Consider the following 144,179-nt stretch of genomic DNA (forward strand, 5'->3'; position numbering starts at 1 on the left):
CCCCTTCCCATTTTCCTATTTTTAAATTGAATTCTCGATGACTTAAATACCATTTTTAAATTTCGATAACCAGCATTTAATTATTGTAAATAAAAATATGAATTTAGGCATACTGATATTATAGACTTCAGTCTTTAATGTTTTTTTTTAATGCAAATATTTTCATTTTTTTATTTTTTTTGATTCTCAAAACGCATTTGTCGTGGGCGCCCATGTCCCCCTTCCCATTTTTATTTTTAAAATTGAATTATATTTCATTTTTTTAAATATTTTTCTTTTTTGATACTCAAATGGCATTTTTCTGCGGGCGCTAATGGCCCCCTTCCCATTTTTATTTTCAAAGATAAATCATATCTGGTTTTTTCATTTTTTTTCTATAATTTAACCTTAGTTCAATTTTTTATTCACATTCTTTAAATATTGATAACCAGCTGGTTCCTTAAAATATTTTCTCATGATATAATTATTGTACATAATGCTAGGAGTTTAGGAATACTTATATTGTGGACTGCTGTCTTTAATATTTTTTTTTAATGCACATATTTTCATAATTTTTTTTTTCGTTTCTTAAAACTGATTTGCCCGCGGGCGCCCCTGCACCCCTTCCCATTTTCATTTTTAAATTTATACTTTATAATATTTTTAAATATATTTTTTTATTTTGATTCTTAAAACTCATTTGCCTGCTGGCACCCATGCTCCCCTTCCCATTTTCCTATTTTTAAATTGAATTCTCGATGACTTAAATACCATTTTTAAATTTCGATAACCAGCATTTAATTATTGTAAATAAAAATATGAATTTAGGCATACTGATATTATAGACTTCAGTCTTTAATGTTTGTTTTTAATGCAAATTTTTTCATATATTTAATTTTTTTGATTCTTAAAACTGATTTGTCCGTGAGCGCCCATGCCTCCCTTCCCATTTTTATTTTTAAAGTTTAATGATATTTCATTTTTTTAAATATTTTTCTTTTTTGATTCTCAAAATGCATTTGCCTGCGGGCGCCCATGTCCCCCTTCCCATTTTTATTTTAAATTGAATGCTCAATGACTTAAGTACCATTTTTAAATTTGGATAACCAGCATTTAATTATTGTAAATAACACCATGAGTTTTTTACTAACGATATTGTAGACTGCAGTCTTTAATGTTTTTTTTTAATGCAAATATTTTCATATTTTTATTTTTTTCGATTCTCAAAACGCATTTGGCCGCGGGCGCCCATGTCCCCCTTCCCATTTTCATTTTTAAAATTAAATAATATCTGATTTTTTCAATTTTTTTCTATAATTTCCCCTTAGTTCAATTTTTTATTCACATTCTTTAAATATTGATAACCAGCTGGTTCCTTAAATTATTTTCTCATGATATAATTATTGTACATAATGCTAGGAGATTAGGAATACTTATGTTGTGGACTGCAGTCTTTAATATTTTTTTTTAATGCACATATTTTCATAATTTTTTTTTTTCGTTTCTTAAAACTGATTTTCCCTCGGGCGCTCATGCCCCCTTCCCATTTTTATTTTTAAAATTGAATTATATCTTGTTACGGTCAATGACGAAAATGAGGATATTTACGTTATAGCCCGGCCAATGTCGAAAATTACCTTGTATAATACAAATTTACATAAATGACCGGTAATTTACGTAAGTGGCGACACATAATGGTTATTGTTGTAAACACGGGTGTTATTTTATTATTCACGTAAATTCCAAACTCCTGCTGGACGTTGTTGTAAATTATTCATTATTTATACATTTATAACATACAGGTCACTTTTAGTTAGCTATCTACACTCGTTAAATGATAATCAGCGATAGTTACTCGAGCAGTCGAGCAAACCATAATAATATTAATACACTGCAGCTGGTGGTTATCTAACAAATTATCAAAGGTAGGTAATTTGTTTTATTGGATTTTTNTAACTGAACTACACAATATGTGGGAAGACGTCAAAATTGTTCATGGTAAACCAAGGCACAGTCAGAGCCAAGGTTCTGTGGAACGAGCAAATAGAGATGTAGAGGATATGTTGGCTACGTGGATGGCAGAAAACAATAGTACGGATTGGCCCTCTGGTTTGAAATTTATTCAGTTTCAGAAAAACCGAGCTCTTCATTCAGGTAAAAAAAAAGTATTTAGTATAATTTATTAAAATAATTAATTTTTCATTCAACCCGACATAATTATCTTAATATACCTAATATGTATGTTTTATTCTAATCGATATCAATAACAGTACAGTTATTTATTATAATTAGTATGATAGTGTATTAATGTGTTAAAAAGTATTAGGGTTCTATAATTGTTCTAGGCTCAACTATGGTTATTTTATGGTAATTATAATAATAGGTTTTTTTTTAAAACTTGTTTTTAGGTATTGGAAGATCTCCTTATGAAGCCATGTTTGGCTGTACTGCCAGAACAGGACTATTATCGATCGGTCTACCAAATGATGAAATAAATTCATTAAAAACAGAAGAAGATATAGAAAAATTGTTTAATCGAATGCAAGAAATTGGATTACATGATTCAAAACAAAATATTGAAGAAGTTATTTCACCAATTTCAGAACAGCAAGAAAATAAGATAGATACAGGTAAATTAATATTATATTTTAAATTTTAAATTTTATGAAAATAACATATTATTTAAACATATTAGATACGAACCTAAGAAAATGTGAAACATGTTTTATTTTCCTGGAAGCTGACAATGAAAGTACAAAATGCATGCATTGCCAACGTCATGAGAAAATACAGAATGAACGACATAAATCAAGTGAATGCTTAAAGAAACAAGCCAAAAAAATGATGACTATTTCAAATAAGAAATTTAGTCCACTAGAAGTTGGTACCACAGTTAAAGTTGGAATACCTGATGTTGATCGAGCACGTGGATCACCACGAAACCTATTAGCAGTTATTACCCAGGTTGAAGATGATTTATATAAATTAGGTACTTATAAAATTATAATTACCTATATTATTTAAATATATTTATTTGAATTTATAAAATATGCTTATCTTTAATTAGGTACAGAGAACGGCATAATTAAACATTTGTATACTCGATCGCAGATCGATCCCTGCAAAGAATGTTTTGTTGATTTGGTATCTGTAAATACCGAAAAAGAAATTACGCTTAGAGAAGCTGCAGGTTTTAGTAGTGTCACTGGACCACAAGGTTACAGAAGGTGTAATTGCAAACTAAAGTGCAGAACAAACAAATGCATTTGTCGATTAGCGGGAATATTGTGCAATTCAAAATGTCACAACAGCATGCCTTGCGAAAATAAATAATAAATATAATATATAATTAATAATAAAAAAAATTATAAGATAAATATTAATAACTGTAGTCTGTAATTAATTAAATTAATGTGTATTTTCAGTAATTTACGTAATTTACCAACAGTCAATGGTTAATAACGTTAATATTCGGTCATTGAGGTAAAATTGTTTTATTTTGTTTTGTAATTTACAACAATAGTCTATTATCTTGGAAACTGACGTTATTGCCCGGTAGTTTACGAAAATAACCTAGCAACTTGGCTTCTAACGTTAATGACCGGTTAATAACGTAAATGTTCAGTTTTCATCATTGACCGTAACATATATACTATATACCAACTGCCTCACTCAAATATTTTATATCAACTTTCAGTTTTTACTGTAACAACAACTATAAGAATTTACAAGAGTACCTACCTACTCAACAACTTAAATAAGATTATTTAATAAAAATCCATTCCCCTTCCTCCAACTTAAACTCATCGAATTAATTATGTTTGATTTTATTATAATAAAATTGCACTACACATTTAATAACAATCAAAAAGTGTAAATATAAAACTAGAACAAGTCCCCAATTAAGGCTGTTGTATGATTGATGACAAAAAACAAGTATAGTATTGCTTTGTTCAATGATGATTTGTAGTCATTCAAAATTTACTATTTAGTTTATACTCCTTAATGTATTTTAACAATATTATTAACATTTTGAAAACTTGATTTTTAATACTTAAAAATGAAATTAAAATTTCTATTAAATTACATCTTACAATAATTACATTAACTAACTTCTACTTTGCTAGCATTGTAAAAATTGAATTACTAATTTAATGAAAATGGTCGTCTAAAAAATATATCATATAATCAGTAGTGTAATGGTTCAAAATATTGCCATTGTGAAAACAAATATTATGTCGCAATGTCCCCCGATAATAATTATATTATTTTTTGCTCAATAAAAATAAAGAACAACCAATATACAATATTAATTTATTAAATTCTCAATTCTCTAATAGTCATTAATATTTCATATTTCAAAGCACAGAGATTAATTGTATGCATAATGCATACAATGTTAAGTTGTATACATTTTATTACCATTGAACAACACATACAAAATAATTCCTATGTGGGCTGTTCAATGTTCTATTTCCAACGTTGTTCAATAATATATACTAATTTGCATTGAAAAGGATGTCAAGTGCAATAATTTTTAATGTGGTTTGATGTAAGCAATTTAACAAAATTGTAACATTAAAATGTTTGTAAATAGTTATCACTATTTTTAAGTAATTTAGAAAAGATTCCATATTTGCACACTAATTGATAAAAACAGTCACTGAAAATGGTCAAACATTATTCTAGAATGATTTTAGGGCAACAATTTCTTTTATAAAAATACTGTAGACAACAATATTAATATTATTTAGGACTTGACTTCTCAATTTTTCAAGTAGGAATATTCCTTTTCAGGATAGAAGAAATTTAATTGTTTGTTAAATAGCCACCACTGTTGTTTTTCCACATACACTTTGGAGAAACACATATTTCTTTAGGTAAGTATCTTTGATCCTAATTCTTAAGTGTCTTTTAGATATTTTTGCTGAGTAACCACCAATATGTTTAGCCTAAGGGATTAGGTTCTTGTTTTAAAATAAAACTAAGTTTATGCAAAATTAAACTCATTTGATGTGAGTCACATTGCATTGTGATTCTGATACTAGGTTTTAATGTACTACAATATTTGTGCACTGACATCCTCTTAATAACTGATTATACACATCGTAATGATTTAATACAAATTTAAAAGTTAACTTATTAAAATATATTATAATATATTTCTAAAAGTAATTACATAATTTACAAACATATTGTTAATATTTTAATTGGTAAGACTAAGGATTTAGAAATTAATCTAAATCGAAAAAGGGTTGGGTGATGAAACAGCTGTCATTTGATTTCATTTTGAATTTGTTGCCACTTCTGTACAAGTGATGATACATATTTTTGTTTTAATCCCAGGCCCACATCCAATTTTCCCACCTGTAAACAAAATTCATCATGTCAGCATCATATTATGTATATAAGTTAAATTAACTGATAAGCTTAATTTAATATTATTAATTTAATTCTATTCACATTGGTCAATATAATAATATTGAATATTCCATAAACAATTAATTTATAATGTTGGAAAATATATGAGCTGATTAAAAGTTTAGTCGATTTAACAAGAGTAACACATCTCTTTCTAACAGGATAGATAGATAATACACATGGACAATGACTGTATGGAAAAAATGTAACCATTTCGATAGTTAAAATATTATAAAATATAAATACCTTTTTCTTCTTCTTTGGTTTGACAATTTCTTTTTCTTCTTCTAAAGTGTTTTTTGTAGTATCAACAGTGGTTTTTAATTTTGGAGCATTTTCGACTATTTCGGGTGATGGAACTGCAATCATTGTTTCAATTTGACCAGCTGGTTTCGATTCAAACTGAGCAAGATCAGCATAAAATGAATTTAATTCATACGACAGTTCATCTCCAGGAATTGGTGGCTAAAAGAAAAAACAAACTCAATTCAAGTGAAAATAGAACACCAAATGCAATTGTTTTCCATACGACAATAATTTCCGTGTCTTCTTTATGGTTATCTTCATCGATATCCATGTCCACTGGTTCAGGGTGGCAATAATTTTGATCGGAAATGTTTGGAGGAGGAGGAGTACTCGCATTAGAAATCACAGGTGGCGAAGGGGTACGTTCAGATTCATCAGTTGGATATTGCCACTGTGTGCGGCCATCAACATCATTCTGATAGTAATACCGCGTGTTAATTCTAAAATAATATCCATAACAAAACATTATAAAACAAACAGTATTACCAGTTTTGAAAAGACACATTTTAAAATTTAAAAAAAAAATTATGCTTAAAACATTACTAACATTTTTTTTTTTTTGTAAATTAATATTAATGATTTAGAATATAAAAACTTTATTTAATAATGATACTTATGTTTGACTCAAATAACCATTTTAATAATGAAAAAATGTTGTAGTAGAGCCTGTTGGAGACAAACCTGTCTTGTAGATATTAATTCCGCCATATTATTCCACCTGCGCTTAACACGGCTCATATGCAAACCATACAACTGAATACTATTAAATATAAAGTAGTAAAAATATAATATTATTACAGTAATAATTAATTAATTTGCACATTCAAGTCAATTTTGTTGATTTTTCCTTGTTTCAATCTGCATTGAAGTTGATCAAGTCATGTCTAGATGCATCCACATACATACCTACTTGTTTTCAGACGAATAGGATAAAATACTGCTTTAGCCTTTGTTACAAAATATTTACACTATTGAAAATCAATAGTACTTCTAATATTTTGTTTAAAAATGTCCAATAAAAATAAACCCCCTCCTAAATGAATATTATTAAATAAAATACATGTTTTGATTCTTTTGTAATGAAATATTTTGTTAGTCCATAATTTTAACAAATTACATGACACATACTTGTCCCATTGGCATGTCCATCCAACTGGTGCAACTGACTCTTCTAAAGTACATAACTCGATAGCCATTTCATCCAACCACTTTGAGAAATATTCGTCATTCAAACAACTATCTTTCCAGGCTTCCATTAAAGTCTAAAAAACAACAAATTATTAAAAACTTAACAAAAAGACATAAGATTTTGGTTTTTTATTTAAGTACTTAACAGATAATACTATTTTGTACAACTGATGTATTACAAACATTTATAAGTAGCTAATATTTAATAATTATACAGTTGTATAATTTAATATTTCACAGACATTCTTTTTTTTTTAAATAAATTAAACTTACATCAATTTTAATAGTCATAACTTGAACTGAAGACAATTTATCATTTTTTTCACAATCTGACAGAAAATGTAATTTTGATGAGATCAGCAGTGACAAATCTTCAATATGGTTTTTAGCTTAAAATAAAAGAAAAAATATTATAATAATAATTAAAACAGCTTATATTAGTTAAAATTTTCAAAAACAAATTACATTTTTTCATATCACAATTTTTATTAAAATCTTTTTCATGTTTTGTGAAAACACTATTTTTATTGGTATTATGATTATCATGTACATTTATTGTTTCGCCTTTAACAAAATTGATAGAACCTCCGTTATTGTGTTTGGATGAGACAGAATAACCAAATCCAATTTTAATATTAGCACACGGGTCTTGGACATATGAAAGTGTTTTCTCATTTAATTCACTTTTTTGATCATCTGTAATATTATATAAAAATAATTTGTATTAATATTTTGCATTATAATAGTTAACTAATATATATTTAATTCGCCATTATCAAAATAGGTATTAAACACTTAGAACTAGACAATTTTTACCTAAATCTTCATGATCTTCTTCACCATAATTCGCAATTAGATTAATAGATTTCAAAGAATTTTCTTTCAAAGAATCTAAAGTCAAATTATTGATTTTTTCGTCAGAATTTGAATTGGTATTTGAATCATTTTCAACAGTTTTTGAATGCAGTTTATTACCCATTGCATCAGTATCCAACGGAACAATTAATTTATTTTCTTCTCCAGTATTATTGTTTAATGTGATATCGACATAATCAGGGGGTACTTCACTTTTTAAAATATCAAAAATATCACCAGTAGTTTTTTTTTCTGAAGATTTAGATGTAGTAGATTTTTCTACTAAATAATCTGGCGGTACTTCATTGTCAATAATGTCTAAAATATCAGGCTGAACATTTGTTTCACAAGAACCAGGTGATTTATCCTTAGATAATTTAGCCAATTCCTTTTGTTTGAACATTTCAGCCTTTTGTTGCAATCTTTGAAGTATAGTGGATTTTTGATCCTTATCATCTTCATTCTCATCTTCACTAGAATCACTTCCATAAGCCACTAGCGCACTTAAAACTTTAGATTCTAGTTTTGATTTTTTAGATCCATTACACGAATTTGGATCAAGAGTAGGCAACGAATCACTTGAAAGCCGTTTTCTGGAGTTTTTCGTCTTGTTTACATCTAGAACACAATTTTAGCAATTTATTACAACATTTCTACTTAAGTTTATTTTGTCGTTTCTTAAGATTCATAATAATATATAATTATTATACAGTATTTTTACATTTTAACAATAATGTCCAACATACCTTGATTTTCAATACTGTGTGCTGCTTCATAATGTTCAGGTTTTTCCCATGTGACTTTATTTGTTTGGGTATTCCAATAGTAAATAAATCCTGAAACGTCATCATAACACTCCTGCCATACTACATAAAAAAAAGTAAGAACACAAACTATACATTACTTATGTAAATCAAACATAATATTATCAACTTAATATTTATGATTTAATCAAAATTTCAGGAAGGAAAGATCATTTAAACATTTTACCTTAGATATAGGTACTACCATGGTAAATAATACAGTGGAAATTCCATATAACAAAATTTTCTATTTAACGAATTATTTTTGAGAACCATGACCTTCATTGTTAAATACACGTACATTTATCTCCAAATAATGAATCTGATGTTTCTATACAACGAAATGATTATACAATAAAAACTGGTTTTTGTAGATGTTGTCACTATCAAATTTTAAACATAGTTCTAAAATTGTACATGAACAATGAATCCAATAAAGATAAGACATCAAAGGTAGGCAAACTGATTAATTTTATTGCAGTATTTTAAAACTTAATGATATAGAAACTTTTTATGAAAAAAGTACAATTTATAAAAATAATAAGGAAACAAAACTCACTAATTATTTCTTTTGAATTATAAAATTAAAAACTAAATTAAACTGTAATATTATATTTGATGTTGTTTTTTACATAACATATACAACATAGAAGTATATACATACATACAATAAATTTTTTAAAAAAAGTTGAAAAAAATATGTAATTCTATTTAACAAATTCCTCCATATTACGAATTTTTTTCGTTGCTTATTCGGCTTCGTTATATGGAAGTTTCACTGTACTATTATTATGATGTTTGCTTCATATAGAACTGAACAATTAACTTAACATTTAATTAAATGAAATAATAAATAAGATAGCAAAATAATATAACTAATAGTTATTATTAATACAAACCATAATCAGAATTATTAAGTTCAGTTGCATTCATAATTTGTTCTTTGACGTTATTAACGTAATTTTCAACTTCTTTAGATTCTGTAAACATAATTTAATTAGATAAAGGTTAAAAATACTTTTTAACTACTTAAAACATATGATCAGATTGTAATAATTAAAGTATTAATTATATACATTGCAATTATGAAAAATTAGAAGTTGTAGGTACCAGTATTCGTTTTTTAAGATTTCCAATATATTATTTAGTATTTTCCATTTATTCAGCTTATTTACTCAATAATTATCTAAGACATACCATAGATTGTATTCAATAAAGCAATTAAGTGTAAAAGTAGAAAAAAATTTATAACTAAATAGTGATAAAAAACACACAAAGTGTGTTGATCATAAATTCGCTCTATGATGAAAACATTGAAAACTACTACAGCCTAAGTTCTGAGAAATAAAGTATTGATTGTGTTCCATAACAATCAGAAAAAAAACTGTTCTAATAGTATTAAATTAACTATTAAAAATTTTTAACTATAGTTTTGTAGATAATTAGTACAGTAACAACCAATCAGCCCGTGCAGCGAGAGATTTGGTCGACTTACCACTATCTGAAGCAGAGTGTGTCATGTCCAATTTCAGTTTTCTCCTGTTCATCGCAGCAACAGTAACAATACCCTGCGAAATTAAAGATTTGTCTGTTGGATAGGCGCGAGCTGCTCGTAAAACCATATGCTCGACAGCGGAGGTTTGGCCGGAATATCCGAACGTATTTTTAATGCGGAAGCGCAAGAGTCGGAAAAACTGTTATTATTAGTGTGACTGTTGGAGGTGGTGTCAAAGACGACTGGTACATGACATCGTCTAGTACTCAGAATATGCATATGCAATTGTACGATGATGATACGATTTTCTATCGCTCCGATGTCCGGCAATTATAACATTAATATTAAATTGTAAATTAACGAAACACCACAATATTATGACGTCTTTTTACTATTTTTGGTTTGTATTGAACATTTGAACCTACTTAGAAGTACCGTAGAATGGTGGTGTAAGGACCGTGGACGGGAAATTAATAATAATTATCGCACCGTGATAAGGACCAGCGGATTGTTCGGCGTGTGACATCATACCATACACGAGACCACTCGCCTTACAATGTGACCAACCAACGACACTTGATGCTATATATAGTATAATATATTATACTTCAACTTCTCGATTGATAACACGAACAACGATAACCCACGAAAATACCGTGCTTCGCTTCAGATAGTAGTTCAGGCATTCAGAGATTGTACGAAAACATCCTTATCAGCTATAGCTAAAAGCCAAAAGTGTACTAATTAGTAATTAGTAATTTTGTGATTTTGTGACTTAATAGCCAAGAACCCTATCTAGGGCTATTTCTAAATTTATAATTTTAGTTTTCGATTCTGGCAATCCGGTGTGTAGTTTGCCTCGTCCGTGGACGCGACGTGCCGAAGTGATACGCTAGTTTCCTCTGTTTTTGGCACGGATTATCGCCAGCCAGATCTCATTTCTCTCGTCCGATCGATACAATATATACCCCACGTGTCGACACTCCAATCAATCAATCGATTCTCTCCCACTTGCATATCGTCTTAGTTCTTGCGCATTGGATACTAATACATGCGAATACGCGATGCGGTATACCTCAACTGAAAAAACTGCAAAACTGAAAACGGTAATTCAATTTTTTTTCTGTTGGAATTGTAACCATTGGTGTACACATAATATTTCCGGTGGTCGCTGCTTTTGTCACGATTAACGATTTATTCCAATCCCTATTCCCTGCTTGCGGCGGTTGTCGGTCGCGCGGTTCGACGCATAATCAATCCTATAGATCAATTATGCATGCAACACATTATCGTAATGTCGTCTGTGAGTGTTTTTAGTTATTACTTATTACTATTATTATTACTACACTCGAAACACTTGACGTCGTGCATATCGAGCGAGTGGATTAGTGGAGCAATGCCGTATTGTCATAATGTCATTTCACGACCAGTTTTCGTTTACGCAATAAAGTGCCTAAAAAGTAATAAGTAATAACGTACCGCCGTCGTCGACCTCGTACAGTCGTTCAGGTTTCTCGTTTCGAGTTCATCCACGACTCTTCATAGTTCTCGGAAACCGTATCGGATAACACTTATTATTAATTATTGTTTCAACGAAATCGTTCGACGTGCCAAACCTGCGGTGTCGGGGATTCACTTAAAAGTCAATTAACTTGAATAACTGTAGCTACCTGGCTACCTATCGTTTTTGTTATTTCGTCGCCGGCGGCCGTGACAATTCAATAATTCAAAATAATATAATGTAATATTCAATGATCAAACTTTCGAACCCAACATCGCACGATAATAGATTAATTTATATTGTAAGTACACGTTTTTTTAAGTATCTCAGTTCTCAATCCAAGAGGAGGTCTATTGTTATCGTTATGTTATAAAATAATACAATATCTAATAGGTACCTATTATACCACCATGGTTTGATGAGTAATAAAATAACAAATCTGTTTAAATTTGATTTTAAACATCTATAACTTCCGCATTATTATCCCTTATCATTTTATCTATTGTTTTTCTTCTATAATATGATGCTTTCATATTTAAAAAATAAAATTTTTCTTTCTGTGCATTACAAAACTAATTTGTGCTACCCAGATATTGCGCAGCACCTTTTATATTACATCAATATATAACAGCAATGAATGCTAAATATCGAGATAGGTACCTAATTAACACATTTTTTTGAAAAATTATAATGATGAATATAAATTACTGACAATATCCGTCTATTTTAATTTGAATATATTTGGTTAATGGTACCATGACAAACAAAACGACAAAAGTAACGTGTAAATAATTTAAATAATTCCGTTTGTTTTTAACAACATATTCTTTATCTATATTGTTTCCACGTTTAATTAATGTGTTTTATTTATCATCCTAAACAATTTATATTTTGCCACAGTATGCATAATTAATGTGTGTCTTACAGTTGTAGAACACTTAGTGTCAAAAACTGTATAACAAATAACCTAAAAATTTGGCATACTCACATACATGTCATCAGAATTACATAACATTGATTAAAATAATAATAATCTATTCTGTTGATTAAACCATTAACGTCATACCTATTATTGCTCGGGATAAAAATATATGATTATAATTAGGTATACCGTATACCTATATAATGTTTTACATAGTTGACCTCGATTGCAGATATCAATCATAATTATTGTTTATGAAACATTACAAATAAGGGATCACAAACAAATTTTTAAAAAAAAGGATAAGAAAATAATTTATAATTTTTATATCTAGCATAATATATCCAATTATACATGGTACCTACTCAGAATTGTTCAACAAAAAATAAATTATTGTGTTCCAGAGCTCCTGATTATGTTACGACCTTAGACCTCATAACAATGCTACTGATAAACGACTATAAGTTTGAAATAACCAGCACTGTCGCGATCATGTTTATTATTATCATGTACACTTCTAGTCATGCTTTTCGTTACTACGCCAAATTTACCATATTTACAGTATTGTCATATATGTCTGCGACTGTATTCTTACCATTAATGTTATGGAGACCAAGGGACTACAGGAATGGATTGTAAATAGATACATGTGAATGTTTGCTACAAGTATCAAGTTTAATCATTTATTTATTATTTCATCAGATTACCTGCATGGGGTGGACGCCAAGTATCAAAAATATTAGGGATAACATGGGAAATGAAGGGTAAAGAAAATATTGTACAAAATTCAGGTTGTGTTGTTTTGATTAATCATCAAAGCTGTTTGGATTTATTAGGTAAATGGACTACTGTGTTAGTTGTTGTTGTATATAATAAATTTACACGGTACATTTTCTGACTGTTTTTTCAGTATTGTCTGAAATATATCCGGTAATGAAAAAATGCACCGTGATCTCCAAGAAAGAAATATTTTACTTTTGGCCTTTTGGTCTAGCCTCGTGGTTGTGGGGAACAATATTCATTGACCGTCTAAATGCAGAAAGTGCTCAGAGGACCCTTAATAAGACTGGAGAAGCTATTCGTCATAAACAAGTAATTACAGCTATCAGGATAACTTTTTTCTAGAGCTCAAAATTGCTTTCTAGGTTTTCTCAATTTAATTTGATTTATCAAAGAATTTTTTGATGTTTCTTTTATAACACTACATATAAGTGAGAGTATATCATCAAAATGAAAAAGGTACTGCATTTAAATAATTGTTAGTATCTTATTGAAATATTAAATTTATGTTTAAATCAGTGTTGTCCAATTATTAAAGTTAGTGTTTTTTGCTTATTTTTAACAGGCAAAGCTTTGCATGTTTCCTGAAGGCACAAGACACGGTGGACCAGAGCTTTTGAATTTTAAAAAAGGTGCATTCCATGTTGCTATTTCAGCTCAATGTCCAATACAGCCAGTAGTTGTGACACAATATTTCTTTTTGGACCACGGAAAACGTACATTTGATCCCGGTAAGCATTAAGTGTTTAGACTATTCCTGTTTGTTTAATAAAATCAGTTACTCTTAACGTGCTGTAACGTTTGAAACAAATTTCCCAATCTGTTTGTATCATATTTGCGCTGGATCAAAACAATGCATTCAGAAATAAACTAACGCAATAAAATTCCTATTGTTATATACCACTATATTTCAACTTAAAAGAATGTTTGAAAATGTTATAAATTATAAATGTATATTAATAATGAATTTTCTTAAGTAAATGCCAGAATACCTTTTTTTTATGGATAAATAATAGTTTTCGAATTCAAATCATTAAATTATATTGCTTTGTGGTAGTGTGTATGGAGCCTATTTTAGTGAAAAAAGTGCTATTTTGGTAAAAGGTATTTACTTTTCAATGTTTTAAGTCAATGTAAATTATATTGTTATTATTATATCTAATATACATTGTTATTTAAGGCCACGCAGTCATAACAATATTGCCTCCAATACCCACCGAGGGAATGACCAAAGAAGACTTACCTGGTCTTATTGAGAAGTCTAGAACTGCAATGCAAGAAGCGTATACAAAATCTTCAGCAGAAATAAAAACACAATATTATAATGTCAGCTAAAATTATATTATTGTTTTTGCTTCTTGTAAATATTTGACTTTCGATATTTTAGTGTGTTTTAACGTGGTCAAGTACCATTTTAACTATAAATTAGCATCAAGCTTATAGTTATTTGGTACTAATTACGTGTGCTTTACAGTATTTTTTATATTTTGACAAAATATTTTTGTTTGTTAAGACATACAATTTCGTAACCCATGAATTTTGAATAATTACGGTCTTTTCATTTTTAAATGGCATTTGTCACGCTTTGATGTAAAATTATTCAAATTTGTTACTCTATTTTGATTAAAATTATAAAGATATATTATTTTTTTACTAAGAAAAATTATTTACTGAATTAAACGAGCACATAAATTGCTTGCAATATTAATGAAACCAATTATATATTTACACCAAAAATTACTATTTATATTTTATAAGTTGTTTTAACTGTTTTCAACCAATTTTCTCAACTAAACACAGATTTGTAAATGTATGTCTACGATGTACAGTTTGTATTTTTATTTTTTAAATAAATTTTAGTTCATTTTAATCATGTTTGTGTTTATTTTTATTTTTATATTTTGAAATTACATTATTACCTTAGTTTACAGTGTTGGAAATGTTGGTTCTTTAAATTATTCATTTGTTTTATTATTCACAACATTTAGGTTTACTGATAGGGGAAAGTAAAAAACACAAAAGTATGATTTACATCAGAGATGGGCAACTCAAAGTTACTAGAGGGCAAATTTTTACAACAATAATTACATTCAAACTATTAAGTGCATCAGCCAAGTACATGTGCTATGATTGGGAAGTGAAATGTAAACCAATATTGGTAATAACCTGTTACAAAGGTAATAGCTACTTAATTTAAATACAAACTGAGTACCTATCTAATTTATATTCTTACATAAAACATATTATACTCCGCGCCACGAGAGAAGGAACCCGTTTCCCGACCAAATTGCAACCGACTCCGCGCATCCCCACTTATTTGACATATCGTCGTCTAGTCACCTAGCCTAGTAACGCTAGCTGCCGTCAGTCTACATGCGCGAAACGGGTTCCTTCTCTCGTGGCGCGGAGTATAGTGTTATTAGTTTTATATTAATAATTAAACTCCTATGGTGTAAGAGGGCTGGTAAGGATACCAATTGTAAAATGTCATTATTTCTAATAAAATTTAAAATCATTTTAACAAAAATTAATAAAATGAAACTTATTTTCATTAAGTTGATGTCCTCATTGAATAACTTCTGATATAAATCTGGGAACAATACAGTGATCCAACTAAAGTTAACATTATTTTTCAATCAATTTTGGTGTAAATTATGTAAATATAATAATTGTTATATAGTTTGAAGCAACAATAACAATGTCAATAATGTAGATTGTCATTTAAACATTAAATAAATCATTACATTTAAATAAATGCTATAAACTATTTAAAAACTCAAAAATTGATTAGATTAGCAAATAAGTGTTGTAATTTAAATGGATTGCTATTTATTTCTGAAAATTATATAGAATTTTGTGTAATAATTAATAAATAATTTTAAAGAATGGGTAATTTTTTTAAAACTTAAAATTAACTTAGTAAAGCTACTAAATTAGTAATTAACTATACTCAATCCAGAATAAGAACGCACTGGGAGGCGGACTAAGACTGGTTCTAGTTTGCACATTCACCCCACTACACAGACCATTTTCATTGACACCTTACACTTTGCCAACATAGCTCACCATACCGTATGAGCAAGCGAAGTATGTTCTTATTCCTGATATTGTGTCGTTCGACCAACTTTCCCAGGCTTTAAAACAATATTATTCATATCAGGCGCGGATCCAAGGGGCCTAACGTTCTAGATCCGCGCCTGATTCATATTTTTGAAGAGATCATAAAAATATTTGTCAGCTGCTGTTTAAAACATTTGCTGTGTATGCCAATTAAAATCCTTACTATTTTCATCACAGTGACAAACTTAAAAGGGTTTGGCGCACTTCACAAGTTAATATAATATAGATAGTAAATGCACGTTGATGGTTTTTAAACAGTCTTCTAAAATACATTTTACAGGGGGACAGCAAAAGAATTCTAACTTCTCGACAGTGATATTGAGCACACGTCAAAGACTTCAGCCACTACAAAAAATATTGTTTTAATAAATACAGCATTTAATTTCAAAAATATATAATAAAAATCAAAAAACACGTGTAACAAGAAATATAAATACATTTCTTTAAGATAAATTACATAAATATTTATCAAATACAATAAAAATATAATTTAACTAGGCATATAGTGGTAGTTTACTTGTTACAATATATATTTATATATAAAAAAAATCATATATTATTATTGGTCTCGGCTAACACCACGTATATAATATGTTGTTTGGGCAAAAACACTGGACGATATAAGTCTGTTTGTATTACAAAACATTAATTTAATTTACATCGTATGATCTACATTAGAATAGCGTATAATTTATCAATGATAGAACAAAATAGACGTTTTCTTCTCGTTTTAAGTATATAATAATAAAATATATAATAATAAATAATAAATATCACATGGTTGCTGCGAAATCGATATAAAAATTAAATGCTGCAAAAATAATGACAACAAAAAAGCAACACTTTTTCATCACACAGTTTAGGTAGTATAATATTATTATATATGATATAAAAAAACATTATCTAAAATATTATGTATTGAATAACTTCGATCGCCATTCAATGATCATAACACGTGAACCTAATTATTTCATTTTAACTCCTAGAAGCGACGGAGCGTAGGTACTCGAATGTTTGATGGACTTGGCATGGGGGGGGGGTTCTGTGCTACGTATTTCGTTCAATTGACTATATAAATATACAAATAAATTAACGTACACGATACATACATATTATTTAATATGTATACAAAAATCGCATTGCATATGTAATATATAATATTAGATGTACAGTCGAGTACAATTTTTATTGTGTGTTGGTGTTGTGTCTACTATATATTATTATAATGTACATAGGATTCCTATTTTTATTTTTGTCTATTGCTAAACGTCCCTTTTTGAAGGAGGAATTAAGTGTTCGGGTATTTCGATGGGCAAATCGTGCCCGCCCAGCTTCACTTGTATCAGATGCATTGCCAACGCGAACTCATCCATGTCCAGAAAACCGTCGTGATCGATGTCTGACAACTTCCATATTTTGCCCAGGACTGAGTTGGGCAGTTTCGATTTGACCATTTCGGCTTTGGCCACTGCAAAAATAATGACAAAAACTTGGTTAGATCATCAAACGCTCTCTTACATAAAAAATAATCGTCTTTACTGTGACGAGGAGGTTAAAGATTAGATGAGACTTGATAATCGAACTATACAACTTTTAACATTCATAACTGTACATTTTTTAGTTGTTAATATTTTTAATTAGTTGTATAGGTAGGTGGATACTTGGTTCATTTTTTTAAGTACCCACCTATTTTATGAAAAACAACTGTAAATTCCAAATATATTTTTTAAATGAATTTTTATAAGATTAAATTCACAGCCATATAGCATATAATATGATATACAATTTCATACCCGCTCCGGATAGTTTTCCGTCAGACTTCTCCAGCGTGTTGAACACCGCATCGTACTTTTGCCGCTCTTTGGCCACTACCCAACCAGTTTCGCCCTTGCCAGCGTCGATACCCTCTCCCCTCTTGTACCCGAACGGGCTTGCGGTGTCCTGGACGCTCACAAATGCGCCACCTACAAAGTAATCACGAATGTCATCGTTAATCATTAACATAAGTAAGACAATATTATTGTCGGGTCACATCGTGCATTAGTATAGTTGAAACATACCACTGACCACTATGATTATAGATTAGTATTTACTATGTTGTAGCTTTTTACTGCCAACTCGAAATATGAGGTATGGGCGGGGGTTAAATGTAAATTATTAAAAAATAAAGTACTAACCTTTCAAATATTTAAAAAAAAGTCAACCTACGGTTTTATTAAACACCTGCCACATTTTGAAAGGGAAAAAATTAAAATTAAAATATAACCAAAAATAGCTAAAAAAAATAACATTTTGTGTAGGTATATATTGTAAGCAGTATAAATTGTTAATCTAATGAAATTTAGCTAACGAATTACTTATAAGTAGTTCATGCGACGTGAATAAATTATATAGTAATTATTGGTAAAATAGAACGTTTAACAAAAATATGTACGCATAATAATATATATTATACAAATCAAAATCAAAGTCAACGTGACTATTTATTAAAAAAAAATGGTTTTGAGCTAAACAGTTGAACATTTATTATACAATTAAAAATATCAATATTTTGTATTGTTAATCAAAAGAACCTTGTAGGCTATATAATATAGTCGAAATTGAATCAATAAAACCGCTGAAATGTTATATTATTATCAATTTTTTTAATAATTAATACGTTTTTCAAGACTTTATAGCATTGATATTTTTAAACTATATCTATCTAATAAATACTAAATCATTTTATGAAATTGAGTGTACTAAATTAGAGTGTTTATTGGATGTTTCCTCGCGCATTATATTACTAGACATGAAAACGTGAAAAAATCAAAAAAGAAATACCTTTGACTACCGCCTGCTGTTGCTGCTGTTGTTCGGCGTCTCCGTTATTCATCTTACGGTTATGCATGTCCTGCAAAGGGATCATAGCCATCAATTTAGCGATATCGTTGGCAAGCATCTTATCGACCTCTTCTAACAGATGTGGTTTAAGACTTTGGAATTTACTAAAATCTAAGTTCACCAGTACGTCCTGAAAAACACCATTGCAAGTCGATTAGTCAATAAAATATGCGACAGGAATCGTTAAAAATAATATAGGTACCTATAAGATATTATAATACGTAAACGAAACAATATACCCAATACAGAAATAAATAATATTCTTACAAACCTGCATTTTTTTGAGATCGGGAAAATCTCCTGGTGAAATCTGTTGTTCTTTCTGGATATTTTGGTAAATAGTGCCAAGGTTTTTGATCAATTCTTTTTTCTTGCCGTCTCTCCTGAAAAGAGCCGGCATTTCTTTATGTAACGCGCTGATTATGTAAGCGTGAACCTGTAAACAACACGGAACAATACAATTAATGCTAGTGACATGCGCCACATTTCGGATTTCAATAGTGCACGACGACGTTCGTGGTCCATCAATAGCAATAATTACTTTAGCCAATCTCGCACGTTTTATCAAGTCGTTTAGTTTCCTTAACGCCGCGTTTCCCGGTAAAGACTGCAGGTCCTTGAACAAGTCTTGTTCTTCGTCTTCAAATAATCTAAAATATACAAAACAGCTTACTATCATATACTTATATCCGGTGTGGCATTTGCACATTTAAGATTAAAAACCTATTTTCTAAAAAAAGTCGCACCGAATGCCTATCAACAAAAGTAGTAAAGAGTGGCGAGTATAATTTTATCGATTTCACCCGGTCCTTTTTGTTTAGTGAAAAATAAAAGTACATAGCCTCTAGGCTATTATATTATATTAATTCTGTAAGTACATAAAATCCATACATATTATTAATCGACCGACTATGATATTAATTTTACATAAACAAGTATATTATATAGATACGATGAGTAGCCAAGTTCAAAGCATTATTTATAAGTACTGTAATACCTAATAAATAAGCGTTTGATTTAAAATTTCAAATAATAGCAAAAAACTTTGAAGTATTGTGCAATGAGCTCTCAGTGTTATGCTCCCAGTACGGTGTAGTTAAATTGTTAGATACAGGCCATAAACGGTATTTGGGACATTCTTGTCCCCCAATTATATAGGACATTTCCACCCGTCCTACCATATGTCCTACTTTCATTATTATATTGTTTTTCACAATTCGATACGTTTACGATTTTAACTATCCAAAGAACACGTCAGTAAAATTCACTAAACAATGATTGTTTTTGAAATAAGCCAAACAAGCCATATAGTAGCTACACTAATTAATTTTTATATTAAAAAAAAAAAAAAATGTTTTTAGGTAGGTATATTTATAATTAATATTTTATTAGTCTCAAGCTTCGGCAATAGTTTGTTATGATATTTTAAGTAAATATAAAATAATGTAAGAGGGAAATCAAATGATAAATATGTGGGTTTTGAATAAATTGTGCTTTAAAACTGAAGAATAGTGTAGAACTAATTGTAGGTATTAATTATAATATGTCTAATTCGGTTCTCCTAAGAAATCTGATAACATTTTCTGGTTGGTAATCGGGACCAATTATTTCATATTTTATTTCCCTGGTATGTTATGCTCGGATCCAAGAAAAAATGTCAAGTAAAAAACGATACAGTGAAATACAAGGTAAAATTCGATACCAATTGCATCAATATTATCTTCAAAAATATTTTACCTACAGCAAACATTTAACAGTGGGTGAATAATAATGTTCAATAGATATGCTATGATATGCTATGAGGAAAAGTTTTTAATCATAGATTTTTCGTGTCACAGAAATGTACCCAGTGGAGTGCAGTTTACCTCAAATCTAAAAAGAGTACAATAATGCATCAATAATTGTTACTAACGGGTGGACTATAAAAACAACACGAGAAAAAAAATATTACCAAGTTCAAATAAAGCGACTATTACTATAGTCTATAAGTAAATAAAATTTAAATTGCGAATATTGTAAATTATGCGTGTATTTAATACGGCTGTAATGAAAATGACTTACATAAAAAATACGTATGAATTGCGTTACAATTATTTATAATTTCGATGAATTTTTATAGATGCGATAAAAAATACAAACATTTCTTTGAATATACATTATAATAGAAGTATTACGTGGTACTCTATTATTATTGGCTAAACATGTTAAATGGTTACAATAGTCTGCCTCTGCAGTCTTTCAGATTTATCATAAACACAACCCAAAATCATTATATTAAACATACAATTATAATAATATTAATAGGTATTGGAATACACACTGCAGCAATAAAGCATGAACAAATAGTAAATACTTTCGGAAAATTAATAAAATGATTTCCGGACAAAAAATTCGCTGTCAACTGATTCTGGATGCTGTATCTAACAGATAATCCTCCTCATTTACACACATCATCTGTTAGGCTATAATATAATCTAAACTAGCTGAATTACCCGGCTTCGCACATGTGTAGTTGATTTTTTTTCATATTTACAATTTATCCCTATAATTTCTCGGAACAATTTATTCTTATCTACACGACGGACAAAAAGGATAGGTTGCAGGTAGCTGGAAACCCGCACGCCATGAGTCTGTATCGTACAGCACAATACGTATTGGCGGTGAATTATTATAATCGTTAATTACTCCACTAAAACGCAACTTTTTTGAAATCCTTTCTTATTGCATGGTGAAAATTTGAGAAGAACCCCAATTCCAAATTTCAAGTTCTTACGTTGCGTCGTTTTTGAGTTACAGCGATCAGTGACTAAGTGGTATTTGGATTTTATAGGTACATATTACATATAATGTTAACAAATTAAAAATATTATGTTTGTTGTTATTATGAATTTTTGTAATGTTACGTTCATAAAAGGTTAAAAACAAGTGAGCTACAATCACAAATTTGTTTTCCTCATGTACAACCCTATGTATAACATAATTCAAAAAAATACCACCCTAGGCGAGGCTTATAGAAATAATAATATACTTGGGTACCTGCGCTCAGCGACCGACCACCACTCCCGTAACTATAATACAAGTTTTCAATAATTACACCGTAAATGACGGGCGCCGTTTAATTTACATCGTATCCCACAAATATATACAAAGGTATGCATAGATATAATAATATATTATATTAAAATATACAATTCAAATCTAAGATCAAAGATCCAAGAACGAGCTGTATTTATAGTGGTGCAACTTTGTCTATTATCGAAGTTTATATTTTTAAATTAGCATTTCAGAGATTTACTTTTATAAAATCAGAATATATTAGGTATCTATATTCAATGATCTTAATTGTGCATATAGGTATTGTAGATTGTAAACAACAAATTTCTTATGAAACCAATCATTATCTTCTTGCTAACTACTATATTGTTTTCTAAACGAAGTTAAAAAAATTTATGAAACCAACTTGCTTTCCTAGTTAAGAAGACTTGGTACCTGATGTGCCTATCTCCGTTGTACAAACGTACAGCATAGCAAATTGTACGGAAACAATAATCCATTACACTCGGTTATTTTTCAAATTAGAGTGAATTGACTCATTGTAAAATGTAAAAGGTCATAACTTGCTTCTTAATAAAAATGTCAATTGAGATGAAAATGCCTCCCGAGATGCCCTAAGTAAATAATCTTATCTTTACATTTTATAACAGGTCTATTCACGCTTAATTTTATAATTTACAGAGTAAACAAAACAAATTATTAAACAAAATAATTGTAAAATTAAACTTTAAAATAATTGTACTATCTATTTATCTATGAAAATATTATCTTGAATTTTATACATTTTGGATTGGTGTCATATTATAACCGAATGAATATCAAGCTTGTTGTGATGGTTTGGTTAATCGTTTTCCGCCTTCAAACTTTCAAATATTATTATAGACTATAGTGAATATTATGGCCACTTATGAGCTACATATTATGTCGCATTGTCGCAGTTGTATGCAGCTCTATAAATTGGTTATAATAATTGCGTTTAATTACACTTATTTACACATAGGTATACGCGTATGTAATAGATTATCAGGTTCAATCCGGCGAGCAAAAAAAAATATACCATTAGTCACTTTTCTATAGTTCTACGAGTGAGTATATCCATCAATGTCAATTATATGAATATTATTATTGTAACAGTCTAAGTTGTATCACAAAGTTGAATCAATATAAATTGCATTGGCTGAAGTCTGATATTAGCAGTTCACCGTGCTTTTTTCCCGAATGAATATTATAACTTATAAGTGACTTTACGAATTATGTTATTAGCACGTTATTTGAACCTGCACATTACTAAAATAATAGTACCAATACCAGGAAGTTCAAACGTTTGCATACATTGATCGACCCAATTACAATTTGCATGCCAATTTGATACGTTGTAGTTTAACGGACAACAAAGTGTTTAATTGTTATTTTACCAATGTTTGTGTATACAATTGTATTATTAAATCGACATAATTTTAAAGTTTACAGGCATACGGCATACCATACGGTGTTGTATACGCCTTCATTTTACAATTTTAATGTAATATATTATAATAAAATAATTTATATAAATTGTAAATATCAAATTTTGTACGTGTAGATAATTAGTTATAACTTATAAAGCTAGAACAAAAGTATTTAAACTTTAAAGTCACAGGCTCGAGTTGAGGAGTGAAGTGGCACAGAATTATCCCGGTACCCCACAAAATATTGGTACACGTTCAAATATTTTATTCACCTAAACTGTAAATACTTAAAACTTTAGGTTATAAACTTATAACTAATTAACTAGTCCACAATTCTAAGAAAATAGTTGAAGTTTCAGAAAATGAAATGTATGCTGTCATTAGTAAAAGTAAACTTAAAAACATTGTAAAAAAAACATAAATTTATTTCATAAATGTTATTTTGTTTTGATTTCAAATTATGTAAGAAAAATTAGAAAAACGATTTGATTTTGTTAGGTATATATATAGGTAATATATATAATAATTACTGTTAAGAATCACTAAATGGCAAATATGCAGATAGATAAGAAACGTATAAGTTAACCAAAAAATGTAGCATTTGACAAAATTAACAGTCAAAATAAATATTTTTATTAGATAAGAATAAAAAAAATAGGGTTTGACAACGTTTACACAGATAAGCGTTATTATAGGTTAAATGTAAAAAATATAACCCTAATAACTAGCACCAAGGATTAAAATAATTATATCTTATAAAAAAATAATATCAGTTTAATGAAGAATTTTCTGAATTACATAATTAATCCGAATTGATCTATATAATATACCACTCAGTTTATTTTATTTCATAATTTATGCGCATAACTATTATGATTAGGAATGATCAATCGATAAAAATGATAGAATAATAGGTACCGACACATTCATTTTAATAAATACAAATTTTTTAAGTTGTGTTATTACAAGACAGAAAAGTATGTAAAAACTGTTGGCACAACATTTTCTGAGTCCCAAAAGATTTAAACAAGTTAAATTCTCAATTTTACTTAAAGAGGACGCTACCCATTCATTACAAATGGTCGTTCACTAGTTTCAATTATGTGATGTTATTTATGAGTTTATGACATAAGAGTGAATTTACCTATCATCAAATTTTTAAGTAAGAGCATCGCCTGTGCGTCGGCTTTTATACGATATTTTAATTATCAAACGAGATATGAGCTTTTTTAATTTGTGATATTTCACATGCACAAATCTATCTTGAAAATTAAAATATCATAATACCAAACTAACATAACACCTCGCATTACACTATTGAAACTAGTGAACGAAAATTTGCTTTGCCGTATGTGTGTAAGACGGAAATTAAAAATATATTGGTAGCGTCCTCTTAACGATAGTTTAATTTTGTAATTAATGATTAATGTATTTAATAATTTATACTTAGTATTTCAAACTTTGAATGCACGATCAAAACTATGTTATATTGCTCCGATACATAAAAAGAATAGAAACACAAGAACTACGTTAAGTTAATTGTTTCTTGGGAATTTTGAGTTTATAGTAAATATAAATGCTTCGACGTGACAATAGAGTACGAATGAGGTCTGTTGTATGTATATATTTTATGAATTGGAGATCTTGTCATTGGCCTTACTTGTTAAGTTGTAACTACCAACTAGTAGTGCTATAACTATCTACGTTATAAGGAAAAGAAATTACGACTGTTAAAAAACTCGCGTAGTAAATACTACACGGGCTACTACACTACTACAAGCTCCATTCAGAATCGCTTTCTTTTTAACGTTTTAAAATATAGGTAGTATAATATAATATAGATTATAGGTAGGTACCTATAGTTAAATATTTATTAACTATTAAACTATACTAATGTCGTATCCCCAATCATATTATTTACAAGCAGATTGCAGATGTGCATATTAGATAAAATATGATATCGTTGGCGTAAAATAATTTTAATGGTCTGTTTCGTCGGTATTAAATAACGTGAGTGTTTAAACTCAAGCTCCTGCTTGTGATGTAGTTACATAAACACACGCCTTGCTCTTCTGTTCAAACATTATATTATCATAGGTACATATATTTAATATAATAAATACTATATCATTATTATTTCATTTGAAAGTGTTTCAATGGATGTTTCTAACCCTGAAATTAAAAGTATTCAAATGCAACAAATAATTACGAAAATTACAAACTGACGTGCATTGTGCTTAAATTATGCTTTTAAAATAACTTGCATGGGCGTGACAGCAATTTATCTATTTATCCTCTCGTTGTACACTTGAAAACGTTAACTGTGTTAAAGTATTAATTTTTAGTAAATATAATATAAAAATATAAATTGAAATAAGAAAGAATGTGAATATTTTTGTCTTATTGATTATTAACCAGTTGGTACTGATAATATCTACGTAGGTACTTCATATGTTCGTATGTTTATCTACTTCATATTAATTTGTTCCTATAAAATTTAACTTAATTTATAAAAGACAAAAGTTTAAAGTCTTATGGAATTCAATAAATTATTTTAGATAGATCTATCTGCCTAATAAAAACTAGCAAACAATAATTTTAATTTTAAGCCATCTACACTAGCATCTAACTTTTGAATCCCATTTTATTAAATGAAAGGTTTTACAAATTTTGGATATCTTATAATTATAAATTTTACAAGTAGATATGTAATGACATAAATATGTTATTATTTTTTTAAATAAATACCTAGGTGTGTAATAACGTAGGTACCCATTATACTCACTGAAAACCTTTAGTCTATTTAGATATTTGTACACCAATGTTAATAAATTAAATGAATAAATTATGATAATTTTTAATTTGAATTATTGATCAATAAAATATAAAATAACTAAAAAAAAGTCACATTTTTCTTGAAATTAGTCGCATTTCTAAAATTCACTACAGAACTTCAATTGGATTGCTACAACTACATTTCAATTAAATAAATTATTATATTCATAATATTGTTTGTACAATTGTATATTGTCAAAACATTTGTTACAGCGAATAGTATGGTCTTGAAAGTATTGACCCACTAACCTTGTTTATCTACTTAGGCATAAAGAAAATAACAATATCTAGGTGTATATATATATATAAATATAAAATGGATCTCTAATCATTAGAAACTGGAACAACTCATAGCCAATTGTTATAATGTAAATATAATTGGTTAGTCAATTGTCTTAAACTTAATGGTTAATACCCGATCTAGTTTTATTGGTCTAATTAGCATCAGTTGCACTAAACCCACAAGAGCACTCCAATTGCTGTGGCTGAAGAATTTAATTTATAAAGTTTATTTATTTTGTAAACAATATGATTAACTTCAAAAAAATCTAATTGTGCTAATCAATCATTTAGGTGCATTGTTAAAATATAAACAAAGGCAACTTAAATAAATCTACGTTGAACTTTACACACATTTAATTCAATTAAAAAAATTAAATAAGTAATTAATTGTATGATTTCATAACATAATAATATGTACCAAGCACGAGACCAAGCATAATATTATTCACAGATAGGTACCTATATTGTATTAATTTTCTATTGTTTAGTTAGGTATACTAAATAGATATTGGCATATTATTATTTAGGTAGTCATACAAATAATTAAAATTAGGCAACAAAAAGGGAGGGAGGTTGGGGACAACAAAGTGCATACCTAGTTTGATTTCAATAGATATCACAACTCATACGTTTTATCCATGTAATTATAGTTTATACCAAATTGTTCAAAATATTATTTATGAATGATTAATTAAATTGTGTAACACTATGCTTATTTATTACCTTCTGTTACCATCATATCGTAATGGTTTGTCCCAAAAAGATCCAATGTAAACCCTGGCTACTTCGGGAGTTTGAAGAACTTTTCCCAAGGACCACATCAGTGCTCCGTAAACACGCATCAATTGTTGGTGATCAATCATATCAGCTTTATTTAAAATAATTCTAATTTTATCATCGTGACCTCGTAGTGCTTCTATTGATCTACGGAATTCGTCCGATATGTCCAACTTGTGAGCATCAAAAAGCAAAATAATTCTATCCACATGCTCAGCAAACCACTCTAATACACCGGTGAAGTCATAACCTCTGTCAACTCTCTGTTTTTCTCCTGATAGAATACCAGGGGTATCAACTATTGAGATACCCTTTAGGACAGGCGAGTTCACTAAAGAACACTGAAACCGATTGAGGAATGCGTTGCCGAATTTTGACAGAGGTCTGAATTGTCGTTTTGGGTCTACTACCAACGCGTTGCCTGGAATAATCGATTCATTGTCATCATACATTACTGCTATGAAACGGTCAGTAGTGGGTTCGGGCCCAATGCGAATGCCTGGAAAATCAGATTCTAGGAGGTGTTTGATGAACGTAGTTTTTCCCGTGGAATACTGGCCGACCAGTAGTATCATCGGCTTGGCGTCAAAGTCAGGGTCGTCCAGCTGCGGAGAGTGGAAATCATGAAACTGGTAGGCCAATTCCAGGGGCAACAGTTTGGACTTGTACTTCTCCCGTAGCCCGTCCAGGACAGACTCGTACGTCTCGATCTTCTTACCGTCATCTTTCCTCAGCCAGCCCAACATGATCGACCGATTCACATAAACGAAAATAGGTATTCAAGGCACACACACGCACGTACGTAAACACCGACAACGACTCGCAATACACCGTCGTGTCACGCGCGCACCGCAGACATGTTAACAAACGGAACGGACGATCGACGAATACTAAAACTAAATGTCAAATGGACCTGCCAGTATTGACTATAGGAACGGTAGCAGATAATACTGCTGTGGCGATAAAAAAGAAATCGTAACAACTATATAATATGTAACGACTAACAATAATTTTAATAAGCACAACACCAACACTGACTAAACACTGCCACTGCAGTAGTGCAATAGTGCAATAGTGCATAACAACACTGCCGCGGCTGAGTTGGACGTTCGCTTATCAGCAAGCTGCGATTGTGACGCACCTTATCAAACAAGTGTACCAAACCCCCGAACAGGTTTTTCGTGGTGGCACTATAATAGAGTAATATAATAATATATATTAATATACGCTATGGCACTTACCCAGCCACAGCCAAATAATAATATATAACTACGAATTTTTTCTACGTTAGTCACACAATTTTTTACAAAAAAATGGTATGTACTTATATTGGACGTTTTAAATAGCCATCTTCTTGTTGTAGCCGCTACAGAAATACGCAGAGAACAATTATGATAATCAATAGATAATAAATTATTATGTATTATTATGATTTATATTATTATATTATTATTATTTATACTAATTATTAGGTAGTTATTATTAATGATTAATATTTGACATTTGTATTTAAGTTTCTCTGGGTATAATAGAGATCCACGACGCATTGTTCTGATTTTATAAATTTGTTTTTACGTTTTTGAAGTGTTAGTTCCCAGAGAGTATTTATAACAATACAATTAACAAATAAATATTATGCTATATTGAGTATAATGCTATATATAATATTATTTATTATCATAATATAATGTGTATAGGTACATATACAATCAATAATCATTATAATTTATAGCGCATCATTATGAATTATGAATTATTCAATTATGTATTGTATTATAATATTGCCAATTGGCATTTACGAAAAATAATAATAAACATGATTCTGCAGCAACGTCGTTAAAATATATAGAATAAATCGTACATTTTTATCTTTAAAATGTAATTGAAAAACGTGTTTGTTGGAGAAGATTCATTGACTCGGAATATCTATACCTACGTAATTACATATTGCTGACGTCAAGCAGCACTTTATTGATTAAGCCAAAAAACTGTCCAGATTTCATTATTTTTAAATTTTTTTTAATGACTATAGGTATCTACTTCAAATTTGATGCCTCTGATGAAGTGATTACGCTATACTCTATAGAACTATACGTCTATACCCACATTAATAAATCATTTTTCTCCGTCTTCCAAGTAATAAAAGTGGTAAATTTAAGTTCAGAATTTCACGTTTAGTGTCATTAATTAATATATATTAGAATAAATCGATCTATATCTTATCATATTATAGTAATTAGTAATATAAATATTGTCTGTGGTTTGTAAATTGTAGTAGTTTTTTCGATGTTTTAATTTTGATGCTAGTATATAGGTTTTTAGTATTTATATGAACATTTTTAAATTGTAATTTTACACGTCTACTTATTACTCGTTTTTAAGTTGAATCATCGAGAAAAACCCAATAGAACGCTGACAATACCGTTATTTTAAAATTTAATGAATGTATAGGTCAATTTATCCGAATATTAAAATTAACAAATCTAAACTAAACGTGGATTACTGAACATAGATGTATATGCTAAGACAACTTGTGAGACAACTAAAACAACAACTTTGGCGTCCTCTTAAAATTACTTAAACTAGGCTCTTTTCTGATTGTTTTTAGTATAATATTATAATATCTATACACCTATTAAGACGTCATCAAGGCAACACCCACACTTTATTTCTATTGTAATCTGGTTACCTATTTCCGTCTCACTTCTACTGAAATCCAGAACTCATACTATTTGTAAAAATCTAGTACTGTACCTACCTTGGGCCAAGTGCCCAAGCCCGTATTTAATTAATAAATAAATAAATTATTGTATATTACTGAACTCTAAATTAAATTACATTGTTATAATAATATATATTTAATATTAGATAGGTACACACCTAATATGGTAAATGATATTAAAAATATTATTTTAATACATATTAATTTTGTTAATACTGTTATAATTAGTAGTAAGCACCTATAGGTATAGTTGTATATGCACTTCATTTAATTGTAATATCCGTATACCACAGAGTTTTCCTTGACGAGGCTTTATATATTTCTCTGCGTGGGGAGAATTAAATAAAACAAACAAATAAGTATAAATCTATTATCAGTATTATCTATTGATTGATGAAACCGTTAGGGAATAGTTTTATAGGTTTATAAGTGTATTATACATTATACTATATAGGCATATTGATTATTGATTGATTGTTTACTTTATAATATTTAGCCTTAACGTTAACATATTATTATTCAATAATAAATTATGAATATTAGTATAATTTTATATCTAATCGGGATATACTAATATAATATAATAAAATAAAATATGAATGTCGAGTACCCATTAACAATAATATTCGAAAAGATCAAGGTATAATACAGAACCTCGGAAGTGCCTATATAATGTATGATTCATAATATTCATTTAGTCATACAATATTTATAGGTACTTGGGTAACTTCTAAATGAGCGCTATATTACATTTCCACATTACAGAATAACGCTTCCTTGATTCTAATATTCTATAATTCATAGGTCATTAAATCACTTCTACTTACCAATATGTGTCTATGGCTTACTCTTTACAGGAGACGTTGCCTACGATTTATATTATTTTTTATTTCAACAAAATAACTTAACCTAACCGATATTTTTTGTCATTCATTTTTATCCACGACATCAAAATTTAAAAAAAACTATATTTATCTCTAGGTGAATAATGTATATATTAATATTATGTAATGTGACTGTATTCTCAATATTTTTAGTTAGTATATGTGAAACTTATGAAGAATATTATAGTAAACTTAAAGAAAGATTTCCTTAGTGAACTCCGTGGATAACTGGTACTTTTAACTGCCAGATCTTCAGCATCTGTATTTAAAAAAATATATAGAATATAATATTTTATGTAGAAAAATAGTGGTTGTATTGTCACATCATTACTTGAAAATATTCCCCATATATACTATAAAAAAAATAATAATTACGTAATAAATTCAAATAGGTGATGCAATAAACAATAATACACGTGTTATAATAAAGTTTAAATTATTTAATAAAATTAAGGTGCTTCGAAAAACATAAACGTATTTATTTTATAACTTATAAACCTTTAGGTTTGACTATAGGGCATAAACCTAGACACCTAGTAGGTATAGGACTTTTCAAAAGTTATAGTGATGGCATAAGTGATATTCTAATAATATTTCAGTGTCTAATTTTCATTTAAAAAATGTTAAAATCTTTTATAGACATTTTATGTAATAAATAATAATTAATCTAATTAATTAAACTCTATAATATACAATTTTAAAGAAACATTTTTTAAAAAATGCCTTATTATATTTGCCTAAAAAGATTTTCATATACATTTTATCAAACAATTTATAATTTAAAGAACTTTGCATAGGTTTTATATCTTAGAGTTGATCTTATGTTCTCTCTAAGTGATTTGTAGGATTATTATTCACTTACAAGTTAGAAGTTAACACATTAAAGAATTATATTACGTTCGAATACACATATAAATATTTATTAATAATTCACAATAATACAATTATTATTACTCATTAGTTATATTACTTACTTCCAACTTATTAATTAATAATAAGTATGCATTTTATAATTTATAAATTATAATATATCTACGATAAATGAGTAATATGATATTTGATATTTCGATGACCTATATTTAGTGTTTTCTGTAGTTAACAAATAACGGCAATGCAGGTGTAAATAATACATTACATGTGTACATAATATATATTACATTATATTGTACAATCTGCTTGTCGAAACAATAATACCTATATATCTCATAAAAAATAAATGTTCATTATGAATTGGACAATATTTATGTAAGAATCATTAGTAATAATAGTAATATTTAATGCACAAAGTATTATATTTTTAATTTTAAAGTAATGTAATTTCTAATCGATTTACTTACAATTATGGCATGGTGTTAGAAAATATTGGTGTGTTAAAAATTACAAAAAAAATATATATCGGTGTATTAATATATACAGGAAATTACCTATGAACCGCATAAAAAACCTCATGATCTTGTACTTTATATTCATAACTAATCTATAGGAAACTATTATATTATAGTAGAACAATATTGTATTATTTATTATTTCATTAATATTAGGAAATCGTTGGAAACATTTAACACATAGGTATAGATGGTACAACCTAGAATAAAGATAATTTAATATTCTTTTATTTTAATAATATATATTTATATGTACACAATAATATAATATATCAATATGGTATCTATTCCATAGAGTAATATTATTCAATGAACTATTCGCAGTCATCAAATAATGCGTAGAAACTATTTTCGAATTGTTATTATTTGAATTATTTGAAAAGCAAAAATGTTTTTCTACGATTGATAATTATAGTTGCCTATCAGGTTATTTCATGTTTCACCAAACTATTATAGTATACAACTACCATATTGAGTTTATATAATATTAAGTTAAACTAACTGGTATTGGTACAGTTGAATGTATGTACCTATAATTATTGTTCAATGAAATACTAATTGTTTCACCATTTTTTTTTACCCCCCAGGCATAAGAGATATTAATGTCAAAAGTTGTTGAATGTAGGTAGTTAGAATTTTGATTATTATTATTTATTATATGAGTTACGGCTGTTATAAAATATTGGGATAGTCAGACACGTGTATTATAAGCCAATAAGTAGTTAAAATAATCTATTGAAGAGTAAGTACAATTATTATTTTGAACTTTCTAATATTTTTAGAATTTGAATACACCACTTATTAATTTTATACTTTTTAATCAACAAAAATAAAAAAATACTTTTATTGATTTAAAGTAAATATTAGTAGTAGTACCCTGACACGAATATTACAGTCTGATTAAGTATTTAATATTTATTATAGTATGACAGTATGTAATTACTTAATATTTAAACAATTATACATAATTGATAAGAGCAAGTTGGTAAAGGTATTGCCGGTATAGGTCGTATACTATCGTAGCTAGACTCGTAGCCCATGGGTAATGGGTTATGGGTAGGCGTAATATAATAAATTGTAGTACTGCATCTATAGGCCATACAAGGCGTAATGCTGTAATATATACTTATTTAAATGTTTATTAAAACTTAGTCGATGTGTTATAAAGTTTCATCGAAAAAATGATTGTCATCATAATTCTGTTAAAACCACTCTTTAAAATAAATAATTCATCCATTTCTTGAATACTTTCCTGTTCTCTAAACCTATTAGATAATAGTTCTATAATATTTCAAGATTTCCTGCAGTGGGCACAATGCACCAATGTCCAATTTTACTATATAGACTAGGTACCAAGGAAACGTTATTGTGGAGCACTCTTTTTGATCAAAGAATACAAATCACAGAAAAAAAGATAAAATAAAAAAAAAGGTTACATAATTTTACTTTGATTATTGACTATGACTAGGTATCAATATTTTAATTGATGAGTGCGGTTTAGAATCATTATTGTTAATTAATTAAATGTAATTCAGTGAGTAATGTATGTATAATATTATTTATGATGAATGTATTGAACAGAGTACAATACTCTATTGAAGATTAGAGGAGTTCCTTATGAAATTGTCTATAGGTCTGTTATCTATTATTTGATGAACATTTCAAATCTTTATGGTTAGGTATTCATTTTTAAATTGCAACAACAAAAACTAATTTTATCAAAAACATGTTTTAACTTAATATTTCAGTTTGGATTTCTTTTTAAATTTTTAAATCTTCTTACTGAGCAGTGAGCATTAAATCTATCTGATAGTGAAGTTGAAAATCGAAGCATATTTCGACTAGATAGGTACATGTGGTGTAACGACAAAAAAAAACACAGGATGGTAAAACCAAATACTAATTATCACTCTGATAGTCCAATAAGAAATCAGAATCAAACAATTAGCGCCGAAATTGGAAAGAAGTATTTTCGTATTGATACAATGTAGATAAAATAAGGTGACACCGCGCTGGTACACATTCCGGTCGCAAATTTTCTCGACAGTTTGGTAGTAGGTACAAATGTCTCGTACCGGTAGCGGTTTTTTATATTGTGAATACTTTGTTTTTAATGTAAAATATCAAAATGTTTACACATATTTGTAGTTTTTCATACTTAAAAATTAAAAATTAAAAATTGTAGCCAAGCAAGAATTATTTTTAAGTTATTATTCAAATAGGTACAGTTAAAAATAGTTTCAATTAAGGAAGTTAATTTTATATTTTAATAACTATGTTACCTACCTATGTTACACGGTTTTATCAGTTTAGACTGCTTAGCTAAATTTTTTTTTCTCTCTAGTGGCGTTCTCAGCATCTTGTAAAAAATACATTCTAGGTTTTATATAAAATGTAATAATATTTTTAGCTAATGTATTTGCAATTATGATTTTTTTATTCAGGTGTTCTTGGGTCAGTAGGTAGGTAGCGAGGTAGCCGTTTATTTGAGCATTTGTTAACAGTTAAAACTAGTACCTTCATACAGTTCAACAGTTGTACCTATTGTTTGTAGATATTACTAATTCATTTTTTGTACGTATATGTATCAGTTAATAAATGAACATATAATATCATGCAATAAATATACATTATATAATGTAGTCCCTATTCATAAGCCTGGAAAGTCAGCCAACTCTCCCTTAAGCTACAGACCTATCAGCCTCTTACCAACACTATCCAAGGTATACGAAAGGATCCTGCTGAAAAGGATAAAACCCTACCTACACATAATCCCCAAACATCAGTTTGGCTTCAAAACACAACATTCTACATGCCACCAGTTACAACGCATATCAGAAATAATAGTACACGGGTTTGAAAACAAACAATTCACAACTGCAGTCTTCTTAGATCTAACCCAGGCCTTCGACAAGGTTTGGCATAAAGGACTAGAAAAAAAGCGAAAAGCACTAGATCTCCCAGCGTACCTATTTAAAACCATCACACCATTCATATCAGACAGAACTTTCCAAGTTAGAATAGACATAGACCTAAAATAAAATCTGGTGTCCCACAAGGATCAGTCTTGGGGCCAACCCTCTTCAATATCTACTGCTACGATATTCACAATCCTTCCAACTCTCAACTAGCAATGTTCGCTGATGATACGACAATCCTTACACAAGACAGCTCTATAGACTCATCGATACAAAAACTTCAATCCTCATTGAATGAAATCACTTCCTGGTTCCATAAATGGAAGCTGAACCTCAACGGCTCAACCCGACTAAAATATTCACCCTAAAAAGGTACAATGATCCTAAAAGCATCTACATTAACAACCATGCCTTACAGTGGAACAGAAAAGACGACTCGATAAAATATCTTGGTGTTTTCCTCGATAAAAAACTCTCATGGAACATCCACATAAATAAAAAACTCACACAGGGCTATGCTAGAATGAGAATGCTCTACCCCTTAATAAATTTTAAATCTACACTCCAGATAAAATCGTCACTCCTTCTGTACACATCAATAATAAAGCCTTTGATAACCTACGCCCGTCCTGTTTGGGCAGCCGCGTCACCCACAAAAATAAAAAAGTTACAAATCTTACAAAACAAATTTTTGAGGATTTGCCTCAAAGCTCCGTGGTTCATGAGAAACACTCAAATCCACAACGATACGGGTATACCCTTCATTAACAAATGGATAATGACTCAATTCCAAAACTTTCACGCCAATCTAAAAAATTCGGACGGAGCCCGTCACTACAACCTAGGAAAAAAAACACAAAACAGACGTCTGCGACCTCGACTCCCCCAGGACATCCTCCTCGCGGATAGCGAAGATTCATCAGAAGACCCATAAAAAAACACACTTACACTATATATGTATATCTATAATTTTACTCAACTGTATCAATGTAAAAAATCATGTACTTTGTATAATCCAACCCATTGTTAAAAAAAAAAAAAAAATAATACTTGTAATAGCACCCAGTGCGCTGAAACATTTTAAAGTTAAATAATGAAAAAAATATACATTTTATTTAAATAAATCAATTTGTACGATAAGCAGGCTATATGCAATGTAATATTGATACAATTTTTACGTAATAATTGGTAGATAATTATGATTCCAAAACACTGAATTATTTTAATAATCTGTACAATACAACATAAAATATACAATATTGGTAAGCAGATTATTGAAATTTGAACAACAATTAATACACTTAAATAACATTTAAATGTAAATCTCCATTACGACCTACCCGCTAACGGTGTACTCAGGTGAATGCCGAATGGTGATAAATTGTGAACTACCGTCCACCAAACTGCCGTGATTTTTTACGACAATAAACATTAAAAGATACAGAAGCGGTCTCTCTACATCGTGGTATCACAGGATAAATGCAATTTCATTTACTGCCCGATGCCAATCAGAGTACGATTGGTTGCACTGTGTTGTCGTAGCGGTTATCACTTATCAAGTTTATGATAAAACCAAATAGGACAATAAATTAGACCAATGACTATAGATGCATTTTCCTTATTAAATTTTTGAATTGTTCACTATTAAATTGCGGTATTTTTCCAATTGTTTTCTTTCATAATATTTTCGTTTTTTGAAAATTATATAACCTCATTATTTCATCAAAATGTATACTACTAATTATTGTTTATTTATTCTAATTTAAATTTCAGTTTGAGTAAAAGATTTCCACCAACGAATTGTAATTATTTAAAATGTCACAAAGGACAGCAAAAAGTAAAACCCGCAAAACACCAAATCCGTTGTTTGAAAAATGGATTTCGGAATGGTTAAAAGAAGCTACTGAAAAAGGTCTGGAAGTCCGTCATGGTTATCAACGTGTAAGTTGTATAGTTTTTCAAATTTAGACAATGGGAATTCATACCTATTTTTATAATATATTATATTTATTTTTTAATGATAAATGCATATTGTATTATATAAACAGGGTGTTTTACCAATCATGCTTATCCTCATTTCTTCCTTTAATAATTAACTTAATCAAATTCTAATTTTTGGAATTTTTAAATATACCTTCACATAGAATCATATTTTCAAATTCTTGAATTTTTTTGTACTACCTACTTAGGTAAGGAGTGTCCTATGGTGATCCAAAATTCTGTTTTTAAAATGAGAACCCCTCTTGTACTGTTAATTAATTAGTGGATAATTTTTTTGAAAATGTTGATGTACCACATTTAAAGTTTGAATGAGTATTTTCCTAGTTATTAAAATGTTTGTATTAAGGATAATAGTCCCTAAAACTGGTTTTACAAAAATATTAAATAGACTTGGAATTGGATCTTGTATTTGCTGTACTTGGGCCATTTTTACTAATTATTAATACTGATAGATTAATATAAATGACTACAATTTCCAAATCACCATAGGTCCCCATATCTTATAAACTCGTTACTATGCACTTTTTATCCTTAGAACACAAAGACAAATAACTCAAAATCTACTGGTAAACATTTTGATTTTGATATGTCAACAATTTCAAAAAAGTTATCCACTGTATAATTTATAGTTGAATAGGGGTGTTTTCTTTTGAAAAATAGAAGTTTGTATCTCCTCAAAACACTCTTTAAGTACCTAGTGTAAAAAATCTCAAGAATTTGAAAATATTTGGTCTTAAGGCTTGAAGTTTATTTAAAAATTAAAAAATCAGATCTTGAACAACTGCATTATTGAAGAAAAAAGGGGGGAAGTATGCTTGGTGAATCACCCTGTATATATTATACATATATATAATATATATATACCTAAATCCCTAATACATGAGTTGAGAACAAACTATAGGTAATGTTAAGCTGTACAAATAAACTACTATTTTTTTTAGTAATACAATTTATAAATATTGTTGTACCTATTTGTTTAAAATCAAAAGAAATTATATAGATGTGTGTACCATACTATTACCTATTAATACCATATTATTATACCTATGTACAATAATTACTTTGACAATTTAAAATGACTTACATATTATTTTAGGCATTAAGTTCATTACGGAAATGTCCATTGCCATTTAAGAGCGGAAAAGAATGTTTAATTCTAAAATTTTTTGGTCCTAAATTATGTGCCAGATTAGATAAGCAGCTTGAACAACATAATAAAATGTCTCCAGGTTCAGATATCTAAATAAATATATTTTATTGTTAAATTATTTTGTTAACATAACATGTTCACACCAACATCATAGATTTAAATGATATATTGCAGATGAAGGTATCACGGCTGACATTTCTAAAAATGCAAGACTTGTCAATGTCAACCCTCAACAAGTATTACAACCTTCAACTAGTAATCATTACCAGAATTCAATAATTTCTCTGACTCATGATGATTTGCCTGTAAGTAAAAAATAAAAAAGTGTTAGATAGAGTCAACAGAATTCCACTATTAAAGTGAACACAACTTTTTAGAGCACCTTTGAATTGTAAATATTTAAAAAGTTCAATAAATTACTGTTTTTAATTTTTGTTTTAGAAATTTAAGTTTTCTATTACATTCCTTGTGCTTTAATTGATTTTTTTTAAAATAGAAAAACAATCCTGCCAATGTAGAAAAAGAAAAGATTGTTTTGTGGCCAAATGAATTTACTGTCGTGTTGCTTATTGATACAGGTGAATCAAGTAGTTTACGGTATGTGTATTGTGTATATTTTAGAAACAATGTTTCATTTGTTGGTATTTTTTATATTATAGAAAAACCAACGTGGACAAAGTAATTTCAGAATTGTCATCTTTAAATGTGACATTCGAAATGAGAAGGTTGAGTGTCGGAGATTTTGCTTGGATTTGTCGTGACAGAAGTGGAAAAGAACTTATGTTACCATATATACTAGAAAGAAAACGATTAGATGATCTATCAGGTAGCATTCAAGACGGCCGTTTTCACGAGCAGAAAGTAAATGCATTTTTATGAAACAATTATGATTTAGAATAAGTTTGTAAGTATTAATTTTTAATTTTTTACAGTTTAGATTAAAACAATGTGGACTTGAAAACAAAATCTATCTAGTTGAGAATGAAAAAAAATATCACGGATTACCAATATCTCATTTACAACAAGCATTGGCAAACACGGAGGTCATAGATGGATTTACAATTGTGAGAACAGAAAATCATTTGGAATCTATGAAATATATTGCCAACTTTTCTAATATACTTACAAATATGTTCAAGGTATAACTGTCTTACTCTTCTATATAAATCAAATAAATGTAAATTGAAGTTAATAGACATTTTTTAAAATATTTACAGGACAAAACGCTTACTACTCATATTGATGAAATAGATTCTGGCTATAAAAACTCTTCAAATATAGTAAACCTTATATCTTTTAAAACATTTTCATCAGGTTCTGCAAAAAACAAAGTATGTTAATGTTGTACTGAATAGTTTTTTTAATTTTTAATTTTTTGTAATATGTAATTAATTCATTTTATAGAATATGACTGTACGAGACATGCTGATTCGCCAATTACTTCAGATCCGAGGATTGTCTGTTCATAAAGCATTTGCAATTGTTGAGCAATACCCTAGTCCAAAATTGCTTATAAATGCATTTAAAAGATCAGGTAATCCACTCTTATTGGCTAATATATCTTATGGTATACCAATCAAAACTGTTGGGCCGGCCATCAGCAAGACATTGTTTCAAATATTCTCTGCGAATGATAACCGTGTATAGATTATAATATAAAATATGTAAAGCTAAATAGTAAATAATGGTGTTATGAATATTTTTAGGTAAACGTTATTGTGAAAATGAATTAAAGTAATAAAAATAAATATGTGTTACGTTTATATTTAAAATATAGTATTATATTTATATTTTTGATGATGCTGTTTAATTGGTGTTTTCTTGAGTTTCATTGAGATGTGTACAAGTATTTTTTTGTATCTTTCTCCCTCTCCTTGTGAATCTTATACAGTATTTTAGTATATATGATATATTTAAATATATATATTTACACCGAGTGTTTGATATGGAATGTCGCCAAACAGTGTGAAATATCTTCCCACACCATAATAATAAATTCTATTTTTACGCCGTCCAGTTCGCCACTGCCATTCGTTCTGATTTTTTGCTTTTCTAACGAATTTTCTTTCCAGTTATAGTCTAGCAAAATGTAATAAATACAAATATATTTACCTAGCTGTGATAATTTTTTTTTCGCCTGATTAAATCGCTATTTATTACTTCCATCGCCCATCGGTGTTAATATTGCATTTGCTAATACATTGTAAAGTTCAACGTTTTGAATGTCTGGCGGCAACAATCAGAGATTTCGTCCGCCGTGGGTGAAAGATGGACTCAACCCGGTGCCGAAAGCTACTGTGCCGTGGAGGACCAAAGATAAGATTGCAGCTGTCGCTTCCACCGTCACCGATGACCAACCACCGATCGCGGTATATAATTTTAAATTTAAATGCATATTTTTGCGATGCGTTTCATTTGATTGCTGCGCTTAAAAAAAAATCACGTTTGTTGCACTCTTGCGTCTCGGGAATCGTTGTTAAACGTTTTGCTTAGACGATAGTTAATCATTGATTATTATTTTAATATAAATATATCTATTTTTCCCCTCTTATGTCGACAGGCCGCCTCCGACGAAGCGAAACATTTTAAATTGAGAAAAGTCGGACCATCAGAAGGCAGAAAAGTTACAGAAATAAAAATTGTGCCCAAAGTAAGAATATTAAGAATTTATTATAACATACATGCATGCTTATAATTCCCTGTCGTACTAGTAATGTAAGTATAGCTATGATAGGTAGGAAATTGTTAAGTTCATTGGCGTAGCCAGATTTATGAAATGGAGGTTTAAACACCCAAACAAAACCACTCCTGATTATGCCACTGATCAATTTATCATATTTAAGCGAGTATTTAAGTCTAAATGATTCTTAATTTCGATTTCGACAACAATGCATTTCGCTATCTCGGCATTATACCTAGGTAAGTAATATTATATTATATTTATAGTGCGTTTTGGAAAGGTGATCTAATGCACTACGCCGTTACCGCGTATTTAAAATGCACTTAAAAAAAAAAAGTCAAGAAGACGTTATTTATACACAACTTAACGAGTATACGTCCCACGTGAAAAAACACGGGTTGTGAGTTAAAAAAATATATAATTATATTCAACTATAAATCGGATTCACTAGCTTAATTAATTAATGAGGTATAGACCGAAACGGATTATTCATACCAATGAAAGAGGAAACCGATTGGTTATGCAAACATAGTATACAGAAATCAAGCTCTTTTCAATTCCTTGATCTTTTCAAATCAGAAAAATTAAAATAAATATTTTTTAAAAAATAGTGTAGGTACAGATAGGGTTTAGTATAAAATTACAAGTTAGTTTTTAAAACGTAAATCGGAACCGTATAGATAAACTGGCAATCGCATAGGTACATTATATATTTCTAAATATATTTTATTTGGTGAAGTTATTCAAACATTGATAAAACAATTAAAAAAAATTAAAAAACCATTTATAACCTAATGCTAATAGAGTGCAGATATAGCGTCACGCCAAAAACACATTTTTTAATAAATCTGCAGCAGTGTCAATAATATTTATCATCCATATTAAAATATTACCATTAATGTATGATGTTCCTAAACCTAATATGTAAAATACTATATTATACAAGACACTTTGTAACACGAATTAAGATATAGGTACTATATAATTTAAGATATTTTAATTATTCGTTCTCTGCTGCTCTGGCCTCTGTAGTCTGTACTAAACTACTAAAATAGTGACGAACAAATTGTTATCATTGCCCCCGAGATTGTATATAATTTGCTTACATTTTGCTATATTTTTAATGTTAATGTTAAGGAGTAAACTATTATTACAATCTCGAGGGCAATGATATTGAAATGATATTTTGATAAGAAATGTTTATTTATTTATTTTTGTATTGGTCTTGAGCACGGCAACTATGGCCATTAGGTAATAGGTATTGTAGGGGTTACGGTTTTTTGTAGCGTAGAGGTGCGGTTGGTTAAACAACTCGTGTTTGTGTATCAAGGTTATCACCATCAAGAACTCTGGTGGTCATCCATCCGGGAACTAGTTTCAGCGGATGGTGCGTACTCTCAATCATTTTTTCAATCACTGATTGAAGCAACCGCGCCACGCCAAGCCACTGATAAGAAGTAGTTCACTATTTAGGATATTATGCTAGTGTCCTTTAATTTGTATTAACGTTATATTCGTATATGGTATCTTCTATAGAGCCGGGGTCGGTAACTGCAACCTCGGAAGGCAAAACTTTGGACCCTGTCAACATGTATATTATTTCTTTTTTATTATTCGTTCAATATGTTGACTAAAACACGCAAAATTGACAGCGAAAATTGGAAGTTTATGAACGAGTGGACAGAACTGTATTGTTTTGTATTGCCTGAAAGGGCTGGAGCCATACCAGTCTGTTTAATTTGCAATTCAACTGTCGCTATTATGTTAAAATTATATTATTAAAGTTGAAATTTAAAACGGCATTATTATTTTTATACTGCTATTGTTAAAATATAAAAATTCGAAAAAGATTTTTTAACTGAACCACATTGATTTTTCATTTTAATCTTTAGGACTCCAATAGAAATTACTTGCCGACCCCTGCTGATAGTATTAGTTATAGCTGCGTTTACAACACATGCATACCAATGTGGGTCTTCTAGTGAAATCGTGTTAATAGACTTGCAGTTCATAGGTAATTTTGTGTAGGTAGGTATAATACAATTGAATATATGAGTACATAATATAATAATGACGGGGTTCTGCGCATGGCAATTGTTAAGAAAATGTTAGCTTAATAATTAGGTATTTTCTCTTTCACTCACCCGCAGACGCAAAATTTTTGAGTTTTCTCAGAGGGAAATCATCTATTAAAAAATGTACAAACGATAATAATTTTGAAGGTTTGATATATCGGGTTCATATTTTATTATTATTTAACTTAATATTCGCTTTTAAAAATAACATTTTTTTTGTACATTTAAATGAATACCTACTAAATTGTTTTTAGACAAAATTTATTCAAATTTATATCATATTATTATACTCTCAAATATATTATTCTCTATAATTTTTTTATGGGTGATATTAATCTATGATTACTTAAATGCATAAAAATGATTTTTGATTGAATGCCTTTTGTCTGTAATGTTGTGGCCAGAGACAAAATAAACAGTGCACTGATATCCTCTTTATCGTATTATACGGGTTTCAAGTAGAATAAATACTAAATTATTTCTATTTTGATTTTGTGTAATCAATATTATTTTTATAGTTTCAGTTTTCATAGGTCGGGGAGACGTGATTTTCGTAGTTGTTTCTGTTTCACAGAATAATCATAAATACAGACGAACATTATATTTTAATTAATTAAAAGGTACCTACAGGTAGATTAACTTCTCTAAATATTCATCCATCAGATAAGTACCTATTTGTAGATATGAGATAATAATTAGTTAAACAACTAAAACTGTATTTCTATCAGTTGTTTGTTTATTCTCACTGGACATTTTTTGAAGTAGGTTGTCAGTGTTTGGCTCGTTCTTTATGGAAAGGAATTCGTTCTGTTCCTCGTTCTTTAAAAAAAAATGGAATTCATCTCCCCTCTACCTTAAAAAAAGGATTTGTTCCTTTGTCTTTCCTTTTTTTAGTTCAGATACCTAGAACAAAATATAAGCAAAAATAATTTATGTAAACTCATTAAGAGGACGCCACACCCGCATGTGTTGTCTCCGTCGTAACAGCAAATTTACGAGAAGCAGATCACGTTGAATTCCGTTACCTTAAAAATTAGAGTGAATGCAATTTATGAAACTTAATTATCTGTGTTCTAACTTCTAATGTTGGTTTTTACTATTGTTAAATTTTTTAGCAAGTTATGGATACATAAATATAACGTAAATTAAAAATGCTCATAACTTGCTTAAAAATTGAACTATCGTAAAAAACCAATTCGCTGGAAGACAGATAATGTTTTTATTTTTTACCATCAAGTTTAAACTAACGGAATAAACAGTGATTTGCTGTCCGTATAAGTTCTATGTTATGTGTTTGTGAGACGTAGACAAGATATTCGTGTGTGGCGTCCTTTTAAGGGACCTTTACAGTGTCATTCAACACGAAATTTTGTACTCACAAATGTTACTTACTCCCGAGTACCAAACCGCATCATAAATTATTTTACTGTTCAATGTTCGTGCTAATTTTTTTGACGCGACAACGATTTCTATATTATAATATATAAGAAATATTAGTATATATAGTGACTATACATTTTAACGATTGGCGTCGATAATCGATCACCAATCGGCAATACATTTTCACTAAGTAAAATACACATTTTAATTTAAATTATTTAGGTGTCTGTGTAAATCGAACCTCGAAAGCAACGGACAATTTCGTTATTTTTTCTCGAAAAATGGAACTTGTTTCATTTCTAGTTCTTTTTTTATAAAAAGAAATTAGTCCTAGGTAGGTTTATTCTGGCATCCGCTTCTGTTGGAACTCGTTTCATTCAAACACTGTCATACACTCATATAGTCATATTCATTAAGTACAATTATTAATTTTTCCCTCTACATTTGTTAAAAGTTACTTAATTATTTAATTGGTTCTTAAAGAATATGAACTATTAGAATCATTATGTCCAACTCGAGTGCGTGTTGAGATTAATATGAAATATATTGTATAAAATATTCATTTTAAATCGGCGTGACATTGTTTTGAGATAAACTTGCAGACATATTTTTCAAAACGTATTAGTAGGTATAATATAAGATATGCTTACTATATTACTACTTATATGTAGTCTGCAGATTCCACTAGTACACGTTCATGAGTGAATAACAATAATAATTAATCGTAATAATATAATTATATTTAACAAGTACTCAATTTTGCTTTCATATATTCAGATCGATTACCAAGGCCCTTTGCAGATCAATAGCAGAGTCGTGCCGGTGGCTGTCGCGCAAGTTCCAGAAAAAGTGAAAAAAAAGACACTTGCAAATACTACCATGGAATCGCCGTCATCAAAACCATCCCCTACTAAGGTGGTCCAGATTCCTGTTACTTCAGTACCAGCACCAGCACCACCTCCACCGCCGACCAAGGTGATTCAAGTTCCTGTAACTTCCACACCGGTCTCAGCACCACCTCCACCGCCTCCAAAGCCGCCGTCTGCACCAGCACCTCCTCCACCTCCACCTCCGCCGGTAATGTCATCCCGGGCACCTGGGCCACCACCGCCTCCGCCACCACCGTCGTCATCAACGGCGAGTTCCAATAGCAGTTTACCACCAATATGTAAGAAATATTCACTACTTTGTCGATGTTTAACGCCTTGTAGGACCTCTAATCCATATACACAATACTGTTAGTAGATACCTATTTATATATTTTTAGTAGGTATGTACAAGTATAGCATACAGATATTTACGATCCTTTTGAATTTACAATGATAATATCACGATGTTAAAAATTAGAAATTTAATAATTCAAATTGGTAAATAACCCAGTAAAAAGTAATTATTTGGTATGTGAGGTATCTAACATACCGCTAAGTCGTCTTGTACGAGTTTCTTTTATTATTAAATATAGTATGAATGTATGATTACCTAATACGTATAAAAAAACGAATTTAGTTAAAAGTGATCATAAAGTTTTTTTTAAGTATAAGATTGAACAAATAATATTTAGGAGAATAGTATGTTTTTACTCGAAACCAACAGTTTAAAATTACATACGTTTATTGCTACAAATTAAATGTGCAAGGCTCTACACTGTGAAAAATAATCGTCTACTAAAATTTTAATAATCACAAAATACAAAATTCTGTCAGGTATAGAAAACTCTTCAATACCAATCAAATAAGAATACAATAGTATGGGTTATAATTTATAGGTGTAAAAATTATGTTCGTTTCAACCGTTATGTTGAGCCTAGGGTAGATTGATTAGGTGTAAACCCTAAACATTTGGTTTGTTAGTTACCCATAACATATTGGCTATTAGTTGATTCAAGGTTTGTATAATGTCAATCTTGGGTCGATTGAAACAATTACATACCAATAGATCTCGTTAAATACCCCATAGGGGTTCAAAATTATTTATCTGTTTATAGAGAATTTCAGTCAAGTGCAATAAATACAATTGTCATCGTAGGTAGATATTGCTTTGCATTATCACTGTACCACTGTATCACTGTACAAAATATTATTTAAATTATAAATAATAATTTATTGGCTTTAATCAAATAAATATCCATTTTTATGAACTAGTCATCCCTGGAGTCACAATTTGCTTTTTTGTTAAACTGTTGTAAAAAATACTTAACTTAAAATTTGTTTAAAATTGTTTAAATTACATCAATTTAGAAAGTATTTAAGATCAAATACAAAAACTTGGCATGCACTTAAATGTACTTTTGGCAAGTATTTTTTGAATTTCACTTATTTAAAAATTAATTTTGTTATTAGTAATTACGAATTTAAAATTGTGGTGTCACATTTAAGTATCATTGCTACCTACTTAATTTTATACTGAAAAATGAATGTAAATAAAAATGTGTCGTAGGTATTTTTATTCTGAAATACTTAAATATGAATTAAATAATAAATCGTTGTTAATGAAATATAAAATAAATAAATGTTTAACAATCTGATTTTAATGATAAATAAAATAAGTATTATAATTTGTAATAATTAAGTATAATAATAATAATAATTATTAATTATAATTATGATTATTAGTATTATTACTCCCGATAAGTAATTTTAAAAATTATTTACATAAAAGTATTAGATTTTCAAATACAATATACAAATATATCAAAGAAAATATTTAAAATACTTTCTAAATACTTAATTTAAAAGTGTTTTGAATGCTATAAAATGTTTAAATACATTTAACCAAATATTTTACAAGACAAAGAAAACAATTTAGTATACAAATAGATACAATGTAAGGACATACGGTGCACGAATGCATGCATTAGATGCATTTTATGAATAAGACAATTTTGAAATAAAATATTGTGACACTGTACGTTCTAATTTCTTTTTATGGTGATAAATAAATGAAAACACTATAAAATACCTAACATTTTTTGTTTTTGGGTGTAATACTTGCAGGTTAGCCTACAATGACCAAAAATCTTATATGAATAAAAGACATCAGCAGTATTTTATCTAAAATGTCGATATTTATGATCTAAATATTTTTTTTGTATCCTAATATTTTATGTGTAGGTTAGTCTGTGTAGTCTAGTATGTAATCCATCATCTATGTATAGAAAAATGGTAAATACTTCTTATGATATTTGAGATTATGTTTTATCACATCATAACATTGAAATTAAGTATAATTTCAAGCGCATATTTATCTTAAAGCTAAGTTTTTTTACGTTATATTATTTTAAGATAACTTTAAAAATTAATTTCAACGAGTTATCCACCGCCATATATGATCTGGCATTCAATTTTTACAACAAATACAATGTGTGACATTTAAGGATCTTTGAGAAATTATTTAATTTTAAATTCTGAGCGGAATGATCATTGATTTTATAATGATGTGTTTTTTTCATTTTTTTTTTTTTTTGTAACTTTGTACACGATAAGTAGTTGAAATAATGCTTTGATTTTAAACTTCGGTATCTTATTCGACGGGAAAGTGAATCTAGTTGGTGCTTTGGGGTCGTCAAAATTTAAAATACCCAGTTAATTTCAAAAGCGCAAAACAAAAAAAATTAATGAAAAACAGAAATCTTTACGCAAAACCGGTTTTTGATAAAATCGATTTTGATTGTTGACGTAATTCTTGTATAAATGACCGTAAATACGTCATGTAATTTTCACCGAATGCTTATATTAGCGTTTTCTATACACCATATAATTTTCAAAATATTTTTACTTGTTTTGAGCTGTACATAGACATTTTTAGTTTTCAATTTTTTTTTTTTTTCTGTAAATGTCAATAAAATTCTATTCGTTAGATCAAAAATCTTGAAAATTTAATACAAGGCTGCTCCTAATATCTATATTGTTAGAACGGCAGTTGAAAAATATTAAACATACATTGGAATTTTTTATAGGCGTTTGAGTTAAAATTTTGATGAAATTTATCCAATTGGAATTGTACAAATTATTATGTAGTTAAAAATGTATCATATGTTTAACTTTTATGACCAAAGATTGAACATTTAATAAAAGGTTCCACATAAGTGGGTTATCCTGTCACCCAAAAATCATGTTCAAATTTGGATGAAATAACATACTTAAACCGAGAATAACGATTTAAGTAATTTTGTTGTAATTTAAAAATATTATTCGTGGATACTTGACACTTCTAAAGTATATTATTATATACAAATATGATAATATGCAAATAATATTTATTCAACCTACCTTCTAGTAATAATGACAATATAAATATAATATAAAATATCCTAGACTGACAAACCATCTCCGCTCAGAATAGTTTTTCATATACAATGATATTATATCATTTAATCAAAATTTAACATTATCTATTGTGGTGACCCATTTGTAACCTACTGTACAGCAGAGCGACATCCACTTAGCCGTTTTTTATATTTATTTACGTCTAATTATGAAATAACAATTAAGTAGGTATTACATTTTCTATTGATCGTAAGCAATATATTACTATTATTAACGGTAGGTATATGAAAAATAACATAGTAATACGGACAGTCGGTGGCGAAGTGATCAATTTTATACGGCTCAGCGGTGCTTATAAGAAAAATGAAAATTCGCTGCGGTGTGTTAGAAATAAGTGTGCTGCCAAAGTACACTAAAAATATACAATGGGTCGAAGTGTTCGATTAATAAATTCAGCTGATAAATCATGTTTTGACCTGCAAGCGACGAGACTTTAAAATGACAATAATACAGTAATTCTGACAAAATAAAAATTTAGAATTCAAACTTGAAAAACCTTTAAAAATAATAAGAAAATTAATATCTAAATATCATGTTAACGAAGAAAATTTGATTTACCCAATTTACTGATAACAAGAAGTATTCACAATGCGAGGATGAATAGTTCTCCATGTGAACTGCTAAGATCATAAAAATAAGTTCGTTAACATTAATAGGCCTAGAGGCGAGTTGTGAATTCTTTATAACAATGATTTTCTAAATGAAATAATATTTTTTTTTTTATGTAAAACGAATAGATTAAAAAAAAAATAGATTTTGTGTAGAATGTATATCGTATATGGATGGTACTTTTAACTATTCTAATAATATTATTACACACTGTTGTACTCGGTTCGCGGCACTAAAAATGGAGCATACTGCATTCTGTAAATACTTTGTTTATTACCAAATAAAGCAAAAAAGACAAGCCTATTTATCAATTGACAACAAATCGAAATAGCTGCTGTAGTCATACCTAAAATAATTATTTTAGATTTTGAAAGACCAGTGCATCAGGTATTTTATGATAATGTTCGGGAAACATAAGTGTTTTTTTGTCGTTTTAATTTGGTCCAAGCTAGGTTTTGTAAAATTCAAAGTATAGGTTATGAGCTTAAGAACTTAATACAGAAATTAAAGATGTAATAGGAAATACGGATGCTAACAGTATTTTTGGCCTTTATTTTTTCAATCCATAGGAAGTGAAAGAATGTTATACAAACTAATAAAAAGACTTGAAAATTCAGCAATAACTGAATATTGTTATTATTTAGTAGACAATACTTTATGTATCAAACTATTAAATAGTGTTTTTCCACCGAAAATGTGGTCGCAGCAATCTTGTAGAATATGCATACAACAAACGTTTGTGAAAGTTTTCTTTTCGATTTTAATTCAAATTTTTATCATTAACATCCACAATATTTTATAATTATTAAAATGCTCAAACTTTTTAAAGTAAATACGTAGACATAAGAATCACAAATAGTTATACTAAAACAAAAATCTGTAAAAAAACTCTTAAAAATTAAAATGCTAAAAATATCGGATTATAAATTATAACATAAAATTATATAATAAATATATTGTAAGGATAAAATGAACCTTTACGATTATGTTAAATATTAAAGTTTCCGAAAAATTAACAGAAAATGAAGTATGGTATTTTTAAAAAATGTTTAGAATGTTTGTGTCAGTTTGACAACATTTTTAAATATAGAATATAATTCTTTTCTTCTACAATTATTTAGTAGTTTAACATTTAATTATACCTAATTTTTGTAGGAACTTAAATATTACATTTTTCAATTCGTAGTAAGTAGTAAGTGACATACCTACTTATTTTTTACAGCCATTTATCGTGTAGGAAATGAGACAGGTATTTTTTAACTTTTTAATGTAGGCGCCACCAAGCATTTATCAGTTATTTTAGATATGTTCTAATATGTATTGCTTAGTTTAAATACGCCGTAAAAATAAAATAAATTAACGTATTTAAAAAATGATATAATTATAGTTGTACGAACCCATTAAATAAACATAGGTTTGACGTTATTTACGTTTATAATATAAACTATTAACACATAATATAATTGAGAAAAATACCTAAGTTTTATACAAATCAACGAATTGTAAAGCTTAGTAAATATATAATTTTACTAATTTAGCTATATTCACAATTTTGTAAGCATTGAATAATTTTTTTTTAAAAAGCTGCTTCAAAGTATGAAATTTTATCATTTGTTTTCTTATTATACATATTTAATATGCATTACAATAGTTACAACTATAAAAACTAAATATTTCGACTATTGACAGGATGTGGAAAATTAAATTTGTACTATTAATTTTTATTTAATATTGTAATAATTTTGACATTATTTAGAAGTTTTAGTACGGTGAATGACACTATATTATATTGAAATAAGATCTAGGTCGTACATAAAGATCCCATATAAACATCTCTAAATAATAATTGGCCTTTATCCAAACAAGTCATAAAAATGTAAATCTTATGAATTAGTACGAAAAAAGTACTTTTTGAAACCATATATTAATATACTAAGTTCTGAAACTAGTTATTTATTTATAGTACCTAACTAAATATTTTTTGTACATACTATTTGGTTTTAGTGATTATATTCTCTATTGAAGAATACATTAGTTTAAAATATAATACAGCTTAACCTTATATTGATCTTCAAATTTAAAAGCTATTATATAGAATTGAATATATAAGTTGCATGAGAGAGTTGAATTTTATTTGATGAGCTTGTAGAAAATATTTTGTAATTTATTACCAAACACTCTTTGTTTAAAGACAATCAACTGCTGTATATTATGATTACTGAAAAATCATATTTTCTAAGAGCAAAATGACAAAATGTATCACTGGCTTATTGTCGCTGTAAAGTGATGTATAAATTGAAGGTCGAAAATGTAATTTACAGCTATACCTATACCTATATAGGAACTTGTAAGCGCGAGTGTATAACGTAATGTCGAACGATGACTATAATGTAACGTAAATATAGTGTTGGAAATGTTCCAATCGAAAAGTTTAATTAGACTTTAGTTAGTATATAAATCCGATAAGAATGATTAACTAATAAACCGTTGGTTGCTAATTATATTATAATATTGTTACTTCGTTTTCGAAACGCACGCGATTGCTTTTGATTTGACGACAGTTATTATTGTGAGTGTGTCATATAAATATTACAAGTAGACTTATATGTATAGGTCAATTTTGGAATAATTATTGTATATTAATTAGTAATCGATAAATTTCATTTGTCAGCTAAAAAACCACCGACGCCAGAAAAAATGAAGAAGTTGGATTCGTTGCGGAGTCGACCGAGGAGGCGTCCTGACTGGTCGGACATGATGAAAGAAGTGGAAAGCGGTAGGAAGCTGAAGCACGTTGAGTGCAATGATCGCAGTGCTCCGATCATACCCAGTAACAAATCGAAGGGCCAAGTAAGCAACTAATAAACGGTCGTCACCGTTTTCGGCCAAAATGTACCCTTCCCTTTGTGGCTAGAGACAATTTTCGGCGAATACAGTTTTCTTTAAAATTTATAATTATAACTTTCCAATTTGTATATTTAATTAAATATGATTGTATCCAAAAATGTGATTTTCTTATAAAAATCATTACCTACCAAATAGTTGGCAATAAAATGTAATAGCATATTAAATTAGTCGAATAAAAATTAATATAGCCTTATAATACTTGTATATTAATAATTATGATAGTAAAATATGTGTTCATGCATTTGTCAAAAATTGAAGTTTTAGTTTGAAAAGGAAAGAATATAAAAACAGTAAAATTTGCCAAACAAAAATGAACTTTGATTCGACTAATGTAATATGTTATAACTTATAACATATTTTTGCCAATTATTTTATTTTATTATTAAAAAATTATTAATACACAAATGTTGTAGGTAATAAAATAATTTTATAAAAAAAACAAATTTTTGGATACAATCATAATTAATTTAACATAAAAATTGTTAGGATCAGTTGTTATAATTATGCATTTTAAAGAAAACTGTACTGGCTGAAAAGGGATGATAAGTTTCGACCAAAAAGTGACAGTGGCCAAAGGGGAATTGTATGTAACTGCAACTGTTGGCTGAAAAGGGGGCCGCCCGGTTAAAAGGCGATGTTTTTTTTTTAATTTCATGTTTTTGGTCTGTAATTGAATAGTTAGTTTTTTCTCTAACCTGTGCCTGCATAGTTGTATTGACGTTGCAAACTGTTTGGTTTATGCTATTCTTAACATGGCTATAAATCACTATTGTTAAAATTTAATATTGACATTTGACAAATAGAATTGGTAAAATACTTTTAAAAAGTATATTTTAGTTTTTGTTATAAATATTAAACCAAAGATTATCTCATTGAACATTTTAAATTATAATTAAATTGTATAATTTAATAATTCTAAATGTAATATAATTTAAGTGGTTGGTATTTGATTTAAAATTTAAAAATGTGTATAATTACTCAGAATATTTTTGGGAAAAGTATTTTAAAGTATTCCGAATAAATTCGGAATACTACCCAAGACTGCTATATAGGTACATAATACACGTATGTGGTATGTAGCCATGGCGTAGACTTAGTGAATAATACTATTTGTGTACGATAATAGCATTGTGACTGTTTCAACAGTTTTTGTACGAATCCGAAACGAAAGCAGAAGAAACTGACCACCATCAGCTGCTGAAAGACATCCAGCACGGCGTCAAACTCCGTAAAGTAAAGACGAACGACAAGAGCAAACCGTATATAGAAGGTACAATAATTTATATTAAATTAGAAGTAGAACATGATAATATACGTATGTACGTCGATAGAGAGCTGCACTTATCTCATGCACGATGAGGCTTTATGTGGGAATAACAATATATTACCGTGTAATGGCGTAACTTATAGGTCTCATAGGGACGAGGCCGAGTATTATGAATCGCAGGAAACTTGTCAAAAATTCCAATATTATTTTACACAATGGCATTAAAAAAGCGCCAACCCTGATTTTGATTAAAAAAAACTGAAACCCAATTACATAAATACTAAAAATAATTTCGAAAAAATACAATGAAGGTTGAATATTTTTAATTGGCAACACAAAATTATAGGGAGATAAAAAAAAGTAATTATCATATTGGAATTGTTTTTTTTTATACAACAAACTAATAAATTATTTATTTATGCGATATCTGAAGTATGTCTTTACCTTTAATTTTTGATATCACAGCTAGCTGCAGTGATTAATGTTAAATATTTTAGACTTAATATTTTGATAAAAAACTGTTCAAATAACATTTATTATTTAATTTTATATTATATTGTCTATAAGATTTTAATAGATTTTTAGAAAGATTTTTATATTTAATTTATATATATATATGTATAAGCAAAAAATACCTGAAACCATAAATACTATAGAGTGAAAAAGTAAAGTAATTCATTTTTTATTCAAATAATTAATAAAGTAAACTCATTTAATATTGATTATTATTAAGTAAAATATATCGAATTACTAGTGACTCATTTTTTATATTTTGAATTAGGTCTTAGGAAGTTTAGAAGACAAGAAACGATTGATGAAAAAATACAAAAGTCCGTGTCTATGGCTGACGTTGTGGCCGCCGCTGCAGAGCCCGACGAACTTGATGACATTGATAAAGTCTGTACATAATAACATAGTTTAAGATTTTTATCATATACCGAACTGATTATCGTTTTAGGTGCGAGACGATTTGCAGTCGGCCAAACAAATGCTCGCATTGGAATTGCGAAGCAAAGAGGCATTGGAACGGGAAAATAAACGACTTTTGGCCAGAGTTGCAAATTTACAAGAAGAACTTAAAGACAAACCGCATAGCACCTCCGGACCGATGAGATCAGACACAGACCAACAGGTGCACAATTATTTATACGTACCGGGTGATCTATTTAACATTTTACTATATGACACTCATTTTAATAGCTATATTAACATTTTTGAAAACATTTTTATTACAAAAATATAAGTCATTTAAAAACAATATTTTTTCCCATTTTACTATTTTTTATCATTATAATTTGTAATTTCTTATTCCAAAGCAGAATATTTTTCGGAGTACTTTGATCTATCAAAATCGAATTTTGGACGATAGGCTTATGACCTATAAGTATTTAAATTTTTAATGAGTAGATTGTGTGGTGCCAGGGATACCATGCAAAATGTTTGTCCAATACTCCTCTCATCTAAGTTTTAAATAGGCACCTACTTTTTACTAATATTTTACTTGTCTGAAATTCGATTTTTATAGAATTAAATATTCAAATAATATCTGCTATGGAACATGAAATTAAAAATGCATGTTGTCATTCAAAAGAACAAAACACTTTTAAAAATAGAAAGAACTATAATTTTTTTCAAAAATGTTTTTATTTAGTGTATTTATATTGTACTCGACATTATGTTAAAGAAATATTTTCAAATGCGTCAGTGAGTATTGACTAGTGTTTTTATACCTATATAATTTCATTAAGTGCATAATAACGTCTCAAAGAACTTTTGCTATTGGTACATTAATATGTATATGTCTTGTTTTCATATAGCTCATCAATAAACTTAAAGCGGAGGCTTCAGAAGCCGACCAAATCGTCAAAGATATGGAACAGAAGTATCATGTGACCGCCGAAGAACTGGACAGCACTAGACGGAAACTCGAAAGCGCCTGGCTCAGAAATCAAAAACTAGAGTTGGAGCTGAAAGCCGCGCTGTCCAGCCGAGTGGTCGCGCAACAACCAGTCCCCCGACAAATGTCCATGAAGAAGTTGTCCGTAATGCCGTCCGTTGAACATCTATCCGAAGAAGAGGAGGAAGATGAGGAGGAAGACGACGATGACAGTTCAGACGACGGTTCTAGCGACGCGTCGCAGGAAATCGACGAGGCCAGGAGAACGGCCAGAGAGTTGAAACTGTTGGAAGTTAAGTTGAAAGCAGTTCGTGACAAGCAGATTTCCGCGCTCAAGGACCGCCGGATGTATAAGCAGGAGTTGGCTAAGAGGCAGAAAGAGCTCAAGTCCGAGAAGAAAAAGTACAAAATATTGCAGAAGGAAGTGGACAAGATGGCGAAACTCATGAGGGACACCGATGAGGAGGAAGAAGATGAAGAAGAACTCGAGGAGGAGGAAGAGGAAGAAGTAAGTGCAAAATTGTACATAAAAAATTATAAAACAAAGTATAATTCAATTATAGGTATCTATACTTAAACGTAAATTATAATTTATTGGTATTCAAAAAAAGTTCAAAAATGTAGTACATACATATGTTTTTTTTGAATTAATTTATCTAATACTAAACTTAGTTATCATAACTTATTTATCAATAACATTATGTCAATACCTACAAAAAACCTGAAATAATTAATAACGGAAAGTAATCTAATAACAATACTACAATAGTTGAATCATTTAATAAATAATTATTCCAATTGGTTCAAAAAAATTAATTTGTATAAATAATATAATATGCTATAACCTGTAGGGATGCAGTATTTTAGTATTTTCACTTGCTTTTCTTTGTTTCTACGTGAAATAATAATTAAGTTCAATAATATATTTTTGCAGAATTATAAAAATGGTTATAAATGTAATTAACAGAACACCACAGCTTTATGTTGGGAAAATTATGCGAATCCCCCCCCCCCCTAATTATTATTTACTATATTATTGCATGTATAATATTTTGTCATTATGAATGTACGAGTAATAGATGTTATTTTGGATCAGTATTTTGAAGTAAAACTTTTTTTAGTTTTAGCTAAAGATATCAACTATCTATGATATTATGAAAAGCTTAATTTATTTCTGTATTATAATAATAACAATGAAAACTATAATGTTAACGGCGTGTGATATGTTTTCAGGAAAGCGAATCGTCCGAGAGCGAAGAGAGCGAAGACGAACCACAGAGCGAGGGTGAAGCCCCCGCGTCGGCCACTCCCGAACAGAAGAAAGACAACCTATGCCGCCGGTCCAAGTACTACGAGGGACGGTTGACGTCACTAAAAAAAGGAAACTACTTGCTCAAGGCTAACGTCGAACGACTCCAGGACGACGTCAACAAACAGAAGGAGATGTCACTGGTTTTGCAAGAAGATTTGAATTCGGTGTTAGCTGAACTCGGATAAAAAAATAACACCGTGTTTACCACATTTCTATCGACACACGCGTATTAAAATGATAACTATTATTATTGACATCGAATATGTGTCATTAAATATAATATTAAAACAATAATTTAACTATCGCAAAAAACTGCAAGTTATAGTATATTGTTATTATTATAATATTATAGCATAATATAATCTAACGTCGTATTATACCTGTTGATATGATATGATATCTTATTTAACTAATATGATGTTATAATGAAATAAATATTATTTATTATGATGTATGTGAGTATTCAGTTGTGGTGGAACATTGATATCGAATGTACTTTCCGTAAACGCGATTCCTTGTGGGCTTGTAGCAGGCTATAAATTATAGTATTATACATAGCGTAATCTAAAAATTATCTAGATAAGATAATGGAAAACACATACAATTTTTTATCTCACTTTTGCTTTCATCGGTCACGCCAAAGGTAATGGCAGAGATCTATTCAACAACCAGACTATTCTACGAAAACAATTTCATGAAAGAAAAATGTTTACGCGTCATGCAAGGAGGTTATAATATGATTATATGATGTAACTAAAAGTTTATGTTTTATAAGATTTCAGTGTTTTTTTGAGATTTCCATTGTACCTTCTAGCGCTTGGGGATCCCCACTTTACGTACCGCTGGACGGGAAAAGGTCGCGTTCCAACTCATTAACTGTCATCAAAAACTTAACTTTCGGTGCAGGCGTGGCAAAAAATGTTTATCTAGTCGTAGTTAATGTTTATCTACATAAAAACCGAAAATTTAAAACTTGCATTTTTTATATGAATATAATAATCTGTATTTAAGTTTACATTTTTACACTTAAATAACGCATTTACATATTTTTAATAACTTACTAAGAAACTGCTTCTTCAAATGTTTAATAAGTTATATCAATATTTTCAAAAAATATATATACTACAAATTACCAGTAAAAAGGGGGCCAAAATATTATAATCTATTAATGTATTTAAAAATTCCAAAAATGTAGAAATTGAATTAATTCATTAGGTTAAAGGAAAAATATGGGGGTGAGTATATGCTTGGTGAATCATTCTATGTAATATATATTTATACTTAAAGGCTATTTACTATAACCAGTTAAATTGATCAGTAATTTTCGACATACACTACCTAAAATAGGGAATGTAGACAAAAAAAAAAAAAAAAAATGGAGTGCTGTTATTAACTGTGTTGGTAAGTTCATGCTTACATGGTGATAATATTGGTTAATATTGACATACATTTGCTTTTAATAAATATTGATAATACATAAAATACAGTTTATTTGGGAAAATAATATTTCAAATGTACAAATATATTATTAAAATATAGACTATTACTTATGAATTCTAAGAGGAGCGATGAATGTATTGATCTTACAATAATATGTGTTTTTTTTATATATTTGTGTCTGTCATCAAGTTGTAGGGCAATAAAAATTCTTCGATCTTCTACTTGAGCATTTTTGCTAGTAGTTACGTGATTATAATTGGTACTTTGGGGGATTCAAAAGTTACAAATTCTCGATAATTTTCAAACGCATCAGGAATAACAAAAAAAAAATTAAGGGACAAACTGAGAATTTGTTCCTGTTTTCCTATTTTATTCATTGGTTAATGATGAATGAATTTTCATTGAAAGATTTTTTTTTTTTGTCTATAAATGTCAATAAAAATGTGTTGTGGGTCAAAACACTTGAAAGTTTAAAAGAAGGTTTTTCATAGGCAAGTAGTTCATACTACAGTAACTAAAAAATATATAAATACAGTTTTTTTTTATAGATAATTGAAATTCAAAGTTTAACCAAATTAGATATTTAATCGAATAATGACTACGATTTATTTGTTCCCTTATTTAAAAATATTATTCTTTGAAATGTTTAAAGTAAAATTATTATATTGTAAACACACAATTATTGTGTGAAATTTTCAAATGCAATTTTTTTGTTGAACATTTATTTAACCTTTAGTATAGATACAAATGCTTAAGAGGATGTGATACCCGCATGTGTTGTCTCCGTCTTACCAGTGCGTAACATAGCAAATTGTACACTCAGCAGAACACGTGTAGCTCCGTTAATTTAAAAATTAAAGTAAATTGACCTCTTATAAAATCTTAAGGTAAGATTATTATCTAGGCAACCTCATAGGCTTTTTATTATATTTTTATTTTAACGCGAGTAATAAAGTATTTTAAGATGTATAAAAAATTTACAATTTTAAAATACTCATAACTCGCGTTAAAATTAAAATATAATAAAAAACCTATGAGGTTGCCTAGGTAATAATCTTACCTTTAGATTTTATATGAGGTCAGTTCACTTTAATTTTGAAATTAACGGAGCTACACGTGTTCTGCTGAGCGTAAAATTTGCTATGTTACGCACTTGTAAGACAGAGACAACACATGCAGGTATCACGTCCTCTTAATAGTAAAATAAATAATAAATAATAATAAATAAAAAAATAACTTAACAATAATATTATAAAATGTACTTAATAGTTAATAATACCTACTATTGCCAGACATACCGTCTTCGATCAGAATCGTTTATCGTATACAATGATTTTATATCATTGAATTCCAATTTAACATATTCATTACAGTGACTCCTCTAAACACTTAATTTACAGCAGCGGGTTACCCACTTACTCAATTTTATAATATCAATCGCAGATTCGCAGTGGCGTATCCAGGATTTTTCAATGGGGAGGGGGGAAGGCTAAACAAAGGAAATCTAAATGTTATGACTGATAATTATTTTAAGGTCGTTTTTAATACTATATCTCGTAACCGTAACAATAATATCTACAAATAATTGATAATAAACAAAATGTTTCTTCAAAACCGTTTTCAGGAATATCTTACGGTTTGTACTTTGCCTTTTATTAAATAATATACCATTACACGACCAATGATGTGGGGGTGACGACACCCTTAAGCCCACCCTCTTGTACTATACTGAATAGTTATATGTTTCCTACTATCAATTATATATCTTAATATAAATATAAAATTATTGTCAATTCAGTTGATTGTTTTCTATCTTCATTCTTGGGTATGCCTATTTTATTTTTGTTTATAATAAATATTACCGTAAAAATTATTAAAACTATAAGAAATCTCATGTTTCTTACTTAATAAGATCAATTTCATATTTTAATTTAAATATACAATTATTGCTAGTTGTTACCTAACACCCTTTCTTCACTTTGGTTTATAATAGACATCACTGATAAAAACACTAAACATTTATAAGGAATCATAGTTATTGTTCAGATTACTACCCACAATTAACATACATTTTGCATTTCTAGAGTAGAATATGACTAATTTCTGAACAAGTACGATGTTAAAATTTGGTGTTCATTTATTAACAACCTATAACTATATTTCAAATATATAGATATATCTACTATGAAATGTTACAATAAATCAATGTTTGTTTTTTAAGACCCTTAAGGTCGAATAAGGTGGGTATGTATTAATGTAGGCATTTATTTCTACAATCAAAGGTATCGCCAAAAAAGTTTAGCTTTATTTTTTTGTTATTTCTCATCATGTTGATATTTGATATTACAATCACCAACACCAAAGTTTAAATATATATGTCTATAGGTGTGTACACAGAGAGTTCCGAGGGTGCCCCAAAGCCCTAATTATTAAATAAAGACCCCAATGAATTGATAAATTTTCGATATTTTTTCTGCATGTAAATAATTGTATTAGGTATTTAAATTTTAAAGTATTTAGTTTTTGAAACTTTACTTAAAATGTGTTTAACAAATATCAAGAGCTCAATGTTAGTGATGATTAGAGTTAATGAAAACTGACAATAACTTAAAACAACAAAATCTTTCTTTTCTATCAAAAAATAACCAGGTGTGTCGGAGTTGTTCATTATGATGCATACTATATTATATAATATAAAAACTTATTCGGTAATAACCAACCACTTTTTTACAATATTTCTTGCCTGTTTTGGTTTTTGGGTCATAATTTTTTTTAAATCTAGATTTTACGGAATTATAAGATTTTAGACCAAGATTATCCATAAATATTTGACCAAACGAAGACAAGTGTTAGTATAATTAATTTTAGTATCAAGCGCTCCACACTCCCTAATTTTTTAATAGTTTTCACGCTAAACATGCAGTTGCTCATAATATTCTATATCATTCACATAGTTATAGGTAATTGCATATTTTTTATCAACTGTTATAATTATTGGCGACGAACGTTTTGTGACGTAGTTCTTTCCGAACTATTATGTTGATTAAGACTTAAGACATTGCCTACCTATACAATTCTCATAATTACATTTTTTTGAAGTTGCAGAGGGCCTATGTGGGCATAGGAAATTCGATTTCCATACACAACAAAGCTTACATCGGACCTGCAGCAATAGTCACACGCTCGTATACTGAATGTGGGTACACTATAATGTAACACATATTATAATCGACGAACCGTTTATTGTGGTTTGGAAAATTATGACTTTTTCCAGCGATATTCATTATGTTATTATATTTATTATTTTAATGTGCGCGACAGACGGCAATAAAGGCGCCGGATAACAATTGGCCAGGCCGGCGACGACCGTGCGAACCTTTGGCGGGAAATTCCCGAGCGTCCTCTGGGGATTGCGCCGGAGCCGCCGTCGTCTCCATCAACTCAGCCTCATCTACACAACCATTAAAGCTTTGCGCCACATGAGGTAATTCGGTCTGAGCCTACGACTGCGTGTATACTTATTTCGTTAAAGTTTTACACGAGTGAATATATGTGAGTGTTAATACGTATAATAAATAAAGTGCAGGGGATCACAGTACTGATTTTTTTCGCTCTGGGAAATATGAAATGAATGTATAAGCGATCAGAAAAACCTTTATTTATTTTTGAAAACAAAAAAAACTTTTTTGGTACCCTCTTACTCACATAAGCACCAATAACATTGGTCTATCCAAATATATTATTGAATTTTACATTCTGATCGGATCATTGAATGTATTGATTATTTTTTTTTTGTGTTCCGTTTTCGAAAAATTCGATTTTAAAATTTTGAAAAAAAAAATGACAGTAAATATATGAAATGTCCAATAAATCTTTAGTTTATACTCCCAGAATGATTTTCTTGTATTGTTTGATTAAAAAACTAAAACCATATAGGTTCTTGTAATTTTCACAAAATGTTTGTTATATTATTTCCTATAGGTAAACGATAAGTTACTAAGATATTTAAATACACAATTACCAGAGAACAATTCGTCTGAGTTTTGCGAGCGACAGACTTTGTCGTAAAACATGTTAATAATAATGCGTGTTCCGGACAACTGGTCATTAAATTTAAAACATAGGAATAATATATTTCCCTCATTTTTAAAATAATACAAGTACAAAAAAAATAACAGAATTTTCAAATTTAATATTTTAGATAATTGTAACATAATGCTGACATGAGTTTCAGTGGCATTATCTGCTAGAGCTATAAATAAATAATAATTAGCAAATGCTGCAACTCTCCAGCACTTCTTATAAGTTATAACACTTATAACTAACAACCGACTTTAATTGACATTGCACCTGTGTTTGTACACAAGATGAATCAAATATCAAGTATCAATACATATTTTAAGTAATATAAGATATAACTGTAAAGAACTTAATTATTTGGAAATCTATTTGAATATCAATTTTAATACAAAAATATATTTTTTTTGTTCAAGGATTTTTTTGGTACAATATTATAGAGGTTAGAGATTTACAATATAGTTACGATTTCCACAAGCTACATAAATTAATTTTATGCTAGGGTGTTGAATGTTGATGCGTTTGATTATAAATTATAATATAATACTTTTTCAATTAAAGACCAACTATAGATAAGTAGCATAACAAAGCTGTTAGTTTATATATGTAAATCAAGTTCATGAACAAAAATTGTTTTCTAAATATTTCAGTAATAATGAATTACTTCATTCAGCAACTAAGTGGTTGCGGTCACCCTCTAAACGGCGCAGTAAGACATGCGCCGGACGAATTTCTTCGTCCGGCACCATATTGAGCGACGCCGTTTAGGATTTATCGGGTCACTGACCAACTCCTGCTCGTTGCCGTCACTGCATTCTGTTTCCCATTCCGGTTAGTCCACCAGTCCAAAAGTAATATATATATTTGGCGCTGAGGACCATCGACTCTGCACTGAACAGTCTTTAAATTCGCTTGTCTCCCGGACTTTGGGTGATGTTGCTGGTAGTTCGGGCGCCGACTGCACGGACGTACACGATAACGCGTTAACTCCTTTCGGCGTATCCATAGAACCCACAGTACCATTATCCTGCAGCGACGTGTTGGGTAATGCGTCCTTGGAACGGACATCTTGAGGTCCGATGGACTGAATGGGGGTTCGTTTTGTGTTAGCAAGTCAGAAAGTTCAAAAGGCTTGCAGGGCAGCTCGACCGGAGCAGACAAACACTGGTGGTAGACTTCGGAGTCTCCTGCTGCGGCTGGTTGATGACAAGTCGTGGTCACGTTCGGCGAGACTCGTGTCTTTTCAACTTCGGCCAAGTTCCAACCTGTGTCGAAAATTTAGTTGGAATGATGAACTTTGCCGATCTCAGCTCTTCAAATGTCCTCTTCATCTTTTCGCCTTCCGTTTACTCCAGCATTAAGGTGTCGTTAAAATCTACGGTAGACATATTTTATTATATGACTTAACAGCGTGCAAAAATACAACAATTAATACTGGGAACGTATAGAACACGATGCGCACGTAGATGCTTCAAGGTAGTTTGGCTAGTGGGTAGTGATCAATACGTGAAAATAATTTTCGAGTTATAAATGCATTAATTTAAAATTTAAAAAAAAAAAACCTTTTGATTGTATGATCAAGATTAAAAATATCTAATTGATGATTTACTTTAATTGACATATTATTAAACCTAATTACTACTTGTGAAAACGTGAACTAAAGAATTTTTTTTTTTTTTTTTTAATTGATCCTGAGCCCGGCAACTGTGGCCATTAGCTATTAGTAGGTACTGTAGGTTTTTGTATTGATGGTTTGTAGGTTTTTTTTGGAACGGTAGGGGGAACACGTGTGTGTTTGTTTTAGCAGAATTTCGAATGGGGCACCCGTAGGTTTCTGCCATGCCCCGGGGGTGGGGGATGGCAGCACTTGCTCTCCGGTCACCGCGACTTGTCCGGAGAAAAATGCCGCCCGGTGGCCGAGGATCGAACCGCGACCGGCTGCGTCGCAGCGGAAGAGTCAGACCACTCGGTCACCTCGTCCCCCGAACTAAAGAATTATCTCAGGTAATATATTAAATGTTTATCTGTGGATATACCTTATGGATAATATATTATTATATTAAATATAAACAAAGTGTACTTATAAGTACACATAGTATTATGAGACCGGTGATAATAATATAGATTATAATTTATATAGGTATTGTTTAAAAAAAAATCATGTTTGTCATTCATTCAAAAATTGTTTTAGGAAATATCGCTCTGTTGTACAGTAGGTCACAAGTGCCAAGTGGGCCACTGTAATGAATGATGTTGAATTTGAATTCAATGATGTAAAATCATTGTGTATGAAAAACTATTCTGAGCATAGACGGTCTGTCAGTCTATGATATTACTTAGTATATTTGATGATGTTACTATGATTAAAGTAATTCATTTCACTTTTAGGAAATAGTACTACTGTAGGTTAACTTCATTTTCGCTAAAAACAATTTTTTTGGTCATTATTATTCGAAACCGTCGAGAGTGTATTTTCGATTTTGTGAACTTTCTGGGTTACAACATTTCACACACACAATATTATTATTACTTTTTTTTTTTATTAAATATAGTCCTCTGTTTCGTGGCTTATTGGGGGACACCACTGTCCGTCTGTCCACTTATGAGAGGTACACTTGTTTTTAAACTTATAATATTCCTATTGTAATATCAATTAGTAATAATAACATAACTATGTAACATGAATAGAACTTATTATGTGCTTAAAATGTTCATTTAAATACTGAACACTACAGGAACGTATTAGCACATGGGTCTAGTCTATGTGTTATCAATATCATTTAATTCTAACCATTTGTTTCCTGTTAAAAATATATATTTTGCAGGGACAGCATTTGGAATAGTTACAGTAACTAGCTACTTCGTATAATAAAATGCCAATATTTCAAATGTTCTGCTTCAACAGCATTAATCAATATTTATTCTGTAAATGGGTATATTTTATAGTACGTCAAGGAAGAGTTACCTACTTAATCTATACTATAACCCTATTCGTACAACCCACAAAAACTAATTTAAAATTGCTTCAAATTTTTTTCTCTTAGAACCATATTTTTCACCACATCGTTTTCGTTGTATCTCGTGACTTTTTTGGTTCAACACATTTAAATGACCCCTATAAAAATGCGTAAAATAAAATTCCTGCACTTGATCAGATTGGTGCGTGGGTGTGCGCGCTCTTGTTCGTATCAAAATTTTTCGACATCAAGTGCCTCTCCATCAGCGACAATAACAACAACAACAACGACCACAAAGACAGCAGTGTATACGCGTGGCCACCTCGCGTACACACACACACACACACACACACACACACACACACACACACACATATATTATGAGAGACGCACAAAGGTCGCGTGGGCCGAGAGAACGCACAAAGGTCGCGGTGGCAGTGGCGACAGTGGCGGCGCGTGTTTTTATTGCTGGGAGCACTTGACTAACCACTTTCCCACAGTGTAAACAAAACCCGCCGCCCAACAACGGAATATAATAACACGCACACACACTTATATTATACACATCAAATACATAGGTACGCCGGAGTGGTGTGAGTAGTGTGCGCTGTTCAGGCCGTCGTCCTCCCTCGGGACTACGTTCCTCGGCGGCGCGGGCGGTGGCGGTCTCGAATTCTGCGCCAGATGTTGAGCGTATATACGCGAGGCGCGTCCGCCACTGCCGCGGGATGACAGTAAAATAATAATAATAATAAGTAAAAGTAATAATGCGCATGCACACGCCTAAATATGATTGTAACGCGTGTGAAATCGACTCGACGATATTATGTTATAATAATAATACGTTAAAATATAATATGTAATTGTGTATATTGATGGCGGTGATCCCTGCACCCCGTGCGGTCTTTAAACGCCCGTCCTACGATATATTTTAATATTACAACGTATAGAATCACTGCCACCGCCGCTCATTATTATATATGATAATACACAACCTGTCGGCCGTTCGCGTTATTGTTTCGCACTTAATAATCGGTTTCGCAGCCGTCGGCAGTATTTGAAACGGAGAAGTGACGCCGGGTGTTGACCAGTTACCCTCGGCGACTATTTTTGGTATTTAAAAACTGTACCAGTTGCCCTGAACATAAAGCATTGCATCTACAGGTTAAGGGAAAAATAAAAGGCTTATTTTATCAATATTGGGTAGATAATTTTTTTGACAAACTATATTATACATATCATTTATTAATGTACTGCTTATAACTACATATGATTAGAAATATTGTATTTATTCTTTATTTGTAGGTATAATGTATATGAATTTTTTTTATCATTTAATACTAACTATAATAGGTACTATTATCAATTAATGAACTAAAACAACGTCACGCAGCGGGCGGTAATATGTGACTTCTCCAATATTACGCCTGCAGGTGTGGTATTGTGGTCAATGATCGTCTATTATATGACCATTGACCACAACATATGAAATATTATAAAATATTATTTTAGGGCAACTGCCAACTGGTTGGTACCTATAGTACCATAATATATAGTACTTACATTGGATGAGCCGTCGAGGGCGTGGTCAGGTTAGGTTACCTATACGAATCATTGACGTAGAGCAAAAAAATTATAACGCCCTAGATGGTTATATAGTTTACCTGCACGGTTTCTTGTGAGTTGTGAATCTGGTTCTCATGTGCCCATCTTATTCATCGAGATAACAAGCGTTGTATAGCTTGCAAACGTCATTCTATCGCATACTTTGTCAATCAAAAGTCACGATAAAATCATAATTATAAATAAATACAGATAGATAGGTCTAACAGAAATGGAATATGACATTTTAGTCATACATATTATGATTGTATTAAGATACGTAATATAGTACCTACTGATAATATCGTTATTTTTGGATTTATTTTTAAGCACAAGTCTCACTGCTTCACTTCTGAGCCAAATTATAATTATTATAACATAGGCTGCAATTACGGTGCCTGCCTGTCACTAATACTACACAGGCGAGAGACGATTTTCGAAACTAAAAATCGCAAACTATTATATTTAATTAATTCGAGGACTACAAAGAATTTCAGACTTCAGATATAAATGTGAATTTCAAAAACTACACTCGTGAAGATCAAAATTATTATGAACACTATACCACCTATAACAGTCTATGCACCGATAAATTTGCTAAGGTCAATTTATTCTCCAAATACTGAAGGCTCTAAGAAAAGTTTATAAATGCATTAATAAAAAATTTTAATGGTCTATGTAATGTACATGATGTGATACCTCCTACCTATTATATTAACGCCTGGTTACACTGCTGCACAGTGCGCACCAATTGTACTCGATACATTTAACGGCTCATTAAAATATAACGGAGCCTATTGCGGGCCCACGAATACAACTTTAACAACTTACTAAAACCTATTTGATATTTAATGGACGACGGCTGAATATTCAAGGATCTGTTAAATTTTAATGACCATTTTGTGTAGGCTGACGACGCGTAACAGTTTGGCGTACTATATTATTATAGCTATCACTAAACCCATATACCCGCACCGACTACCACGAAGTAAAAAATTGAAAACCGTGCAGGTTGTAGCGTTGTTTTTTTCTTTAATACTCACTGTTGGTAATTGTGACATGTTTGTTTAATCGCGGAACGCAACACGCTACCTTTTACGCAGGTAGGTATGTGAAAATGCCTGTTAAAACTTGCAATAGGTACCTACGCCGTTTCCCTTCTCATGCATAATTCACGAGACTTTTTCTGCTATATGAAATGGCGAGCTCGAATTATAAAATATAATTTTTTTAATTGACGACACCGTGTGGTAAACAGGTGGCATAACCAGGGGAGATACAGACCTTCCAAAAATTCATAAGAATATAATATATAAATCCTTTCAGTGTACTGCAGTGAAGTGGGTAGATATTAAAATTGTAATTTGTACAAAGGTTGCTGAAAAAGTCTAAAATTGTATTATGTATACTTACTCATAAAATCACCGAAAAGGAGTCATAAGGGCTATTTCTCCCGTGGGCCACAGGATATTTTAGAGGCTAGTAGTCGTTTGGCGAGTGTAATCATTTCGACTACAAATTAATAGTCCATTTGGGTAAATTATTTGTGAGCCATTGTGTGATATGCACTTTGATGAAGTGCATCTGGTTTTATATTAATTTTTGACTTAACATTACTATATACAGTATAACAGTATTAGTGTAACAATGTCTTTCTTAAATTAAAGTTAATTATTAGTTAAGTCTTATGTATATTGTATGTGGTTTTATATTACTATTTTTATTTTTTCATTTGCTATACAGTATCTATACAGATCAATTTCCCTATGATCTATTAATACTAATTACCCCAAACAAACCACATTTTGGGACCATTTGCCCGAACGATCTACGCCAATTTTAGAGTCAATGTTAGCATAAATATACTTCTATACTTACGGAGTTACACATAACGATAAACAAAATATAAAAAATGTATAATTTAAAGAAATGATTTAACTTAATAATAAAGTAAGGCTGTGGTTAGATATCCCAGACATCTAAGTTATCAATGGAAACATATATAAAATACAAAATAGTATCGTCATCTATATTTATGAATAATCATGTACCTGGTATTTTTTAAAAAAAATTCCACACCCTCCTCGATGAAGGACTATATAGCTGCCCCTTGACATAAGCATCACACTAAACTCACGAGGGATAATATAGTAAAGCATTCCCTACATAAAAATTTATCTGCAGTTTCTTCCACCTCTCCCCCCCCGCCATCATGCAAAATCCTGACCAAATAAGTTGGCAAAAACAAAATACGTATTTAACGCTATTGTTCAAAGCAGTTTAGGAAGGAATACGCGATAAAGATGATGATAATATGAATCTGTTGTAATAAAATATAAACGGATACCTATTATAGGCCCCCATAAACACCGTATAATAAATATGATGATGATGGGGTTGTGTTCCGCTGGGCTTGGTAGGGAAGGTAAACTGCAAGTGGTCGGTCGGCAGTCAACCATATTATATAAATTGTCTATTTCGTTCTATTTCTCGGCGTGAAGGGGCGTGTATTATATACTGTTACTTAACATTGTATTTGATAATACATTGCCTCAATCGCATGATACGCCCACGATAAGCTCTATCCGTTTATTATTGCTACTCTATTATGCCGATACACGCACCTATGTCAATGATAAGACCAGCGCTCAATTTACACCCGAATCTTTTATTCGTATTTCTGGCGTTCAAACGACGGAATAAAAAAATGCAAACAATTGTTATAGTTATATAATATATATATAAAACTGTTATAGTTAGGATTCAAATATGGGCCAGTCAGGGGTGGCCCTAGACACATGGGGGAGGGGGGGGGGTATGTTATTATTTTCAGAAAACTTTCAATATTATAATATGTTTTTTTTTCAATTTCATTATTAGTAATATACAATTTTTTCGAAATACAGGCTGATGGAGGGGCCATGGCCCCTAAGCCCTCCTTGGAGCCACCCCTATTGCCAATGTGGGTGTTTAAAGCCTAAGAAAAATCAAAAATATATGGTTAATATACCCTGCCACGTGAATCATGTAAATTTCGATAACAATTTATAAACCAACCTACATAAACGATTTCAAAACTTTAATTTGTGTATTATACATAATTCCACACAGTTTTTAAATGCAACGTTGCTACACCGAAAACATGTAGGTAATTACAATACATATTATATAATTGTAATAAGTATACGGCGTAATATGCCCGTCATATGGTGCACGTCATATCGTTTTGTGCAATAGACGATTCTGCGGCTATGAAAACAATACTGTTGGGAAACGTGTTTTTATTTTACATTTTACACATTTTTGTGCTTAACGTATTTGATTTTCTGACTTAGACTTGTGGATGATTTCTTTATTATACAAGAGATGGATATTTTAATTTTAACAGATTTTGTAGGGAATTTCATAAGCTTTAATTTGACACTAATACGTTTTGAATTTTCTTACGACGCGTCCCGGAGACGGCATTATAAACGGTCAAAAGTATTCATAAATTAAAATATTTTTTGTTGGTTTTATACTCCATTTTTTTTCAAAAATAACATCACACTTAAATTATAATATAGGCGAACAAATCATCTTTGCTCACAATAAAATTCTCATATAACGATTTTATATATCTTAAAAATTATCACAAGTCATCCATTACGCAGTAACCCACTCGAGACTTACTGTACAGCAGAGCGTTACCCATTGGAGACCACCTTTTTAAATTTTTTTCCCAAGCAAAATATGATTTGTAGTATTTCATTAATTGAAAAATTATTTATAAAATTCAAATTTTTCAACGATCAGCTTATGAGTTATAATAGTATTTAAAGTTTGATGACCAGAGAGGAATAGTATAAGGAGTTGTCCTTGTCTGCAAAATGTTGGTCCACATGGATCCTCATCCACTCATCAAAACTTTAAATGCTTATAAAGTTATAACTTACAAGCTACTTATCTGAAATTGTATTTGTATATATCGAAATACTCCAGAAAATATTCTGCTCCGGAATAACGAATTCATTATGAACGCTGTGATTATATGACAAAAAAAAAAAAAAACAATGAAAAATGATTATTACAAAAAATTGTAAAAAAATATTCTGTTTTTTAATGTTTTAAATCGACATAAAAAATATTTTCTAAAAAAATGAACAGTCTTGGAAATAATCAGTGTCTTGCGTTAAATTCATCACCCGGTAAATACATAACGCATGGAAGGGGGCCCTTAAAAATTGTTATGTATATGCATATAAATACATAATATACAAACGCCGTCAAGCCGAAAACTGCTCGAGCAGCAGGTAGTGCGCTTACATAGAGCAGCTGCTGTGTACACGCAGACACGGCAGACTTAAAGTTTTAATTAACGCTTCGGGTGGTGTGCTATGCCGAGACGGCAGAGTTGCGAAAACTAGCGGGCAACGGCGACATTATAATTTATGGACGGCAAAGGCTGAACGGTGTATCCGGTCGTATAGCGTTCGTTTTGCGCGATATTACAACGTTAAATATAATATTATGTGTATACAATATTATGTATATATATATATATATATAGGCACACTTCGGAGTACAAGTCGTGGCGCGCGAACGCGTTAAAACACTGCAAAACAAACTGGAAAACGAATTAAAACCGCCACCGCCGCGCCGGGACGAGCACACTTATTCCGCCCTTATTGGATGTTGTTATGCTATTATTATTATTATTATTATAATTATTATTATTGTTGTTGTTGTTGTTGTTGTTATTATTATTATCATTATTATTACTATATACTTGTTTGCATCTTCTTCTGCTTCTCGGCCTTTTCTTTTTCTGTTCTTCCGCTCGTTTTCGTCACCGACCCTTTCCTCGCCCATATGATAATAAATTATAATACTGACTGCAGGTATAATAATATTAAACAAGGTGAAATCTTTATTGTAGACATCCAAAGTTTTCTCGGCGTCGATGTATGTGTTTTCGAAAATATATTGAAAATAATATAATATAAATAATTGGTTTTTATATCGACCATTTTTTTATTTCAATGGTTCGAATTTTTATATTTGTGTCTAAAGACACTTTTTCAGTATTTTAGTTGAAAATATGTTCTGGTTCAATGAAATCGAGGGAGATTTATAATTACAACCAAGGTCACTTATTTAAAAAATAAAATAGGTGTTGCACTTCATAGTTTTCAAAAAATATTGGTTTCTATATTTTGTAATTTTGTTTGTTCAAATATGTTGTATCTTTTTAAAATTTAAATAAACTAAAAACCCGATTGGTATTGTCCAATGACCTTGTACTTTAGGACCATCACTCTGTAAACACAGAAAATAGGATGTACATACAGCACTAGTGGAGGAGTACCTATTTTAGGTATAAGTTAGGTATAATTATGCACTTGACGCTTTATTCGTGAAATTAATGTATGTTATATAATTCACAAAGCATTGAAGCATACTCAACAATATTTTTATTTAATACCTATGTAGTAAATTTATTCAGGTTCTAAATTTTTTATATTTCTTTAAATCGGAACTGATTTGAATAAACATATTTTCGAATACTTAGATTTTTTTATAATTTAAGAAGTTTAACATTAATTACAATGTTACATTTGAGTTGTTTTGTTCATTAAATAAATATATAAATATTTATTTTAATTTATTAATTTCAAATATAATTTAAGTACGGAGGCGCTATCCCTACATAATATTTTGTTGTTGAAGTGTCATTAGAAATGTCGAAAAAGCAATTTGTAGACTATTACCTTTACGTTTTGGTTTTATTGATGGGGGAGGTAGATCGAGGATGATCGATGATATAATATTATGTTATATAATATTTTAAAATTATAATGATAAAATATTTTGTAGTGCAACTCTGACGTAAAAATACTCACCGGCATAGGGGCTTGAAAAAAAATGTATAATACTAATTTCTTTTCAAAAGTGGATTTGTTCGAAAGCTGGGACGTTTTTCCGCTCTTATTATAATACCGTGCTACTCAATACTATTGTACAATACAATAATATTATGTTCTTACCGTTAAATAATCAATATTATTTCTTTTGTGTTATTGTTCTCAGATCTGATCTCAATGCCAGACAAAACCTAATATACGCGCTGTCAAAAACGATTACATCAAAAACCGTTTAAAATCTATTTTTTCATTTTACCGACAACTAAAAAAGTATTTGCAATCTACCACAGTATTATATATGAATATATAATATCATAATATGTATTGTATATTTGATTTGTCAATCGACTCTATTTTTGGCTAGATACAGAATACTGGTTCACCCAATAGCAAGTTGCGTAGTAAAATTGTATTAATCTACGACAAATTGTTGTACATCACCTGATATAAAACACCATCGTCGTCTTTAGCTTGCCCCGGATGCATAGTTTATATTACCTAATACATACCTAAACGCCCAACATCACAGATCAAAAATCTATGGTTTGAAGTAATTAATATTGATCGCACACTCATAATAATATTGATATTTTTGATTTACAAATTTAGTAGGTACAAAATGATTAAAATATTTTATTCTTTCAGTTTTATTCGTTTTTGAACGATTGTAATGATTTTAACCGAATAAAAACTATATAGTATATATCAGGGGTCACCAATTAATATTTTCCGCGGGCCACATTAAGAATTCGGAAAATTCTCGCGGGCCATAAAAATTCAAAGTTCATAATAATTATTATAATATGCCGGTTGGTCAAAAATACTTTATTTCTAAAAAAAAAAATATGTACACTTATTAATTATTATGTAACTAAAACTAATGAAAATATAATTAAATTTAATAAACATATGAAACAATTATAAATTAATATTTTTAATGAGAAAAATGACAGATCTTGCTTTCAACTAGGTGCTTTAAGTCGGGGTTATGGTTTGTGGTAGCTATCTTCATCATCATTTCAAGGTGTTCGTTGGTGAGTCGGGATTGGAATTTGTTTTTGATATAATTCATTTTTGAAAAAGCAGGCTCACAGACGTATGTGGAGCCAAACATTGTACACATTTTCACTGTCAATAATTTCAACGTCGGGTATTTCTTTTCAGATACATATTTCAACCAAAATTCATCATATGTAGAATCAATTTCAGTTTTTGAATACTTTTAATTATACACATTTTTTAGGACATCATCTGATTGAAATTCGTATTAAATTATTGGATTTTCCTTTTAGTCTGCGGGCCGGTTAAAATGCATTCGCGGGCCGCCATTTGGTGACCCCTGGTATATATACTTATAGATTCTGAGAGGAGCAACATATTTTGAAGTAAGTAGGTACCTATATAGTACCTAGTTAATCTTAATTTAATAATTAATTATAATTTATAGTAATTGTTCATATTATACATATTACATACACTTTGTGAGTAAATGTAGATGATTAACGCCGAGAACGTCAACTTTTTAAACATGTATTATATGTTAATTACATATTTTATTGAATATTTGTTCTTTGAAAAATATAGGTAATTAAATATTATAAAATGACACAATAATAACACAATAAATCATTAAGAATAATGTGTTAGGACAAAATTAATTTTGGCATAGTATTTTAGATTCTGGAGGCAACGATAAATGTATTGATTTTAGTATTTCACAATATGTGTTTTTTTCCGTTTCAGCTTTTAGGCATTAAAAGTACTTTGATTTTCTACATGAGCTTCTTTCTTGGTATAAAAGTGAATATATATTTGATACTTTGAATCAATCAAAAGTAAAAATTCCCAGTAATTTTTAAATGCGTCGGGAAAATAACAACATTTTTTTAGATTTTTGTTTACAGTATGAAATATTTATGAGGAAATATTGTTTTAAATGATTAATTCTTATTTATACAAATTGAACATTCTATAATTTTTTAACTACACATTATTTTTATAATTATGAGGAATTTTGTCAAAATTCGAACTTTGATACTTATAAATATAATATGTCATGTAATAATAAAAACGTATAAACAATCATGCACTACGTGCATGTACTTACATTCTGTTTCACAAGAGTAACGAGTACACACCTTAAAAAAAACCACCGTGGTACAAGAAGAAAGGTACACTGTTAGTAACTGCGGTAACATACATAATACACGATGAAATATTTTTAAAAATAGGTATGTTAGTCAATGTGTTTTAATGAAATCCTGTTGTTTTAGTGACTATACATACTTAGAGCCTGTGTACAAAAATCGATATTTACAACTGCATATGTAAGGACCTATACGCGGAATACTTATACGAAAGCTTATAGTTTATTTGCTTAAACATTTAGTCCTAAAAAAATATTATTTNATCATCCTCTATTATTATCTTGATATAAACTTACATAATATTAATATTATATAATAAATAATAATACTCTAATCCGATCTCTTGTGGAAAATATTTTATACATCTGAAATCATTTAGGGATTCCCATGTATCGTTAAATAAAATGAAGTACATACGAGTGATAAGACTCTACGAGTTTTTAAAAAGTCTGCTTTAACTTCTTTGAAAAAATGTGATGGTAATTCTTTATTGATAATTTATGAAATAATAATATTATCCTGTAACCCAGTTAACGTTGATATAGTATTAGAAGATAACGTCGTTTGAGGGAGATGATTCCCGAGACTTATTTTATGTATTGATTGATTCCTGAGTTAATTTGAAGGACGTATAAATTGATTCCTGGCACAAAAATTGGTTCATAAACTTCCAACTAATAAGTTATCCTTATTAATTTGTACGTTATATCCCTTTGAATGTTTTTGGGTGAACTGAAAAAAAGGAAAAGTAAATATAACATTAAGTTATTGTGAAAAGGTCATCTCGGAATTATGCACATGATGAATTCGTGAGCTGTTTTTATTTTTAACAATTCAGCGCCATTCGGTTGAATGAATTAACTAAAATATTTTCTTTTCTTGTGAAAATAACGATAACTTATAAAGTTAATCGTTATTTGTATTGAAATAACGTACATCTATTATGATAACGTTAAAACGGTTTTATATATCCATAAATATTCGTATTTTGATAAGGTTAGGTCAAACAGACCGATAATTGAACTACAGACACAGAATGTATATGAGTAAATTAAAATAATATATTTTTGAATGATTTCCATTTTAGTGGTTTTCAATATCAAAGAAAATATCCACTAGTGGAGTAACTGGGTAAAAAACTAGGAGGTCAAAGTCAAATTAATTTATTCACCGAAACCATATCCTAATTGAACCTAAATTTTTTAGATAAGTCACAAAACTCATTTTATTATCTATTACTACACGATTATCTTAGAAAACAATCATTTAGGGATTCCCATGTATCGTTAAATAAAATGAAGTACATACGAGTGATAAGACTCTACGAGTTTTTAAAAAGTCTGCTTTAACTTCTTTGAAAAAATGTGATGGTAATTCTTTATTGATAATTTATGAAATAATAATATTATCCTGTAACCCAGTTAACGTTGATATAGTATTAGAAGATAACGTCGTTTGAGGGAGATGATTCCCGAGACTTATTTTATGTATTGATTGATTCCTGAGTTAATTTGAAGGACGTATAAATTGATTCCTGGCACAAAAATTGGTTCATAAACTTCCAACTAATAAGCGTTACTCTGCAGACAGTCAGGCCTCGGGGATACCATTAGGAAGTTAGCAGATAAGTCTCCGAACATTTGTCTTTAATAAATTTGGTCAATCTTCATATTTAATTCACTACGCTATCATATCCATTTAAAAGTTGGTTAAACTATTATTTATTGCAATTAGTTGTCGTGTGCATTTCTATATCGCACTTGTAGTTCTAAAATTTGGTATATAGGTAATCATATACTCAAGGATGTGCACCATGAAGCCAATAATTTTAATTTTGTAAAGAGGGGTTCACACAGGCATATATTGCCTCACGAAAGTCGAATATTTTGTTGTTTGTATAGGGTTGCCATTGGTTACAGCAAAAAAATGTGGATCATAATTTATTGGATATCATTTTACTATTTTAGACCTGTATGTTATATTTGGTCAAAACCATCTATATATAAATGTGTTAAAAATTTGTGTCATTTACATTTAATGCAGTTTAAGAAAGGATAAATCCCAGGGCGTTAAGCTTGTCATAGGCATCGCTGTGCAGGATCAGCTATTAAGTGATCATTTTTACGCTTATCAAGAAATTCGTAATAGACCACGTCATATCCAATACCATCGTAGGTCGCGAGTTTGCACCTGCACTGTCAGATCAATAATATCATATGGGCACGAAAAACTTACTATAAATTATCATATGGGTACACGAATCACAGATTGCACCTATCTGGTATAGAAATTGTTTAGAAAATAATTTTGGACTGCTTATATAAATAATATAAAACATATAATATGTGCTTCCTATATAGATCCAGTAAGTCACGCGTCGCTCGTCTCGCGAATAAAGGGAGGCCCGGTATAGGACCTATAAAACGTATACTATATAATTGATATAATACGATAATGCCGGGGATTACACGTGTACAGGACCATTTGAAATGATTACGTCCGGATTGTCGGGCGACGCTTCTAGCCGCTGTCGAGTACCATGTGGCGTGTCCTCGATGGCACGTGCGGACGGTCCGCGGCAAACGCTCGAGCGGGCTGCACGTGCCCGGGACCGCTGCTGTGCGCGTACAGTGATTGATGTCGCGATCCACCACCGCTGGGTGGTCCGGCTGCTGGTGCGGTGACGGCGGCGATCGAGAACACCGTTCCCCCGCCATGTCGCACACTAAGTATATCTGTACAGCAATAATATACAATTATTATCAATCACGGTGCAACAGCTCTAAAATTAATATGCTGTGTCCATGAGCTATAATATTATGTTGTACTGGATGCAGAGTGATTCGCACTGGCTATGCTTAAAGACCATCGTCGTTTCAAATTCTTGATATTTGTCGTACTTCTTGGGGAGTGCACTGTTGAGATACGTATTTCTGTTTTTCAAATGAGAACTTCCTTTTCTGCTGCCAATTGTTTAGTGGATATTTTTTTTCAATGTGGTCGGTGAATCATCCTCTATTATTATCTTGATATAAACTTACATAATATTAATATTATATAATAAATAATAATACTCTAATCCGATCTCTTGTGGAAAATATTTTATACATCTGAATTTACAACCGAAGTATTTTCATTCATCTCTTTTCAGCTGAGTTCGATGTAAGCGCTGTTATTATTTATTTTATCTAACTGCATAAAATATGCAAATAACTACAATCTCGTAAGTTAGACATTATTTTAAAAATTAATTATTGCATACACTGCGCTGAGTGTGAACGAAAACACAAATCTTTAGACTGTTTAGCAACTACATTCCGATCATAAGTTATTTTCCACGGTCGGGCGGCGGGAGCGATATAAGACGGAGGTTATAATGTAACGGAATAAGGAACTTGTATATATATATAATATACTTGAGACAATTACGCTAATCTCCTCTAAAAGTATTTCGTAGAAATTATTTCAAGTTTTCTTAAGTAAATTTATGTGTTCGTAGTTCGTGAGAAACAACTGAAAATTTATCGTAGTAACTTACAAAACTAAATAATTAAAAAAAAAAAGAACATTGCAAAAACTCAATGCACATATAATATAATAGTATGAACATAGATAGTTTGGCACCGATTGTGAAGTTATTTAAGTTATCGTCAGGGGTGGAGACAAGTGGTGGGAGGGGTCTACAAACCCCATAAAGGTACTGTTTCGAAGATCCTTTCTCGTTTATATAATCGGTTAGTTACAAATACAGTAGAATCTCGATTATCTGAACTAATTGTGACCACACCGAGTTCGGATAGTTGAAAGAAAAAAAATTTATTTTATTTTGTGCAATGAATATAAAATATTATTGCATATTACCGACTTATCATACTTTTTATTACACATTATGTATTATGATGTTATTACCTATTACCATTGATTATATTATATACAATAATATATCTAATATATAAATGTGAAAATGAAAACCTTTAGGTGATATGTTCTCGGAAACTACTGAACCGATCCTTATGATTTTTTTTTTTAAATTGAAGAGCTCATTGCGGAGAAGGTTTATGGCTTTTGATAGATTCTTTAACTTTAAAAACAAAGGAGTTATCAATTATCATAAATAATGACCAGTTACGTAGACTGGGTGGGTGAGGTTCGCGGTACGGCAACGGACGGCGGCTAGAAAAAAAAAAAAAAATATTATCTTTGAAAAAAAACCTTATTGAAGCTGAAATTCTTACCGGCTCAGCGAGTGGTCAAATGGTATATATCCCAAGAATACCAATGATAACAAACGAGTACCCCTTCGAATTTAAACGTGTCCAATTTCCAGTTAAACTTTGTTTTGCTATGTCAATTAATAAGGCACAAGGACAGACAATGAAAGTTGCAGGAATTGACATCAGCGATCCATGCTTCACTCACGGACAATTTTATGTTGCCTGCTCCTGTGTAAGCTCAGAAAAAAACTTATACATTTATGCCCCTGGTGAAAAAACTAATAATATAGTTTATAAAGAAATATTGGTTAATCGGTAGTTATGTAGTATTTTTCCAAAATAATAAAAATTACTTTTCAAAAAACGTAGTTTTTTTTAAGTTTAGTATCCTAACCTTATGTCTTATCGATAATTATGTATTTAAGAAGGTAAATGGTAATACATGGCTTTATTTCATTTATCACGAATTTGTTTCCGGGCAACGCCGGGTAATTGATCTACCTATATACACTTACAATAAGTTGGTTATTTTTTTCTACACTACAAATTACCAAGAAATAATTTATATGGCAAAACAACGTTTGCCGGGTCAGCTAGTAGTATATATAATTAATGCTATTACGAATATAAGAATATTATTGAGGACGTCGTTAAGATAAACATTATTAAATTATGTGTACATATTATTATGCACTAATCATAAACTGGAACTGTGCGTATGCCTTGTGATATTTTTAATAGCATCATCAAATTTTTATTAGTTGTAATATTATATCATAGGCATTATGATACATTTATTACTAAGACATCATTTTCATTTTTATAATTATAATAATAATAATAATAACAATAATACATATATTATATTATAGGTAATTGTTTTTATTATAAAGCCCCGCCCGCAAACCTTTTATTTTTAAGGAATTGTGTTTAGGCAAATATTTCATTCCTCGCGGTCATCGAAGTTAGTCTTTTTGTGTAGTACCTAAACTATCATTATTGTGTATAAACTTTCCACCAATCACCTTTATCATGCATATTACACAATATCATGCACATTTCGTGTAGTCATTAGATCAAAACATTTAAAATTAATTTACGGACTTGAATAATAGCTATATACGCCTAACAAAATTGTAAGTACTTCCAATGCTCCGATTAAAAACATTTGTATTGTAATGTTTGAACTCATAAACAATATATTACTTTACATTGATCTGAGCACTTTTCAATTTTAGCAAATTCACGGTGGCAGTAAATTATTAAAGATGTTGATATATGCTCTGACCTATGCAAGCTAAACTTTTTTACCATTTCAAAAATTTTTAAAATTTTTAGAGTATAGGTATCTTCATTTTTGATGGTCGATGAGGTGGTTTTAATAAAACATCGATATAGTTTGCAGGAAGGCTTTAAAAAGTTAGTTTAATAATGGAGTATGAAAATGAAGTGTCTCATGGAAGGGGCGAAGCTTTCAATCGACATAAATTTAGCAACCCTATAAATTTAACTCAAACTTCACCTATGGATAAAAGAACGTTCTGATACATGAATTGAAACGAAATAACATTCTATTTATTATATTTATATGTATTTATATATTATAGTGTTGATATTTTCTATGCAACAAGAAAAATATGTGTGCCAAACTAAATTATGCCGTAAAAATAACATGTAAAAACTTATTTCATTTCTATCTAGGCATATTTCATTTTTTCATTATTATTATTTGTACTGTTATAAATTATTCTTCCAGAAGATAATCAGCTCCACTGAATATGTTCATTATCCATTTCATATTGATCTGTTCATCTATAGTTGTTGACTGTTGAGTTCAGATATCTTATATGGATAAAAAAAAGTCTCAATTGTATTGTATATTTATTATTTACATAATAATAATAATAATGATTATGTTTTTGCGAACCATCCCTTATTTATTGACCATAAGACTTCACTATATCACCGTACTATGTCGTCGTATTATCATATACTATAATGCCTTTATTTATACTTAGGTACTTTACGGACACCAATCGGGATGGTAACGAGCGTGAAAAGGGTGATTACCGTATTATACTGCAGTGAACCGACTGACTTCATTATTTTAAGTGAACTTTTAATAATCGCATCAAATACAATCATATTCGAAAGACGTTTAGTATACCGGGTGTTTCACCCTGTTTGACGTTTGTCACCCTCGATAACTGATTTCCTGTTTAATATTTTTGAAATATAATTTGGTCAATTATTGCATTATTAGAATTCCCCATTATTATTAAATTATAAATTATATAATTAAAAAAAAAATGTTATATGGTTGGTTTTGAGTATCTTGTACAATATTATTTACAGACAATCGATTATTCATAGAGTTGAAATTCGATTATATTATGTAGACATTTTAAAAGTTAAACTTCTTATTCGCATTATGTAATTAATTATATAATATTTTTAAATTTAAATAGGACAGTGGATGGAGACATAGAGGGTGTAAGTAGGATGGTATGGATGACTGAATGAGTATCAAGACCAGGGGTCGGCAACTGGCGGACCGCGGAAGGCAAGACTCTGGACCCTGTCAACATGTATATTATTTCTTCTTATTCTTCGTTCATTGTGTTGAGTAAAACACGCAAAATTGACAGCGAAAATAGGAAGTTTATGAACGAGTGGTTAACTATTGTTAAAATATAAAGATTTGAAAAAGATTTTTTAACTGGACCAAATTGATTTTTCATTTTAATCTTTAGGACTCCAATAGAAATTACTTGCCGACCACTGATATAGACAAATGTCATGGTAACATAATATATACCTAATAGTATGTTAAAAATAAACAAAATTTAATTTTAATGTATTTTGTATTTATAAAATATATTCGTAGAGAATTTAAGTTGGAAAATATATATTATTTTGTTTGACGTGATAATAATTATATTGTGGATTGAAACGTTTAGCATACGAGACATTTGGCTGCAGAAATCGAATGGTTTATGTTTTATGCATTAAAATATTTTACTCACTCATTCGTTTTCAATTTATATATTTAATAATGGTTCACGTGCAGTCTGGGCGCTGAGAATAACAATAATTGATTGCTGCACAAAATCAGGCTTCGAACGACTAAACCCGACATGTACATTGTTACAGTTTACGGTATATTGCAAAATATACTGTCCGGTGACGTTGTCATATTTACGCAAATATTTTTATACAGATTTCGATATAAATAATCATTAGCACTGCAAAAATCATGGTTGTATATAAATCAAATTGTATCACAAATAATATTACACGCAGTAATATTACAATATCAATTCATCGATTATCTACAAATGTATGTTGAACAGTATTCACGTGTGTACACTGCTCCGCTATATGTACCTACGTAGTTACACACTAAAGAAAAATAATTTTCAGTATATAATTTCATCATGTAGGTACTCTCTATAATAATATTATAAATATCCAATATGGAGTTGTGCGTGTTCATGTAACATGTAATATGCATACATTTGGAGAGGAATGTCCACACAAAAGTTTATAGTAAGTAGTGTAAGTATAAATTAAAAACTTATATTATCATAGGCAGATATTGACACGGTGACGTATTGTTAAAATTTCAATAAAAAATAATAAAATGAGTAATGACCGATGTGGGTGCATGGACCATTTGCCCCCTTCGCCTACGCCACTAGTTCTGTTCGTTTATTTCAAAAAATGAATGGCCTCCACATGGATTACTCTCCTGTTCTTCGAACAGGCATTGGCATTTGAAATTTGAATTTTCATCTTGAGCCTAATGAACGGAATGACATATTATTTACACTCATTGGTACAGGTTTATACTTTATACAATTAAAATCAAATTCAATTGTGTTTCAAACAATTAAAATAAATGTATAACAGTATAATAGTATATTAAGAAAAACATACTTTGGGACCCATAGCTTCCAGGCTCGAGTGCTACTGCACCATCTGACCCCTTTTGGTTACGCCACTGGACACTGGTAGGTAGGCTGTATTATAAACTATTCAACTGCTGGTTACAGTAATAAAGAAATAGGCCGTCGAAAGAGAAAAATATTCATCGCGCTGCAGGGTTGTGAAATATCGCGTCACTTCGGCCCACACATCATCGACCTTAACGTATAATATTATACAGGGGCAAAATTATGTAGATTCGAACGATCGACGGCGAATGCAGACTACGTGTGTCCTCAGGACATCGCATCTCATCCCCCAGTAGGAATTTTGCTGTGTATTACTGTTTCTGTTTAAACATACACACACACACACACACACACACACACACACACACACACATATATATAAATATTATATTATATTTATGAATTGTGGCGGCGGTATTGTTAACGGCGGTGGCAGTCGTGGTGGTTAACAAACACAAACACACACTCGCTAAATTGCAGGAAAAACAAGGCGACGAATACAACTAAACTCGTCTCGTTGTCGTCGTCGCATATATAGCAGCTAGGCGAAATTCATTTTCTGCCCGCGGCGGCTACACAAACACAATATACATGTGTGCGTGGGTTTCCGCGGGTGTGCGTAATGTGTATGCATGTGTGTGTGCAGTGTACACTATTTACGAGCGGTTTTTCGTGGGGTGAAGATTGTATTATACACGCGTGTATGACGACGGATATCGCACATCTGTCACGCACAAAACAACGCGATGTCAAACACTATTATAATATAAGCATATATATACACACACACATCCGCGAGAAAGTAGAATAATCCATACAAAGGTATAAATAACAATACAATATGATATGGAAAATCGTAATAGACGATGAGATGAAAACGAAATGAAATTGAATAAGCCAGGGAAGTGGCACTGCTGTATAGTTGCAGGTAGATGTCTAGTGTAATTTTTTGGGTCGATGGCCAGCTTTCCAGGATAGTTATATACCGATGTATAGCATTTGAAGGGACATGTATCAGTTGCCCCCAAAAGTACCTTTTTTATACCAAATCCCCCCAAACTACCCAGAGGAAAAAGTACCAGTTGCCCTCAACCAAATGTATCAGTTGCCCTCACATGTTAATATATACACAAATACAATATATATAGCTCGTAAAATAAGGGAGGTAAATATACAAATCATAAATAAAATATAAAATTCAAAATTATTATGTTTTGTTATAATAATTACTAACCGATTTTACAAAATCTAATCTGCTAATATTTTTGTTTTTATATTTATTTTATCGGATACAATAATTGACGGATTGAATTTAAGTTCAAAGCCAGAGCATTTTTATTTTAACATAATAAATAACAATTCATACGTTTTCGATGATTATATCCACTCAGACGCATCTAAAATTACATGTTATGTTAACAAATTATTATAATTTTGAATTTTATATTTTATTTATGATTTGTATATTTACCTCCCCTATTTTACGAGCTATATATTGTATTTTGTATATATTAACATGTGAGGGTAACTGGTACATTTGATTGGGGGCAACTGGTATATTTTTAAAATCGCGATAATAGCCTTGGGGGGCAACTGGTAAACACCCATTTGAAGTTGGTGGGTGAATAAACGTTACGTAACCGGGCGGCAGTATTGTAATAAACAATTACTAATTATATTTCGAACGAAGAAAAAAAAAGGTGTATAGTACATTTTGTCAAAGTTGATCACTGTTATCATAATATATTTATTATTGTGTTCGATTTGAATTCAATGATGAGATGTCATCTTGTATGATTGAAAATGATTGTGAGCGGCAATGATGTTCTGTCAATCTATATTTCTTGACTTTCTAATGGTATTATTATTTTGTTATTATTCTAATTTATTTGTCTATATTAGCATTGCAGTAGTCAATATACTGAAGCTGTTTTACGAGGAGGAGATTGTATTGTATTATTTTAAGTACGGATTTTGGTAAGGATGGACCTAAAAATAATAAAAATACTTTACGGTACCGTTAAAATTTGGCCAAAATTCCATATTTGTTACTCTAGAGTCTAGACAGTTGTGTAATCAAGAGAGATCAGAGCCTAAAGGGTGCGGTAGCACCCGGGCCTGGACGCTATGGGTCCCAAATACGTTTTTCTTAATATACTGTAATGCAATTTTTTATACATTTATTTTAATGGTTCGAAACACAATTGAATTTGATTTGAATTTTATGAACCTGTACCAATAATGAGCGTGAATACTTTATTTTTCACCAATGAGCATATACGGATACGGCAGATTATAATCGCATGAAAAACTTAGGAAATGAGCTGAAATTAAAACTACTTAGTCAAAATCGAAGATGGTAATAATTCGGATAGTCCGGACTCTTTTGTGCGTCTGTGTCTGTGTGTTATTACTACCCCTTTTTTCGGCTGCTCGGCTTAAACACCACATATGTTTATAATAGTAACACGCGATGAATAACGATGATGACTAGCTGTAGTGTGTTGTATATTGCCGCCACTGTACCACATTTGGTTCATTTTTTTCCTCGCCCGACGTTTTAGCTTTTCGCTTTCTATCTTGACTCTGCTATACTGTAAAGTGTAAAGCTACTTGCTGCAAACACGATTATAAATTCCAATAAGTGTTTACACAATTTATCGCTTTTTCGTTTACATTAGACAATCCTGCTTTTTCTTTTCATCTCACTCACCGGTGCCTATACTGTTCCTTCTCTCTATTTTTCTCTCTCCCTCGCACACTCTTTCTTTCTTTCACCCTTTCTGTATGTTATATAGGAATACTCACGGTTACACTATTTTAGGAAAAACTATAGCACAGAGATAAACACTTATGGTTTTCCATTGGCTGTTATAAATTTGTCAAGTCCATAACTTCTAGGATGATTCTTATTTTTATGACGAATTTATTTACATTTATATTTATTTATGTATTTAAATTATTAGTGGTAGTAGTTGTACCTTCAACGTGAGATGAATCAGGAAAATACAAAATATACATCATGAGATACAATATTTAAAATATAAGATGTGATAACATAGTTGTATGCTTACAGTAAATTGTGTGTCAATGTTGTAATATTATTGTATCGACCAGTAGCTCATACTATACTAGGTAAATTAATATAGGAATAGATATCCGCAGGCATATACTATATATATACATGCATCAATTACATAATATAAATATATTTATAATTCATATACATTAAGTACATATGTTTCATGTAAATAACACAGGTAATTCCTATTTCCTACAATATAATATAAAATTATATACTATAACAAGCTCTAGCAAATTATAAATAGTTGTAGAAAATGTAGAATACTATATTATTATTATGTGATTGCAGTCTTCCAAATGTTGTGGGACAAAAATGATGGGTACTTATGTGGTCTCCGACATTTTAGAGTCAAAAAAATCAGATACATAATATAATATAATAATTGCAACGTGATATTCGGCGATGTGACGAAGGGTATTTTTTTTATGTAAAAAATAGCTAAGACTTTGGCACATATATCGAACACCAAAAATCATTACCTAAATTATAGATATTCACTCATCCTATATATAAGCAAATCATACTAAAATTACTTTTATATGCAGTACCTGTGTCTGAAACACACTAACACAAAGTACAAGAGTTCTAATTCAAAGTTCTGAAGACAATATCTAATATGTCCGTGGTTTTTTCGTAATGTTACACTTCAAATACTTCATGCTATAATATCCGCCATAACTGGGTATGTAAAAAAATGAGCAATCAACTTCTTCAAATCCATCAATTCTACTACCACTGTGGAGTGACCCACCTTCTGTACTCCAACTCAAGCGTGAATGTACACACAAACTTTTATTATAATTGTATTATCTTTTTAATTATAAATAAATTAAAACTTAAAAGTATCATTGCATTACTAATGTTATGGTTAAAATAATAATACAGTACATTGATAAAGTTTGTAATATTATCATCATTACCGACTTATGGTTTTATAGTTGCTATCAATTTTCCAAATGTTAAAAATATGAGTTTCTGTTAAAAATAACTTAAGATGACAATGTCAGGGAAAAATTAATTAATAAAAAAACATTATCCTTTATTAATGGACAAATTAATACGAACCTATAAGTATAAAATATTTGTATTTATTATAATATAGGTTTCGTGTAAATAACATATAATTTCTATATTGCCTACAATATTTATTTAATTTAATATTGAATTCCTAAGATAAAATATTTAAAATTCCAACTTTAAATTCAGGAAATGATCATCACCCTTTTTTGTACCTTAATACTCAACAAATATAATTAAACGCCTCTTAGATGCTTGTGAATATGTACCTAACTTCGATATTCCTTTTGATTTACCACTCAAACTAAAAAAAATTGATGATAAACAATTAACATGTATATTAGTTAAATTTAAACCTACATGTTTTTATTGTATATTATATATTTGTATCAGTACTCTTTAGTCTTTACCCCTTTGGGGTGTTATAACATTAAATAAATAAATAAATAATAGTACAGCAATAGGTGAAATGACTACAGAATATTTGTAGAAAATATAGAATATTAAGTTAATGATTCTACATATGGTATAGGATCTTTCAAATTTTGTGTCACATAAATGGTTCAGTCGTGCAGATTTTGTGTGGATTCTCACGCAATCCCCACCGTTTAAGAGTCAAAAAAATCGGATTCGTGTATAGTATATGGGTTATAGGTACCTATATAATAAAGTGACGAGGGGTATTTTTTTAACAAAAAAATCGCAACGGATTTGGCACATACACTGCCGTAGGTATAATATATAATATAATAACGGCGAAAAACAGACGATGCAGTGCGCGCGTCTTCCAAGAGGGATGAGAATAGTCGTCTGCAGTGTATAATACACACACACACACACACACACTCGCATATAATAAGAAGGGATTCGTCTGGTAATACAACGATAACAATAATAATAATAACAATAACAATATAATAATATTATACTACATTACACGGGTGTTTTCGCTCGCGCGTCGGTTTACCGCGGCAGCGGAGGTAGGTGGTGTCAACCGTCGCGAGCGCTAGCGAAAAAAATACGGGAAAAAAACGGGCGTACGTCGCGCACCCCGCGCACACACACTCTCCATTGGGGGGGTGGTCACGGTCGCGAAACGCGTAAGAGGAGCGTGGTGGCGGTGGTGGCGGAGGGCGAGAGGTTGCGCGCGCGCCGCGAGACCAATAGCGCTGCGGGGGCGAGGGTGTCGGCCGGGCACGCTCCGCCCAACCCGGGGGCCGCAAAGCCGCCGCCACCGTATGCGCCCCTCCCGCGGCGGTGGCGGTGGTGGCGGCGGTGACCGGCACGCCGCGCGCCGCCGCCCGAATAAAGGGGGTGGGTTATTCGCACTTTTCTACGCGGTGGCCAGTTATTGAATTACGCAGGGCCATCATTTGATTTGGAACCGACGACACCGTCGTATGTAACCGCCGCGCGCGCGCCACCGTAATCATCGCCGTCGTCGTCGTCGTCGTCGTCTTCGTCCTCTTCTACTGTCCGCCACCGTGTCCTCCGCCGCCGCCGTCCTCTTCTCACCCGTTACAATACGACGTGTATGAAACTATATTGCCGAACATATTATTATTATTATTATTATTATTATATTATCATCATCATCACTGCAGCGCATCAGTATTATACCTAATTATTATTTATATTATATAAACTTACGTACAGGCCAGTTTTTGCTTTTGGCCGTCCACTTCCTTCGTTTTCACTTATTTGGGCCACACGTATTCCACCTGCAGCAAAATACTATACCAAATAATAACTACATTATTACATACCTAACTGGTATACCTACTTTTTACGCACACATCGGGTGATTGCAGTTGCCTCGTCTGCAGTATCGTAGATAAATAGGTACTTTTATAAATAAATAGTACCTACGTCGTTGTATCGTAGTCGTCGGTACGCACGTGCGCGCCGCCCGATGAGATAACGGCACGTGATAACGCACAGCATCGTCATGGACTACTCGTACCTGAACCAAGCCAACTTCGACGGTTTGACCGGCACCACCACGGCCGCGTCCAACATGGACCACGCGGCCATGGGATACGGCGACCTAACCGCGTGCGGCCAAATGACGCACGCCGCGTACAGGTTCGGTCCCACTGCGTCCATGGCCGCCAGGTCGTACAACACGGCCATGGGCCATCACCTGTCGGCCGCCGCGGCCGCAGCGGCCGTCGCGTCCGGAAACGGCCACAACGGCACCGGCGTCACTTCTGCCGCTGCCGCCGCAGCCGCAGCCGCCGCGCGTGGACACCACCACGGACACCACCAAGACCATCACCCGGGGCGGCCGACCATGTTCTCGACCGCAATGAACTTGCCAGGTAAGCCAGTCAAGTCTATAATGCTACGTAGGTAGTCTGTGACAAGCCATCGCTGCGACCGCAAAAGTCCACTTTTTTCTAATTCATCCACGGGATGGTCGAAAAACTGCACTTTAATGGTTTTAAAAAAAACTATAAGTTTATATTAATAAACTTAAAATCTGTTTTTCCTACAAGATTTTCATTATTAATTCAATAGAAACTATCTATAGTATTAGATGTTGTTAGGTATAGATTCTATACCTATTCGAAAAAGGTAGAATTATTATTGTTTATTATGCGTACACTGCGCTATGTAACTATTGGTACTTTAATTATTTATTTTGTTAAAATGGAGCAATTATTCGCAGAAAAATCAGATAATAGATTCTTGCACCGAATAATGAAAATCAAGATTAGTCTATTACTATATAAAATATACTTTTATATTATTTATACTTACCTGGTTGTCACACCAACTACACTTGTAGTCCACTTTTTTCTTGATTTTATTCCATAAAAAAGTGAATTAATTTTTTTTTTAATTCGTCACGTCTGGTCGCTACAGTTAACCCTTCAGTTAGGATCGATCAAACGTGATCGCACCGAAGTAAAAATAATAAATTCATCTAAATCTAAAAATATACAATATCAATATAATATAACCGAGTTAAATTCGTATAGTTGTCATAATAAAAACTATAATTAAATGAATATGCTTACATCCAAGATCGTTTGTAAATCGAATTATCACAGAATACACATTATAGATCATATACTCATAAGATCCTTAAGTATCTATAATTGTGGAAAAACGACCGAATCGCTTAAGCGTGAATTTCAATAATTTCGAACAACTAAAAATATGCATATGTCTTATAAGTTAACGAAAATTACGAATATTAGATATGTGTGCAAACGATAAATACCTGTTATTATTTAACTGTTCGTATCCCCCCTCTCAACAAACGATTACCTTCAAATATACATAACATTATCATTTATCAACACTGGGAATCAACTCGGTAGATAATGAGTTAAAGCAAGTTCATTTTTTTTCTTAACTTTTCAATTCAACAATCTATATAGTCTATTAATTTTCTTATTAACTGAATGACTGGATATAAGACAACGCAGCCCCCACTTGCTATTTAAGTGGTTTATATAGGCAACTTTAATGCAATTTTGAGATGAGGAGATTAGTACTTATACAGTAGAAGGAATAGTAGGTACCCTCTATTTATAATATGCACATTTTGTCATTATTTAAAAATTTGAAAGTAGAAAAATCTTAGTACCTATATAATAATCATATGTGTGGGACCTGGTGCGGCTCGGTGGTTGGCCTCAATCACTGACGTGTTCTGAGGTGAAGCTTCGGGCAGCGTCGCTAGTTCCCGGACGGGTGACCACCCGGATCTTTAGTGACGAATCCTCATCCCACAAACACGTGTACCTCAAGCAACCATAAACCCGCTAAAAAATGATAATGGTCATAGTTGCCGATACTTAAGATCAATAAAAAAATAATAATAAATAACATGTGTGATCCAGGTGGCAATTAAAAAATTAGTATCTGAGTTGAGTTAATATTTTTCTCTGCATTAACTTTAAAATTTTAAAATAAAATATATTGTTTGTTAAATGTTAACTTATAGCTTAACATTGATTAAAATTAACTAACACAACTACACAAGCTTATAAAATATATACCTATACAAAATTAGAAAAACTGTTGAGATTTTAATAACGAAGTGAGTATACATAAAAAAAATATTGATCAAATTTATTTTGAATTATTATAATATTTAAATAATAAAAATATATTCTAGAAAAATATAGTAAGTGCGTTGAAAAGTGGGTTTGGGATTATCTTAATTGATATATAAACTCGGCCCTGGTAAATTTTTCAGATAAAATTACTCATAGCTAGTAAATACGACACAATAATTATTACAGGCAATAATAAAATATCCGTAAATACCTTTCTTATCGTGTCAAAAACTGGAAGGTATTGGAATAAAATACAAAACCATTATTATTCCATTTGTATTTATGTTTGTATTATTCCACAATTAATATTTTAAAATAAAATAAAATTATATAATATAGTATGTTAAAAACCATATTCAATGATTGATAACTGATAAGTAATAAACTAATGGCTGTTAAGTGATGACCAGTCGATTCATAAAGAATTCGTTACGTTTGAAAATATTAACTTACACTACTTATACTTACGATTTTCAAACAATAAATATAGTGTTAAACTAGCTGGGTGCCTGGTTCGACGCCTTATTTATAGATTATACGTACAATAATTGGTATATTATATTATTTTTGTTGTCGTTTCCGAGTTACCTACTATATTATCTTGAACATTAATTTTATATTTTAATTTACTTTTTTAAATTTCACAAAGTTACTTTGAAATGTATTTCAATTTAAATTATAAATCTTAAACAATGCACAAAATTGGGTTAATAATAATTAATAAATCTAATAGTATTTATAAATTACATATTTTCCTGAAAATATTCTTAATTAAAATTTAATTTTCAGTGTACCTATATAAATGTTATTTGTTAAATTATTTGTAACTAAGATGCCATTAGTTAAACTAATTATATCCCTAGGTATTAAATTAACATCTAGTTTATACTAAAAAATATGTATAAATAAAAATTATCATTTGTCTTTAGAATTGCGAATCATGAATTGCATGTACGAATAAATTTTCATTGTTTTAGGAGTTAAAAATATAATATAATATACCCAGCCATAGTACCGGCACTATTAATTAATTATTCATATTTTTGAATATGTAGGTTAAACTATCTAGGTATCCGGATAATAAACTAGTTAAATCAAATATTCGCCTACTAAAATTTTACCGAATAATGCTACTGATTTTTAACTTAATAAACGATTATAACAAACTATTAATGATTATTACCAATAAATATAATGATATCTGATAAAGCATACATAATTGAGTCTTGCAAGAGTAGATTAATACCTTAATCCCCAACTCATATGATAGGTTTATTTATATACTCAATATACGGACCCTAGTCTTAAATCATAATTATTGTAAACACTGTGGAACAGAATACAAACACTGCACAATAGTTAATAACAGCTAATATCACTTACAATATTAAATTGAATGTGGGTAATGAGAAAAATTAAAAAGAAAATGTTTCATCAAAATTAAAGTCAATAGAAAACTATTAATCAAAAATATGTGTATTACTGGCAATTATTTTATTATGAAGATGTTAGCGGGTTATAGCTTAAAATATAAATTTTATTAAAAAATATTAGAATACTTCTAAATGTCTAGTATTAAGTAAAAAAAACATTTTAGGACGATTAATGTAGCCTAATAGTTTTACTGGAAAAGCATACAACACTCAAGTAGTGAAATAATGCATAGTGTATACACTATATAGTTCACTCTCAGATATTTGTTAACCTTTGTAATATATTTACATGTTTTTAAGCTTTCAAAAATATTTTTTACTGTGGATCTGGAAAACACACAATCGTATTTATTTATCAGAACGAATTCAGGCGGAAATATTTTTTTACGTTGTCGTACGATATTTTGGTTAAAATTTAATATTTAAATGTCTTTTAAATTTCATGTGTGGGTTTTTTATTTAATGTTTTCTAGAATTGCTACATAATATTTCATATCGCTTTATTCGCTCGACTTCTTTTAAATAATATTATACCTATAAACTACTACATGTGGTTTGTACTTTGTATATATTATTTCAATGCACATGGATATATATTTTGTTAACTCAGATTTATATTATAACAAACAAATGTATATATAAAAAAAATGTTTTAAATATAAACTTAATATTATTTGTTTAAATGTATAATATTGAATTAAACATGATAATGTCTTGAAAAAAATATTATACCATGTTATATATAATATAGACATAATATTTCGTAGACATAATATTACAATTATAATATAACTTATAAAATTATAAAAATAAAATTACTCAATTTAACGTAATCAGTTTTATCACTTATCACCGAGTAACATAGGTATTGGTGTGGTAATATTGTAGTAAAAACGCAAGACTATTTGTAAATGTATCTTCTTGTCGTATAGAGTGTTCCGAGTTTATAATTTTTTGACCGAAAAAAGTTAATAGTTATTTTATTTATTTCGTGTATGGGTAAGGTTTCTCTAGGGAAATAGTTCTGACAGAATACATAAGTTGTGATGCATTTCAGTTGAGGGAAGTTTTGACAAGGGGTCGGACATCGTGATAGACAAGTGTGAAGACAAACGACCGGCCCGAAAAGGGGGAAACTATGAGAAATTGGCTGGTTAAGTACGTATGACAGCCTATACAAATAGATTTTTTTTCGTACTGAAAAAATATATACTTTCTTGCTTGTTTTTATAACCACGGTAATATTAGTGTATGAAACAAAAAATATAAATACAATTTTTACATTTTTAATATAACATTTTCTAAGATTTGTATATATAAGCATATTATAATATTATACAATTATATTAGTACTATATTATTAATTTGCTCACATTATGTTACCAGAAAATCGTCTGTCTATATTATGCTAATTGCATATTATTTACTACTATAAATGAGTATAGTAGATACGCAACAAATTCAGCTCGTACAATATTTATGCTAAAATAAATCAAAAAAATAATTATCTCACTTGTTTTTGTAAATCCTATTATATAATATAACGCATTAGATTCGAGCACATCTTAAAATAACAATAAGCGGTTCGGTCAATGTAAATACATCGAATATTAACCAAACCTAACCGCATCAAAATCGTATTGTGGTTCATATTATATTCATTAGAGTTCATATAAAATTCAACATAATATAATATTAAATATTGGTCTTATCTGTATAATTTTTCAGGCATTTAAATTATACGTTTTAGAGCTTATAGCCGCTATAAATGATGGTAATATAATACTAAGAAGTACGACGATAGCCTTGTAAACATTTTATCGTTTGCGGTGTCAAAAGGCCCCTTAAGTTTAATAATAATAACAAGGACAATAATTGCAACAATGATCGTAATAATTGACGTTATAAATAATTTAACGTTCTACGGTCAAGTCAGGAAAGAACTCGAAATTATTACAAAAACGAAGGATGTAACTCAATTAAAAATTACGCCGTCGCGCTTGCCGCCACGAATAACTTTAATTAATTCAAAGGCTATTTGCTTATTTTTATTTTTTCTTCTTTTTGTTTCTAATTTCGATCTTGTATATGACCTGAAGCCAAGTGCTGGTACACCACCAAAATAATGTGCAAGTATAATATCTATAATATTAAATATATACAATAGGGGTTCCATTTTACCGATACAACAAATTTCAGTTTTTAGATTTTTATAACCCTTTCCTATAAAAAAATTATTATATTAAATCATATAGAGTATTTTATAATATAATTAGGTGTATGAAATATACAATTTATTTTATTTTATTTTCATATTAGAATACTTAAATAAGTTATACAAGTGGAAGCTTGATAAAATAATAAAATAAAATTTTAATTAATAAAATTATAATAACACTTTATCTTAATTATTGTCATATGTATTGTCTAACTTAATCTTTGCCCTATTTCCTATTATTGATTAAAAGTCACCGATTATGAATATATTATCTACAATATGAGGTTACCGTTACCGAAATCTAAAAACTAAAATTAGTTGTGACGGAATATGTAAATATATATTATGATAGGTACTGCCGTACTGGCGGTATCAGAATCATCGAAATAATGCTACATGTAGAGAAAATATTGAATTTAACTAACATTATAATACAGTCATTAATCAGACTAAAAACAGCTAAAAATGATCAAGACCATCAACCATAGAAAACTTCTTGATTATTTTATTTTAGCATACAATACGGACGTGAGCCCAATTTACATTTAATATTCAAACAATTAAATTACATTAGTGTGATACAACAGTGAAGTATAATGTTATCATATTAACATGTATACATGGTTATTTTTTAAAGATAGAAAAGGAGGGATCTGAATTGGCAATAGACATACAGCTTCGAAGTGGTTCCTTTAAACCACAATTTATAATTATAATTCGATTGTGCCCATATAGCTCCTTAGGCACCAGTAGTTCTTAAACTGCAGTGCTCCGCCTGGACTCCGCGTGAGTGATCCATAGGAGATACGAAGACACATTCAAATTCAATATCTTTGCCCAATCATCATGAACATAATTTATTTTTCATTGATTTTTTTGTTCCAAATTAATATATCTGGTTTTTGGGGCTTCTAGTTAGATTGTTAATTGTTATAGCAACTTAATAGGGCTCCGTAAACAAAAAAAGGTTGAGAACCGCTGTCATCTATTATAAAATATTTAAAGCCTACTAAATAATATGTTCCTGATTTAGTTATATTCGAGTCTATGGGTTGTGCACAGTTTTTAACCAATTAGCACCACATTTTGCACACATATTATTTTGGCTTTCGCGGACGGGTTGAATAGGCTACTTTTTATCCCAATTTTTAACCCCTAAATGTTGGCATATAAATATAATACATGCATTTTGTTTCAACTTATGAAAATTGAATATTTTTTTTTATATACGTATATTGGTTCGTCATGTAATATAGCTAATGTACTGTATAGATATTCAGTTCTGAAATTCTGATCACGGTAGATAATATATTATATTTAGGATTTACGAATTGTAGTAGATATTATGTAATTTATACTAGTGAGAAGAACTGAAGAACAACACCATAGCATTTATTCGTAATTCACAATTTATTATTAATAAATAAACACTCTTAAGTACGATGACGGTCGAACTGTACGTTAATCGGATACACTGCAAAATTTAATCCTGGATGTAAGAATCTATATAATATACTTTATGCACCACGATAAAAAAATATAAAGTTCCCAATATACATTGAATTATATTAGATGAAAGTATTGCGTGACATTTTATGACTCGGAAAGTCGTTAAAGTACAATTCCGTCCCGTATATATATAATATATATATAATGCATAGTCATCTTCATAAAACGTGCACCTAACGAATAACGTGTAAAACTTTATATGTATATTGTATATATATACATGTATAAACTCCTACACATGTTTTCACGTACCTAAGTAATTTACTCAACACAATAAGCATAGACGATAATCGACAGAAACCGATCTAAACGTCTTGACGATATATATAAAGGTACCTTTTCAAAAGTGTCATAGTTGGACGAAACCAGATACCAACTATAATATTCTTAAAAACAATGGTATGGAATGGTAATTTATAGGAGTGTGGTATGGAGGTGTTTAAAATGAACATAGGCAGATGTCCTGGAAAAAAATAGCAGAAATATAATATTATTATAATTAATCAGGTGTCATAATTGATGAGTATTTGTACATTAGAATACCTACATATTTTAATTGGAAAAAAAATCACAATATTTCGTGCTAGTGAAAGTTGGATAACACAAAAATGGTCAACATTATATAAAAAAACAAAACATTTGTTATTTCGCCGAACACTTTATGAAAATTCGGCGGTGAAAAAACAATGAGAGTACATATTTTTACAGGCGTGTAAAATCTGTGGCATCGCTTCACATATACTATTTTTAGTCCAATTAATGTAATAATATTCTCAATACCTTCCCACCTATACCTATGCAATCTAAAAAACCACTCCGAATATTTACATAATAATGACGTCGCCAGTCAGGTAAAATGTCCATGTTTGTACAGTGAGACGCGTGAAGGAAACCACATACTCGTAGTATACAATGAAAAATTAAAACGTTGCAAAATACGTAGTCGAATAAAATCACTAGTGACTCTACTAAGAGGTTTAAGTACAGATTCAATTAATTCAATAAAAAAATATTATAAAAAATATTTTGCAAATATTGAAAAATAAGTTGGTAGCTATATCTTTAATTTGTTAATTACACTCGTATATTATATTAAAATATACTATAATATTAATAAAATAATATAATACCTGTGTAAAAAATATGTAATTATTAATTTGCAATTTTGTGAACATCATGACCTTAGTAAGTGGCAATTTTTTTTAATTTGCTTCCATAAAATTATATTAGGAAGTTCTAAATAATCCTTAGAACCAAGCGCATGACATAGGCGGGTCTATAGCACTCTCCCCGGCTCCCCTCCCTCAAGAATTTATGCCAAGGAAGTTGTACCACTGAAAATCAGGTACAGCGCTCTTATTAAATTAGATATTTTTATTGGATCTTAACATTGCTGATATAGTGACATATTACCTACATATATATTATAATACATCGAGGAAAAAGAAAGTTTGTGTTGAAATCGTTTCTCCCCGACCATATAAGACACAGTGCAGGATTTACTATATATTATGTTAATAGATTTGTGCCCGCGTGCTGACTGAATATAATAAAAAGCACATGTGTTCTAAAAAATTGAAAGTTGATTATATTATTATCTAAAGGACTCAAATGTGTGGACTTGTTGAAAGCACTCAATGAGACACAAACGAAAAGATTAAAACTTAAGGGTAATATAGGAATTTAAAAATGCATTTTGTCATCAAACAAAACAAACATTTAAAATAAAAAAATATATTTTTGACGACAGAAATTAAGATAAAATATTTTCAAAAACCTTAATATTTTGATAAGAGTTTTCTTTTGTACAACAATCATTCAATGTACTGTAGTTAATATATAATCATATAATATTTATGTAAAGCAAGTGCAGTAAACGCCGCAAATGAATTAAATTCAAAGAGCTAATTAAAAAATCTGGTAGCTGCAGTGGACATAAATGCAGTGCGTGATGTACCTATTATTTTTTATTATTATATTATTCTACCCACGACCTAATAAACTGTGTTGTATAGAATGATTCACCAAGCATGTCCACTCCATTTGTCTGCAGATTTTTGGAATTTTCATACATACATAATATATAAAGCTTGCAGTTTTAAATTGTTGAGATTTTTTGTGCTGCTCAAATGTCCAGTGGGAGTACTGTAAATTATTTGGCGGGTAATCGTTCTGAACATTTTTTGTAAAAACACTTCATACATAAACATAAAGTAACATAAACATGATAAAAGATAACTGAGAAACCACGCGTTCAAATTTTTAATTAGCCACATGCATCAACATTTTCAAAAAAATATATCCGCTAAATAATTTATAGTTAAAAAAAGGAGGTTCTCATTTGAAAATCAAAGTAAAATCAATAATGGAAAATTCAAATGACAAAAGTAGTTCAATAAATCCAAGAATTTGAAAATATGATTTCTAGACTCTAAGTAGGTATATATTTAAAAATTCCAAAAATCTAATATGGAATAAATAATCAAAATTATAAATACAATATTTATTGTCGAAGGAAAAAATAAGAGTGACCGTGCTCAATGAATCATCCTAGCTGTATATAGTATATATTATATCCGCACTAGCTATACAATTGTCTAAACTCATAATACCTATCTTTGTTTCGTCCTTTTATCTCCTCTTGCACGGATACATAAAATAAATACCTGCTGCACCGCAACATCGGTGCATAGATAGGGAGGTGCATCTGCTGCGTGAGGGGTGCAGTGCGTAAATTATACAGGGAAGACCGTAAAAAAATGGCGCGATGCGTCTGTATATTAAAGAAAAAACGCTTTCCCCTTACCGAACAATATTACACACACACACACACACACACACACATACAAGCGCATCTCGGTTAATGGGATTAAAAACCAGCGACAACAACAATGTACATCGTCGTCGTCGTCGTCGTCGTCGTCGTGTTTATACACGCGTGTCTATACATATATATTTTGCGTTCGTGTAGATAATAATAATAATAATAATAATAATAATCGGATCGGGGGCGGTAGGCGGCGGCGGGGTCGTTAAAATATATCACGAGGATACGACGGATGGACGGCGGACGACACGTATATATATATATATATATATATACAGATATAGTCTGCGGAGGGGTTGGCAGGGGGATGGGCACGCCGGCAGGATATATCCTGCTCACACACACACACACACGCACGCACACGCACACCGGCATGGCATCGCGATGGTGTAGCGAGTTTATATGTATACAGCCGCCCGGGGAGATTCCGATCAATATAATACGAACGCACAACCCGGACTGAGCGAAGACCGGAGCAAAAATGGCGGCGTTACAGCGGCTGTACTATACACGGTTCGGCGAAACGCGCGACGGTTTTTACAAAAAGCTCGCGCCGCGCCTCCACATATATATATATATAGCAAGTACCTACCCTCCACTCGGGTTTCCGAGCTCGCGGTTACCGCGAATACGCCGACCCCCATAATCTCGAACATGCGTATATAATAAACACACACACACACACACACACACACACACACACACACACACACACCCACACGCGCGCACGAACGTCGTCGCCCCGCATGTGCGCGCCGTGCCTACGTACGTAATATTTATAAAAAATTTATTTTTCCGATCATCGAGCACATAATAATAATAATAATAATAATATTATATATGTACCTACCTACCTACGCACTCCGCACCGGCGCTGTAGGTGTATAAAAACGTTTCGTTTGTTTTTCGCAAACAGCTCCACACGTGATTTCCCGCCGTGACTTTATCATGAATCGTGATGCGCGCCTATATTACAGGTCGTGACGGCCTATTTTAACACAAGACATTATTTCTGTTTTGTTATTGTGAAGGGGCGGGGTAGGCAATGAAATTATAGAAAGACGCATTATATTTTATTTCAACAGGTACTATAAATGAACTCAATTTTGAAACTTTTACTTTGCATTTTTTGAAAACTTTGATTACTTTTTCTGCTATTTTAAATCATTTTTGTCCATTGGAACTTTTTGTAGACACATTTCATGAATTATTGTTTAATTTTTGTAGTATAAATTAGTTAATAGATCGATATATTTTTATATTGCGTAAATATTATGACTCTTTAGTATCTACCTATATCTACTCATATTTTATACAGTCTTTTTTCGAGATTTTAAATGAATTTTATAAGGTGTTTGATTCACAGTCCTAATCATTATTGCCATAATTATACAATGTGGATATGGCAAAAAATACAAAAACACGGGATTACATGGTTGTGGGATTACCACGACGGTAAATATTAAAATACATTTTCCGCCATCTATTTTATTTGATTTCCCCGTTGGAAAACCATCACATCCATTAAATATTTTCAAACACTCGCATCATTATACTGTATGAAATTATACTATCCCGCTCACTCATCGTCCGCGAAAGAGAGGTTTTCTTTTTTTAAGCGCGTTGACTCCTATGCCTCGCAACCACTATAATATGTATACCGGGGCCTTCGCAGTGTGTATAATATAATATTCGTCACCCGCGCGGTTTGACAATAAATCATTAAGAGACGCTCGGCGGGTTCACGTAGAACGCCTGCACCGACGGCACTGCCACGTGGGGAGATACGATGTGGAGGGGGGGGGGGTTCAATAGGGATAAAAATGAAAAAAAATAAGAAAAATATTGTTACAGTTTTTCATTGTTAATATATCAAAACGAATTATCGTTTCAACGTGTTATAAATTATAATAATATATAATATTATGCAGAAATATTTCCGGTCGACCGATCGATCGATTTGCATCACTCTGGTTAATATATTTATATATATGCGTATGTGTATATAACTGTACATATATGTATACATTGTATACAAATATACAACTATTGTATTGAATATAGTGTGATTGAAGAGGGAGAAACCATCCCGATCGTCCAATTCATACATAAAAGTATTTGAAAAAAATATTTTGTAACATTATTTGTAATACATAATATTATAAATTGAGGAAATTAATAAATTTAAGGAAAATTATCTAAATAATACTTAAACAATTTATAAAATAACCACCTATACCCTATATAGGCTATAGCAGATTATATACGATGATAATTTTGGGTAGAGATTGGGATGGCGTATGAAATGGTTTTTATGTATTTAGTTACATAATTTGCGTAATATTGTAGTAGAAGTATATTTTTTCCTATTTTTTTATGATACCACTGTTGAACAATTATAAAACAATTATAAACACATTTAAATACATAATTAATAATAATATGTATTTAACATAAATATTTTATGGGTATTTAAGTTTTTTTATATCAGTGATATAAGTCATTAGTATTTGTTATTTAAATAATAACATTATGTATACTATGTCAACTTTAAATATAATAATTAATAATGGTTCAAATATATCATAGGTACACTGACATGTTATATTTTTAATATGATAATGCGATTTATCTCACACCGTTTGTCCGTTTAGTCGTATAATATGCCTAAAAACAGTAAAATTACGTTAACTTTATTATTTAATTAATATTTGTCAGGTAATTATAAGAAAAAAATAAAAAGAAGACAGTAAAGAATTATCTAGATAATGCATAACGCTGTTATGGGAATATTATGTGCAAATGCATCATCTAAGATCTCTAGTGCTCCGGTTTTTGGCATAAAAATATGGGTTTAATATAATAAATTATGGATGTACAGTTGTACACTGTACACCGTAGAATTTTGAGACTAACTTTGCACCCACTCACCGATGTACTAATTTTGTGTGGTTGTCCCTGTTGTAGGTATATATTAATTGTCATATAAATTATGTAAGCACGCTGTTGCGCTTTACATTAAAATATAATTATTTGTTTATTTATTTATCATTCATTTCAAACCCGATAACGAATAATTAAAAATTTACAGGTGGGTTAGCGGCGTACAAAAGTCTTCCATATACCACTCATGACAGTATTCTTACGGAAAAAAGGAAACAAAGGAGAATACGGACTACTTTCACTTCAGCCCAACTGAAGGAATTGGAAAGAGCTTTTCAGGAAACACATTACCCTGATATATATACCAGAGAAGAGATCGCCAAACACATAGAGCTTACAGAGGCCAGAGTTCAAGTACGTTTTGTTCAATATAAAATTATGGATGCTTATTAGATTTACAAATAATAATGACCTATTGTGCGTAGGTACCTTTGTATAATAAGTAATAACATTATTCCAAACAACAAATGTTTCTCGATGCTATAATAATATAATATTACCATATTGGTAAAATAAAATAGCATAAAAGTCTTAATATAACAATATCGAATTGCTTATTGTTTTATGACATTGATGTAAACATTATAAGTCATATTATAATATTGGAGTATGCCTAACCTTTATATGCAAATTGTGTACACCTATAATATTGGACACTATGGTATATAGCATGCCTATTATTCATGAAGTTAATTTCTCAGACTGTGGATCTTATCTATTACCTTTTCTTGTGTCACAAGAGAAGTTTATGTTTTTTTAAGTTGCATAAAATGTTAAGAATTAGAAATCCCGAAAATTACCAAGTTTATTCGAACGACGATTATTGTCAGCAGTGTCCGTCTGGCACACCAAGGGAACGTGGATCAAGGCCATGGGTCCTATAAAAAAAATTGATCCTAAATATGAAGTATACGTTTAATTATTTCGATAGGATACTTTACGGAGTCGCTTCTCACTACATACACAAAGGACACGACAAGCAAATTAAAATTTAAGCGTTATTTCGCTTTACTATGACTAAATATTCTCGATTTTCCATAAATCAGTTTTTTCTGTCACCGCGTCTCACTACCACACAATGGAAATAACTATAGGTCAATGCCCATTTTTAGAACAAATTTTTTATCTTGTTGAACCATGTAGGTGGCGATAGATTTTCTGATAAAAAGTTTATGATAAAGAGTTGCGGTGCTAAAAAGATGGATACGCACTAAATTAAACTATTACCTATATTAATATTCTAGCTAGTTCACACTAAATTCCCGTTTGATCCTGTTAGATTAACTACTAAAAATATCAGTACATTTTTTAACTGTATTTTTTTTTTTGTTTTAATGAACAAATGATTCGGAGAATTAACCAAATTAAAAAAAAAAATGTAGTACCTAATTAGTTAATTTATTTTTAATACAAATTATTTTATAAAGTGTAGATTGTATTTGAAGAGATCTCGATTGTATTATTTTAATTAAGTTTACATGATTAATAATAATTTTTACTAAATCAATTATCTTAAGTTTCCCCATATTTAAATTATTTTCTGCACAGTTCAATGTCCATAAGAAAACTGAGTAGTCTTAGGGTACTTAGTTAAAACTTATAATAAGTGTATCTCCTCTCATTCTTAATATCATGGCACGTGTACTAATTTCATTAATTATTAACTAGCTCATAACTTTCATAACATCGTTCTACTTCTACATTATCCACATATTTTTTTTGAAAAATCAAACTAGATAATATTATGCATTTTAAATTTAGATTTAATACTGGAATGTTAAGTTTGTTAAATTTAATCTATTGTAGATTGCTATGTATTTTTAAAGAATCTATCGAATGAAAAAAATATAACAATTAAAAATGTGAAGAGAAATAAAGAGAAAATGTTAACTGCGTTCAGCCATACATTATTTAAGATTATCTTTATTCTAATACAAACAATAAAGATGATATGTATAAACATTGTATTAGGGGTAGACAAATATTACTTCTCAGACTTGAGAGGATGTCAGAGCGCTATTTGTTTTTTGTCCCTGCCCATCACATAGACAAACTGCATTCAAACAGAATAATCGCTTTCGTGGTTTCGAGTATCAAATCTTAGAAAAACACCTCTTAAGAAATTATAAAATATAATATTCTGAAAGGTTAGAAATATCCGTTTTGAATTGTATTTAGGTATCATGCAATTTTTAAAAAAAAGTGATAAAAAAATTTATATAAATTTAATTGGATTTTAAAACATTTGAAACAGTATTTTGACAAGATGATAATATATTAAACCCTTAAAAACATTTTCAATCATTATCTTAAAAGGTGATTTAACTCAACTAGAAAAATACGCAAAAACTATGAAATGCCATTTTACATTATGCGAGTTAAATGATTATTGACTATGTTGTATGTGAGTAGAGAAATAAAAAAAACAGTGAACAGATATCGTCTTAATAAATTATTAACTATTAATTAATAATTCAAATTTACTATTATATAACATTGAATTATCAACAATAATAGTAAATTACAAATTAAATCAAAATACGCAAAGAAAATCAACATCTGCAGCTATTCAAATTATAACTTATAAGTCATCATACTGTATTATAAATTATAATTCATAATATCCTCTAAGGCTGTATTAGAGTATTATATAGGTGAGTATTCATCTAAATATAATAACTAATTAAATTTATTTGTTGTTAAATAGTCGTGTGTTCTTTCGCTTTTTAACATAATTTTTGAATATGTCATACTTTTCAAAGTGCACTGCTCTGTTGTATTTGTTCATAATATTAGAGTTTTCGTTCTTTCGGAGATCGATACACAGGATTTATTATACATAATAATTAATAGTAATATATTAATTATTATTTAATTTATTACATTTTTTTCAACCCGTAGGTTGGTCTACAACTACAAATCTCCATTCTAGTCAATTGGTCGACTTTTCTTTTAGTTCCTTAAAAGTTTTGGTTCTTGTGCATCATTTTTAATCCTATGTATAATTAGAATTACGAGGACGCCCTGTAGTTCTCTTCTCTTCAGTCTTCAAACATGGCTGTATTATTCTATAATTATATTATGCAGCTCTTCTGCGGGGTGCCCAAACGTTTTGTTAGAGAGTAATGTAAAATGCCCGTAAATGACGTACCAACTATACTAACCTACATTGGTCATATCTTATATTATCCAATATGACCCACTGATTTTTTAACATCTATAATTCATAAATATAAGAAAAAAGTGTGAATACATTGTTTTAATTTCAAATGTATAGACTTTATGATTTATTTTGCTATTATTGACGGAGCCCTTCGTCCTAAAATATCCCCCAGTCATTTTCGACACAATTATTTAGCGCTATACTACTTTCTCCTCCTGGGCTACTGGACCAATCTTCACGAAATTTGAAATCTATATTCAGTAATAACTAAGAGGTGTATAGAGTAAGTTCGGCGTTTTCAAAGGCTGTCATTATGTAGTTATAATTAATTACCTATATCTACACAATTTAAAGAATATGTCTGGGTTATTATACTTATTATATTATAGGGGCATAGGGCTAACATATGAAGGCTCTCTAGGTGATATGTAACTGAGTAGTAAGTATGTATTATAAAGTAACAGTGTAGTTGATGCTTCTGGACAGAAATATTTAACACACAAAACAAAATACAAAATACACAGCTAAAATACAAAATGTTAGGTGGTTCGAAGCACCACCGTTTCAAGTGCGTACTCGACGATCCTTGGCCGGTGGGCGGGGTGCTCGGCCGCAGCGAGAAACTGAAGTTTTCCCACACTCTCAAAACACAAACACGACAGTTTAGGGTACGAACGTGACAAACATTACAGTACATATACATTTGGTATGCTATATTATGTTTATTGTGTTCGTCGATCGTGTCCGACAGCATCATCGTAATAATGACGATAAGAATCGATGACTGTAACGATAACAAAATATAATATTATCCACGCGAACGACGACCGTCTCTAATAAAAATATTATATTGTACAATACAAGCGTATCGAATCACAACAACTCCCGAGCGTAATCCGAGGCCCGGGCGCCGTTGTTGTTGTCCGGCCAAAAGGAAAACGAGTCGGTTCCGCGGCGCGTGCACGTCTCTATATTATCGTCGTAATCGTCGCACCCGCCACCGCCCACCCTCCCGCCATTGACTCTTCGGCTCCCGTGCAGAGCGTCGCACAATTATTGTTGGCCGTGCTAAACGTCCGCGAAATGAGATACTCTTGTGTATACGCATAAGTAGTGTGCGTGTGTGCGCGCGCGCGCGCGTGTGTGTGTGTGTGTGTGTGTGTGTGTGTGTGTGTGTGTGTGTGTGTGTGTGTGTGTCTTCACGTGTAAGTGGTGTGTGCGTTTTTTTGCCAGGCACACGTCGGCCACTTGACGACGACACGCGCGACCGGAACCCTAATTATTTGTCGTCCGGTTTGTCGCAGTCGTATTGTTTGCAGCTATTAAACGCGAACACGGGCGATCGGATATTATTACAATAACAACAATAGGTATAACAATATAATAAAATATGATATTATTATTTATTCTCTGTCGTTTTTTCGATAATCATATCACACGCGTCAAAAATGTAGTTATATCTTGTATCGTTACGTTATTAATTGTTATATTGTAGCACCATGAATGTATTAAACATTCAGGGCCATACTTAGTAATTCACCGTACCTATTACAAATACTACAACAAAAATCGCCCAATTAAATTAAAAAATTTACATTTAAGAAAATTCTTGATCGCTTGATTTAACAATATTGTAATAATATCGAAAGTAAAACTACCTAGGATATTAGGCCACTTTCGATGTTTATTTTTTTTTTTAAACGACCAAGTAATGTATGCTAATAATAGCAATAATCTTCTTTGTGTATAAAAATAATTGTGCTTTTGTTATTAGTATCCGTTAATCTCGAAAACTGCTGTCCTAATTGGCACTAAATGATGCACATATATTTATAGAGACTTGAGGTCCGCCAATGACAATGGGGATAAGAGGTATGCTAAACTTATGTTTAGTAGGTATATGGGTATATATATCTAAGTACCTACCTAGGCAGGTAATAGTATCTGAAGGTAGACAACACTTAAGTCATTTTAATTCTTTTCCATACCTACTATGTAAGTATAACTGATATCAACGATATAATTATAATTGGTTTAATGGGCTCAAGTCATAATAGTATTCTGAACCATTACATAATATTGGTAAAAATAATTTAAATAATTTAACTTCTTTATTACTGAACACTAAACAGGTAATGAACAAACATAAATCATAATATTACAGGCCTTTTTATATTTTTTATTATTTCTTATTTCTATCACGTTTACATAACAATCTAAAACATATGATTATAATATGATCTGCATGTGAAAAAAGAGAAAATCATTAACTTTTTTCTGCAACAACACATTTTTTTCTATAAAGTTCGACTTAGCAATTTTTCCTGAAACCAAACATATATTACTATGATGTAGGACGTATTTTTGCTTATGCTGTTGGAAATGGTCACATTATTTTAATAGTTGTTGAATTCCGGTTAAGTGAATATTAATCATAGAAAATGTTTTATGTTGTATTCTTTTTTTTTAAATGGTGTGGAGATCATCATCGTTCATTTTTAACACTTATAATGGTCTCAGTAGCCCTGCGTGTTCAGCTAAACTGTCACCCATATATTATTATGCTCCGTGGGGGTTCGTTTATTTCATAGACACCGACAACTTAATTCATATAATGCATAAATGGTCGTTTCTTCCCCATCCCTATATTATATGGTTTATGACAATTGCAGTAGCTACTCAGAGTGTATTATATTATTATTTTTATTTTATAATACTTCATTATTAACGATGTGTTAGTCCAAAACATAAATACATTAACAATATACACAACCATTTAAAATTTAAATATTCAAAATAAAACTATTTATATTTCAAAACCAAAATCTAAATAAAAGTTCTCGCATTAGTGCATGCCACTACAGCATATAATATGCACAGAACATAATATTATATTATTGAACATTAGCTGAGACTGATTACAACGTAATATTACTTAAAGCAAACATTCCCAATCTCTTTACGTTGACTTTACAGTCCATTGTTTAATATAAAAATAGTTCGCATCGTACATGTTATGTCAAGTTTAAACTGTACCTACACTATAAAATGTTTAAATAGGTATTCAAATCAAAATACAACATTAACCCTTGTCGTGTATTTATTTAACGTTCACCAAAATTATCATCTAAATGTCGACAATCACTATAGTCTATATATAATTAATATCAAATTTTTTTTAATTTGTCGACATTTGTCAGTTTAGGTTGCTTGTGTCATTGGCATAATTCTCAGTAACATAATTGCAAAGACATTTGCATATTATATAGGCAAATTATAATATGATACTTTTGCGCAATTAATCGGTCATTTACAATATCGTTCACGAAATTATTTTGTGTTTTTTCGACAGGTCGTACAAAACGAAAAAAAAATGAGCCCCCAAACACACGTTGACATAATACTAAAATACATGTGTGTGTGTGTATACATATATGCAGACATACAGTGCGCGTACCGGCGACGGGTAATGAAGGGACAATATTGCGTTGATTTATTGTAAACGCAGCGCGAATCTGGCGCCATAATCCCTGTGTATATATTTGTACGTGGCACGTCTCGTCCCCGTCCGTCCATTACATCGGTGGGGTGAATTTATTCTGTTTGCTCAGTTGCGCGCAAAAGGTCGCCCTGGCGGCGGGGCAGTGTTGAAAAAAAAAAAAATAATAATAACATTAACTTGTGTTAAATAAGTATTTAGCCTTCTGTCGTATCGCGGCCGGGCTTACATACACACATGCAATATTTATTATATATATAGTCGTCGTAGATATATTATTATGTTTTACACTCCGCCGTATTGCAGCTAGACACCGGGCATAACAATAAACGTTATTAAACACCAAGCACAAGGGGGTAGGTATAATATTGATGTGTATATGTTATACAGTTGTAAGTTGTTAATGCAGTCGCAGTGTATAATGTATTATTATTATATATTTGTATATGCATATATATACTATTATACTATTATACTATTATAATACGAATCTGCACCGGCTGTTGTTCGTTTGCTTGGCGGACCAGGACTGTATACAATACATTATATAGGTAGCTACATGATAAAGACCTCTCCTCCGGGCAGGACGACGACCATGATCCTGGGTGCACCTATATACATGTACATAATATATAACACTCTATAGTGTATACACAAACACCATGACGTTATTGTCACCGGTTTAATGAACTGTACACGCGCGGGGACAGCTATTTAACGTGTTCGTGAGTTGCAGTTATAGTAAAGGGTTCGATTGTGATGTCTATTATATTACAATACATATAATATATCCCCTTACACCACCTTTGTACAACGTCGTCGTGGTACAGTGTGTATGCCTATAACTATACCTACAACGTTTTTAATAGCCGCTTGTCCACTACACATTATACTTAAACATATTATTATATTATACACTCGCGCAGAGCATGTTACAAGTTACTGCCGATTTCTATGGAAATTTTCGTTCCTAAAATTTACAAAATCTGCATATATATATATATGTAATATATACTTGGGCCTTGCGTTCGAAAAAAATAATAGGAAAATTGTTTTCATCCTGAGCCTCACTTAAAGATGATCCTACATGTATATACTTTATAATATACACTAATCGTTTTCAATATCCCCATTTATATTAGATACCTATCATATTCACCTTGTGCACCTTATATAATTTACATGTATAATATATATGCGTATAGTTTTAAATGTAATACAGCACTAGCTAACTGTTGTACACATCATTTGATCGTCGTCAAAGGGCTTCGTTGGCGTGTCGTATTGTCCGGATTTCATGGACCGTTACGAGAACATACAGTGGGACAACGATCACAAATCATCGCGATGACTGCAGAGTGCAAAGCGTAGACAACGTTCATACGAGACAATAACAAAAACACGGTGTACATCACTTTAACATTATTATTATTATTATACACTTAAAAATATATGTTACGGGCAAAGTGGAAAATTCGGGCAATGTATACAATGCCCGGGCATTGTGCACAGTGACCGGGCATTGTATACAATGTCCGAGGTATATTGGGCAATGTAAATTGTGAAGTATTTATACAAATAATCTGCATAATATATTTTGTTAGATGATAATGATAAACTAATATGAATTTATAATCGACATCTGATTGTGCTTGCATGCCGATCAAGTCAATTTGACAGCGAGAATTCATTTCAGAAGATATGATTGGTTTTACAACCAACCCTTTTTTAGCTGTACTTCCCTTCTTTTTACACGATTCGCAATTATTTAAGTATAACATTATTACATCTCTAGTTATATTTTTGTACTTTTTATTAATCTCGTGTTCCATTCTATTTCTACCTCCATGTCCAATTGACAAATGAACTTCATGTATAATATCATATAACTGAACATTATGCACATAATATTTTATTGCATTACCTTTAAATACATTTAAAATTTAATTAATTAAAAAAAAATTCTAATACTCTTATATAAATAATCATATAAACGAGTATAATAATTATTAGTATATAATATCATTGATTAGGTAAAATAATATTATGCAGATTATTTGTATAAGTACTTCACAATTTACATTGCCCAATATACCTCGGACATTGTATACAATGCCCGGTCACTGTGTACAATGCCCGGGCATTGTATACATTGCCCGAATTTTCCACTTTGCCCGTAACATATATATTATAAAATCCTATCGAAAACGAGATACGTGATGTATTATAATTTATAACATATATTAATGTTCAGACACAATAACTACTGCAGGTTAAAACACCTATGTAAAAACGCAGAAATCGATTGAATCACATAAATAATTTATATAAATATACTGAAGTAAGAATCTCGAACAAGTCTGCAAAAACTGAAACTTGCTTGTTATTTGATTTAGTGTCTACTATACGTATTTATCAATGTAAATATTAAAATTCCGTACCTACATACTACTCATATTGTACGAATAATGAGTAGATACGGCTCACCCTAAAATTATCATATTCCTACTGCAATAGCCAACAGTTGTTTTTAGTCGACAAACGCCTCTGCAAACCTATATCTATAGGTACAGCTATACCGGTGCCATAATATTAACCTATTATGGGCCAAAGTAATTTTTTTTCAAAACAGACCGAAACAAATTTTTATTTGTGCAGTTATAATATTATAAACACGCTGTTTATGCGTAAATATTATAGTGGCTTTGCTCATACATTAATCACCCACGATAAACGCTTATTTAAGCAGGGCTCGAGAGTTACAGCACTATAAAACATCTAAATATGAGTTATAATAATATGCTTAAAATAAAACCGTAAAATGCACACTATAATGCACCATAAAAACAGAAAAGTTACAAAATATATTTATAATTTGCTGTCTTAATCCATATTATTATTACGGGTAATGGCTAGTCTTGAAAACAAACATATGTGTGGGGCTTCAGATTTGAAAAGATCAACAAGACTTGGAACATTGTTAAAAGTTTTTTAACGCTAGATATAACTTTATCAACGGACTTTTATATTGCCTTCTAACTTTTACCATCTTATGAAGACCATTTATAATATTGATCTTTTTCATGTATTGTCCTTTAACAGCTGTAACCGATTTTATCGTGTGAGGCGCTGCATCAGTTAAAGAAGTTATATTTGAAAAAAAACATCAATATCATTTTAGCAGACGGAAATCACATAAAAATAAATGGAAATAATTTATACATGTGTACATTTACAAGTTATAACTGCAAAGCAGCCGCACAACTGTTCATAACGAAATTGTTGAGGCATGATCGATCATAAAAAAACGAGCACCAATGAATATTTCCCAATTTAGCAAAAACATCAAAATTATCACAAAAATAGAAAAAAAATGCACAAAATCTTGAAATATGAAAAAGAGATCTTCAAATGTTTGTTTTGGAAATCTTTTCATTATGAAATTAATTTGTCACGTACTGTGTTGTAATTTCAAGTTCCAGAAAAAAATGCGCAAGTGCTATAATCATCGAGCCCTGCAGTTAAGTTAAAATTATTGTCGTTCGACCAAAAAGCACAAATAATCGTCACCTTCATATTATATTATCAGCTGCGGCGCTGGGGTGTTGAACGAAAGCGACAATCATCGCGGTCACATTTTGCACGTTGTCATCTTTCGCCGCCGTTCTGGCGCGCAGCACATCATCCCAGGCACTATATTATATGTATATATACATATACACGTATGACACTTATATGCGCTTATGTACATTATATAAATATAAATTATTTACATGCGTGTGGACGTTGCGCTGGAAGAATATAAAACGGGACTTTGCAGCCGGTGGGGTGCGGCTGATTGAAATAAGACGTGCGTGCGGGAATACGACATTATGGAACGATACTACGGAAAAGAACGCGTTGTATTATATAATAAAATATTAAATTAATAACGGCCCAGCGGACCGGAAGAACCGCCGTCGCCGCCGGTGGTGGTGTCAATTCTCCGGCGTTTTGGCGTCGCGCGAGATTATGTCACAACGTATATAACACTGCTGTGAGCCGCGAATAATATACACTTCACGCACTGAACCTACCCGGTCCGTCGGTTTTCCGCAATGTGCCCGGCAAAACGTTTCGTGGCAAATTGTTCACGCGTGCCGTGTCATCAATAATAGCCATGTAATAATACCGACTGTATAGTATTGTTATTGTCTATTGGTGCTTCTGGTGGTACCTTCCATGACACCGCAAACGTCGATGAGCTCCATGTTTACGGGCACCGTATATTATAACAACAATTATAATAAAATAATATATACAACTATAATTGTAAATATTTTTGATGTTGGAATATGTCACGCGTGTCCGAACTGCTGGTAGTTCGGCGAGCAAATGAAATAAATACGAGTATTAGTTTGCATGCACATAAAAATGTATATTGTATAGACACCGTGTTAAGGCAATAATAGAGAGATAACTCATAAATATAATTTGAATGTGTATTGGTTTATGTTATCGGTGTGCATTTTATCGTTCGACGATTATTAAATAATATATTATATTGGTAGATTAATGCCGGGTTGCATGAAAAAATTATTAATTTAACGGATCAAAAAAATTATTGGACCAATCACGGGCCGCTAAACCATGTTTAAGGGATCATTAGCTCACTATTGTTTCGTTAAATGTTTAGAGATTGTTCATGCAACCTGACATGAGTATATATTGGTGTATGCGCATTGCATGAGGTTATTTTTATCGATAAACTCTCGGAACAATTCTTATTGAACATCTTCGGACAAAAAGGATGGGATGCAGGTAGCTGGAAACCCGCGGGCCGACATGAGCCCGTGCCGTGCAGCACAATACGTATTGGAGATGAATAATTATAATCGTTAATTACTCCACTAAAACGCAACTTTTTTGAAATCGTTTCTTATTGAACGGTGAAAATTTGAGAAGAACCCCAATTCCAAATTTCAAGTTGGTACGTTGCGTAGTTTTTGAGTTACAGCGATCAGTGACTAAATGGTATTTGGATTTTATATGTATAGATTATTTTTTAATTGTTTTTTATTTTTGATTATCTTTGGGTGTCTCATAGACAATTTTTATCATTTAAACGCACCAGGAGTTCCCGTTCTTTTATATCTGGACCTCTCAGCATAAATAATACATTTTGTATAAATAGGTACGTTAGACGTTACTGAGATTGCAATGAAAGAATTAATGCGTTTGGACACGTCCATTACATATATAATAATAATATATAGGTTTACTGATTTTGTTATTTTCAAACAAAAATAAATTGAGCAACATGGAAGTGGACTCAATACCCACCTCTATTCCATTATCTATTAGTTTGACAGTGATGTACCTTGCAGTTATTAACTGTATCAAATATCCGGATTGATTTATGTCTCCCTTAACAGATATAAACGCGTATTGTGTGGTATTACATACTATTTTACTAGCATCGATTTCGTTAACAGTTTAACACTAGAATTTCGTATCATATACGATTGCTGAAGTACGGAAACATAAAAGTTTATCGGTTTGCAGAATTGTGAAATATATATATATATATAGGTACGTTAAGTATTACGACTTTCTTATGCATAGAGATATAAAAATATCAAACTCTAAAAGTTGCAACGCATTGAGTGTCTGGAAAATGTTGAAAATATATTCAAATAACATGATTTTCTCTATATTTGAGTAAAATAAAAACTTAGATATGATTCTGTGAATATATTTTTATTTATATGTGTTGTTACTATTCCTATGTAATAACCATAGATATATCTCTATGAATAAGAATTTTTTAAACATTCTGTCTGAAAATATCATGAGTACGTACAGCCTTATAATAAAATAGATACCTATATAAATACCGACTAAAATTATTTAAATTATGATTTTTTCTTCGGTTTATCACTCTTGTACAAGATAAATGAACTAAGTATTAATATTATTAAATGGAAATCCTTTAAAAACTCTAAAATGTCCAATACGGTTCATACAATATTTACTAAATGGAATATGCCTACAGACAAAAAAAACCAAACATATTAATTATTACTCCTAATTCAGTTCTACACCGTATTAAACCTACGATCCTGGTGGTATCATAGACATTAGTAATAACATAAAATAAAATACGATAGCCGGAAAGGCGCAAAATGCAAACCTACATTCGAAATAAAATCAATACAAATAACTGTGTCTAAAATCTCCTCGGGGAAAACTATTAAGAATTAACGAGTTTAAGTATTTAGCGGTTTTGAGATAAATCGAAAGCTTCCACCGTGTGCATGAGTCCGGTGTTTTTACACACAATATATGTAGTATAAATAATATAATATATTATAGTGTATATCCTATGTATATATATATATATTATATAGGTATACCTAATGCAATATTTAATTTAATTTTGAAAAATTCACGTCAATCATCCGGCTCGCCGGTGTTTATTATCTACCTAGTGTACATACGGGTTTATTATATATATTACGTGCGTGTTCACCAAATATAAATAAAAAGAGCAGCTTCTGCAAATTAAATCGTTGCTAGTGTATGGGAGTATTATAGTAGACATGTTCCCGGTGTGAATATTAAAATTTTTTAAATGTATTGCCTCATATATTTACGCCAGTACACCGTAAACATACTGCACATGAGTATTTTATACATAATATAATATTAATAATGTAGTACTATAGGTATTATATTGTACGGCGCATATACCTATAATATATTATAATATAGAATATTGAATATATTATACATTATATAATATTATACGCAGTAGTGAAGGTAAAATGCAGACTCGCGATTGTTTCCCGAGCACTGACCGTCTAGGTAGTTCTTCCCTTGAGGATTTACAAGAGTGTTTTTAGTGAACAAACCGGATGAAAGAACGAAGGCAACCGATTGGCCACGTCACGATTACTTTCCGCAGCAGAAAATAATATATATATATATTTACTTTTGCCCATCGTCGCGTGAAAACAACTGTGACCGGACAGAAGATTTGTTTACGCATTTTATTACATTGGGTTTCGTTTGTTTTTGGCAAATTGAAAATACAAAAAACTCGAGTCCCTCGGGCATTGAACAGATGTTGATCCCTATAATATTACGTACGTCACCATACACCATCACCCACGGCGACAATGACCTAATTTCAAGTTCCCAAAAAAGTAATTGAAAACTTACATAAATAGTCTATTATAATAGACTAAACAATATTACCATATTTTAAAATTGTATGAAAAATTATGCTTTAATGCCGTTAAAAAACCACGATATCAGTCTTATATATTATATTTATATGAATACGCTTCGGTTACTTTGATAACTTAAATGTACCTCTCTTAAACTTTAGGCTTTGCGCCAATTTATAGAGGTATAGAAACAATTATACATCTGTCACAAATCCTTGGTAAAATTATTCTTCATTTTCCGAAACTTGTAGTTGCCAAAATCAAAATTGGATTCAGACTTAATGCTCTCTTCGGCCCAGTGCCAATTAAATTTATCCCAAAAAGAGAACACAGTTTTTGTATCACCGAAAAATTTCTAGGTGAGTAGTATAGGTACAGTCACTATAGTTTTAAAAATAATATGTTTAATTGAGCGTCTGGTAAAAATTATGTCTTGATTCAATTCAATTAAAATATTAGGTAGGTGTATTATAATAATATTATGTACAGATATAGGTATGTAATATCCAGTGCCGAATTAACTATTAAGCCCTATATAATACAGGCAGCACTCGGGGATGTTGAAAAAAAAATTTTTTTCAAAAAATGTCCTATTATTTTATGTATATATTACTAGCTGAACATCCCGGCTTCGCTTGTGTGCAGTTTTTTTTGTGACAAATTCTTTATAGACTATAGTATATACGGATAGCCGATAGTTGTGTATCTTGGTTTAAGTGTCCTTCAGTAAATTAGTTCATGGACAAATCAATGTCAGCTAGTGTACCTAGCTTCAATTATTTAAACCTATAGGTGGGAACCGCAAGTCATGGATTGGATTTAGGCGATTTAACACTTGATATATCTTCTTCTTCTTCTTCCGTGAAAACGGCCTTCAAGACAGATTTGTCTCCATGTTTTCCTATCTAAAGCTAACTCCTTCCAATCCATCCCTGCCCCCGGGTCTCACTTTCTCTATGCCTTCTTTGATCCTATCTTCCCAGCGTAACCTCGGCCTTCCAAGTAGTCGTTTTCCTTTCGGTGCATTCTCTTGTACTATTTTTATCAAAAAGCACTTGGTATATTAACATGGTTAAAACTACTTACTCTCAGAACTTTCCTGGTATATAAAAAACAATCTCTAAGATTTTCATCAAATTCAATTCAGTAGTTTTTGAGTATCTACAGTGCTACACACATAATATATTTGGTTTTAAGATATAGTTTCTTTGTTTAAGCCCGTAGCGCGACGATTTGATGCATGTTTGTTTCTGACCTGCCCGAGTAACCTACAATGGAAATCATGTTTAAAATAATTTCAATTTCCACCTTGAATCTCAATATCTTAACACCTCTTTAAAATACGAATATCGGAAAACCTTTCTTATTGCACATCTAGATTATTACACGAACCATTATTCCAAATTTCATGTTCATTCGTTTTGTAATTTTTGAGATGTAGCAATGAACTAGGGAGTCAGTGTTATTTGGCTTATATCATGTATACACATGCATATATAAACATTTTCTCAATAAGGTGTAAAAATAATTGTGTTATCCATCATCAATATTTATATTTTCAAAACAGAGGCCATTGAATAAAAAAAGTTTAAAGAGTATTTCATGTATAAAGACATAAGACATAGAAATTCAATTTTTACTACATATTATATAATAATATTATGTTGTTATTAACTTTGAAAGTATTGATTTAAATTCATTGTGATGTACGTCTTATATTTAATAATAATTTTTTTTAGAGTTTATATAATGTTTTTGTGTTATTGTTGGCTATTTGTTGCCATGCGAAATATTAATAAAAATTATTTTCAAAATCAATTTATTTATAATTAAGTGAATTCATAAGGAAAATTTTAATATGTGTTGAGGCCCCCAGGGAAAAAAGTGCCTGCAGACTCAAAATGTCTTATTCCGTCACTGCATATATTGTATTATAGTAATCATACTATAATTATTATCATATGGGGTATTATAGTTTATGGTTATAGCATACGATAAACATTTAAAGCAAAAAGTCAATTAGCTGTAATTTATCGTATAATTATAACTTAGATTACGTCAGAATTCTCGTTATAAATACATAATATTTTTAAATTTTAGGCTAAACCAATTGTAAAATTTGAATTAACTCGGGTACTTACTCACTTAATATTAGTGATAGCTTAATTTATACAGATGTAAACCAATCAAAATATTAAAAATGTAATTAAAATAAACAGAAAAACTGCATCTACTTATAATTTATAATCAATAATAAGCAAATATTGCTAGTGACTATTAGTGTATATTAATTTTAAGCGAGTTATTTGCTTACATTTTGAAATTTGGGAGGTATTGTTGAGATTATTAAGTATGAAACATACTGCAGACTGCAGGACTCCAGACACTTTGCATATATTTATAAAAATATTGAGTAGGTCTTTATCTACAATGTAAACTTTTAGTCTGATAAATATTTTTAGAGTCCATTTGGAAGCAGGGCTAATAATGCTCTTATAATCTTAATAATAATAAATATCTCTTGTGTTTTATTGATTAAAAAATAAAATATAGATACATCATACTATTATATTATGGCTGAAAAGGTTCAACTACTTAAATACTTAACCTAATACTTAAGATCATACAATATAATGCAAAAAACATATAATTTTCTTCTACTTATAGACAATAACGTGTAATATAGGACGAATATAACTAAAACTAAAGATCACAATAAAATTATTAAATAATTATATGGCATAGCCATATAATAGGTAGGTAGGTATACTGTACTATATACAATTTACTCATCTTTAAAAACGTATTTTTCGTCGTACTCATATTATGTATTTTAAACTATACTGTCGTAACTTCTATCATTATGTGTCACCACTTTAAGGATTTTATCAGCGTATATTATACCACATAATTTATTGAGAGCTTTCATAGCCTGCTGCCCATAATATGTATTATGTAACTATAATTTTAATATAAAATGCATAGACCCGTTTAGAAATGTTTAATATATGGTATAACAATTCCCATCCCTAATCAGGAAGATATGTCATTATTATAGGTACCTAACAGTGTTTATACATAGGATATACTATATATATATACTATTATATATTTGATAATTCGTAAACACTTGCTACTATACTGTCTTTTGTTCGGGTGCGATTGATAATGCGAAATCGGATGATTTAGCAGGTTTACATCAGGGTTGAATGAGTTTTGAAATAGTAAAAAACAAGCCCCGTCGTATATATTAACAATACAACTACAATGGTGTGACAACGGCGGGGGACAGGGATATTTTATTATTATAAATCTATTGACACTCGTCTAAACAATGGAAAAACACCATGTTAAACACTGTTGGATGATACGTTCGGTGATGATGACACACCAAAAAGAGACACTACATCAGTGCATTGCACAATATATATTATAAACATACACACGCAAACCCCATGTTATTTATTTATATTCAATTAACTTCAGGCGGGATTTCGATCGCGGGTAACCCTCATACGGTTCATAGAAACGGTGGTATGGCAAGAGAGAAAGAGAGAGAGAGAGACAGAGAGACACGGTCAATTAATCGCGCCGAAAAACCCGGCAAAGGTCTACACGGTACATTGGCCACCAGACGTAAAGTTGCAGGCGAAACACATCTGTTGAGTTATACGATGTACACCGCGACCGAGTCAGAGGAAATAATATCAAATATGGCGAGTCCGTTTGGAATACTCTTCACATATGCTGCAGTCGTCATTACTCGTTACTCGTTATGCTTTGAATCAAGTCTGTTCTCGAAATGGCATATCAAAACGGACCATTCTCTAAAAGAGTAACATAGGAACCACGATTTATTTTTAGTGAACGTCGCAGTACACTCGTCACTCGTGCTCTATTAGGCACAGTCACAAAACGAGAAATCGTTTTCCAATTTAAAAAGATAATGGTGGTATTCAAAGTTTCGTATATTTGAGGATAATTACATAAATGATATAATACGGGACGATACATTTGCCTACATACAATTATTTGGAAAAATCTTGTATAGGTACCTACCTAAATTAACTGCATTACACAAATCATTAAGTACCTACTTATGTATACTAGCAGCAGTAAACTAAAAATTAATTGTATATCTATAGGCGTTTTTCAAGTTACAGCGTATATTTCATATTTGATGTACCTATGTAAGATTAATATTATTATAGTATGATAAGTAAGATTGTCGTTTAACACTTTTTGTCTAAAATAAAAAAAGCGCTTTCGGTAAAATATACATTTTATGTTAAAATTTCATTGAATTTCTCGTTTAACAAATAAATATTTATTGAACTATATTCACATCGCCGTATATTAATGATTATTGAGAAAAAAATGAAGTAGTTTTATTTGAAACTATATCATAAAAACTCAGGTAAAAATAAATTATAGTAGGTACCTATCTATATTAAGATTTAAATTATAAATTGGTGTTTACTTTTGAAATTTAGCAGATTTATTCTGAAACATTTAAATGAGACAATAATTCCACGTTTAAACGTAATTTATTAATTCATAGACAATAAAAATTAAATATAAGCAACCACTAACGACAAATATTAAAAAAATAATGCTGTACAACTATAAAATAGAATTTATTAGTTTTATACGATACAGACCTATGGAATAGTATAACATTTAAAAACTAGGAATGATCAATAAGTCATTTAGTACATTTAGTTTAAGTCATTGGGTATTTTATATAGGTAGCATATCTAACGATTTAAAATACTTGGTTTAAATTAAATGTATAAGCAATTTTACTTTAGCAGCTTAAATAAAATAACCTTGCATGTTTGCATGTTAGGGAAAATTAAATTTAATATATAATTAAGAATATTAAACTCTGATATTATAAGGAAATCGAATGAAAAAGTTACATCAACATTACAACTTTACAGTTGGCATACGCGCCGTATAATATGTACCTAAATATCGCCATAATTATTAAACAAATGTTCTACATATAGAATAAATGAAAATAATCATGTGAGAAGGATGCAGGTTAAGAGGGTTGGAAATTTAAAAAAAAAGTAAAAAGAGAAGTAAATAGATGCGTCGCTGTCGGCCTCTTGCACGTGACTTTTAAATAAAAGGCCGATGCCGCCTCTATCAACGAATCAAAGGTCCTGCATGTGCGCGTGTTTAAACGGAACCGAACTTTATTGGATTTAAGAGGTGGAAAGTAAACATCACGTTTACATTTATACACACACACACACACACACACACACATATATATATATAAAGTCTAACTACTGTGTATATATATATAGTGCAAGCAGTAGGTTTTTGTGATGCAAGGCCGAACAACACTAAGAGTATATAGAGTATTGTGTGGTGGTGTATACACAAGATTCAGAGGGGGGGGGGGGAAATGGAAAAACAAAAAAAAAGGGGAAAAACGAGAGAAAAACAAGTCTCTAGTAGTTGGACATACACTCTCTTTGCACAACAGTAGCAGCAACAGCAGTCATAAGTATACACAAGACCCACGGACTTTTGAGCGAAGTTTATCCGCCAAGGGGTTTTGCGCTGTTTGTTTAGGACAAAAAAGATAACCTTTTAAAAACGGACCGAATACTAGCAGCAGCGCTCCCGTTGATTAACAGTGGGTGAAAAGTGGGGTGGTTGTTGGTGGTGGGTGGTGATATATATAGGCGGACTTTTACTGACGCTGTTCTACCATAAGCAATATATTATACATACATAATACATGTGAATATATGTGAGTATGTATGTATGTGTAATGTTTATATGTAGGTATACTATACGAATGTTCTGAAGCCACTCAACTTTATATATCTAGGTATTGTGTTCGTATAACATATAAATACTTCAAATAAGCCTCGAGGGTCACAAATGGGGACAAGTTTAAGGAATTTTGATACTCAATAATAACCTATACATAAATAAGTAAATGGATTTCGGTTTAAGACCATAAAATGTCTTCTCTATTACCGGAATGCCATAACGCCTAATAATTGTATGTATATATAATATTATATATATTATATATATATATATATATGTAGGATATAGACGATATAGTAATAGGTATAGTAATTTATTATATTAATTTATTAGTATTGTATTTTTTTTTTTTTTAAGCAATACGAATCCTATGTGGCCATAACAGTTTGATACTAAAAATTAGTTGTAAGCAGTAACCATTATAAGGCCATGTCGTATAGTGTGCTTATATACCTGCCATATTTCCAAACCCCTGTAATACATTATAGACTCACAGGTGGACAGCTGATTATTGTAGAACTAAACAAAGTTATTTTTACAGGTGTGGTTTCAAAATCGCCGGGCAAAATTCCGAAAACAGGAAAGGCTAGCCCAGCAAAAATCGTCGCAATCCAGCAGCAGTAGTACGGTAGACGCGACAAGCATAAAAACTGAGCCGAAACAATGCGGTCAATCGAAAGATGGCAAGCCTGGCACACCGTCCACGCCGGGCAGCATATCTTCAAACAACGGTTCAACCGACATGAAAACGGTCAATGGAACAGGTAAAATTTAAAAACAGATAATATTTTTAGCCTACCTATTATACGTACATATCGCGAATTCCGCCTATAAACTATAGGTAGGAATATAGAAGAAAAACGTCAGCTATGTATTGAGATAAAAATATGCACAAAAATATATTGATTATTCATACTTGAAAACACGAACAAAATGTATGATATATTTTTTAGTTATTACGGGGATGAAAGGACATGGAAATGCCAATTGTCTGAAAAGTATAATATGTATCTGTTAGTTCATAATATGTAGAGGCTAACTTTTTTAAAAACATTTTATAAAATAATGTGAGACATCACATAATTTTTTACTTTACGAAGGTACCATCGAGTATCGATACTTCGATGGTCGACAGGACATTTTAGATCAGGTCTCCAACTAGCCTACGTAAGGCTCGTTGACCCGGAGCAAACACCGTAGCCCGTAGGTATGTAGCACACTCGACTTGCATCGTTCCGTAATGAAAATATATAATATATACTATTGCATTGAGTGTACCTATCACATCGTATTGCGATTTCCAGTTAATAGATTCGAAGCAAAACTTTTGAAACTGACTAGAAGTCGATTTAATACACGATGTTAATACGACGTGTTCTATTATTATAGTCTTATATTATATAATAGGTACCTGTCACGATGATCTGGCATGTAATATATTGATATATATATAATTAAACTGTTCAATGTACAACCGAGCAAGTTAAATGTGCAAGCCATTCACTCCCATCAGTCTGCTCCCAACATATAAACGAAATTCATCCTGCCGAAGAGTTCTTAAAAAAACAAACAAAACGAAGTAATAGTGCGTGTTGCGGGTTTTAATAATAAAATAACATAATATTAACGTGTGATGATAATACCTATCGAGTAATAAACTCAAGTGTTTCAGTGTTTGAAACAAGTACAACATAATATATGCTTACTAACCACAATATTATACATATACAATATACATTTGTGCCATATACTATTGGACCCACATTAAACCTTCCTTTAATGGAATTGTTGGGTACCAACTGATTTTTCTGTTGCAAAGAAGTTTCTGTTAGAGCAATACTAAAATGTAAGGAATAGGTATAGTTTATACGAGACGGTTGTTATGTGCCGTTGTTAGGAAGCCCATTATGAGGGGTTTCACATATGGTTTTGGGATTTCGGTAAGACATTTTTCTTGAACTATGTAATATATATTTTAATACAGGCGTTTTTATATATGTATTTAAAATCAAAAGCGTGTAGTCAGGCGGTAAATATACGGCATTTTTCAATAGGCTACTGGTTGCTCGTGGACGGGATTCAGCTGCAATGTATATTATATATATAAGTAGGAATAAACTATAAAGCGATATTTGGGGTAGAGGATGGGACGCAGCAACAGGGTTATGACAAATGGACACGGTCGTGGCAGAAGATCGAAAACGTACAGAATGATGTTTATAATATATCATTATTCTACGATATTTTCGCGGTATCGCCGTAGCAGTAGTCAGACGGGGGGACGATAGGACCGCGAAAGCGAATAGAGTGGAAAAAAATCGTTTCTCGAGGGTTCGGGTCTGACTACTCCGGCGCAGATGACTGATTATTTTCGTGGGACCGACGGGATAAATCTGAAAAGTAGTATATAAAGACGTCGGAGGCGCGAGAAGCGAGCGCGTCGGCGACGGGGCAGTGGTGTGGGGTGGTAGGCAATAGCGGGACGAGAGACGGCGTGGTATATAAATCCAAAAAAGAAAGGCGAGCCGATCACATTCATACATATATATATATACGAGTCAAGTTTGCGCCGACCGACCTCGCCGGGGCCTCCACCCGTCCAGACATCTCCTCTCGCGAACCCCCGGAGGCCACACCCACTCACGAATCTTACACACACACCCACACGTTTATACATTACACAGTGCGGCTGCTGCTACTGCTGCGGCAAAATTCGCCCTCTGCCGCCTATGCCCACCCGGCCAGAGCGTCGCGTTCGCATTAAAACGAACGATCGGCCGTGGCGCGCGTGCAGTGTCGGAGAGACGCGTACTACAGCGCAGTGACGTTTAATCTAGAAAATTGCTGTTGGTTACGTCGTTCGTTTCCATTAGTGTCAGACGACCCGTAGGACACATATGTACTGTACACACATACATATATATATATGTGTGTGTGTGTACACGGGCGGTACGCTCGAGACAGCGAGTGAGAGAGATGATGCTGCAGATCGTTCGGTGAAGAGGAGCGCAGACGATAATTTGTTCTGGTCGGCGGGTGGGTGGGCTACAGGTCGGCGGCGGGTGAATAAGAAAGAAAAATTGTTACGAAAACGGAACGAAGGGGGTTGGGGATCAAAAACTGTGTGTGTGTGTGTGTGTGTGTGTGTGTGTGTGTGTGTGTGTGTGTGTGTGTGTGTGTGTGTGCGTATTTGGCCGGTGCCGCGGCGGCGGTCGTCGATGATCCACTTTGACAGCGAACAACAATCCGGCGGCTGTGTAACGGCGACGATTAAAAGTTAACTAAGATAATAGATTTTTCTCCCCGAACATCATGGACGGCTGCGATTAATCCTATACACCACCCCTCACAAGCCAAACGTTTTAAATCACGCGCGCGCGCCCCGTAGAATGGTTCCATATATTTTATCGTCGCCGGCCGAATGAGGCGAACGCGCGGGCGAGGTGCACTGTAACTGCAGCCGTGCCTATAAGTGAGCGTTGATAAATCACTGCGTTACATTAGAACTTAGACCGACCACGACAACCGACGAACGGGTTTGCAAAAGTTTTTGTCAGACAAACAAAATGTGAAACAAGTAAGTGCCAATGCAGTGTAATATGTATCAGTGACGGGCAGTGTCGGTCTGACTCATGTTTGAGCCCTTGGCCCAGTAAAATTTTCAATTGTTTCCATACAAACTTAAAAAAAATTAAACTTCCTTTTAATGCATTGCGATAAAATTATTTTATTTTTGATTAAAAATAATTGGCTATGGGCTCCACCAATTTTCAGATAACTGATGTGTCGGACCGACATCGGTGGCGAATATACGAGGCCCTTCTCGGGCCGATTTATTTTACATAATTCTAATAATCTAATATTCTATAATTGTTTACATGTGGTTCCAATATTATTATAGCGCGGACATGATGATGTTTGCGAAAATAAAATTCACACAATACAAATCATCTATAAAGTCATAAATATAATATATAATATTAAGTACCTATAGGTCTCATTATAAAAATATTTTTTGAAAATCATCTCCCCTCCCTTGAACAATACCTGGTCCGCTTCTGGTACATATATTACTATAATTTATAATATTATATAGTATTTCCGAAAGACTAGAACACTATGATATATTTAAGCAAGGAATCCTCCAGAAACTACAGTAATAATATATTTTTAAGTACTTGATACATAATTCTCGCCAACGACTGCAGTCGACCAAGAGCGTTGTATTAATACATTATGAAAGACAATATTGTATGATTATATTAAAATAATGATTGGTACAACATTAACAAAAAGTTTCGTATAAATGTTGGTGTTGTAGAGTGTAGATTTTAGGGTAAAGCTATGTACTAGTCATTTAATTTAGTTAAAAACGTACAGTTTTGTAGATTTATTCTGAAACACGTGCCTACATACTATAAAATTAGCTGGAACATGTTCACAAGTGTTTGATATGAATTTTTTTACAAAATACTAAAATATGCCAAAATGCACTATAACTAAAATGTTTGAAAAAAGACACTAAAAATGTAATTAATATAACTATAAATTATCCATTGACTATGAATGAAGCACAATAATGTAGTAACTGAAAAAATATAAAAATAATTTACTTATAGGGTTGTACTCGATTTATCAGTATTTTATATTGATATTGTCATATTGCTTTTGGTGGACGAAATACTTAATTATTTGTATGATCGTCTAACACGACTACACGAGTGTATGATACGATGATAATACCACGGTATTATTATTTATTTAAACGATATTCAGCTGTCACTTGTCAGTTGCATCCGTCTAGATATATATTACGGTGAACTACTCAAGAAAACATCTTGGACGAGAATATTACTTATCTAAGAGTCAAAACCCCGATAAAACATAAAATGTAACCTTTGACCTCTCTACAAATAATATTCAATAACTTCTATGCTGATCGAAATTAAAACTGGTCAAACCAAATCGAATATAATCTAAGAGCACTGGAACGTGCGCCAAGCTAAGTTCACAAGCAGCATGCCGTGTATCTTGACATGAACAGATTCGCCTGGTTTTTCTCACTCTAATATCACTGCTACCCAGCTGTTTTGGCGTTTAAAGAGCCTAGGAATGAACAAAGACAACGGCCACGATACGGAAGTCAACAAAAAGTAATGAAATCCTCTTATTCATAAACATAAAACCATTGAAAAAAAGGCCAAGTTAAGGCCAGGTCACCTAACAAGAAAAGCCAGTTAATCAATGTCTTTGTAAAAGTAGCCAAATTTGTTAGAAAAAACATTGACAACAATAATAAGGTAATTGACATATTTTTAGATGTACAGAAAGCTTTTGATTGTGTTTATCATTAACTATTAATCACTAAATTAGAGCACCCAGGTATTCGCGGTATACCAAATTTTTTGCTTAAAACATTCATAGGTAGTAGAACTCAAAGGGTTAAACTTAATGATCAATATAGTAAAAACCTTGAAGTATCATGCGATTTATAGCAAGGCACAGTTTTATATAGGTCCTTAATTATTCATTATTTATAAATGATCTCTTAAAAATTCAAATTAATTTAAATACTAAAATCTTAAGATTTGCTGATCACACTGCTATACTATTATCCGAACGAACTACAGATGCTTTGTATCGTGAAGCAAATAAAATAATAAACAATATAAATGTTTGGTTTTGAAAGAATAAACTAAAAGTAAACCTATTCAAATCTAAATATATTTGTTTTTATCCACATAAGTGTAGTATTTTAAATGAAAATAATTTAATAGTCCATTCATTAAAATGTATTTCAGTTTTCGAATAACACATGTGGCCCACAGTGCATTAAACTTGAATCTGTGAGGGAATTAAAATACCTTGGTTTAGTCATTGACTATAAGCTCAAATGGGATAGCCATATAAATTATTTAAATAATACTTTATGTAAATTCTTCTTCGTGTTTAAAGAAGTTAATATATTTAATAACGCATAAAAAAATAATTATTTATTTATCCTCAGTACAATCTATTTTTACATATGGTATTTCAATTTGAGGAACTTTCAATTATCATCTATCTACATTAATAGTAACTATAAACTGCGTAATTAAATATTTACTTAATTTATCAATTCAAACAAGTACCACTTTAATTTACAAGGACCTAAAAGTCAATGATTTTTGGTACATATTTAATTTTAATACTTAAGTTGAACATTTTGAAATAAACATTTAGTAACATGCTCAGATTATGATCATAGCACAAGATACGAACAAAATATAAATACTTGTTTACCTAGATATAATAAGGCTTTTGGTCAAATGAGTGTTTTATATAATGGTTTTAAATTATGCCAAATGTTAAATATTAATATAAATCATTTCTGCAATCTGAATTTATTCAAAAGATATGTCAAGTAGTCTTGATTTATCTAGCTTATAATTAATACTCGTAATCTTATATAAGTAGGTACATATTTTACTCTTATTCTTTACTTATTTTTTATTTGACATCTATTTAAAAAATTTAAGAAAAAAATGTATTTTATGTAATGTTGTATCGATAAGAACTGCTCTCAAAGCACAAGCTTTGCTTATAGGGGGGCACTAAAATTTAATTTATATTAATTTTTCCATATATTGCATCACCTGTTTATTTTACAAAAATATATTATTATTATTATTTCATTGTGGCCTGCAAGTCTTACTTTAGCCAATAACCCCACTTCACCCCTACGTTGATGAACAACAATAATGCTCTTTTATTTTTATTGCATAACACTTACGACAGTTTCATAGCAACCTAACGAGTGTCGAGTCTCGAGTGGGCAATAAATAGGAGAGAACTCAAATATAAACTAATATTAAAAAATTCAAAACCCTCTCCTGAAAAAGTCATAATATCAAAATAAGGATATTAAATAATTATTAACACTAGGTTTTAAAACTATATAAAAACTATTATTTGATAATCGTAATTCGTATACTTACATAATTCGATGATGCGTGTCATTATAATGACTAATTGTTGCGTCCTAATATAATGAAGAATCGGGAGGACGACAACAACAACTATTTTGTTCATTTTCTAAGACTGACTGACGGGAAAATATTGTGGTGTACAATAAATAAAATTATTATTTATTACAATAGGGACGGCAGAGTTTATAAACCACTGTGGGTCGGTTGCGTTCGCACAGGCAGACCGCCGAGGCCGCGTAGGTTCATAACCTCACTGGATTATCTCCCTGAATAATATAACATGACCGTGGTCAGGGACCACTTTTGTATAACCGCGACCACAAATGCTTGTATTATCAAATAAATATTTGCGAATAATATACAAAACCAAAATAGTATATTAATATTTTAATAATATTCGTCATACCAATATGAAGAAACTCTAAAGTTGCATTTACGGATTTACAAACCGTATTTTTATAGGCTTGCACAGGATTTTGCGCCTGGTGCATTAATTGGTTCCTATAATGAGTGTATAACCCGCCCAATTAATCTTGACACCCGGAAACAGTTAAGATTGAAATAAAAACTTAACCCACGGTGGTTGTAGCACAAACGAAAGCCCTGTTTGGATCCAAAATTCAGAGGTGATGATACCAGGGAAATGCACACTATACTATTTAGGATGTACATGACAAATTCTTATGACAAAAGAGACTGATTAAGATTTCAGATGTTTATAAAACCATCTGTAAAATTATTATAATCTAACACCTAACTATTGTTTTAATGATCACATAGTTTGACCGTTCGACGGAGTATAGTAGTATATCCTTTTTATACCTATCCACATCATCCATACATCGTATTAAGAGTTGTTTTCTCTGTAATTTAAAGCATCGAGGAAGAATGAATCTATTCATTTATTTATTTAACATACTATATAATAATAGCAATAAAAGCAATACATAAACACGTTATTCTTTGTGTATTTTATAAAAACCGTGAAATATATTTCACACATTACGTACGTGGTAAAAAAAAAATCGTCGTATAATGTTTTAATCGGTATAAAAAGTCAGTGCATAAAATACATATATTGTATATATTTTTTTATAAAAGCACGTTAATCAATATTAAAAATTCAAAAAGTTTTATTGGCTTGTTATAACGTGAAACATTGTAATTTTATGTTTTATAAATTGTGCGCTTGCACGATTTTAATCGGGTGGCTATATAGCTTGTATAGCTACCGTTTGCATAATGCATATTGTATATACAACATGAGTGGAGCCAACCTTTTTGCGAGGCTAACATTTTTTTTTTAAATACATAATATACTGTATGTTATGTACATAGGTACATGTGTAATGTGTATAAGTTATCATCTATATTCTATATATTATATAGTTATATGTTACGCCTACATTGCAGTATTCATTTTATGTATGATTTGAAGTTTTTTTACTATATTTAATAACTCATTTTATGTAAATAATATATTCACGTATACGTAAACATGACAAGGGCTAAATTTTAATCATTTTATGATACCTTTGAAAAAAAAAATATTAGTTATTATGAATAAAAATATTTTGCGCAATTAATTGTTAAAAAACTTTAATGCATAAATAAACTTTAAGTATTCATAACTTTTTTTTTATCAAAGAATGCACTTTTCAATTTATTTCACTAATTATGTGTTGGTAGTATATTTAGGAAAAATAGTTACTCCGAACGCAACCAAAACCATATTATACTATTATAATAATAATTAATGATATAAACTAAACAGAACAATTTACAAGTAATTTGTAGCATGGCACTCTTGATTTCGGTATAATTAAATTGAACAACGCCTTAAATTACAGTGTATTATGTATGTCATAAATAATATAGTGTTCAAAATATTTATTACTTCATTATAGTAAAGCATTTTACCGAAACAGAAGTTTCTATTGCCAAAGGACACTCTATAAGTAAAGTAAAAGTAAATCTTAAGAATTTGAAATTATGGTCTTTATAAGTAGGTATACTTAAAAATTCCAAAATTCAGAAATTCAATAAATTTGCACTAAACCTATATTGCAAGTATTATTTTTAAAAGCTTTTACAGTAAGATTCATATAATTGTTTACTATTATTATTATGATTATTATATAATATAAACGAAGGTTTTAACTTTTTAACTAAACTAGTCAGTTATTAATAAATGGCAACATTGCAACAGAATCGTATTCATATTGTACTCATGTCATTCTTAGGATAATTTTGACAGTCTATAGTTTTTTTAAAAAGAACGTTACCGTGTACCCAAAAAATTAGAACTTACATAATAGTGCTTCACCGATAGTTAAATACGATGATACAATACCTATGAATTATAATATGTATTGCACGTTGCACAACTGAGCTTTGCAGGCGTTAGTGGCTTAGTTTTCATCATGCTGAAGAAGGTTTATTATTTTCTTTATTTGAAATACACAATCTGTATTGTACTGTAAGCTTAGGCAAATTCCACCTGTATTTTTATTACCTCAAAAAAAAAATATGAGTTCCACTGGTACGTTTTTTACGTGAAAAAAATATTAATTCCGCTAGTTATATAGCGAAAACGGGACGTACAATTTGATAGATGTTTGTACATTGCAATACACAAACCTATTATTTAGTTATTAACATTTTTAAGTAAACATTCTATGTTTCTATAGCACGTTTTTGTTTTTCGTTTTGCAGCGATAAAAATGTCTGAGCAGTCGGAAGGAGTGAACAACAACAAATGGCTGTTGGGCCAGGGCCAGAATTACACGCAGCTCCACCACCAGCTTCAACAACAGTGCGGTGGAGGCAGTGGCGGCGGTGGCGGTGGTGGCGGTGGCGGTAGTGGAGGCGGCGGAAATGGTTCACCAGGCAACAATTCGCCAGCTCACAAGATGAACGGCGGTGGCGGTGGCACACACAATCACAATCACCACCATCACCACCACTCGCCGACGTCGCATCACCAACAGTTCGCCCACCACCCATTCAGCTTGTTGGGCGCCGCTGGACCCGCCGGCTACCTGCTCGGTTCCGACTCGCTCAAGGTCACCGGTGGCGGTGCGGGCGGCGGACCAACAGGATCCAATCACGTCTTGTTCTGAACTGCGCTGTATTGAACCGCGGGCAAACTTGGTTACTACAATAATAATATTAGGTATAATATTATTAAATCATAATAATAACAAAATACACGAGCAATAGTACACTGAAATATCAGAACAATAGCGGCCACAATACCTGCCTACATATGCACTTGCACTATTATCAACAGTTGCATTTCACCATTTTGTACATAATAATATTATTATAATTAATATGATATACGAAAATCATTTATATATTGTATGCAGTGTTCTTAATAGATACTATAAGCAAAGTATTGTCTTACGCGTTGTGAGGATAAACCACGAAGTTTATATTATTGTATACTTTAATTTTAATTTTTTAATTTATATTTTTTTCCTCTCATCGAATAAGTATGATAATGTTTCAAGTACGTATTAATGGTATAATATGAGGTTTGGTATAGGTAATTATATATCTATATAAAATATAATAATAATATGATAGCAGGAAAGGGTACAATATCGAAAACCGTTATAAGTTCTGTAGTGTTATATAGTTATAAGTTCATGTTATAAATAATTGTATCCCTCTCCGTGTGGGATGACTTAATGGATCTAGAGGGGGGGGGGTCTAGAACATCCCCATATATTTCAGATTATCTAATGTGTTTCCAAAGAGAGGTTTTCGTCTGTTTTGGCCGAAATCGCACTCTTAATAACTCGATACCATTATTATACTACTATTGTATAAAATATTGTGTGATTGCATATTTTCACCACGTGTTTATATTTATTATAGTTTATTTGTAGCCCGACTGTTTTCGGTCGGTATTGTTCAGCGCGACAACCATTTATACTATGTGCGTGTCTATATATTATAGATATATAGGTATGATATATTATATATTGTATAGACACGGGGCGGGTACGTAATGGCCAACCCCAAAAAGTATATATAAACACGCCCCTCGAATTTCCTGTTACATATAAGTATAGGAGAAAAAGAGGCACATCAAAGTGCACTTTGATGGTCGATAATACGCCACCCGCGTCTAGTGTATCTTTTTGTGGGGTTAATCGTTCGAGTGTATATACATATTATGTAACTGCTGTAACCGCCCCTCCCCCTAGACCGTCTTTTGCAGTGTCACATTAAGCGAGGGAGTTTCCTCCAGGTCAGAGAAAAAGGCAGTGGCCCCGAGTATCAAATTGTTTGGAGGCACCGACATATGTTCAAGTATATTTTTTTAACAATATACGTCTTATAAAAATTACTAGATAACCGGAATTCAATGAAAAAAAAAATGTTTTAATTTAAAGTTTTTACTTGATTCGCTTGCGTTTGGGAAGAGAGTATGAGTAAATTAATGATAACGAATGGAAACCACCGTCAAATTGCCACTTGGTTGAAAAAGTCTCTTGTCCGATCAAGCAGTACCAATACGAACAGCTTTTTTTATTGATCTTTAAAAAACAAATGTTATTAGTATTAAAAAACTTTACAATAATAGTAATAGCCTTACAATGTCTTAAATTGATTATATAATCAAACTTAAATTATTTTTTTAACGTTATTAAATTGGATTTTATAAGTCGGTGTCTCTTAAAAAGTTGGTCATAATATTTGTAGTGTTTTCTGTGTTTGGACCTAATGTTGAGTCAATGTTGGAAGAGATGTCGTGTTTCTGAGGTCATTGATACATCATATTACAGGTAGTTAGAGTAATATGTTTCACTGTTAGGTTAACATCACAGATTTAACACTAGGGTGGTTCCTCCTTCATTGGAAACGTGTATATTATCCTTGTACGACCCATCCGGAGATGGTTAATAACCTACGATTTTATTTATTTTCTGTTTGAACTGTCACATTAAAAAACGCGAAAAAACATGATCGCACACGTTAAATACATCTTAAAGCACCACTGATGCGTTTAACCACTGTAGTAGTATAGCAGTAGTATAGTAGTAATAGTGTTGCCAAGACGAGAGTGGCGAGAGTGTAGGTATCGTTGGATATTTTTGGAATTCTTCTTTTTCTTATTTTTTCCTCATCTTTTTATTAATACTCAATATCATACGGGTACAACGAACCGTGTCGTCATATTATTTTTATTAATATTACTTTTACGATGTGATAGGATTAGGAAACGTCTAAAAATAGTAAGTACGTACAAAATAGCCATGGTATAAACTACGCGATAAAGGTGTCCACACAGATCATTTTTTGCGGTATAGCTACTGTGGTGTGTGACGTTTTTCGTATTAATTATCAGTGGTCATGTTGAATGATGTAGATTTTTGTAGGCCCTGATCGTTTTTGCGATACACATCTGCTACGGCAATGTTGGTCGATAAAGTCTTGGTTCAGGCCCGGATTATTAGGCATAAGTAGGTATTATAATATTATAGGCTACAGCATACAGAATCGCAATTGACCGTGGATTTACCATCCACAATGTTTGTTTATTTATATTAAATACTATTTTTTTCTATCCAAAATCCAAACTATAAAAAAAATTCTTATGATTAAGTTACAAGGTACTATGAAGCAATTATCGGTTAGAACTTAGAGTGTATCCGTACCTGAAATCGTCTAGTCGTCGTACTTCAGTCATTACCACAGTGAGTGTAATATATATAACACACTTTACAAGTTAATTCATAAAATAAATCCCATACTCCCAAGTAATTTTTTTTTATTATCATTGTCTTACTATTTTTACACATAGGTACAATATGTATTATGTATGTATAATTAATTAAAAATATTATTTTACTCTATTTTCAAGTTTGATAACTGGGTTTATGTATATTGATTAAAATTTGTAAAATATTTGGACAAAAAAAATGTACGAACACAAATTAAACGTTAAAAAAATATTTTTACAAAGTTTTACTGTAAAATATGAGGACACCAAATTGTTCACAGTCTACGACCACCGCAGGTCTTAATTCGAGCCTAAGCTCTTCGTATTGAATGGAACAACGTCACATTACCGCAGACATATATTATTATTTATTATTATTATTATTTATTATACATTACACTACTATACTAGGTACATATGTAACCGTTGAGAGGAGCAAACTCGGAGTGGACCACATGATCGACCGGAAAACTAAAATGTTTGGGAAAATATTACATCGTAGGCTATTACAAATACATAAAAAATATTGCACGTTTATAACCTCACCTATAAAATATCGAAAAATAAAATACCGATGATAAAATATTATTGTATACAATATTATTTGAATATACGAGACGGTTTACTAATTCTTATGCATATAGGTATAAATTATCAAACCAATTTTATCGTATCCTCTCGTCAATACAACCGATCATGATAATCGTATAACATTTTTAAATAACTGTTTGATTTATTTTTGGGTTTTTGGTTTTTTATCTCCCGTTTTTGTACTTAAAATAGCTAATAATATAGCAATATTATATTATATCGAACGCATAGTATATAATATATTATTATTATTATTATTATTATTATTATTGTAATTTCTATTCGCCCGAAAAATAGAAAAATAATTTTAACGAATAAATGTATAATATATAAATATGTTTAATATGTGTACGAATATATAGATAATAATATTATAAAGTATATTATGTTAATTACATTTTTTATTTTGTGTTTACTTTTGCAGGATTATTGTAAATATACTAAATATAAATAAAATATAATATAATGTAATATGTATTGATGATAAATTTGTGAACCGAATAACGTACAATAAAAAAAAGTCATTATTGAAAATCGTTGTGGTTTTTATATTAATATAATATCAATCATCAACTTTTTTTATACGAATAAATTGTATACGAGAATAAGGTAGTTTCATTTTCTCGGTGTTTATATACTTTTTAAATTTAATTAACTGTTGTTTTTACAAGAGAACACCGCGACAACACGTCGCAATGATTTATAGTTTTTCTTCTCCCGCTGAAAAAAAATGTAGAGTATGTTTTTTATTTCAACTATAAAACTTTAGGACAACGCTGCACAATATGTCCGATGGAATTTAGTAAAAAGCTGCCAAATCCTTGACATGATTTGTGTAGAAAAACAATTTAAACGTTTTCCATGCTCATCTATTTTTGACTATTTTAAAACAAAAATATATTTTTTTAACACAATAACAATATGTACCATATGAACCTAACATTATGATTTAAAATTATTTTTCAATCACTAAAAACTACTCGTCACACCAATAATACAATACTGTACTCAATGGTTATTTCAATATTTAAGTATTAAAAAAAAGTTCATTATTTAGTAAATTATTTAATTATTCTAGCTGATCCTCCAAGGTGTTTCCCGTGGCACTTTAAATAATGCCAATGGATTTACCCTGTCTTAAGCTCGGCTAAATGTCAACTATACACTTATTTTTAACACAGTCATAAATGTGATTATGTCAATAAATTTGATCTAAATAGACTAAATAAATATATAAAAAAACAACTATTTTATTTTCTGTAACCAATGGTAACATTGTACAAACAAAAAAATATTTGTCTTTCGTGAGCCGATAAAACGCTAGGTGATTCACCCTTAAATATGCAAAATTTAAAAAAATTATTTTCAGGGTGCATATCTTACGCAGGTATAGAATTTCTGAACCATAAATGCGATACACTTAGCTTTGGATCTCTTACACAGTAATACATACACACAAACAAACATTGCTTTTTATTAATATAGATTAAATTTTTTATTACATAGTATGGCTAATTCTAAGTACTGGAGCTCATTCTGTCAAATTTCAATGATAGTTACAGACTTGCAAACTTAAGAGCCATATGGCACCAAATTTTAGACACATATTCGTTGAGACTCGAGGAGTGTTCTTGACTTTGTTTTTCAACCCTTAAAAAAAACTAATAATTTTTTTGTTTATACGTGTACTATTGTACTTGAATATATGGTTTCTATCGGTTACAAAAATATACTTTTTTTAAAAATTAGTACAAACTATACGACGTGCCATGCATGGTTATGTCTTATGTGATTTATTCTTACATATCATTTAATTAATTGTTTGCTATTCAAATGTTCAACAGAAAGCAATGACTATTCTGCTACAAGCTGATTGCCCATCTTTGTCAAATTACTAATTAGTTCACAAAGCTAGGGGCACCTATTCTAAACCGAGATACACTGATACATATATATTATTTTATGTTCACGAATTTTTTCTACAGGCAAAGTCAGATAATAACTTTAAAAGCAATATGTTAATCACAACCTTCACGTCCTAAATTACATTTTTATACATAGAAATACTCCAGAAGTATTATTAAACAATTTTAAATAATGATATTTTTTTTAAGCTATGTACAAATGTCACAAAGTCACTTGAAACGTAGGTATCCGTTGTGGTTCGAATAGTCGAATATTACTCATCGTCACCGGACTCGTTGAAGGTGTCTTTAAACAAGTTATGCAATTACCGCTTTCATTTTTAGCATTGCAGTAGGTAAATCTTTTTGTCTCGTGATCCGTCCCCGTTGAAATTGAATTAGTTGACCCTAGATCTTCGTTCAAATTTGTTGGTAATGGTAAAGTGTATTTTCGTTCAACAGATGCTCACGTAAAATAAAACCTAATACTATATGCACCTATACAATGTATTTGCTTCCTCATCTATCTACTCAACCATTCAGCCACTGCATTGTGGTGGAAAATCTCAACAAATCCAAATTTCCATTGAAATAGTGGACCATATTTTCAAATACTTAGGTTTTTAAACCATCTATGGAGTATCCTCCTGTGGGCTCTGGCGATAACTATTTTGATAACTTTGAATTTTGATGTACCTTTTTCAAAATTCTAACCAACAGTTTTGAGTTTATAATTGTGTGTAACTATACTAAAGATAATGGGTCCAAGATAATGGGTTTAGAAGATATGATGGGGGGTATGATGATTTGAAAATTCAATCCATCAACATTTTATGATTTGTATATATTTTCCAATCATTGTAAATACTGTGTTAGCCATATTATATACATTGAAAAATTTTAACAAAATTATTCGTATGTTACCAACTTTATTCATTTAGTAGGTACCTCAGAAATTCCTCTGTATATTGCTTTAAATACGTCAACATTTTGAAGAAAATTCATCAGCTAAACAATTTAAGGTGAAAAATGCTTGTATCACAAAATAATAATAGTCTTAATAATCTAATAATAGATATTCAGATAAAATTAGTTGTTTCTTTTACGCTAAAATAAATAATTGTAATAATTATTTATTATTCCGCGTCGATACCAACCTGCCTAGAAGCATCTGTGGTTGTCGAGTGTGATTGTTATTTATTTTCAGCCAGCGACTATTTCTTACTAAAAAAAGGTACAGGTATACAATTTACAAGTTTATTTTATTTAATAATCACTTTATTATTTATTAACTTTACCGGACTAAATGTATAGGTACCTAAAACCTTTTCTGTGATGTCCTCTTTAATTAAAAAAAATACTGCACGACGATTGAATAAGTAGTTTGGGAGTTTATCCCGAACAAAAGAAAACGACTTCATTTTATATAGTAGTATAGACAGATATGCATATAAATCAAAATTTTTAATTTACCCGCCCTTAGCTTCTGCAGCAGGTCACTTCCACCCCATATTTTTGTCGGCAAAAGGACTAGGCTCTCGCGTGCGTGTGTATGTTCGTGTGTATAATAATTAACATTTATACCCGGACCACGAGAGAATGGGAAAATATTGTGCGATTAACACGTTGTTCGGGTGGTTTTTTTTATTTTTCGTTATCCTTTGTTAATTGTAAACACACAATAATAAATTATTACCACTCATCTATACTATGAAGGTGTAGGTATACGCGCTGCGCATAATATGCATACATATAATTTACTTCCATCGGCGATTGCTAAATTTAAAAAATAATAAAATATAACCATTAACCATAAAAAATATCCTCAAATATATAATTATACTTTCATAGATATTAAAAAAATACATATTACCTAGAAGGCTAGATAATATAATGATGTCTGTGGTTATACCGAGTGACCCATTTAATAACGCAAGACCCTCACAATCTGTTGTGTAATTTGAAGTCGTTCAAACAAAATATTTTATCATCAACATATTTGAATTGTCTAGCTTTTTTTAAATTTTAATGAAAACATACTTTTATTAATTCCTTATTCCAAAGAAAAGTATTTTTTGGAATACTTCGATGTATAAAAATCGAATTTTGGACAAGTATAGTTTATGAGGAGTTAGAAAACATATGTATTCATAGTTTTGATGAGTAGTTGATGAGTTGGTAGTGGTATAGTATAAGGGTACCCCGCAAAATGTTAGTCCACTTCCACATTCATCTAAACTTTAAATATGTATAAGGTATAACACTAATAAACTACTTGTTCAAAATTTGATTTGCATACATCGAAAACTCCCAACAATATTCGGCTTAGGAATATGAAATTAAAAATGTATGTAGTCATTCAAAAGAGAAAAAAAACATTAAAAACGATAGCCCCGATAAAAAATAAAAAATATTTCTCAAAATGTTATTTTGTAACAACTTAAAATGAAGGTATGTAATAGAAATATTTTCAAAAAATTTAATGTTTTCTGAAATAATGAGTGTCTTAAGTTAAATAGATCACTTATATTAAGTACACACTCTCTGCTTTCTATTAACACAGCCATGGAGTACTCAAAAGGGTCGGAAATTTCAGATCACCGCCCCATTGAAACGTCAAGAGGTTTTCATACCATTTAAATGATACGATTAATATAGAATTAAATTGTTAAAAATAATAAATACATTTAATGAATTATGTCAGTAAAAACTTCAGAGATAAACTTTATGTACATAAATTAATGTATCTAAGTATGTTTTTATTGCAACAGCTGAATTTTTTTTTTTTGAAATTCGTTTTCTTTAGTTTTGAGTTTATTATGACATAATTTTTCATTGTTACGTTTGATTAATGACTAATTTACCGATTAATCCGTTAGTTTTATTTATACCAAAACTTTAAAAATGCACAATTTAATACATACAAAATAAAAAAATCTAAATGAATATTTTATTTGTATTAAGTGTGAAGACACAATTATCAGTTTATTTATTGTTTCCTGGTCGTCGATTCAATACTAGTATATTATTATTTTTCTCTTTCGGGTATTGGTCAACGATTAATATAATTAAAATAAACTGTAATAGGTAAAAGGTATTACGTCCTTGCAGCAGTGTATATTATCAGAAAATAAGAATCCAAGATGCTTTTAACAATCGTTAATTGAGTAAGTTACAATTATTTTTTGATACTACTCTATTAAATCATTAATACATGCTAAATATGTTGGCAATTATTTACATACATTTGCTAGCTTCTTGCCCACGCAAAACATGTTTACACCACAGATTAACGGGCACCTATTATTATAGGCGTGTCATGTGAAGGCGTCCGGGACTATACTTTTGCCCGCTCGTTTTATGATCAAACAATCATACATATTCATAACATGTGGTAATTTATGTCCCTACCTAAAGGTAACCAACACGCATCAATCATAGAAGGTTAGCTAGGTTAGTTGCAAATGGTCCAATGGCCGGCTTGGGTGGTTTAGGCCTGCTTAAAACTTTCCACTCCTCGATGAAAGACTAAATTGGCGGCCATTATAATATATTAGGCATGTTAAATGTAATTTCCACAAAGTTTACATTTCCATTAAATTATTATTTTTACTTTTAGCGTATAAATCAAATTCACTCAACTAGTATTATTAATATACTGTGCTTGTTTTTATATTTTATGCATATAACTATGCAAGTAGGTATAGTATATACATTATACATACATTATTAATTTATTTATTTAGTTTATCTAGCTTATTTACTATATTATGAAAGAGCAAAAAAAGTTTGTGGCATAAATATTATTTTTTTGACGATTGCCAGAAAATCGACAATTATTGTTCGGATGCCAGCTGTAGGCAGCAGCAGTCCTGTCGACAGTCGTCGACTTTTTCTTCACCGCAGGCATCCAGATGGTTCTAAATTTAAGCGCGAATTGAATTGTTGACACGCGCTCACCACCGCCGAAGTGTGGTATGTCATATTATAATTTATTGCATTTTACATAAATCATAAAATATTGTGTTATATTATTATTGTTATTAAAATACTAAAATAGTTTAATACACAAAACATCAATATAAGTAATGTGCTGTAGCTCAATAATAATAATTAAAAAGATAAAATTAGATTGACTTTTATATAATATATTTGCTTCTATAGCTGATACTGCACGGCGTTCACAAATTAAATAATGCCAGTTGATTTACCTTGTCTTAAACTCAGTTAAATGTAAAATAAACTTATTTTTAACACAATCGGTTGGGGTGGTTTAAGATTATATCCAATTAAAATAACTATTTTTTCTCTTGTAACGAACTTCAACTCTATACAATCAAAACAATATTTGTTTTTCTTGAGCCAACAAATCTCTGTGTAAACCCCTCTAAATAAGTGCGAATTTCGTAAAATAGGCTCCGAGGTGCACATCCTCATCCGGTATAAGATTACCTATGTACCAATTTTCAGAACACTATGAAATGCAACAGGCTTGGCTGTGAATCACTTATACACAAACATGGCCTTTTATTGATATAGATTATAATATTTTACGATCGGCCCATAAACAGACATTTATCATATATTAAGCATTTATATATATAAGTACGACTGCAGATAAATTTAACGACAAAAATGGAAAAACAACAGTTATTGTTTGTCTTAGAGTATAGCAGCAATGGATACCCTATGCACCTACGTATATTTTAATTACGTGGCACACATGAATAATTTCACGACACAGAATCCCAGGAGGTAAAGGTATATAATAGATTTTAATTTTACATTGATTGTCAATTGTTTTATTATATATATTTTTATTTTTTAATTCAAAAAAAAAATATGATATATATAGGTAAAAAACGGTTATCGATTTAAAAAAAAAACAAGTAGGATATTTAATAATAATGCCGCGTGGAAACAATATAATAAGACATAATTCGTGCGTTATTTTAAAACCATTTACATACATACCGCTCCGATAATATTATTACAATAATAATTAGGAAAATATGACACACATATCATAATATTAATAATTATTTAATAACTGCTTACAACTTACAACGACGTACACCGCAAGCTGCAAGTTCGAGTTTCAGATGATAAATCGCAACACGACCTCTCTATATTTTATAATTGTGTGTACATATATAACATAAAATATTATATAAATTATTATAATATAATATTATATTAAATGGTACTCGTCGGGTAGTGCATGGTGTGTGGCGTGATTATTTGCCGATAATGATCTTCCTGCCAGCGCCTAAGTTTTGGCCCGCTTGTGTGGCACCTTTGTTTTGTCCAGCCTGCAACCCAATGATGGTTTGACCGGCCTTCAGTGTTTCCTCTGAGAAATCTCGCTTAGCCTCATCGGAAGGTTTGGGTCCCAAGTAAGGTCCCTTCCATTCTGGGTGTCTGTATGTCTACAAAATATTGCAATAAATAATATTATAAGTACTATGGTCATCAAACGCTCATAATATGAAATATTATGTATATTATGTTTATTATTATGTATAGGTTAGAGGGTTTTCGAATATTATTCACGCGACAATTTCGAAATAATATTGTAATGATAGTTGTTCTCACCTCACGGCCCAGAGCGTACAGGGTCATCACCACTTGGGAGAAATCTTTGCACTCCCACAGGTCGACGGTCTGAAAAACGTCAATGTCGGCGACTCCGTACGCTTTGATAGCCTTCTGGAAACTGTAAGTGCGAAAACGAATTATAAATTATTATTATACATACATATTACGTATTATAAGGTTACACGCAGGCTAAAAATAAAACACTTCATATTATAGTGCTTCGATGAAATATCTGTATCACCCCTGTGCACGATTCTACTATGTACTGCACCCACCCACAAGCAAATCGTTCACGCCTCCTTTCGCCCGTCGCAACCACTATGCATCACTGTCGTCACAGCTAACGTAAGTCATAACTCTTTATAGACACATATAATACGAACATGGTATTATATTATACGAGTAGGTAGGCACCTATATTATATCTATAAGATCGCTCGGTGGCATTCGTATTTACCTCTGTGTCGTCGATAAAAGATTACAACAATGCCGACATCGATAAATATAATAGACTTCGCTATAATATATATAGCCATATAGAGGTATACACACAACACGCGTTCGTTTTTGTTTTTATATATTATATATATATATATATATATACGACAGACTTCGCACCTATATCTTGCCAAACTTGGAGTAGGTACTTCCCTCATCCCTACCCGTCACCCCTGTGCACAATTTTCATATTATAATGTTATATATTATTATTATACACGCTGCACTTTATGATTTATGAGTCGAAAAACTTTCGCACGGAACTCCGCTTTGCAGCGACGCGCTTAAAAGTTTATTTCACCGCGTGTATATAATATACATGTATAAAAGTTTGTGCCTCAGCGAGAACTCTAAACGTTAAAATTTACTTAGCGTGACACGACGCCCCCCGAAATTATATATGCACGCGCGGTCCCAGAATAAATAACGCCTCATAAAATTATTGTTTCAACAGTCCACGTTACGTGTTTGGTTCGTATACAGTGTATAAAATAATATTATTTGAATGCATGTTTAAATATTTTACATTACCCATCTGTAGAGTGAAAAAAAAATTCAAATCAATTGTCGGACTTCAAAATATTTTTGAAATTTAGGTACAGGTATTCGAGTTCTCTCATCAAACTCTCTTCGAAAATATATCGTGTTGTTT

General features: G+C 30.8%; 8 protein-coding genes and 1 long non-coding RNA gene across 12 annotated transcripts in view; 5 read left to right on the top strand and 4 right to left on the bottom strand.

Annotated features, from left to right (window-relative positions):
* Window positions 1-1,941: 1,941 nt before the first annotated feature.
* Window positions 1,942-5,295, top strand: LOC111034317. Its single transcript, XM_022315471.1, has 4 exons — window positions 1,942-2,133; window positions 2,388-2,609; window positions 2,675-2,968; window positions 3,047-5,295. Exons 1-4 carry the CDS (start codon window positions 1,950-1,952, stop codon window positions 3,310-3,312), a joined length of 966 nt encoding a protein of 321 aa, XP_022171163.1. The 5' UTR covers window positions 1,942-1,949; the 3' UTR covers window positions 3,313-5,295.
* Window positions 5,114-10,541, bottom strand: LOC111034307 (formin-binding protein 4-like). Its single transcript, XM_022315457.1, has 10 exons — window positions 10,048-10,541; window positions 9,452-9,532; window positions 8,496-8,615; window positions 7,711-8,367; window positions 7,360-7,590; window positions 7,168-7,283; window positions 6,835-6,968; window positions 5,930-6,146; window positions 5,647-5,865; window positions 5,114-5,346 (listed from the first exon to the last, which is right to left on the bottom strand). The coding sequence occupies exons 1-10, from the start codon at window positions 10,172-10,174 to the stop codon at window positions 5,254-5,256; spliced, it is 1,995 nt and encodes a 664-aa protein (XP_022171149.1). The 5' UTR covers window positions 10,175-10,541; the 3' UTR covers window positions 5,114-5,253.
* A 188-nt stretch (window positions 10,542-10,729) lies between these two features.
* Window positions 10,730-14,592, top strand: LOC111034308 (1-acyl-sn-glycerol-3-phosphate acyltransferase alpha-like). Of its 3 annotated transcripts, none has more exons than XM_022315458.1 (6): window positions 10,732-11,153; window positions 12,875-13,105; window positions 13,173-13,306; window positions 13,381-13,562; window positions 13,816-13,981; window positions 14,431-14,592. In XM_022315458.1, the coding sequence occupies exons 2-6, from the start codon at window positions 12,912-12,914 to the stop codon at window positions 14,583-14,585; spliced, it is 831 nt and encodes a 276-aa protein (XP_022171150.1). In that variant the 5' UTR covers window positions 10,732-11,153; window positions 12,875-12,911; the 3' UTR covers window positions 14,586-14,592. The 3 variants fall into 3 exon arrangements, with proteins under 3 accessions (XP_022171152.1, XP_022171150.1, XP_022171151.1); XM_022315459.1 differs by lacking the exon at window positions 10,732-11,153 and adding an exon at window positions 11,217-11,849; XM_022315460.1 differs by lacking the exon at window positions 12,875-13,105 and having other exon boundaries at window positions 10,730-11,153.
* Window positions 14,593-16,904: 2,312 nt separating this feature from the next.
* On the bottom strand, window positions 16,905-28,730 carry LOC111034311 (EH domain-containing protein 1). The gene is made up of 6 exons (XM_022315464.1): window positions 27,596-28,730; window positions 19,795-19,903; window positions 19,525-19,689; window positions 19,194-19,383; window positions 18,164-18,334; window positions 16,905-17,838 (listed from the first exon to the last, which is right to left on the bottom strand). Exons 1-6 carry the CDS (start codon window positions 28,393-28,395, stop codon window positions 17,633-17,635), a joined length of 1,641 nt encoding a protein of 546 aa, XP_022171156.1. The 5' UTR covers window positions 28,396-28,730; the 3' UTR covers window positions 16,905-17,632.
* An 8,402-nt stretch (window positions 28,731-37,132) lies between these two features.
* Window positions 37,133-40,446, top strand: LOC111034313 (crossover junction endonuclease MUS81). 2 transcript variants are annotated; one of them, XM_022315466.1, is made up of 9 exons: window positions 37,133-37,212; window positions 37,332-37,499; window positions 38,656-38,788; window positions 38,884-39,014; window positions 39,206-39,306; window positions 39,369-39,570; window positions 39,642-39,848; window positions 39,927-40,040; window positions 40,114-40,356. In XM_022315466.1, exons 2-9 carry the CDS (start codon window positions 37,374-37,376, stop codon window positions 40,354-40,356), a joined length of 1,257 nt encoding a protein of 418 aa, XP_022171158.1. In that variant the 5' UTR covers window positions 37,133-37,212; window positions 37,332-37,373. The 2 variants fall into 2 exon arrangements, with proteins under 2 accessions (XP_022171158.1, XP_022171159.1); XM_022315467.1 differs by having other exon boundaries at window positions 37,143-37,499; window positions 40,114-40,446.
* LOC111034314 lies at window positions 38,899-40,743 on the bottom strand. Its single transcript, XR_002604517.1, has 5 exons — window positions 40,641-40,743; window positions 40,151-40,333; window positions 39,941-40,026; window positions 39,836-39,867; window positions 38,899-39,012 (listed from the first exon to the last, which is right to left on the bottom strand). It is a non-coding gene; the product is annotated as an uncharacterized LOC111034314 (long non-coding RNA).
* Window positions 40,744-40,778: 35 nt separating this feature from the next.
* LOC111034312 (formin-like protein 14) lies at window positions 40,779-57,351 on the top strand. Its single transcript, XM_022315465.1, has 9 exons — window positions 40,779-41,078; window positions 41,270-41,359; window positions 45,622-46,012; window positions 52,450-52,628; window positions 53,832-53,955; window positions 54,734-54,849; window positions 54,911-55,084; window positions 55,770-56,357; window positions 57,083-57,351. The coding sequence occupies exons 1-9, from the start codon at window positions 40,932-40,934 to the stop codon at window positions 57,344-57,346; spliced, it is 2,073 nt and encodes a 690-aa protein (XP_022171157.1). The 5' UTR covers window positions 40,779-40,931; the 3' UTR covers window positions 57,347-57,351.
* A 32,156-nt stretch (window positions 57,352-89,507) lies between these two features.
* On the top strand, window positions 89,508-134,693 carry LOC111034322 (paired mesoderm homeobox protein 2A-like). The gene is made up of 4 exons (XM_022315475.1): window positions 89,508-89,880; window positions 102,711-102,916; window positions 122,773-122,995; window positions 131,915-134,693. The coding sequence occupies exons 1-4, from the start codon at window positions 89,508-89,510 to the stop codon at window positions 132,319-132,321; spliced, it is 1,209 nt and encodes a 402-aa protein (XP_022171167.1). The 3' UTR covers window positions 132,322-134,693.
* Window positions 134,694-142,581: 7,888 nt separating this feature from the next.
* The window catches only part of LOC111034318 (muscle-specific protein 20), a 3,257-nt gene continuing 1,659 nt past the window's right edge, over window positions 142,582-144,179 (bottom strand). The window contains exons 3-4 of the mRNA XM_022315472.1: window positions 143,027-143,147; window positions 142,582-142,860 (exon numbers count right to left, since the gene is read on the bottom strand). Coding sequence (XP_022171164.1) covers window positions 142,669-142,860; window positions 143,027-143,147 — 313 coding nt within the window. The 3' untranslated portion in view covers window positions 142,582-142,668. The remainder of the gene's footprint in view (window positions 142,861-143,026; window positions 143,148-144,179) is intronic.

Source organism: Myzus persicae, unplaced genomic scaffold (genome assembly GCF_001856785.1).
Source record: "Myzus persicae strain clone G006 unplaced genomic scaffold, MPER_G0061.0, whole genome shotgun sequence".
Lineage (NCBI taxonomy): Eukaryota > Metazoa > Arthropoda > Insecta > Hemiptera > Aphididae > Myzus > Myzus persicae.

Excerpts from the sequence above, each read along its gene's own strand:
- LOC111034317 (XM_022315471.1), top strand. The coding sequence starts at position 1,950 with ATGTGGGAAGACGTCAAAATTGTTCATGGTAAACCAAGGCACAGTCAG. Across the intron at positions 2,134-2,387 it reads AAACCGAGCTCTTCATTCAG|GTATTGGAAGATCTCCTTAT; the intron begins GTAAAAAAAAAG and ends ACTTGTTTTTAG. Across the intron at positions 2,610-2,674 it reads AGAAAATAAGATAGATACAG|ATACGAACCTAAGAAAATGT; the intron begins GTAAATTAATAT and ends TAAACATATTAG.
- LOC111034307 (XM_022315457.1), bottom strand. The coding sequence starts at position 10,174 with ATGGTTTTACGAGCAGCTCGCGCCTATCCAACAGACAAATCTTTAATT. Across the intron at positions 8,616-9,451 it reads ACTTAATAATTCTGATTATG|TATGGCAGGAGTGTTATGAT; the intron begins GTTTGTATTAAT and ends TTTTTTATGTAG. Across the intron at positions 5,347-5,646 it reads AACCAAAGAAGAAGAAAAAG|GTGGGAAAATTGGATGTGGG; the intron begins GTATTTATATTT and ends TTTTGTTTACAG.
- LOC111034308 (XM_022315458.1), top strand. The coding sequence starts at position 12,912 with ATGCTACTGATAAACGACTATAAGTTTGAAATAACCAGCACTGTCGCG. Across the intron at positions 13,307-13,380 it reads AAGCTGTTTGGATTTATTAG|TATTGTCTGAAATATATCCG; the intron begins GTAAATGGACTA and ends CTGTTTTTTCAG. Across the intron at positions 13,982-14,430 it reads AAAACGTACATTTGATCCCG|GCCACGCAGTCATAACAATA; the intron begins GTAAGCATTAAG and ends TTGTTATTTAAG.
- LOC111034311 (XM_022315464.1), bottom strand. The coding sequence starts at position 28,395 with ATGTTGGGCTGGCTGAGGAAAGATGACGGTAAGAAGATCGAGACGTAC. Across the intron at positions 19,384-19,524 it reads CCGATCTCAAAAAAATGCAG|GACGTACTGGTGAACTTAGA; the intron begins GTTTGTAAGAAT and ends GGTGTTTTTCAG. Across the intron at positions 17,839-18,163 it reads CGGAAAACTATCCGGAGCGG|TGGCCAAAGCCGAAATGGTC; the intron begins GTATGAAATTGT and ends TTATTTTTGCAG.
- LOC111034313 (XM_022315466.1), top strand. The coding sequence starts at position 37,374 with ATGTCACAAAGGACAGCAAAAAGTAAAACCCGCAAAACACCAAATCCG. Across the intron at positions 37,500-38,655 it reads TCCGTCATGGTTATCAACGT|GCATTAAGTTCATTACGGAA; the intron begins GTAAGTTGTATA and ends ATATTATTTTAG. Across the intron at positions 39,849-39,926 it reads TACTTACAAATATGTTCAAG|GACAAAACGCTTACTACTCA; the intron begins GTATAACTGTCT and ends AAATATTTACAG.
- LOC111034312 (XM_022315465.1), top strand. The coding sequence starts at position 40,932 with ATGTCTGGCGGCAACAATCAGAGATTTCGTCCGCCGTGGGTGAAAGAT. Across the intron at positions 54,850-54,910 it reads AACTTGATGACATTGATAAA|GTGCGAGACGATTTGCAGTC; the intron begins GTCTGTACATAA and ends TTATCGTTTTAG. Across the intron at positions 56,358-57,082 it reads AGGAGGAGGAAGAGGAAGAA|GAAAGCGAATCGTCCGAGAG; the intron begins GTAAGTGCAAAA and ends ATATGTTTTCAG.
- LOC111034322 (XM_022315475.1), top strand. The coding sequence starts at position 89,508 with ATGGACTACTCGTACCTGAACCAAGCCAACTTCGACGGTTTGACCGGC. Across the intron at positions 89,881-102,710 it reads GACCGCAATGAACTTGCCAG|GTGGGTTAGCGGCGTACAAA; the intron begins GTAAGCCAGTCA and ends AAAAATTTACAG. Across the intron at positions 122,996-131,914 it reads GAAAACGGTCAATGGAACAG|CGATAAAAATGTCTGAGCAG; the intron begins GTAAAATTTAAA and ends TTCGTTTTGCAG.